This window comes from Ixodes scapularis, unplaced genomic scaffold (genome assembly GCF_016920785.2).
Source record: "Ixodes scapularis isolate PalLabHiFi unplaced genomic scaffold, ASM1692078v2 PGA_scaffold3__209_contigs__length_174095766, whole genome shotgun sequence".
NCBI lineage: Eukaryota > Metazoa > Arthropoda > Arachnida > Ixodida > Ixodidae > Ixodes > Ixodes scapularis.
This window is the reverse complement of record NW_024609868.1, coordinates 157,589,921-157,734,099: the sequence shown is the minus strand read 5'-3', so window position 1 is coordinate 157,734,099 and position 144,179 is coordinate 157,589,921. Positions and strand designations below refer to the sequence as shown.

The 144,179-nt window shown below is 44.5% G+C and overlaps 1 protein-coding gene and 1 non-coding gene across 2 annotated transcripts; both read left to right on the top strand.

The window, feature by feature from the left end:
• The first annotated feature begins 69,141 nt into the window (after positions 1-69,141).
• LOC121837343 lies at positions 69,142-139,377 on the top strand. The gene is made up of 3 exons (XM_042292939.1): positions 69,142-69,160; positions 69,517-69,649; positions 138,660-139,377. The coding sequence occupies exons 1-3, from the start codon at positions 69,142-69,144 to the stop codon at positions 139,375-139,377; spliced, it is 870 nt and encodes a 289-aa protein (XP_042148873.1).
• Positions 109,336-109,408, top strand: Trnat-ugu. The gene has a single exon. It is a non-coding gene; the product is annotated as a tRNA-Thr (tRNA).
• Positions 139,378-144,179: the final 4,802 nt, after the last annotated feature.

Below are 144,179 nucleotides of genomic sequence, written 5' to 3'. Positions count from 1 at the left end.
ACAGCTAGTTAGAGCTATTGGTCTGTAACTAGATGCACAAGAGGGATCTTTGCCGGGCTTCAGCACTGGTACAACTACAGCGATCTTCCAGGAGGATTGAAAGTGTCCCTCGAGCCAAACTCTATTAAAAAAGGTACAGAATTAGCTCCATAGTGGATGGATGAAGATGTTCGAGGATTTTATAATGAATACCATCTGGTCCAGGGGCAGTTTGTTTGGAACAAAGAAGTGCCATTTGAAGCTCGTATAATGTAAAAAGAGTATTATAGGGTTCGTGCGTGCCACCTGATGTGATAACAGCTTTTTTTTCTGCATGGATCTTGTGTCGCTGGAACGTTTGGGTGTAATGTTCGGAACTGGAAACATCCTCACAGTGCTCACCGAGGATGTTGGCCTGTTCCTCAAGGCTTGCAGGACACACTCCATTCCGACTCAAGAGTGGGACAGTGAATGCCCGGTAAGGTCCGTCAATTTTATGTACTCGATCCCAGACTTCCTTCGCAGATTCAGTGCTGTTAATTGAAGAAGCGTACCCTATAAAACTTTTTTTCTTCGCTTGCCTTCGAATCCACCTCGCCTGGGCCCTTTTTCGTTTAAATTCAATAAGATTGTGTGTTGTAGGGTAGCACCTAAATATACACCACGCTCGATTTTGCTCTTTTTTGGCCAATCGGCAATCTTGGTTCCACCAGGGCTTTGGTCTCCTGGGTAGATGCGACGATGTCATGGGGATGGAGAGAATGGCAGCTTGTAAAATGTGCTAAGTGATATGTTCAGTGGCTCTATTGATATTGAGATCGTCGAGTGATGTGCATACAAAAAAAGATGATTCTTTGAAAGTAGGCCAGTTGGCATTTTCGAATTTCCAACGAGGAGGACGTGTTGGGACTGTCATGGGAAGATGGTTAAATTCTAAGATGATGGGAAAGTGGTCACTTCCGTGAGGATTCGGGATGACCTTCCATGAAAGCAATGGGAATAATGATTGGTGACAAATAGATAGGTCAATGGAGTGAAAGTGTGAGTTGCTGAGCTAAAATATGTAGGTTCATTTGTGTTTAGCAGGCGCAATCCAGCAGAAAGCAAAAAATGTTCAACAAGGGCCCCTCTAGAATCCCGTCTGTCACTACCCTACAGGGGATTGTGTGCATTAAAATCTCCTAAAAGTAAAAAAGGTGAAGGAAGTTGATTAACAAGGTCTTCTAGCTCCTCCATATGTAACTGATAATTGGGAGGTACATACAAAGAACAGACTGTAATTATTCGATCTAACAAAATGCGTGTAGCCACTGCCTCCAGTGAAGTCTGCAGGGCTACCTCGTTAGAAGGAACTGAAGGTTGAACAACCACTGCAACACCTCCAGCTGCGTGAGCTGCATGTGTACGGTCCCTACGAAACATCTGGAAGTGTTTTAAAACATTAGTGTGGGTGGTCTCTAGATGCGTCTGGCAACATGGAATGGGCCGGTGATCTTCTAAAAGATAGCTCACATCATCGTAGTTAGGCAGGAGGCCTCTGCAGTACCACTGAAGGAAGAAAGACATTTATTTTCTATAAAGGAAACGCCTCAATAAGTCTGTTACACAAAAACTGTGAAATGTAGTTTATGTGTCGTTTGGTGCCACAATCCGTGGGATGGTTTGCTTTTTACAGTGTCCTTAGGCCGTCCTCCAGCCTCGCAGCATGCCGTGAAAACAGACCCTGATCTAGAGAGAGGAAGGTCCTCATCAGAGAGCGGGATGCTCACATCCATTTTCTCATCCAATGAGAACTTGGTCCTTTGGGTGGTAGAGGTGAATCAGACCGCCCAGGCTTTGAAGAGCTGCCAGAGGCACGGGGAGGCATCCCCCGACCTAGGCCAGAAGGGCCAGCTAGTGCCGGTGACGGCACGTCTGGCTCCTTGGAGGGTGGAGCACTCTCCTTAGAGGGCACAACAACCCTATATGAGCATGAAGGCAGTGGGTTGCCCACCGTCTTCGGACGTACGTAAAAGGCCCCTTGTGGAGATGACAGGTCTTCCGGGGAATTCTGCGTCTCCACGGATGCCATAGACAGTGGGGGTCCCCTTCGCACTGCCTCGGCATATGAACCCCTTGCCTTGAAGGCAAGCTGTTCTCTAGCGTCTTGGTAGCTGAGATTGTGTTTGACCTTCAACGTAATTATCTCCTTTTCTTCCTTCCATTTCGGACATGTGCGTGAAAATGCGGGGTGTGGTCCGCCACAGTTTATGCATTTATGGTCGTTTTCACATATGTCAGTGACGTGGTCAGTGGCACTACATATCGCATAAGTTTCTCGGCCGCGACAGTTTCGGGAGCCATGCCCAAAACGCTGGCAACGAAAGCACCGCTGTGGTTTGGAACGAAAGGAAGAACTCTGCAGTTTAGATGCCCTGCCTTCACGGTGGAAGGCAGAGAGTGGAGTTCAAAAGTCAGGACTAGGTGTCGGGTTGGTATCTCCTGTCCGTCTCGTCGTAGGGTGAATCGCCTCACGGCCACAACAGCACTCCGACGCAGCCCTTCAAGGATTTTTTCTTCAGTACACTGGAGGAGGTCATCATCAGAGATGACGCCGCGGACAGTATTCAAAGTCCGGTGCGGGGTTACACAAACTTGGTGTTCGCCTAAGCTAGTCAACTTGAGTAATGCTGTGCTTTGAGTTTTGTTTTCTACCTCAACGAGGAGGTCTCCAGCAAGTTTTTTTGCCATGTAATTTTTTCCGATCGTCTGCTCTAGGACCTTAGAGACAAGGAAAGGTGATATCTTTGATAACGGTAGACAGTCGTTCGCAGCTTGAAGTACAAGAAATCGTGAGAAGGTGTCGGGTTCTTTGGCTTTTTCAAATGTAGGGGGAGCGGGGCGAACCCTTTTGGGGGGTCGCTCTGCTCGGGGTTTAGAAGAGAGAGGAGCCATAAAAAGGCAAAGGGTGCTCAGAATCTGTGGCGCGCCGCCCACCACGGAGCCCAACGAGGGAATAGGTAACACCCCATAACAAATATGGCTTTGCTGGAAGCATTACTCTATTAGCGCTACCCAGAAACTATAACCAAGTGTGGATCTGGACGAGAGTATCTGTCACCACCCAAGGTTAGCCCTTGCCGCCAAAAGAGTTGAAAAGGAAAGAAGAGAAGTGAGAAGAGTGAAAAGAAGGAGAGGACAAAGGTTAAAGAAGGGAGGGGATAGTAGAAGGAGTCGCGACTAGACTGAATCATCCTGGCCGGGCCTTACCAGGACTCCCGTGTATGAGAAGCGCGGGCCGAAGTGGTGTATTGCCTCGCCCGGGGGCCCCGAAGGGTCCAAACCTACCCCGGGCTCGGCTCAACCGCCAGGATGCCCTTTTCCCCAGACACGGGAAAGCCAGGCACAGTCAGACGTGGGCGGGCGAACCCGCATAGCTCGGGGTCCGTGGAGACGCCACTCTCCAAACACCTGCTTTCACAGGTGCCCCATGCGGGGGCGTAAAATCGGGACATTCCCTATTTACGTATGCACCCAAACTCAAAAATCGCATTTCGGGTGCATTGCACGACGCTAGGGAAAACCTCGATGCAACAAGGATCGATCAGGCGGCCGAATGCAATAAAAGCCATCGTCACCTGGAGCAAAATGTAAAGAATGTGGTCTTAAGAAGTATTCACTTGCTGAGTAACACAGCTGGTGGGTTCGCAGAATCGCTGGTCCCGAAGCAAGATGGGCCTTGCGAGGTAAAGTCGCGACCGTCGCACCTTACATATAGAATCGCTTGGTTGGACACCGATGAGGAGTCTTGTCCTGTTCACATCACTGACCTGAAGGGTTACTACCTTTGCGATTGAGATGAGAGAGAACCAGGAGCTGCGGAGAGAGACAAAGGACAGCCTTGGTCAGGCGTCCCTTACATGCATTCTTTAGCGCGGACTTTGCTCAGCGGCCGGAAGATGCATGACATCATCGGCAATCGATCTTCAGAGAATAAACTCTGACCGTTGTTACAATCTTCGCGCTAGAGTGTAGTCTTTCTCTGCCTTTTTAACACTGTTCTTTTTCATACAAAGTGGCTGCTTGGAAGAACGGCTAATAAGGAGCGTGGTGCGGCATCCGTCGTGAGCGACCCCTCTCAGGTGACCCACTTGACCAGAATGCGGGAGCAACCGCTCGTCCTGGCACCCATGGCGCTCAATCAGGGACTTGGCGACCCAACCCACATGGTGGATGGTTTTCAAGCCGACCCACTCAGAGGAGACCGGGCAGGGAAGGCCCACAGCTTCAAAAGGTCTCCGGCTCCTCGAGTCCAGCAGTCACGGGCAATCAAACGCCTGCGGCTAGTCCCTCGCGGAACTGTTCAAACCCTTCCACGTCAGGGGGACCTGCTTGGAGCAGGCCCTCGTGCCAATACGGGGCGACTTGGACAGTGACAGCAGTGGGAGATGCTATTAATTTCATCTCCCGACTGCGTTGGCGACATCAGTTGAAACCGACTACGGGACAGCCCGAGCACTAGATTCCGCCTCCATTTCGGGGGCACACGTCGTCTCCTCTGTCGCATCCGGTGACCGGGCCGGAGATCTGCAGGCTCTGCCGGGTCCAACTTGTCTACCCAAGGGTCCCCAAGACGGCCTCTTATAACAAGATAACCTTGAATCGTTGGCCCTCCTTATTGGCGTGACGGGAGCCGTGCAGCTGCTGCAGAGGAACTTCCCGGACTTCCTCGCACATGCTGCCTTGGCCTCGGTCCCGCCTGCCAACTGCCAAACTGCGATTGCCGCCCCGAATCCCGGAGCCGGTGAGAACCAGTCCCAACCGATTCCTGTTGCTCGTTTGCCTGTAGCGGCTCTGCCGTCTCTTTCGAGTAGCACTAGCGAAGATGTCGCGATGGCCGAGCTGGAGGCGTTCCCCTCCAGAGGTCCAACGGCCTTCATCATCTCAAGACCCCGGATGACGAGCCTTGAGGGGAGAAAAGTGTGGAGAGCCTCAGTTTTTTCCTCCACGTGCCCGACGCCGAAGCCCACGTTCCCCGCCGGTGTGAACACTCGTTGTCTCCGCCAACGTCTCCAATGCAAAAGCCCACATTTCGCGCCAGTCTGGGACCCTTTAGTACCCCTCCATGTTAACAGCGCCGTGGATAGCTTGCCCCACTTGCCTACCGGCTAACAGCCCTTCAGGCTCGCGTTAGAGTACCGAGCAGAGATTTCAAACCATGCTGGCGCCGTAGCGCTCGCTTGCGGCCTTATATTGGCATGATATTCTCAATTGGAGCTTAAGGGGTGGTAGACAAAAGGGTTGGGCTGGTTATATTGGGAGATAGTAGGCGGGGGGTGGGAACAGTCTTGATTTTGGAATCTTTATTTCAGAGTCTTGATTCGACCAGTTTCAGTTATCCTTTGGCAAATGAGTCTATATTGTGAGAGGAGGCGAGGTGCTGTCGCTTCCGTAGGAGATCAGGACTGGGAGCGACTGAAGGCGAGTTGATAAACCGGTTTATTGAACTTGCTTTGTTGTGTGAATTTTTTGAAACAACTGTAGCGTGGCTTGATCGAATCGGGTATAACATAAAGTGAAACGATGCCACGACAGTTGCTGAAAACCACCCATAATTCAGCGAAGCTCTATATGGCTACAGTCGGTGACAGGGCAAGCAGGAATTGGAAGCTCCTCCCACCTCTTTCCACTATAGCAGAGCGAACGCTGGAGAGGAGGCGACCTCCTCTCCAGTGTTTGCGCTAATAAAGTGGAAATAGGTGGGAGGAGCTTCCACTTCCTTCTTGGCCTGTCACCGACTATAGGGTTCTATGCATTTTTGGTATCCATGAACAAAAATCATAATACATGTAAAAGCCCCAGGTACTAGGCTGGGGCTAGATAAGAGGCGGAAAAATCGCGCGGGCGCCTTACCGCAACCGCTAGCCTTGTACCTGCTCCACGAGTGGTAACTTCAGTGCGCTACTACTCTACTCACGCGCTCAAATTCTTTCTGAAAATGACTGATTTAGTGGTTTTCGATAACGCTCAGCAACTTTCTAGTTGGAACCATATGTCTATTTCCCCTAATTAAAAAGTGAATTAACAAGTCTTAATTAATTATCTGGCTAATTAGTATGTTTTTGGTAATTCCTGACGTCCGCCGTGGCTGGTAGTTTGTTCCCGAAGAGAGTTTCTTCTTTTTTCAATCGCCCTAATTTTTAGGATCTCTGAAAATCTTCGCAAAAACACCCGGTATATGTAAAGCATTATATGCATAGACTTAATTCTAGCAAAGAATCTCATGAAAGTTGTAAAGGAACCCATTACTGTATATCATAGTTATCACAAAGCAGTCATCACTACTGTTTTAAAAGGATGTACACCCGCAGGCGATATGGAGGTGAACGGCGGACCGTCGACCGGTGCGTGCTATCAGCGCCATAATGAGGCTGCCGTAGCGGCTCGCTTTTTTATCGCTTGCTTCGCCGAGATTAAGCGCTTAGATTGAGCGCTGTTCTCAGCTCTGATGCCACTCCCCGCAGAAAGCGTGGAAGTGGGTTTCGATTTCGGCATCGCTTTTTGTGGGCGCCGTGCTCCCGTCATTGCCGGCAAATTATTTGCCCATTGCGCGCGAACTATACTTCGTTTCAACTTACTTCCGAGCGCGGCCAATGTTATGAGCCGAAAGGCCAGTCAAAGAGCGCCAGTAGCGCAACGTCATGGTGTGCTCTCTGCGCTTGATAGGACTAGCCGGCGGAGGATCACGCACTGAGAGACGTCGAATACCGGCTGGTCCTATCAACTGCAGAGAGCACGCCATGACGTTGCGCTTTTTGCGCTGTTTGATTGGCCCTTTGGCTCATAACATCGGACGCGCTCGGACCTAAGCCGAAACGAAATATAGAGCGGACGTTCTTCGGCATGGTTTATCAGTGACTCAACCGCTTTTTTCATTCATGAGTGAACGCTAATAACGGCGAACGGTAATAACTGTTCTTTTTAAAAAACGGAAAGGATAAGTTACTTTTTTTATTTGTTCCGCTGCTTTCCCGTTTAGCGCATATCACAACAACAACAAAAAAATTACTAAATGACATTGTCTACCGATAGCGTCTGAAAGGCTCCTTCCGCAATCCTCGCGATTTCTGCGGGAAGTAGCAGCAGAGCTGGAGAGCAGCGCTCGATCCAAGCGATTAATCTCGGCGAAGAGTGCGATAAGAAAGCGAGCCGCCCCGGCAGCCGTGTTATGGCACTGATAGCACGGACCGATCGACGGTCCGGCGTTCACCTTCATATCGCCCTGCGGGTATACGTATATATACTGTAAATAAACATTCGGTGAAATGCTTATGTGTGTCTCTTAGTGAATCATTTGTGGTGCTGCTCTACAGCTTCGCTAGCAAACCACCATCACAGAGTGGAAGGGCTCCACATTTTTATATATGGTTGAAAGGTAAGTAAGCGGAATGTCAAGAGCTGGTTTAATTATACATTCAGCTTTTTCTTTGACCAAGTGCGCTTTATTATAAGTACGTAATATTAGCCACAGCTCAAGATAAGGATATTAGCCGCAGATCAAGATGAGAAAGATGAGAGTAAACAAGCTACGATCTCTCGCTTGGCTTAGGGAACTTATCTTAATTGTTCCCACACGGAGGCTCTGTCAAAAACGACGTCTGTCACCTACACACGTCTGTCCCCAGTAAACCCTAAGCATATCACTTCTTTATATCCCCCAATTCACAGTCGCCTTTGATGCCAGTCTTTCACAGGCTAATTGTTAGACCTACACAACCGTTGCTGACCGGCTGAGCACAGCCCCGATTGGACACTTCATCATCTGGCTGCTCGGCAGTGATGCGCCTACAAACTCTAGTCCTCGCCCCGTGTGCCCCTGCTGTGTCCGGTCTGTGTATTACTATCTTGAAAGTTTTGTTTTTAATGAGCCAACTCTATGTGAACCGAAACTGAGATAAACAGGAATGTGTGCTTATCGGACTACCGTAGCCACATTTGCGGTGGTTTTTAACGCGTATTATGACCGGTGTAAGGTTAATTAATACCCCTTTCGGAAACAATAAACCCTCAGATATATTTTGAATTTCCGCCAAAAATTGGCTTAGCTTCAGTTTCGGTATTTGGCTCAATTTGAAGACACAAAAACTCCCCCTCTGTATGACTCTGTGGGGTAACGGCGTTGCTTTACTACCGCACAAGCATTCGCAGCAAAAACAAAAGCCTAATAATAGCACCGTCAACCGCAACGTCAAAACCCCATTCTCACCCAAAAGCTCTTCTTGAACCACCATCACCAATAAATTTTTTTTTCTTTTTTTTTCATCTGAGGATTACAATTTCGTCATCGTCTGAAGCGACACCGCATAATCCACACGGTGTGGGCGACTGTGTTTCTGCAGTGCCACAACTTTTCTGAGCTAAAAAAGAAACAGAAAACAAAGAAAAATATAAATATACATTCAAATAGGAAAATATGCAACTCAAGTTTAAAAGATACATTTCGATGAAGTCCAACAAGAAAAAGTAAAGTATCGCAGTCATTATAATTGTGTTTTTATTTTTTTTCTACCAATATCTTTTGAGACCCACCAACGATAGATACCTTAATTCAAACAATCTTTCAGGAAAGATTGTCTTTATAAAAATATCATCAACTTCGTAGAAATAGTGGAAAAAGCAGGACGCATGCATCAGTAACCCATCTGCATCCACGTAATGCATCCGTGGCATTTTATTTAGTGGCATCGGCAGGGAAGATATATTCAGGAATGCATATATGGCCTTTTCGTCTCTTGTTGAATCTAGGCAATGCAATACATATTCTGAATAGTGCTGTTCAACTAGAGGAACCATAATAAATATAGCAGAAACAGCACCAACCCTTGAAGGCGATGTTTTTCTTGTCAAAGCGAGGCTTGCGATAACGTCCCATAGTTTTTGGTTTGGGGCTATCAGAAGCTCGGTCTCGAGTTTCAAACCTTGGGGCATTTTTTTCCAGAGACGTGACGCTTACGATGACTTTGGATAGCTTCAGTTTGGTGTTGGGCTCTGTATCATATGTCATTGCCTATATAAAGACGAGACTTGTTCATGTCGCTATTTTGAAGTGGTGAAGAAGTAGGATGAGGCTCGCTTGGCTAGTTCTTGTCGCCTGGGTTGAACGTAAGTGAAGAAAATATACTTCTGTCTGTATTTTATTTTAAGCTAAACGGAAAGGCAGATATAAATTCTATAACAGAATAACTCTTGATTGTGTAATTGGTGAACCAATAGCATTTCCATGTTTCTGTTACTTTGCAAATGACGCGTATCAATTGCCAACGCCCGAGAAGTCCTACAGCGCCAGAAGAATGGCCGATATCGAACATGCTCCTGTCAAGCAAGAAGACCTGAATAGCCCATACTCGGATATGGCGAATACCTTTCGGACGGGTTCTACCACCCGTCGGACCGCTCGTTGGCCATATATTGTTAACCAGGGCTAGGTAATGAGTTTTCATTACATTCCAAGTCATTATTTCGTGATCCAAACGTTTTGAAGCACAAAATGCCGATTTTTAGCATACCATCTTAGATATCTCGCACTTTATAATAATGCACCTGATTGATTATACTGAAACTCTTAGGGAATAATTAGTAAAATGTGTATATTGCTTCCTGTTTTTCATCTGACCAATTACCAAGTACGCTTAATGTAAGAGGTCTGTTAATTTTCGAGGCTTACGACGAAAGTTAGCATGTTACTATTGAAAACTTTTATCTGCACTAGACGACAGCACATAGTTTTATACGAATTTAAAACTGGCTTATTTCTGCAGGTTTACCACTACATTATCATAACAGTATGAATCTAATTCTGGAATCTACCTTAGTCATCGGTTGGTAATACATGGTGTCGAAAATCTTTTGTTGATTTATATTTTCATAATATATATCTAAAGGGAAATCCCAAAGGTTTAGAAGATTCACGTGATAGTAAATTAACATTCACCTGAAATGAAGCGAAACTCGCACCCCATAGACAATGCGTGGCCGCTATAAAATTGGCCTGATTCAAGATTTTATCCCTGAGCCTCTCCAAGTCTAGCTCAGTGCTCTACCAACTTACCGACTGAGCTAACCAGTGCCTTGTAGTTAATGGTACAAACGAATGTTAACAGTTGTCACAAGTCTTCATTATAACCACCACAAAGGTAAGATCAGACGCAAATGAATTGTCTTAAGATTTCTAGGGGAAGCCTCCAAGGTATTCATAAGTACAGCCATTTATGTTGGGTATTTCCAAAGGCACCACGATTACATTTTTGTTGTAAGGTTGTTTTATATATGTTGAAGGCATTTTATAGGGATGGAGATATCCAAGACGTTGGAACAACATCTGCGCAAGCGTGGTTTTACTCTTTTTTTTTTGTAATATGTAAGGGACCTTCTCAGAGGAATTCATATATGGTTCATTTAAAAGTGGAAGCGCCAATTCTCCATTCAAATACTATGCTCAAAATAATACTTCTAAAAGTAGGACGCGGATAAAGAAGCCAGAATAAAAATATAAGTGGAACAGCTCTTAGAAGAATTCAAACCATCGGCTTATCTGCAACTTCAAAGAAATGTTCTTGTCCTTGCTTTAAAATTTACAATCTCGTCGCTGGTGAGCACGCTCACAACTCTTCAGTATTACTTTTCTTGTGTATTTCTGCTTAAAGGGAAGCTACGGAGCTTCTTGAAAAAAATGAGAAGTGAATTCTAGTGGAGTTTTACACCATGAACTTGAATACCCAAACCATTTGCTGCCCAAGTATTGTTAAACGCGAGAAAACGCGAAAGACAGTCGCTGTACGTGACGTCATCGACGGATCTTCTGGCTGCCAAAGGCTAGGGGGGCGGGGCTTCAACCCTATTTTGAAATTGCTCCTATGGCTCTCCGGCGCGTCGCATTGAAATATAATTGTGATGTCTGTTATTCTAACGGTTAAATGAACACAATTCAAGTGTTTTTTTCTCAAATGCAGAACCGCTCCATTTTAACTTTAAATATTCGTCAGAAATTTCACTTGGAGCGAGTTTTTTATTCTTAAACAAATCGTGTTTGAAATTGGTTGTGCCTTTCTCTAATCCTTCGTTATAATTTCGAAATATTTAAACATAAGTTTTTTTCGCCTTGAACAATTAAGGCTAGTTCACATTTTCGCGGCCGACTGGAACCAACTCCAACCAAACCGGTTTCTGAGTCTGTTACGACCGCCATCGCTGCTGCGTGGCCTGTAGGAGGTCACAATCAGTTTAAAGTTGATTGTGTAAGAGTCGCTCGTAGTTGGTCGCACAAGTGTGAACCAGCCATTAGCTGCACGAAGTAAATATTCAGCTCCTCTCAATTCTCAGGTGCCTTAAGCTACGAGGAAAAGACACATACCTGCTTCGATGGTACCAATATTTCAAGCATTCAAGTGTGCGATGGAAAGCGGCAATTCTATGATAACTACGATTCAGCTGATTACGATGACGAAGACTACAATGTTTGCGGTAAGTATTAAAAGTAGTCGGCTAACTCTGGCAGAGCTGAAACCAGTCTGAACACGAGATTTTTCGGTATCCCCGCAGAAGCCTCACGAGGAATTGAATCCCCACCGTCGCTTGTTGGAGTTTTAATAAACGCACATTAATGAAAATTCTTTATTTACCATTTAAATATAATGGAAGCTGAGAAAAAAACTGCGCTAGCAGGTTGACTGCTCCTCAGCCCGCCACAGGTGCACAGCTGTTGCGAAACCCACACATAAGACCTTATGTAATAAAAATGCTTAGTAAACAATAAAGCAATTAACATATTTTAAAACGTTTACTGAATAATCTGCAGCAATATAAAGTTTAGTTTGATAAAAGCAATATACCCTAATTTCGCGTGTGCTACAGGATTCAGTATGAAAATTATAGGTCACAAGCGTGTTTAATCGTGTCGACAAGGTCTTCTTAATGATCTAAACTCAATAATCTACGCGTGATGTGTCTACTACCCAGAAATCCGAGTGACGAGTGTAGTATATGCTATATGCTATAGTTGTGTCCAGAATAATAAAAAGCTATTAATTTCAGAGCATTACTTTTTTATGCTTTATACAACGTGAAAGTTCAAAGTATTGAAATGTTTTTCAAAGATTATGCCTCTCAAATTGTCCATTATTATGATGAGTGTAAGGCGCGCCGCATACGATTCTTATCACTCTTTTCTACAGAAGAATAGTTTTTGGAGATGAGCCTTGTTTGTTGTACTGCAGACTAAATTACATTGGTTCAGATGGCATACTCTTAATTAGTTAAATAAAAGTAGCGTAACTGCGGTTGGAAGTAAATGACGATGCCCGTGTAACATGCCACAGGTACGTGCGAGTTTAGGAATTATATAGTCCCCGTGCTAGTCCAAGTCACATTCTTCGTGAAGATCACCCCAAAGTTTTTTTAACGTACTATTTTAATATGCGAGAAGTCAAAATAAATATAATTTGGAAGGTAATAATTTAAGCAAAAAAGATGGATTTGGTTTTTATTTTATTTATTATGAGGTTTTTCGCCCTACCCCATATTTGGAGACGTTTTATAGTACATTAGCTTCATGCAAGAGCTCATTACAATCGTTAGCTGAGAAAACGAGAATGGTGTCACTTCGTAAATTATGTAGTATACCTGCTGCGCAACGTCAACAATGACAGTGAAATGTTGACGAGAAGTGGCCCCATTATGCTGCCTTATGGTACTTAAATGTGCATACTTTAATGCTCGGAAATTGGCAACGACATCTACTTCTATCAGCACGATTGAGAGTTCTTCAAACGTGAGACTGTTTTTTTCCCAAGACGTTCCGCAGAATCGTCTTTATTGAACTAAATAACCTCTCTCACCATTCGCCTCACACAGAAGCGCCTTCGACAATGAATTTTAATTTAATCCTCTATTGACCGAGGTATGATTAGAAGTCAGGATGTATCACATATTTTCAAATTACGCTTATGTTAGTCAACGCCTTCTTGAAAGTCTGATGATTTTTCTCAGTATATATTCTTTGGTATACAAGCGCGGGACATTAATGTGTGCAATGTGATCAGAAAGGCTTCCTTAAAAAGGTTGCTTGAGAGCTCCAGACGGACAGTTGTAGTTGTCGCACTCATATATGAGAAAATTTACGCTCCAGAACTGTTAATTCAAGAATTCGTTTACTTCCCATACAAAGAATCTGCGAAGTCAACACCTGATATCTCAAACTGCTTTGTAATATTTACTTGACCGCACGGAGAGGACCCGATGAAACTTGCGTCGGCTTTGTCAGGAACCTCGAATACGTAATACATTTACTCGTAGTCCTCTTAGTGAGCTGTCGACTACGAGGGATCCAAAATTGCTGTCGTATAGAGTCCACCCTGCTAGAAACTCAGTCAGTACCAAAGGATTAGACCCGTCATATGACGGTGTTAGGAAATATAATAGGCTGTTTCACAGAGCATCATGCATAAATTGTTGCAACCGGCCAGCTGCTTTGAGTGTTCTGTCGTCGTTCAAGGTGGGTGAAGGTCGGACAGAGAAGAGGTCTACTCAAAACAAACGGCTAGGCTTCAGGGGGCAGGCTACTCCGCGGATCTGATTCAAAACAACGTCAAAAAGTTGATCGTGCAGTCCGGGAGCCGCCCCCGCAATCCCCCACCCAGATCTTTCTCCTCCCGCCCTGCATGCATTCCCTACGTGCACAACACATCCCATCGTTTGAGTGCGCTTGCACGCAAATTCGACACCAGGGTTCCTTTCACTTGCAAATTCAAATTGAATGGAATATGCAAGCGCGTCAACAATTCGGAACCTCCGCCTTTTTGCACTAAAAAACACGCCCAGTGCTTCCGCCCCTGCGCGCGGGAGAAAGTGTACACGATCCCTCTTTCGAGCGGAGCGGAGTACATCGGTCAAACGGGCCGATGTATCAACAACCGTCTCTGTGAACACGCGAGGGAGATCACTAGCCCGCCCGAGGATTCCGTGCATCCGGTTGTTGTCCACGCAAAAAACTGCTCCTCTTGCACACCCCATTTCACCCAAACAAAAATCATAGGGGGACACCGATCTCGATTCGGAAGAGAAATAATAGAATCCATAAGCATCAAGTCGGCGACAACAAACCTTTCCAGCCCTTCCCTTTCCCTCCCGGAGAAAGAGATTAGCTTCCTGCGAGGGTGGGGAGCCCCCCAGCCCGCGCGGCACTAGAGCTTTAAGGTTTGCAAAAACAGTGGCAAACAAAAACAACCCCGGAAAGCCGCCCTCTGTTCTTACTTCTTCTCGCCTTCTGTTCTCGCTTGACCCTCTGGTGCTCTGGTCCGTCTTGCGCCTTTCCCAAGTAATTCCGATGACGCCCCCCCACCCCCCCCCCCCCCCCCCCTGACGCGAGGTGTCATCCACGAGAGAGGCGACACAGACCAGACTCCCGACCGCCCGCTGCATTCGCCCTTGCAATGGTCTCCCTGTGTTTCTTACACCCCCCCCCCCCACACACACACACACACATCCCCCTCCCCCCTTTCTCCATTGTCTCCCCAAGTCGAGCTCTGAGCGGCCAACCGCCCCAGTAAATCTGTAGTTGGAAGTCGAAAGCTGTGTCGTCTGTTTTGTCCTCTTATGTGTTTCCTTCGTTTTAAGTCAGTGGTAGTGTCTAAGCTTCTCCGTTTTAATTCGTCTCGAATTGAAATAGTCAGTTGTTTTAAAATTCTCAGAGAATGTTTTAGTGAAAATATGTCCTGGGATAGCCATATAAACTATATTATTCCAAAACTAGCTCGCGCGGTAGGGAATCTAGGGATTGTGAATCGCTACCGTTACATATTGCCAACAAATGTGAAACTCTCGATCTATAACTCTTGTTTTACTCCCACGTAGCCGACTGCTACATCGTTTGGGGTACATCAACGTTAACTAATATTGAAAAACTGTTCATACTACAAAAAAATACTCAGAGGTATAGGTAATGTACCTTTTGATTTTCACACTGCCGAATTATTTAAAGCCTATAAGATAATTGATGTTCACATCTTGTATTCTTATCGACTTTGTACTCGTTTTAAGAGTGAAAGAATAGAGGGCACATGTTTCTTAGGAGATCTTGCATTGTTGGAAGAAAATTTTCCAATCTATTCTACTAACCACACGGAGAAGTGGAAGATGGTTACTCAGCGAACGAACTATGACTCTCAGATGCTTCGATTTACTCTTCCAAATTTGTTAAATACTTTTTGCAGTAGTAATGTTTCTATTGAAAACTTGCCTTTCAAAGACTTGCGTGGATATTTTGTACATGATGCATTCTTTTCATAAAACGTTATTTGTTTTGTTTTGTTTTTCTGTTAACAATACCTTCAGCTGCTACTTGATGTGATTTTCATTTTTGTTTCTCGATGCTTGCCGTTCACCACTGTATGGGGACCGAGGACCACTCAAACTGCATATCGCAGCTTTTTTCCATGGGCTCCCCCATCAAGATTGATGGCAATAAAGATATTATTATTACTATTAATACTATTAGTAGTAGTAGTAGTAGTATAGGGGACTAATCGTAACGATAAGTCGGATAATTAAATACAATTTGTTAATTAACTTCCTAATTAGTGAAAATGAACACATAGTTTTAATTAGAAACTTGCTGAGAGCCATTGAAAACCACTAAATCAACTCTTTTTTAGATGGATATAGCGCAGGGGTAGCCTTTTACGCGTTCTGTAAAAACGCTTCATTAGGATCCGTTTCTAGGTTTCGGTTTCTTATCGGAGCGCATCTTTGTGCCCACGGCCCTGTTCCCCGGTAGTTTAGACGCACAACACACGTGCGCCCTGCTTTCCTCCATCCTGCGAGGGAGGCGAGGGGGTGGCTTCGCACTGCAGCCACCGGGCAGCAGGATCGCAGGCGCAAAGATGTGCCCTGATAAGATACCGAATCTGGAAACGCGTCCAAATTGAGATTATTTTTTTAGAACGCCGTAAAATGCTGCTTTTGTCTTATATCTTCACGAAGAGAGATTCTTTAGTGTTTTTCGATGATTCTTAGCAAGTTTCTATTGGAACCATGGGTCTATTTTCACTAATTAAAAATTTAAGGAACATATTATACTTCAAGGGAAGCTAAAGCAGTTTTGTATTCGAGGAAACACATTTAAATTTTTTACATTTGACCTCCATATTCTCAAATATCAAAATTATTTCGTAATTTGGTGAACCGAGGCTGCATAGATTAATTATCAAAGTACCGCTGAAGGCAGTCTTTCCCGTAGAGTGACGTCACAAAAGGAGCTTTCGAAATCTCCACTCGCGCATCTTCAGCGCCTATCAAAGCTATGCACGCACACGCTATATTTAAAAAGGGGAGAAAAAGACGTCACGACTGGCGCCAGTGCGGGAGAATATATCAATAAAGCTTGCGATTGGACACGGCCTTCAAGCGACATACGCTTGGCAGCTGAAAGATCCTCTTACGACGTCACTACTGGTCGGATGTTTCTTGAGTTTTCTCACGTTTAGTTATATCTTTCTCGAAAACGAACGTGATATTAAGATTCACGGGATCAAACTACGCTAGAATCAACCTCCATATAATTTTCTGAAAAAAGTCTTACACTTCCTTTCAATAAGCCGAATCATCATCACAATTAGCCCTTTATACCATGCCCCTCTGGCCATATACCTAACGTGCAAAGACCGCGTAAGCGTAGCTTTTACAGCTTTTTTTTTCTTCAAAAAACAATCTGTAAAGCATAAAAAACGCACCCTGTAGAGTATCTCCTAAAACGATATGACTGTATGGTTCCTTCCCCGCTTGCATCGTCCGGGAGAGACTTGCGGGCATCCAGCGTTCCATTGGAATGCTGGATGTCAGCGAGTCTTTACATCAGCGATTGCTTTGAAACAAGCACGATGTTTGCACTTCAATAAGCTCTCGTCCTAGGTCCTCGAGGCGCTCTAATAACAGTGGTTAAAAGTAGTGACGTGGTAAATTTGTTAGCGAATACTTATTTCTAGAAAAATTGCATGCAGCAATGCTTAACTTTGCTCAAAAGATGATAATTATGAATTTAATACTGAACAAAGGTGTTGAGCTGTCAGACCAAACTCCCACTCTTGCCGCTCAAGAGTTCCTAACTTGTGCGTAGAGGATCAGCACAACCCAGATTTGAACTGCGAGCGCACATGCGATATAAAAATTGAATAAACATGAGATGCAGAAATGAATGACGTTTATATTGCTCTGTAATGCGAAATTAGAGCGCAGCTCTTGAGGAGGACGATCGGAGGGTATGAAGGGGAGGGTATGCCCCTCCTCCTTCTCTCCTCGTCTTCTGCTCCCTTCTATCTAGCGGGAAAATCCCTTAAATTTAGCAGGAAAATTTCTTTCCTAAATTTACCGGGGAAATTGATGTCTCGTGACCTTAACACGAATTCAGTTTTCCCGCTAAAGGTAGCGGGGAAAATGACATCAGATGAGTTTGTGGCACATCAACCATAAACAAATTCAGTTTCTCCGGTAGATTTAGCGGAAACATTAATGTCACATGACCTCAACATTAATTCAATGTCCTGCCAAGTTTAGCGGGGCAGTTATGCCGATGGCGATGTCGCAAAACGGGCACCTAAGAGCTGCGCTCTAAAAAAATTAAATGCCTCACAGGAAATAAAGTGAAAATAAAAGTAAGACAAAGAAAATAGAATCTAAGATACCGCTTCAATATCATTCCTTTTTTCCGTTCTCAAATATTTTGATTTCAAGAAATGTTTATCTCTTTATTCATACCCAAAGAACCCGTCCCAGTTTCAGCATGAATGCAATAAATCAGCGCATACTAGACCTTGTAAACCATAATGCACATCAAAAACGAATGTTTGCCACATAGTCATGCATGAGTCGGTGGCTCAGATTTCTGAATACGTTTGTAGTGAGGAACGTTCTCGAATAAAACTTTTAGGTTTTGAATCTGACAGTTTAAACATCTATAAGGAACACTGCATGTCACTGATTTTTTGTGACATATCAGAAATGGCGCAGCACAGTCATAGCATACCTAACAAAAGCTTGCATTTTTTTTATAATGGCATGGTGCTATTTTGATGTCCATGGAGCCACCTTTAAAGGGATGGTGAACCGAAATTTGGATTAAAAAAAACAAGGCAGGAGATGTAGGCGGAACGCTGTGATCCCTACAACACTAGTCGTAAGGCGATATCTCGAATTGACGGCCGCATTTCTGGAAAACGAGGTCGAGACTGGACCAGGCCGACGATTCTTAGAATGGATGCTCGAACGAGTTGGGTATTCATATTGTGGTAGAAGCGCTAAGTAGATTCACTCACCCTCAAACTCACACTCACACTCACACCAGAAAAACGGTCATTCACGTCGCGCGACGTGAATGACCGTTTTTCTGGTGTGAGTGTGAGTGTGAGTTTGAGGGTGAGTGAATCTACTTAGCGCTTCTACCACAACAGGCCGACGAGGCGCGTGATGACCAGGATATCTCGTTTCCTCCTCTCTTCGCTTCGCTCCCTCAAGGCGGCGAGGTGGAGAATACGCGACGCCGTTCCCTCTCCTTGGAGAAACATGACGTGAACATACGAGGGGGGACCCAAAAGAAACCGAACTAAATTTTTTTGCACTCATTTATTCCCATTTCAAGTACAAACGTTCAATCTCCGTCAAAGTACTGTCCACTTGCACTAATACACTTGTCTAATCTTTTAATCCATGTGTCGAAATATTGTTTAAATTCATCTTTTGGGATGCTTGACAGCGCCTCCGTCGTTTTTTTCTTCACCTCAGCAACGTCAGCAAAACGCTTTCCTTTCCTTTCTCTTTTCATTCTAGGAAACAAAAAAAAGTCGCACGGGGCAAGGTTGGGTGAGTATGGGGGGTGAGGAACAGGGGTCATACCATTTTTTGTCAAGAATTGTAGTACAGACAAGGCAGTGTGAGCCGGGGCATTGTCATGATGGAAAAACCAGTCACCCGACTTCCACAAATCGGGCCGCTTCCGCCGCACACTGTTGCGCAATCTTTTCAAAACCTCCAAGTAGAAAGCCTGGTTAACTATTTGACCCTGCGGAACAAACTCTGAATGGACGACTCCTTTCACATTGAAAAAAACTAATCAGCATTGTTTTGATGTTTGATTTCACCTGACGAGCTTTCTTGTGGCGAGGCGAACCTGAAGTCTTCCACTGGCTTGATTGTTGCTTTGATTCAGTTTCGTAACCATAGCACCAAGTTTCGTCACCTGTAATGACTTTTGAAAAAAAGTTTGGGTCACTTCGGGACTCTTCTTTCAAAGCACAGCATGCTTCCACGCGACCTTGCTTTTGTTCAGCAGTCAGCAGTCCTGGCACGAATTTGGCAGCCACCCTTTTCATTCCCAAATCTTCTGTCAGAATTCGCTGCAATGAACTCCAACTCACTCCCGACAGCTCAACAATTTCGTCAATGGTCCGTCGTCGATCTTCGTTGATGATTGCACGAATTTTTTCAGCGTTTTCATGTGTTCGTGCCGTGGAAGGACGACCGGAACGAGGTTTGTCATCAATTGACATCTCGCCATTCTTGAAACGGGAAAACCACTCCAACACTTGAGTTTTCCCCATGGAATCGTCCTTGTACGCCGTTTTTAACAGTTCAATAGTTTCTGTTCCACTTTCTCCGAGCAAAAAACATAATTTAACCACCGCACGCTGTTCACAGATATCAGACATTGCAAAAACGACGCCCACACGAGACACTTGTCACTATAAATCCAGCCGCAACTAGTCCTAACCTTCTTCGAGGACGGAATTAGGCCTAATGACTCAGCAATGTTCGCTCTATCAACTCCTGGCGGCAAAACCCGGTACTGCAAAAGCTCTGCTTAAAAAAGAATTAGTTCGGTTTCTTTCGGGTCCCCCCTCGTATGTGTCAGCTGCGCCTCCTTTTTTTGTCAAATACGGTCATTCGTTCGAGATATCAGTGTATGAGTGATGTATTGATGTTTGTAGCATTCCGCTGCACGCTTTTGCCGCGTGTTTTGCGGAATCCTGATTTCGTTCAGCATCCCTTTCACAAAATTTCCTCTATAGAGCTTTTTCTTGGTTCTTAACTCACCTGACAGATTCGGCACCTTGAATTCTCACTCGGCGTCCACACTTTTATATATTGATGTAATAGTGAAATACACGATGTATGGGCTTGAATACGGCTCAACAAGCACAGATGTGAAGAAATGTACCGTCAAAAACTCAAATGTCAAAATAAAAATTATGAGATAGAACGCGGATACAATTATGGATATGGTCATGAATACAGTTAGCACATTCAATATGAAGAATATGTGTTAGACACACACTCAAAGAAACCTGTAGCATCTATGTTCATGCAAATTACTTCAGAGAACGAAGCGCTGCAGTGTTGGGAGGGAGTTAAGTGAACGAGTCTACCGAAAATGAGTACAGACGGAAAAATCAGTTTAATCTGCAACAACGAGCATTGCATAAGCAAGTGACATATCATTGTCACTGTTACAGTGCCGACTGTTTTTTGTAAATTTAAACAAATTGTCAGCCGCGTCATTCGGTGAGTTCCCTCCGTACATTACAGGGTTTGGCTCTCTCGAATACTTTGCGGGAGAGTTGATGAACTGGAAATATCTTGCGTAGTTCTAGAAAAACTATTTCCAGAATCTTATCTCAGCATCGTAAAGAATATGAAAGTTTCTAGAAACAAAGTTAGTGCAGGGGTACACTAAAATAAATACTTAGTTTTGCGAAACCATCTTGCCGTAGTAAAGTTAGAAAGTGCCCCTATGTAGAGCTAGGCATTACGGATAATTGTGCTCATTGTATAGCCAGTGGTTGTTCAGTCATCTTAGGTTTTGGAGCAATTTTCGGAGCACGAAAAATACAATTTTGGAGAAATTTATATCGCATAAACTTCCCTTTTTGGAGCAGGGAAAATCTCGGTGTGAAGCGTTTTGGTATCAGCAAAACTAAACATTTTGGATAAACACGAACAAATAGGACTTCTGTACTGTTTTTAATTGTTCGAACTAGTGCTCATTCATTAAATCAGAATGTGCAGCACATTAAAAACCGCAGGTTAGCAGTGCAACTGCTCTGGCAATGTGCCCTGCCTCAGCTGTCGACGGTATCGCTATTCAAGCGCCACGGCGACACGTTATATCTTTACTTCTGTTTGTCATCTGCTTCGTCATGACTGCTCCCAGGCCCGAGTAGCTTTCGGCGCCTATTCATGGCAACGTTCGAGAGGATAGATTCGTTTCGCCGAGGCCACCGACAAGTGCGTGGCAGGCCGCATTTCCATGGCAGGGCGCACAGCTTGGAACGGGTGGTGCGCCAGTGGCGCCTGCGGTGATCCGAGAATTGCGACTGTGGCGGCGAACAACGAGATTTCTAAGAAGCGGAGTCAGGACGATTTCAAGAGTTACAGGCAAAACTTGTCGCGTGCGACGCAGAAGAACACAACCCGTATCAAATGCACCCCTATAAAATTTCTCTATATATTTATTTTAATTTCCCTGGTACGTGGTGTGGGGGGTCGACCTTCATTCGAGTCGAATACAATCGTATAAATACGTTTCCTCACTCGCAGTGGTAATCATCGGTAGCGATTTTCAACCAGGAATATTTGGGCTCTATACCCATCCCCGCCTTTTTCAAACTGGTGAGCATAGTACGGGCGCGCGGTCGTGTAATCACTAGCAGTAAAGCTTCAGGCTACATTTATCTACAGCGTGAACCACGGTCGATATAACCTAAGTCAGAGAGACCTCTAACTGTGTAAATCTTCAACGGAACATGGTTTGTTTCAGTTCGATCGTGATAAATACACTGAAGGCGTCCGAGGATCCGAAACTATAGCGCTTTATTAAACTGGTTTGTAAGCTCCATTCTGAGTTCACACGCAGTGCGACAGTGTGCCAACCAAGTGGGTAACCAATCGTTTACGGTATTTGACACGAAAAAGAACACGCAACAATTCGCAACAAGGAAATGAAGCAGCGCCCACGCGAATGAAAATATAACCACGTTCGGTATTGATGCCGCTGGTCTGCCGGTGAACGGGATTTCTACTATGGGGTCTCCAACTTACTACAGCATGCAGGAAAAGAAATTACGTTTGCTCATCTTTGGGAGGACTTAGAAGTGGCGATGGAGAAATCAGCAGCCACAACGCCGCATACCAGAAGGGTAGCAACAAAACAGTAATGTCGCTGAGCCGGAAGCCTAGGTTCGGTTGTGATGGCTATTTTCCACCAGGTTCCCAGCCAAAAACGCCATTCTTAAAAAAACATAAAAAACGAATTCGTTCACTAGCTCTTTTTGGCGCAGTTCGGCGTAATTTGGTGCAATTTGGCGAAATTTATGTATTTAGGCGCATATGGCCATTGAAGTTATCAAAATGGCGCAATTGGCGCGGCTGGACCACCCCTGCCATTGCATTGCATAAAAATTTAATTAGCGACCTCAATGTTTACAGGCTCAACCAACTCTGAATAAGTGGAACACTTGACATTAAAGATTGGTCTCACCATGACTATCTGCAAACATCTGCGCAATAATTTCCATGAACCTATGTATTTCAAGAAAATACTAAGTGCGGGCTGTTTAAAATACCATAACACTTTAACAGTAATAGAAAGACTGTAGTGGGCCACAACTTAAGCAGTTTTCAATTCATTATGAAGAGCAATTACACATTTGTGAACCTTTAAACTAGGCCCGCACTGAATTGTTTTCTTAAAGGCCGGCCCGCAAGCAGAGAGAAGGAACCCGACCCTCACTTTCCTTCTCGCCACTGTGAGAGGAGGAAATCGCCTCTCGTTTCCTCCTCGCCATTCTCCGATTTTTTTTGTTGTTTTTTGCCGGCTGCCTGTTTTTTTTTTTTTTTTTTGACAAGCTTGGGGGTGGAGGAAATGAAAGCTTCAAGGATTTGAAAAGATTATCCAGAAGCCAGCCGGCACACCTGTGACAAGGAGCTGAACCAACCGAGGAGCTGTTTTGAGCGTGCTTGGCACTTGCTCTTCCCAACGAGTTGCATTGGCTCTTTTTTTGCATTGGTTTGGAGGACGATTCTTGCTCTTGTGAGAGCATAAATACCTTGTTCTGCTCAAAGAAGTGGTCATTGAAGTATCAATTTTAATATAAATATCTGATTTGGCATCTTTCGTTGTTCAGGCGTATTCATGGCGACAACGGGAAGTACGAGCGGCGTTTTCTGCATATCAGGGATGGCGCTACATAGACCAGTGGTTCTGAATTACTATGGTTCGGAAACCGGCAGAGGTGACGGAGGATCCCATCCGTGGTGGGTCTAGCACTTTTCGGTGTAGACCCTTTTGCTGTAGGGCATTTCGGTGCGGACTTTTTGGTGCACAGATATTTCAGTGTACGGACATTTTGCTGCAAAGACTTTTCGGTGTGGCACTTTTCGGTGCGCGAATATTTTGGTGCGCGGATATTTCGGTGCGCGGATATTTTGATGCATGGACATTCGACGCTATGGTTTGCTCGCCAGTATCTCTTTTCCAATGTACGGAGACACGCTTCACACCGTGTTTGCGCGTTGAGTTGATAGAGATAGTCTCCTCTATAAGGTTTTGGCTTTATTAATGGTCCTGCGTGTAGGAAAGGAGCCAAACAGCAAGACGTCTGAAGTTGTTTGTGTATTCAGAAAAATATTGAATATCTTCAAATGCGCCTCCTCCGCGTAATCGCATAGTTCCGATTGTTAATAATAAATTGTGATGACCTCGCCCGACAAAAAAAAACAATGTAATTATTGCTTGCAACTCATTAGGGAATAAAGTAGGCGCGTGCGGGTACAAAATAAGTGTAATCAAATCAAATATCGATTTGCATCAAGTAAACAAGCCGAATTTGGTGCATGCTAAATCTATTTTATTTATATCAAATGTTTGCTCATTCTCGTACGAAAAAAACAAACAGTGACCAGAGATCATACACAGCGTATGATCTGTCGTCAACGTCTCCTCCCATGCCGTAATGATGTCGCCGGACGTAAAGAACTTCCTTACAATCGTGCTTATACAGTTCGATTTTTTTTTAACGACTAGACATTTTTCTAAAAAAGACGTCAGAGTTACGCAAGTGCGGTTTGTGCCTTATCTGTAGCCATCAAAAGCACTAAACCATTCGTTTCTAAGAGATGTAGTGCACGTGAAGTGGCTCACGGCGTCCTAAACAGCCTAATTTGGACGCGAATCGTGTTACCGCAATCTTTTCGGCCGCCGCACTCCTCGCCCCTTCTACAGTGGCGTTGTCACAGCAATGCGCATGATTTGTCGCTTTGGCTTCATGGCGTTAGGCTGTGCCACGCGGAGATGGAGCCCACATAAAATCAGAACTATATTTTCGCGCCCAAATCAGGAGGACGCCGTATAATAATGTACGCGCGTTACATCTTTTTAAGAATGGACGGTTTGGTGGCTTTCGATTATGGCCAACAACTTTCTAAATCCACGATGCCGTTTTATTTTCTAATTGAAAGGTTAATTAGCGAATTTTAGGCAATCGGTTGGTTTAGTTGCGTTCGTTCTTGAACCTAATCCTCGCCTGGCCGTATAGCTCACCTACACTAACCGCAATGCCGCTAATTTTCACTGCAAAATTTGGTGGATTACGATTATGCCCGACAACTTTATAAATCAACTATCCCGTTTTCTTTTATAATCAAAAAGTTCATTAACAAATGTTAGGTAATCAGTCGGTTTTTGTTGCGTTCTTTCTTGAACCCAATCTTCGCCTGGCCATATAGCTCACACCCACAAGAGGTTAATTTGCTCGTTTTTTTCTAATATCTAGTGGGTGAAAAAAAACAAAACAACAACAACCAACGTAGTATATAAAACAGAGGGCAGTTCTTTTCTGATATAAATAAAGCGCGGGGCACGCGTGTTGCATGCATCTCTTTTTTTTTTTTCGGCCTATAAAAACAAATCCCGGGACATTCGAAATTGAGTTTATGATAGGGCGGGCGCTTTATCACGGGGTATTTGTCATGTTTCATAAGCTTTATTACTGGTCAGAAGAAAGCTACGCGAGCCGTATCACGTTGCAAGAAGCTAATTCGGGTATTTCTGAAGGAACTCGAGAACTTTCCAATTGACATTTCGGGTCTTAATACATTTAAAAAGGTTTGGTACTTAGTCCTAAACATTTAATTTATTAGGCATAATTAAGAGTACTGCTACTCTCGCAAGACACCTGCCCAAAACATAAAGTTTGTTTCATTGGCGTAGAGTGGCTGCGCCCTAATTTTGCGTTACAGAGATTTGTAAGCGTCTTTCATTTTTATGCTTGGTTTTTAAAGATTTGTGAGAAGCATTCGCGACCTTGTCTGTCAAGCCGCGTCCGCGGACAGCGCGGCCTCCTCGGAAAGTTGTTCCCTCATCGACGACGACAATGAATAAAAGGTACGATCAAAATCTTCATACCTGAAGAAAGCGCAAGTTTCAGACAATCCTAAGAGTGTCAGTTGATTTTATTTTTGCTATATTCAAATTTCAACACTCGTCGCGGGCAGCATGAAAGGAAGCACTGCACTCTTGGCGGAAACCAGTGCCCAGTCAACGGTCCTACACTCAAACACGCATCACCACCCGACCTGTTTGAAAAAAAATTAATTTCCAGTACTTTTGGTAGGAAGGCGAATTTGCTACTGAGCGTGATATCTTGGGACCCAAAAGTCCTGTAGCCGAAATCGGTGGTTGACAGCTTCAGGAAGACGAACAGCGACGGATGCATTATTTTCCGCGGAAGTACTGTTTTGACGTTGAATTGCACATAAAATTGTATATGCACAAATTGTGGCACCATACCGAACTTGCTTGATTATTTTTCTTTTGGAGACAACATAACCAGGCATATTCTAGAGATATTGCAGAATTCATTTTAATTGGCGTACAGCGCGAAAGACAAGTATGGACATAAAGAACACATTAGAGCTCTGCATTTCTACTGCATTTCTCTCTGTACTTGTGGACAGTTAGTCAGCATGACTATATTTAAAAATTGCCAAATCGTTTAAGCTTACCCCTTTTTATAGTTTTTTTTTTGTCACAGATGAATTGTGGCGAATCCCGGCTGGGTTCGGGTAAAGATCTCGCACGTGTTCAAGGACACATTTCAGCATAATTTCCCGCTTGGTGACGACGTTGAGCTGGCCGCTGTTCCGCTTCTTTTCTATGTAGGCGGGGAACGCCAGACGCCTAAATTAGCCAAGAAGCCCCAAAACTTGCGGTAGTACAGCTTCCGGACTCCTGGATTTTTTTGGAGACTGCCGCTGGCCTTCGCCCACCCTGACAGAGCCCCGAACAATTATGATGCAAGGGCTGCAGAGGCTATCTGGGCATTCCATTTCTTCATCAGCGAACAAATGAGAAGAGAAGAGAATAGAAACTTCGTAATACCTGTTGTCTTTTAATAAATGGCAAAATATGCTACTATTGCTAGTTGCACTATTTTACGCGAAGAAAATTGTGATTTTGCGGTTCAATCTCCACGTTTCCCGTTCTCTTTGCTGATACGCAAGATATTTGTCGGCTGTCGAGTTTTCAGTTACATTTGTTGACCGAAACTAAATGCACGTTTGGCCACGAAGACATTTTTTTCAAAGGCTGAAGATACATGAAATATATCATAACCCATTTCACTTTTTATGGAAGTTTGTTTTTACTCTTCTTTGTAGCTTCAACCTGGCGGCCGTCACTCTAGAAAACACCTGTAGTACGAACCTATATATTATGCCCCAGAAGTGGTTCAGACTGTGTCCCTCTGACTGCAATATCTTTGACTTGTAGTTACCCATGATTATTACTTTGTACAACAAAAAAATAGTGATACAATCACTCTTCAGAGTGCCGTTGTTAGAACGACCAATTTTCAACTCTCTGCGTAGAGCTCAAAGTTCAGATAAAAATACCCATCTACTTTCCTTCTGCTGTGAGGTTCAAGTTCCGTTCACTCGAGATAAATATGCGGTGTTGTAGCGTGTGTGGCCGCATTCGGAAGTATCTGAATGTAAAAGAACTTGCTGTTGGGCTCGTAGGTGTTGAGTATCTGAGTGTGTTTTAAAGCTGCAAAAAAAGAGCAAAAAAAAAAAAAAAAAGCGAGCCAGCCCGAACTCTTTCGAGCTCATATCCAGCCCGCCTAACTAATCTCTGGTGTTTGGGATTGAAGCAGGGAACCTTGAAGGGTTACAGAGATTTTGTCGGGGGGCCGGTAAGCCCATTAGCACTCGTGCGAGAAGGCCGTAAAAAGTGAGGAGGAAAATGGAGGAGGGAAGGGGAGGTGCAAACAAGAAAAGAGGGGGAATCTTCTGCCACGCTGAAGAAAATTTTGAGCGCCCGCCTTTAAGCTGGAAGTGCTATGCTCTGTTCACTATATAAATCTTTGCAGAGCTGACAATATACAAGTTTCTGTTAATTTTTTTTTATATTTCACGTCTCCCGACAGCTGGGCACGATAGGTACATAAGATTGATGACGCCAACGTCACAAAATAATTTTTTAAGAATTTGTTTGGGTATCGCATAAGCGAAGCCATCTGCGGGAAGTTATTTGTGTGACACCGTCAAACCTACATTTGAGGGCTTTAAGTTTACATGTTGATCATGTCTGCAGACTCCTTTTTGTAATCGGAACTCCATCCCACCCCAGATTTGAGTCTTTTGCATTTTAGGCTTAGTAGTTCTTTTGCTGTGTCACTTAAGGTATACGTAAGAAGAATGCTTATTTCGACTGGCATACCTAACACCTGGTAGCACGAGGACTGTCGTGTCATGACTCTATTCGAAAGTCACTGGCAGGGAGATGCTGCGATGCTCGTGTTGCTGGGATTTACTCCCTCATGGTCCTGGCCAGACCACAGAAGAAGACTGAGTCCAAGCTTGTGGCCACTAGGATCTCCAGATCTTGAGGCACCCAAGTATCTGAAAATGAAAACAAATCACAATCAAGTACTTGGCAGGGCTACATTACAATGGCTAGAAATTCTTTCATGATCAGCACATAGATCCTTTTATTTTTATGCTTTGCGCTTATACTTATAAAAAAACTGCTCCTTTACCGCCACAGCCATAGTCACCGCCGAGGACAAGGCCATGTAGGCCTTGAAATAATGGGTACCTAGGCAAATGAATAACCCCTTTAGTTAACCCTCTATCGCCCCAACCTGAGAAATTTCTCTAGAATATTCACATTCAACTGTAAAGACTATAAAAAAACTACTACTGCAATGGAAAGATTTCTCTACCCTCATGCTCATTGAGTGTCGACTGGGGGTACAACTCCAGTTCATACATTCACTGAGATGAGGGTTGAGGGTACCAGCAGAAGGCAGGTGTCTGCGTAGAAAGATTTTAGTTGGAGCAGCAAGAGGCTAATCGATAAAAACGGGTACCACTCTGAGCAAAATGTTAAAAATGTGCCGATCTCAACTTGGCGCTAATAGAGGCACACAGTATTTATTTTACTGACTAAAGGGTACTCAATCATTATTTTTAACCACCTAATCAAACTAAATATTCTTCCCAATTTGCTTTTTAGGAAAATCTCTAAATTTTTAAGAACTATATTTACAAGAACTATGAAGACAACTGCTAAAAAAAGCAATGGAAAATCAAACAATCAAATTTGCCTGCTCTCTAGTAGCACATCTATGGCAGGCAGACCTGCCGAATGAGCAAGCAGTCTAAAAAACAGAGCATGTCCTATGTATATATAATTTTTTCGTACTGCAGAGCAAGTGCTGGTAGGAGGTTTCACGGCATTCATTTTTCAGAATCAAATTCTTGCAATTAGTTGAGAAGACGTTCGAGCAGTTAAGTTGTCCTCGCCACTGGCATAACGTTTTAGTGTTGCCCGTGGAGACTCAAATTTGTAAATTAAAACAAGGAAGACAAACCTTCATAAACAAATCTGTGACTTTGGCCAAGAAAGATTACCTTGACAAAAATATGTGGCATACAAATTTACAGCGTCTCTTCGTGTGGTTAACTAATCTTGAGGCAAATCGGCAACAATGAAAAGAAAACGCCAGAGTACCATTAAGGGTAAGACAGAAAGGATGCATACCTACAACAGAAAAATTTTAGAATGGCTACGGGCAGGAAACTCTGTTGAGGCTCTCGGAGTGACTCCCTGCAATGGGGCTGAGCAGACCACAGAACAAGTTCCCGTCCGAGCTTCCAGCAATAAGGTGCTTCATACCATATAGTTTTAAAAGAAGCTGCAATTGGAAGCAAAGTGCGTTTCCTTTCTCTGCAGAACGGAGAGTTTAATAGCTAGCATGTATTCATTAGGTGATAGTGTCATTAATGCGCCGACTTTTCATTGCAGCACTAAATCACCAAATTGCTAACCGTTCCAGACAACACTAAACATCAGAAGAATTATTCTAAACTATATCAGCTTAAAGTTTACCGCGGCAGAAGCTTCAAGCCATCTTTGCGAATTCACTGCAGAAACCAAGCCATGTGACCTTGTAGTTGAACGCTATGGTGCGCCAAGCTTATAATCACGTGCCACACTGTTTTCGCTGCAATGGCTTGTAGTGTCAAAAGTGGTCCATCTTAAAGAAATGCAAAGTATAGACGTTTGTGAATGGGGTTCTGGCCTACTCTTCAGCAACATTGCCAGACCAGGGTGTCTAGCAAACTATTCTTTTTAAATTCCCTGACGTTTCCAGGTTTTGCCTGACAATTTTAGGTAAAATTCCCTTACCACTGTAAAGGCGGTTATATCTGTAAGACCATTAGAACACAAGGAATGGAGCATTGAGCACTGTGAGGATCGTTTTGCACGTGAGTAATCAAACTTGCAATATCTAAAATATTTGGGTTCGTCCAGTCCGGACTAAACGACCATTTTCTTGCCGCCGACATCGTCAGTGAAGAGGCCGCTTCCGGAAACAATAAAAACACGACCCTCAACCACACACGGCAATAACCAAATAGCAGCAAGGCCGCCAGATGCACACTTTCAAAAACTTTCGGCATAGATTGGATTGGAATCTGCAGCTTTTCCATTTGTCACTAAACCTAGTAGCTCTAATTGGATCTAGCCTAGTGTCGCGACCTCAATCTAGTCCAATCCAAGGCTTGTAATGGATTTGCCGGCTGTTCCATCGGCATCGGGTAGCACACTCGGCATCGGGCAAGCAGAGCCCGCGCTCCGCTCTTAGCAGACTATTGATTATTTTTCTGCCCCTAAGTTCTCAAGCCTTTGCTCAGGACACTCGATGGCGTTTCCGGCTCATTTTCACTGAGTGGGCTTGCTTCTTGACTATATCCCTAACAACTCAATGATTTTTCCCGGTGAATAAAATTTCCCTGGCAATTCCCGGTTCCCCGGTCACTGGACACCCTGTCAGAAAGTTCCCACCGGAATGTTTGCTGCCTCTAACTACACGACTAGCTTGTGCCCAGCGATTTTTTGAGCTGATTACATGACCTCGACAGTGCCGTTATTTGACAAGCAGTTTTATGAACACTGTTAAAAAAGTGCCGTTGTATTACAGAACTGTATTGCGCTAACTCTTGATGCCAGACATTATTTGTAACCCTTTGTAATACCCCCAAAGCCGTAACTGACAGTTCACATTATCATTCCCGTACAGCAAACATACATCAATAGAAGCGCAGTACGCAAGTACAGGACTAAAACCGCAAACTAGGCACGAGGTACCCAAGCCGTCGAGTGTTCAGACGGTATTGAAGGCGTAAGGGAAGGGTACGGTTTGAGTCCCGTATTTTCATACTGCACTTCCGTTGATGTATGGTAACGATAACAATTCAGTTGCCGTACCCTTCCCTTGCGCCTTCAATACCGCCTGAACGCTTGACGGCTTGGATACCTCAAGTTTAGTTTGCGGCTTTAGTCCCGTGCTTGCATACTGCGCTTCTATCGCTGTGTGCTGGCTGTACGGTAACAATAATGTGAACTCTCGGCTACGGCTTTGGTAGTATTACGGAGGGTTACAGATAACATCTGGCATCATGAGTTAGCGCAGTACAGTTCCGTAATATAACGACACACCACTAGTAACAAGTCTAGTGTGTCCGAAAAAAGGGGCAAGACAAAACGGAGGCAGTTTTGAAACCGAAGAACTATATTGTAAACCGTAAAAGAACATAATTATAAAGAAGCCTTCATGGCATCCGATCGATCATCAGATGAGCTGAAAATAAAACAAATTCATATTCAGATGATTGAAAAGGCTACGGGAGGACCACAATTACTTCCACGGATCACAGAGGCGCCCGCATATGAGGTCACAAAAACCTGTACAGCGGGGCTCCCAAGCTCACACAGCGATGCCCCTAAGCTACTGGTATAAGCGCGCAAAAACACAACGACAAAGGGAGGAACGCACAAGACGAGCGCTGAACTTCAATGTAATGTTTAATGCAAAAGAAACACCAAAGTGTTGTCCATTCCTCCCTTTGTGTGTGTGTTTTTGCGTACTGCTACCAGTTGTAATCATGAACCAATTCGCCATGTTCATCGCCACATTGAACCACTCAGCACCATGACAGATCAAAATTGCTGCCCTCAACCTCTGTGAATGCACTGTCGTGTCACCATTTGTTTTTTTGCTAAAATACCAGTCTGGGAACTTTTTGATACCATACCGTACACATGCCAAATCAGAAATGAACTCACACTGTTCCATTTTTTCTCAAAAGCAGCAAGATCTGTGGCGGCTTTGATTGCTCTTGCCCGAGCTCTTTTAGACTTCCCGGCCTCCTGTCATGACCCATCATGTTGTTTGATACCAACTTGGTATCTGAAACAAATATCGGATTGGCCCATGAAGTATTTGGTCAGAAACCGCACAAGTGAAAAAAACCATTGAAGTGAAGGATCTGGGATCAGTACGTGCTGATATCTTACATGCACAACTAATGTCAAATGCCAAGCTTTACCACCCAAGTCACACATGTGCACAGTTTAAAAGTACAAGTGTGTTGAAGGTTCCTAAAGCAACAATTAAGCCATACCAAACTGAGCAAAACCCACATTTAGACCAGCAAAATGTGCACTTAAAAAAGTGAGAATGTAAAAATGCATGCCTATATTTTGAGGAAAACAAAACAATGAGGGGACAACAACAAACAAAATTGTATTAATGTGGCATTTTTCTGCAAGAGGAGAAAATCTGGCACTCAAGGCTTCCCTCACTCAGATGTGATGAGGACACAGAACTCTGAATATTTCAGAAGTTATAAGCGCCATGTGGCACATCTTAAGGGGTAGGATTCATATAATGTGGCTTTTACACCTACTAAAACGCTAAAAACCTGTTGATTTAGGGAGATATTGAACAGACAGTAATGTACTTGATTTGAGTTATTCGGGAGAGCCTTTGGAACCAAACAAAAGGCAATTTTGTAGCAGCGACAAACAAAAGAACAAGTATTTAACACTTATTTCTTTCACAGCATTAAAGAGTGTGTGTTGTCCTATACAGCCACGAAGCAATTCCTCCACTGCATTGCTACTCTTAAGTAAGCACTCGTTTGCATACTTAGTATAGCAGACAGTTGAATGACCTAAAATATTCAACTAGCTGTTAAGGTTTGCTTAGAAGCACCAGACATGGCAAAAGGAATGTTGTAATCGAATCATTCTCTTTTTTAGGAAGCCACATTGACTTCCTAAAAGGTAAAAGTAAAAGGTATTCAGGAATAAAATAAAACGTAAAAAAATGCTACTAAAAATGCACAAGTAAAGCTTTATACTAACTTCCATTTTTTTAATTTAAGTTCAAAAAGTTGCAAAAAGGCGGTATATCAGTCAAACTTCGTTATTAATTTAAGAACATCTGCACAAATTGCTTCTAGACACTTTTAGAGTGATACACAATAGTTTGGTGCAATAAAGGGGCTGTATTAAATACACAATTAGCTGAATATATTAAACATATTTTGAGGCTCCAATTTGTTTCCAGCCAAAATAATTTAAATACTTATACTGCTTATGCTCTGCCTTCCAACAACTAAAGCCCAAATAGAGGTAATAAGTAAATGACACATTCAGTAATGATAAAATTGTAGGAATAGATATATTGATATTTATTTGTGATTTCTGAGATAGGGTTAGACATAATCACATTGTAACATTAGGTGCAATATTTAAAATTGAATTACTATGCAACATATAACACCCTTCAAAGTAACTGAAGAGCATGTTAATAAAATTCACGCACCACAGAAAGAATAAGACATACTCGGGATGAAGGAAGACTATCATTTATTTCAACTAACAACATCACAAATGAGCTTAAAAGCACTCCCTGCAGTTCAGAACACCAACGATATTGAGAGAATGGGAGGCAGGAAGAAATGAAGTGTAAAGATAAAATTGTAACGAAGAAAATAAGATAAAAAGCAAAGTAATAGCATGAGTTACATTTTTATCTTTACACTTTCTTTTCTCTCTTCCTGCCTCCCATTCTCTCAATTCCCTTATCAGTCTGAATTGCAGGGAGCGCTTTTCAGCTCGTGCACGTTGTTGTTAGTTCAAAGAAATGTTTGTCGTCCTTCGTCCCAAGTATTTTTGATTCTTTTTGTGGTCTGTGAATATAACACCCTTTGGCGGTGTAATGATGGACATCTGAAAATAAGCTTGAAAATGTAGGTAGTCAGTGAAAAAATGCAAGGGAAACTCCATTCAATTTAGAAAATTTCAATAGTGGATGACCTTACTTTAAAAAGCACTCGTAAAAACTGCATCATTTGTTTCACGAAAAGTAGAATATTGTTTATGCAACCTTTCTATAGCTATAGTCGCAAACTGAAACCGAAACTTCGGCAAAGGGTGAGCAGCGACGTCAGCTGAATACACACTCATATCCATGGCGGATGCAAGGGGTTACGTGATTTACCCCACTCATTGGCCTCACTCTAGGTGGCGTTGTCTAAACCGACAGGGCAAGTGTATGCGTTAAAAAAAGGAAAAAAACCAGCATATGCAAGACATCAACTAGACGTCACATCCGAAGGAAGAGCACTGTTGACTAGCCTGCATATCGCTCGCTAAAATTAGCTGATTAGCGCTTGTCAAAATTAGAAGGTTAAATTTAATATACAGAAATATTTTAAGTGTAGCGCTTCTATAGTCGGGGACAGGTGAAGAAAGAAGTGGAATCTCCTCCCACCCCTTTCCGCTCCAGCGGAGCGAAAGTTGGAGTGGAGGTCGCCTCCTCTCCAGCGTCCGCTGTACTAAACTGGAAAGAGGTGGGAGGAACTTCCACTTCGTTCTTGACCTGTCTCCGACTATAGATGGTTATAAAGGGAACTGCATTGTTTTCTCAGCCAAAATTCTACACAGTTGCCCTGTAATAGCTCTTGTGAGGCTTAAAATTATGAAGGAAATAAACCATACCTCTGAATGAACTCAAGTGTAGTTCCTGCACCTTTGGCGTACTGGATGTTTAAACAATAATAAAGGGTAAAAAGGAGTTCCAATGCTTGCAGAAAGCCCACATCTTCCACCATCACCTCATGGTCCACGAACATTTGGCAGCCACATTCGCAAAGTGAGCGGCCTAGGAAACAAACAAGGGATTAATGTAATTAATGCGGAGAAAACGTGTATTGGATGTATCGAACTCTCTGGTCAAGTGACCAGAGAGGTCACGGAACCGACACCACTACGCCGGCTTTTTCTCGCAATAGGGCTTTTAATGCTCATGCATTGAAATGAAAAATAGCATTGACATATTTATATATGTCAATGTTAAGTGTTTCCAGCGGAAAACCTTAATAGGTAGGCACGCTGATATAGGATTGTGACGCATATGTTAGACTGATATGCGTCCCAATCGCAGATAAGGCGACTCTATCTGCCAAGCCAAGCAAGAGTCACCTTTTGCAGTCGCACTAAATAGTGTTGAGCAATCATATCCTGTTATGGTGTTGAGTTGAGCAAAGCACTCCTAAAGGCTTGAACGCAACAACAAAAATATATATACGAGTGTGGTGAATATAACACTTTTTGTAGAGTTTGTGAACAGAACCAGTAGCGTGGAAGTGTAATGCTCACGTGCAATGCCAGTCAGTTTCGTTTAAATTGCTTTTGCAAGAGATCAAATGGCTGGAGACAGCATGCGACTACGCATCTACGAACAGAAAAGAGGGCTGTTGCGGTTAGGCAAGACACAGAATCCAGACCGGAACAATCAAATGCCTTAGGCACCTGCTGTTTTAGCTGTATGCCGTTCTGTGGCACCTGCACTCACAAACCAAAATAAAAAAAAAACTTTTGTTTTTCTTGCTGGTCCACCAACCATTGACTGTCGAAGTATTGTATAATACCATGACACGTGCTTTGCATTGGTATTTGACAAGGCTGCCGAAACAAAAGGATGTGCTTGTCTATCTAGCTCTCGTCAAAACTGACACATCACCCTATGGTTACACCACTGCAGTATTCCAGCCTCTGTAGTTACACACTCGGAGCTACAATCCAGTCACTAGGAGTCATCTGCACTGACATCAAAGCAACTCCGTTTGAACCTAAAGAAATACACCAAAAGGTGCTTGGTGAACACACGTTTTTTGCTAGAATAAGTTTAATTATTCTGAGACTATATATTTTCAAATTTTTTAATAATAGTCGTATATTGGAGCAGGATAGTGCAACAGGAGTAGATTGGCGCAGCACCTCCCTCTCTTGTCCAAGTTTCTAAAGTAATTCGTGTCTATGAACAATGCTAATCAGAAGTGAACCTCACCTATAGCTTACAGGGCAGCACAGGCATTTACGTTACAAATAAATTTCCGATAACTACAATTACATCACACATATTTTACAAAAGCCTTATAACTTAGCTCATTTGCAGTTCTTAACTCGTCATCCCTATATTGCTTTTAGCCAATCAGGAAATGTTGATTAGATAAATGACAGTCTCATCGGAAAGCTAACAACACTGCAAGAATTTACAAAGAAAACATATACCAAAAAAATTATTCAAACTTTGTTGTCAAAATAATATTCTATGTGATGCAAACAACCCGTAAGTTAGAACGATATTTGCTAACGAATCAAGCTTGGTTAGGAAGTATCAAATTTGCAAGGTATTGATTGTTGTTTCATAAGGCAACACAAATTAAAAAAGGAAGCACCTTCAAACGGACAAAGCATGCAAGGAAAAGGCATGTAAGCTCACCCAGCGCAACAATTGCAGGAGAAGCAGAAAGACTGTTACGAAACCCTTTTGTGACCTCTGTTGTCACCTAAGAAAGATCAGAAAACATCTTTGGTTAATTAAGAACTGCACAAAATGCTAGCGAAGCTACCAAACATCTATGTGTATATATTTATTGCCAGAGAATGTAGAAGTGTGGAACACGACCAAGGCGACGTAAATTGGATTGCAAAAAGTTATCCCCGAAGAACTTATCGTGGTTAGCGACTTTGCTACAGAAGCAGAAATGTGGGGATACAAGCGATACAATGACAGTGGATGCAATGTCTTAACACACGCGAAGCAGGCCAAACCACGACTTCTCAACGGAAAACAGATTACCACCCGTATCGGTAAACGTGGCACTAAGACCGACTTGACATGGACCATACACAACATCCGAGCCCGATGGAGAACTGCTCCCGGCGCCTTGGGAAGCAACGACATACCCGTCGAAATAGAATTAATGACAGAAAGGCACCCTAACACTAAATGGCAGGTCAGGTTCATAAGCCTAGCACCCGAAAAGTGTCTAGGTGAGCGAATAATGAAAGCCACGTCTACTCAGGAGTACCAAGTCAAACAAGACGACCCAGGCCTCGACTGTCATCTCCTGAACTTGGTGGCTAGCAGACTGCAAGCCCAACAATGTCACAGGAGAAACAAGGACTGAAAACTCCAAGCCAATTTATCTGCGACTACGGTGAAGTAAAGAAATACACTCAGAAGCTCTGTAAACAACTGAGGTGCAAGCTCTGAGATAACTTCAACTCTCACAGCGGGGCACGACAAATGTGGGGCACAATCAAAGGACTCTGGCAGGAAGGATAGAAACATTAAATCGATTAGTTCCTGGTATACCAAACCATTCCCAAGGAAATGAAACAGTGTATACCGCCGCATGGGAGTTCGTAATGATCTCAGACTCTAAAATTTAAACGTCATCAGGATTACAGTAAAATACCGAGAAAGCATTCACTTAGGTTTTGCAGACAATCCTGAAAAAGTGGGGGGATGGTCGTTCAGAGAGCGAAACTGCAGAAAGAGTACAAGGCATTTCTCCAATGCTTAAAGAAAGTACTGGCTAGGCGCTTATTCTGACATAGGCGAATGACCAGCATATTACGGTATACGGGAAGATTGAAAGTTGAATATTAAAAAAAAATTAAGTAAATCTTAATATTCCAAGATGCACAGTTTCTTTGTGGAATGTCGACTGCCTCTGTGAGACTCCTAGAAAGTTCTTTTCAACAAGGTCATAAGGATGTGACTTCGGAAACAAAAAGACTGGTTATTATGAATGCTCCTACCTGATGTAACTGAAAGAGCTCTCCAAGGTCTTCTTGAAAGTAGGACGCAAGCAATCGGAGAAGGCAGAAAGCTGTTGCGGTTTGATCATTGAACTCGGCCTTGTTGATTTTGAGGCTCCACTCGAGCACAGCCTCATTTTTGGGGCTCGAACATAGGAATGTCACGAGGAGGAGGACGTCTTTGGACAGGCTCAGTTTTACATCCAAAGAGACACCTGTAAACGTTAAAAAAATTGTTATCACTGACTCCCCATATCCAAAAACTTAATTATCAAAATACCTTTTTGCAAAAAGAAAAATAATAAAGAAAAAATAATGCTTGGACCACTGTATGGTGAAAGTAGCAATCACAGACAGCCATCATTCAAAGCACCTTCTTATGAAGATAATATTGTATGTTTGTTTTAAGAGCCTGAACCTTGTAAAGAACTGAACATATCCGCCTTTCCATAAAGTTAATTTGTGCAAAACAATTTTCAAGCATACATCCCAGGAAAATCTTTGCAAACTGCTGCAAGTTACCAATTTGCGTTCGTTTTATATTAAGTCTGTCATGTGTGCCTCCATGCTGCAGTGCTGAAATGTCTCTTGCCCTCTACCACAGTCTATTGTCACTGCTCTACCAGAACAAAAAAACCATAGTGAGATTTATATTTATTTATTTATTTATTGAAAGTACCCTCAGGGCCCGAAGGCATTACAGAGGGGGAGAGCACATACATGAAACAAAGATAGTAATATAGTAACAAGTCAACAATATTAAATATACAACAAACAAAGAATAATAATAATAATAGGTCATGGGTCACTGCTAAAATAGCTAGTGATGGAATTTCTAAACAGGTTAGTATCAGTTATAGTAGCAATCAAACCAGGGAGGTGGTTCCATTCCTCGGCTGTGCGGGGTAAAAAAGAAGATTGAAATGTTGTGGTAAACAAACTTGGAACTCCAACTTTATGCTGATGGTCAAGACGGGATGAAATGTAAAAGGGGAGAGTAATCATCCGATTGCGTAGGAGAGGGATATGAAAATACATTTTATGAAATAGACATAGGCGTGAAATTTTACGTCGCAAGGAGAGAAGTGGTAAACATAAACTATTTTTCATTGATGTGACACTAGCAGTACGATGGTAGTTGGAAAGAATGAAACGGGCTGACCTATTCTGAATGGATTCCAATGCAGTGATTAGAGTATCGTGACCGGGATCCCAGATGGAGGCTGCATATTCTAATTTAGGCCTGATTAATGTTTTGTAGAGGATCAATTTTAGTGAAATAGGTGCCAATGAAAAGTTGCGTTTTAAGTAGCCCAACATGCAGTTAGCACGGGTAGTAACATACTGAATGTGGGGTTTCCATGAAAGGTTATTTGTTAAGTGAACACCAAGGTACTTGTACGTTGCCACTTGCTCCAAAAGGTTGCCATCTAGGTGGTAACAGGGACTGTTGTTAGGCTTGCGGGACACTCTCATCTGTTTACATTTACTAGTGTTTAGTTTCATTAGCCATAATTCACACCAACGAGAGACAGAGTTAATATCAGACTGAAGTGTAGACAGGTCAGAATCGTGACAGATTTCACGGTAAATTACACAGTCATCGGCAAAGAGACAAACGGATGAAGACACATTAATGGGAAGATCGTTAATATAGATTAAAAATAGTAGTGGGCCTAAAACCGACCCTTGAGGAACTCCAGAATTCACAGACACGGGAGGAGAATTTTCGTTGTTAATTGTTACAAATTGTGAACGGTTATTTAGAAAAGACCGAATCCATGCGAGAACGTTAGGGTCAATGTTAAGTTTTGAAAGTTTTAACAGTAATAGCTCGTGACACACCTTATCGAATACCTTGGCGAAATCTAAGAAAATGCAGTCCACCTGGGAGCCTCGGTCAAGAATAGAATGAATGTCATGAGTGAAGGATAGGAGCTGAGTATCACAAGATAATGATTTACGAAATCCGTGCTGTGCTTCGGTGAAAAAATTATTCGACTCTAGGAAATGTACGAGTTGGGAAAAGATAACGTGTTCCAGAAGTTTACATGGTACTCTGGTTAATGAAATGGGACGATAATTGTTAGGGGAATACTTATCGCCACCTTTCGGAATTGGAACCACCTTCCCCACTCGCCAATCACAAGGTAAAATACCATCTTGCAGCGACTGTTCAAACAATTTTGAGAGAATAAGAGATGAGTATAGTTTAGTGTTTTTTAAAAACTTGGAATTAATTCCGTCCACTCCTGATGAGGATGATAACTTCAGTTCATCTATAATTTTTGCAATACCAGCAGGATCAACAAAGATAGAATCCATTGGCAGATAACAGGAACAGCTAATCGAAGGGTAAGTTATGTTGCGAATATCGGAGAAAGATTCCATAAATATACTATTTAAGACATTAGCACATTCGTCACTGGGCACGCTGTCACCACTAGATGTTGTAAGAGAAATTGAAAAACGGTCCTTTTTGTTAACAGTATTCCAAAATTTAATGGGGGTATTTACCAACATGTCTGGAAGGCTATGTGCGAAAAAGTGAGATTTAGCGCCTTCAATCGCTTTTTTTTTACACTTCTACAGAATTGCGATATGCGGCCCAGCGACGCTCACACTGGGAAAACTTGGCCGCACGGTACAAGCGCTTTTTTTTATTTGACAGTCTCTTCAGGGCTTTCGTGAACCAAGGTGACTGATTATTTTCAAGTATATTTCGGAGCGGCACGTATTTGTTGATAAGGGAGATTACCTTATCTTTATACAAATTCCAGTTTTCGTCAACCGAGCGCCCCGAAAAGTCTGTCAAATACTGGTCAAAGAAAACCGCAAGATCATTGTTGATCTGATCAAAATTCGCTCTACTGTAATCACGTATTTTCTTTCGTTGGTCAGTCGGCCTAGATACCGACGTTTTGAAATGAAAATGTAACATAGAGTGATCACTGATCCCTGGAAGATAAGTTATGTCACTTGCATGTTCAGGGTGAGTAGCCAATATTAGATCTAAAACACTTGCTGTCGTCGGAGACACTCTGGTGGGATGAAGAACTAATTGCGACAGGTTAAAATCGAGACACAAGTTAATGAACGAATTACACTCTGTAGTGTGTACATTCATACAATGAACGTCATCTGACCATGATATAGCGGGAAAATTGAAGTCACCCAGAAGGAAGATGGGTGCGCTGGAATACCGCATCACTATTCTGTTAATGGCGTTATGCAAAGTCTCAACAAATGACGACGAAGATGAGGGTGGCCGATAACATACTCCCATGATCCACTTCTTATGGTTCAAAACAAGGCCGACCCAGGTTAGTTCTATATCGCACGCAATGTTTAATGAAAAAGATTTAATATGGTCAGCAATTGCAATCAGGACGCCACCGCCACACCTGTCCTGTCTATCGTTCCGATACACATTGAACTTTTTTGAACCATCAAACAGTTCACTGTTCCGTATCCTCCCAGAAAGCCATGTTTCGGTTAGAACAACAACATCATCATCGGTAGTATCAATGATGGAACACAATTCATCACGTTTTTTTATTACGCTCCTTATGTTAGTAAATAAAACAGAGACGTCGGAAAACTGTGACAGCCTAGCTCTACCCTCGACAAATCCTGCGTTGGCGAGCGCGCCTCAGCGGAATCTTGAGTAAGAGATGACTGTGTCTGGGGAATCGTCGGCTGTGCGGGAGAGGTAATAGGCAAACTAGAAGGACCTAGCTCGTAGACTTCGCCATTTGTCGAGTTGAAAGCGTAACACCGGTTGTTAATGTGCAGCTTGTTGTGCCTAAGCTTAAACGTTCCTCCCTTAGATTTACCAAATTCTAACAGTCTTTTTCTCGCATTACGCGTAGCAAGCGAAAAGTCTTCGCTAACCGTAATACGGTGCGTTTTTAATGCTTGTCTTGCCATCAGGATCTGGTCCCGCAGTTTAAATGACGAAAATTTTATAATTATAGGTCGGCATTTTTCGTGATAAAATCTTCCGAGACGATGAGCCCGAACAATAGAGTCGCCCGTAACTGGCATGCCAAGGGACGTTCGAAAAACGCTCAACATTCTTACTTCCGTCTGGGCCCAAGTTTCTGATATGGTCTCAGTAACCCCAAAAAATATCAGATTGTCTCGACGGGACTGATCTTCCGCCTCGTCAAGACGTGCTCGCAACGCAATATTTTCGCCTTGTAAACCATCAGCAACATTTCTGGCGTCGATTACTGCTGTTTGAAGTTGTGCTACAACAGAGGCGCTAGATTCGACTGCAAGGAGCCTCGAGTTGATGTCTGAGATGTTGGCCCTCATTGTTTCTTGGTTCTGTTTAATCTCGTTAATAGATGTTAGGATTCCTGATTGTGACGATTGAATCTGTATTGATCGCGCGTTAACGTCAACAAGCATTTGATGCATTTCATTAAACTGTTTCAACTGCTCGGTGTTCATCGGACCAGGATTGGTTTCCACATCGCCAGAGGTGAGAAGCAGGAGGCTAAAGACGTCAACACATTCGCACATGGTTTCAGATAGCACTTGTGAGCACGGGAACACAAATAAGAAGACATTGCTAGTTCTTTTAGCGTATAATGAGGGGGATGAACCAACCTGTACGAACAAGAAGAGGGCTGCGTAAGTCGACTGCATGTTACAGGTGCTCCCGTGCTCACTCAAGGCGGCGAGGCGCCGGCTGGCGTTTATATCGGCTCTGGATGGTGGTGGCGATGTCGATGTGACTGTTGACGTTGTCGATACGGTGAAACTGTCGTCGAGGTTTATGTGGCGACGTGGCCACAGATGCGCAGCACTTTCTTGAAGCGGAAATCCACTGTCACGGTGATCCACGCAGTTTGGCACGCGCTCTCGAAGAATGAACTCCCTTGAATCCTGAACCGTCATCAGCCCGAAAGCCGGCAACGGGAAGCAGACGATGACCTGTACGAACAAGAAGAGGGCTGCGTAAGTCGACTGCATGTTACAGGTGCTCCCGTGCTCACTCAAGGCGGCGAGGCGCCGGCTGGCGTTTATATCGGCTCTGGATGGTGGTGGCGATGTCGATGTGACTGTTGACGTTGTCGATACGGTGAAACTGTCGTCGAGGTTTATGTGGCGACGTGGCCACAGATGCGCAGCACTTTCTTGAAGCGGAAATCCACTGTCACAGTGATCCACGCAGTTTGGCACGCGCTCTCGAAGAATGAACTCCCTTGAATCCTGAACCGTCATCAGCCCGAAAGCCGGCAACGGGAAGCAGACGATGACCTGTACGAACAAGAAGAGGGCTGCGTAAGTCGACTGCATGTTACAGGTGCTCCCGTGCTCACTCCTGCTCCCGTGCTCACATTGAATGATATTTCACATGTTCTAATTGCTTACTCAAGCCCTACCCTAGTCCATACGCAACAAAAACAGTGGCCACCAAGCCCGAGCGCTATAATGGTTAATAATAACAGGAACACTTTTTTGTAACATTTGCAGCTCCCATTGCCGACAATTCTATAACTATAGCTTTGCATCTTTCGACGCTCTGTTTCATAATTCTAAACATGCGTAAAATTATGGACAAATATTTATGAATGTTATACCTATGAAAGTGATCAAGGCGGTGATCCTTCACAAACAGACGCGGCCACGGATGTCGTGATGTGGGAGTAGCACTCACCCATGGCCTTTGTTTGAAGGCAAACGTTTTGTTCACATGTCAGATTCAATTCCTCGTCCAATAGAAACTTTCTTGAAGCCTCCACTTCGTGAAGTGAAGAACTCGTAGTAGCTGGCTGCCAGTTCAGTTCACACAACCGTAAGCTGATCGAGAAGTCTGCTTCTCTAACTTGATCGTTCCACCAGTGAACGCTTCCGCAAGGCATTTGCATCCTCTTGAATTTTTATTAAAGGTACCTGAAACATTAACAGATGTTCTAAGCAATCATGACAAAGTCCTAATCCAAATATAGTATTCCTTGACCCCAAATTTCCTACTTGTGTCCCAACTGAAGTCAATTAACATTGAATCAATTCTGCTTGTGAAGATAATGATACACAACTGAAACATACACTTATCTAGGGAAGATCGTAAATGTCAACAGTAAGGATTATAAAGCATTTAACATGACCTTTCATCAAGTTTCAAGACTATCATTGTGATTAAACTGAGGTACAAAACAACGGTCATCCCCAATGTCCTGTGTTAATCTGAAGGCAATGTGTTCGTATTTTCTCCAAAAAAGATAGAACACTGGCACCTGCCTTTCTCCACTTGCAGCGTGTATGTTGCCTTGTCGTCCAGTTTTAACATACAAAATCACGTTTACATGTGCTTTCAGGTTGCCCCTGAGTCATGAGCTACAGTCTTGCGTGCTAACATTGGGCAGTGACATAGATGGCCTCAGTAATTTTCACGTCAAACGTTCCTGGGCTAGGTTTTCGTTTCAGGGAATCTGGCTTGAGAGGTCAGGAGAACAGAACAGGGCTTGAATCGAATAGCGCTTCGTCATTGATAGGTTCAACAGTGCAATGAAAGCCAGGACGACGCAGCACTATTCGATTCGAACAGCTACCAAAGACGAGGGAAAGGAGAGGGAAAGGAACGTAGGAAGGAGGAAGTAGACGCAAAGCAAGTAGACGCAAAGCAAGTAGACGCAAAGCAAGTAGACGCAAAGCAAAGACGCAAGTTTCCTCCTCTCCTTTCTTACCGAAAAATTCAGTATAACTTTTCACTATCCGGACCCGGAAATACGTTTCCGGAAACCCGAAATCCAGATTGCAGACAAAGGAGTAATTTCTGAAAACCTAAATTCCAGATTGAGTCCAGATAGAATTCAGAATGATTTCCGGTTACATAATCCGGATAGCGAAAAATTATACTGGATTTTTCGGTAGGGTTGCCAGCTATCCCTCCGCTTTCTCTCTCCCACCTTCCTTGCCCTCGCCTTTCGCACTAACCTTGCTTTTCGTGTTTGTTTGTTTTTTTCTTTTTCCAGTTTGCTCTCCTTTCTACTGCAAATACTACAATAAGACAGATGACTTAACTACAACTATATGGCGACGCTTTTCTTATTTCCCCAGTTCTGGCAATCACTCATTACGGTGCAGTTATGAAATCATCAATTGCCCGATTTCATTCTTTTTTTTTTCTAAACACACAACGTGCTTACGTGCACCATGCTGCGCTGAGACTGCTTCTTCTCTAAACGCACAGCTGCGCCGCGGCGGATCGCTACGGTTGAAACACATTTGCAAGAAAACAAACCCAATATAGAACGGAAATAGGAGGGTGTAAAATTCTTGCACGCACATTTTGGAAGACAAGTCACACGAGGAAACTAATCCAACGGAAAAGGCAACGTCCACTGGAGTAAAATAAACGCAAACACCAAACGCGCATTGTTTTTTATGACGTTGTGTTCAGGATTTGACAGAATCATCAGTGAACAAGAGACTAGAAGTATCAGCGTTGGTTTTCGAAGCAAGCGCGGCCTTCGAGCTCTGGTACAAAGACAGCGATTCCAGCGAAGCCGTAAACACAAGCAACGTGCGGAACCCCGTGTACGTATGCCACCGGTCACGACATTTTTATACAGCCACACGCTTGTCTCGTTCTTATTACCGAAATTCCCATTAGTTTAATTCGTTCTTACAAGCATGGAGTCAGCCGCAATTGACGCTCGATGTGCACCGACACGAGCATCTACTGACGTACTCGAACTCACCGCGATCTTGCATTGCCCGAGTGTCACAACACAGCTCACAGCTGACATAATTTTCGGTCTCCGCAGAGCTCCACATACACGACAAAGATCGGCGATAATCGCAGTCTTCGTGCAAAGCCGATCAAAAACCGCGCAAACACCGAACCAGCCCCAGCGGCTGCGCCATAGTGTAGAAAACCCGGAGAGGGACGGAACGGACGGAAATTCTGAAGTAACGTCGCGAGTCGTGACATCGATCCGTCCCCCACCGGGTTTTCTTGGTCATTTCGCAACGAGCGCTCCCCTCCAAAGCGCCAAAAAACCAAATTTAAAAAAAAGCTAGTTGAAATTTGATTTTTGTTTCCGATTTCTTCATAATATTCGGCCGCTTTTCGCGAACGTGTTTCAGCCATGAGTCATTACGTAGAGTCCGGCGCCGTCGCTACACAGTAGTGTAACAACGAATGGTGGAACATGAACTCAACGGAAAAAGACCGCGGACTAAGTTCTGGCAGTGTTAGACACAACGGTCGAATCGATCAATTCAAAGTTTCCAGAATTCACACAAGTCTACCGTAACCATATGAGAGTGCACGGAGGCTACACGTCGGCTCAACACGGACAAAAAAAAAATTATTTTGGCACAAGTTTATTACGATTTGATCAAACGTATACCATGTGAGCAATTGACGCGGTCTGGCGCAGATTTAACCTTATTACACTGTGTCGTTTTGCATGTTTCGAAACAAATTGCACCTGAGCAGCACATGGTGTCGAACAAGCAGAAGGCAGCAAGCAAAACGTAGAACACCTAAGCCACTACGTCTCATGATAATGCTAGAGTTCCTCCGGGCACAGAAAACACCCAAAGCACACGGAAAATACCATGTGACCCTGAAGCGCACCTCCTCAAGCGCGAGACGCACACCGTCTGCACACGAATTGTGGTGAGCAATGCACAACAGTTAGTCCAGACAACTTCGCGACTCATATAAGAAAACAGTGGTGCAACAGGTATTCATTAAACAGTTCAAGGAAGGGGATATAACGCACTTACCGTGAAATCTCCGGGTTTGCGTACGGTGAACACGCGAATGCCCGCAGAGTTACCTAATTGCGCGGGATCTGATTAGTCTCGCTTACTGCGCATGCGCCAGGGGGGTGCCTTCACGCGGTCAGCCTCCTTGGCCCGGGTACAGTAGCCCGGGAGCCCGGGAAAGAAGTTCACGTGATCTTCCCTCTCTTCGAACCTACGGACTGCATTGACTGCGCTTGCGCAACGCGCGGAGTATGTCGGTTTAGCCGTGTGTGGTGTAGCGTTTACGGGAACACGGCAACGACGGCCCGCGTGCGGCACTGGTCCCGTTGGCGCGCCCTGTAATTTTGCGGTTTTTTCTAACAGTGAATGTTAAAATCTGTTAAATTCTAACAGTGAATGTTAAAATGTTAAAGTCTTACAGAAAGGCTGCGTCTCAACCACTAATGACTTGGGATACGAACTGAATAGTGATATATTGCCTAAATGCAAAACAATTATCTCGCAGGCAATATATATTTCAACAGGCTGGGTCGACTCCTCATTTAGTCGAAGGAGTCGATGCGTAATAGGACAATGCAAACAAATATATGTCATTCCTTTTACAACCCCCAAATAATGTGTTTTTGAAGGCAAGGCACAAGGTACTCGATTTAGAAAGCGTCTCAGCTGTACAAATGCATACGCAGTAAGGGCACTCGCCAAACCTATTCTCCTCAGCTCTCTCCAGGTTAAGCCGAGTTAGAGTATGGAAGTACATGCTCACTGACAGAATGAGAAAGGCAAGGAGAAGTCTCAGTTGTTCCGCCACCAGCCCGCCTGCTACCTTCGATGACGTTTCAGCGTCTCATAAGCCTCGAGTGAGCACATCCGTCCAAAGCGGCGTGAAAAGTACAAGCACCGTGCTGGAGGACGCTCAACCATTCTGTTTTTATCGTCGGCTATACTACATATTTTTTTAGTAGGAAATATCTTTAAGTGAGAAAAAAGTATTGCAAATATGCAGTCCACCTATGACCATATTACAGAATTCTGATAAAGATAACAGTGTATGCATGTTGCCATCCACCATTTTCCAAATAAGTGTTCCCGCCTTTCGGAACATCTACACATGTGGTGCGTGAGTGGGTTCAGGACTGAGAGGCTAGAAAACAAAGCGCTCTCAAGGCTTGACTGGCCCTTTCAACCATGCGGGTACATTTGTCGCAAATCCGATTTCTCTACAATTCTTTTTAGAGCGAGGAAATCTTTTCCACGCCCGAAGTAGACCACTAAATTGTGATTCCCCCAAAATGTGCAAATCCTCCTTCAAACCGCGGTACAACCTGCCAATGAACTATGTTGTGCTGCCGCACGCGTCCATGTGCCTGCTTTAGAGGAAAACCACTGTTTGTGTTGATGACGGCATCCCACAGCGTACAGGCAACAACGTTTAACGAACAAAAATAAAATCATTCATTTAATAGACACAGATAGTCTCACAAAGCGACAACACCACGATTGTTGTTGTTGGTTTTATTCTTGCGTACGAACAAAAATGACCTCTTTTCTCCGGTGCACAGTAAAATCTTCGTCGACGTATTTTTTTCTCGAATCGGTCACAGAAGACATAATTGCGGCCACTAAATTAGGCAAAATTAAAGGCCGCAAAAATTAAGGGTTCGCCAACAGTAAGGGGTTTACAGTACTTCCGTTTTTCACATGATGTTAACATTTCAAGGAGGCTGAAGGTATTGGTTTAAGAAAAAATTGGCCTATGCAAAAAAAACGAGCTTCTCCAGTTTAGGCACGCGAGGTTCTTTTGCACTACCTATAAGGTGGCAGATTTGCTTCGGCACAGATTTTGGTAAACCGGAGTCTCAAAACTAGCTATACTCGGTCTCAACCAGGGTGTAAGATAGACAGGTGGGGACACGAGAGAGCCAAATGAGCGACCGGATTGTGGCCGCCTCGGTTTTCTCTTTTTCTGTTACGCCATCTATGTGGAGCACCGCGAACGCTCACTCCGGTTGGCTGACCGGTGGCGACCGGCTAAACGGACGGAGATGGTTTCTTGTGGATTTTCAATAGAGGACTGTCGTGCTTTCGGTTTATTTTGCGCACTTTCCGATAGAGTTCCATGCAAATCCGATTCTTCTCGACGCACCGCCATCTGTCGCAAATCGGTGGTACCCGCAGGCAGACGAGTACACAATCCGGTCACGGCGCTGCGGTAGGCTTTTATGGGCCGTTTTCCCACCTGTCTATCATACACCCTGCTGTCAACTATTTTGTGCTGCATAAATTGTAAAGGCTAGAGCAGCTTCCACAGTGCTTCAGCCCAGCACTGCTGGGAGAGCATGTGGTTTAGTGCTGCATCTCATTAGCACGGTTTAGAGAAACTAGCGTTGACGAGCTGGAGCACTCCGGAATAATAACACGCCGACTACAGAAGCATTGAGAGATGCGCACATGCGAACTGTGCATTTCTTGAAAGAAGTGGATTCGAGCAAAGGTAAAAACAGTGTGTATTTACGGCGGCCATAATTGCCATACTTGCCTTTTTCAGGCATGATCACTTGTCCCTCGGTAGCACCATCCAGTAAAGAGCACCAGCAACACGCCCATGAGACGCCCTCGACTCCTGGACTGAATGACGACCCGCCTCAGGTCTTGAAGATGATCCGAAACACTGCTTTAGGTCAGATGTTGTATCTGGCGGTGTGAGGGGCTAAAAATAGGAATTCACAAAATTATATGAAGCGATAGATTCCAACAGCGTAAACTCTAGGATAGCTGGATTTTTCAGGTCACTGATGTGTATTAATTATACACAGAAATGGTTCGCTATTTGATGAACCAGCAGCCCCCATTTTGCATAAATGTAACCGACAGGGTAAAAACAATCGCTAGTATGAGTTGCTCAACAAAACGCTCGCGGTGTATACAAACGTCGTTCAATTGACATGCACCTCCTGCACCGGTGCAGAAACGTCTTGGGCGGTGTACTTCATGTAAGCGATTTGGCGAGTGACGAGACGAACGACAGCGACGATGACCCCACTGCCGCTCAGGCGATGCCATGAGCGACAGGCGATGAGCGACATTTCTGGAAATTCAAAAATCGAGCGACGCAATCAGTGACAATGAGAAATCTTCGTCGCTCGTCGCCGGCACTCGTAGCTTGTCGCCGTCGCTCAGCTCGTATATCACTATATTGCTTACATGCCGTTCAGATAGGCGCTCTAAGTGCTTACCATTGCATTAGAAACAGCCTCGCATCCAGCCATAACCAGATTTTTTTTAAGCCACCCTAGTATAAGTTAACATCGTAGTGCTAATCACACTTGTCTATAACGCGCGAGCGTGCGGCTTCCTCCGGGGAGCGCTTGGCTGGTGGCATTCGCGGAAACTAAGCTAAGGGGGGCGGGAAGGAGGGGGGGGGGGGGGTAGCCAGGCGCTCCGTCACCCACCGTGGCTGCTGAGGCAGCTGAAGAGGACGCGAGGCATGACAGCCAGCGAAACGGCAACTTGCGCCCCTGGTGCCGACTCCGGTTATCAGGAGTGAGTCGGACAAAAACGAGCGAAAGAGACATGACTGCTAGCACGAAGGGTGCGCATGCGCAAAGCGTGGCTTTTTAATGCGGCGGAGCGCGGTTGCACGGCGCGGCGATGCATTTCGGCACGCGCTCCCGTGCCCCGCAAACTTTTGCTCCCGACTGTACATTGGCCGAACTTTGAAGTCGTCGGTGGTCCGGCGGTCGGACGAGGCGAGCCGGCCGCGCTGCGCTGACCATGCCTGGTTGAACTATGAGAGGAGCAGTCGAGTTGAGAGCCAGAGTCGGAGAAAGAACCGGACCGGCAACCATCTGTCCCGTAAAACGTAGAACGAGCCGACGACCCCCATGCCGCTACACTCTTAAAAAAAAAGCTTGTAAAAAGTTCGTAACTGCGGCAGTTACTACCTCTTTCTGAGCGTTACTACATTTCCCTAACTATTTACTAACTCAAACGCACGATAGGTAGTAAAAAGTTAGCAAATGCAGCCATTATTACCTTTTTCTGACCGTTACTACCTTTTTACTAGCAATTTACGACTGCAAAGGCGCGGAGAAGATGGCGGCGCTTACTTCATACCCAGTTGCCAGCGTTAGTTACGTACTACTCGCTGTTTTGGATCGCAGGGGGAGGTATCCACACGCAATCGTAGCATTAAATAATGTTTGAGGGGGCATGTTTAAGGGTTGGAGCTGACTTTATAACGATCGCCGCCTCCGTACCAGCACGACGTGGAAGCCAGCGCTCAACGTTATTAGAACACTCAATTGGGAAACTCGCCTTTCGAAACCTGGGCCGCCGGCGTCCACCGAGACCGAGCTAAATACGACAACAGCGCCACTCTTTATCATTTGCCTGTACTGTGGTCACATTTGGCTTTTAGAAGGCATGTTTTTGTGTAAAAACAAACGGAAAAGACTGTTTTTGTATGATATTTTTTGGAGTTTAGTACAAAATAAGGGGCGTGTGATGTTTTTATAATGTTTACTTCGCATGGTTTGGCGGAACAATTAATATTGTTTTTACACTACCATGCCTCAGCGGTGCTTTCAGGTCGCGCGTCCCGACCTGGGTGCATTTTGACTTCTGTAGCAATTCGCGGCGCGTTCGCTGGGGAGACGGGGGTGACACCCCTATAACCTCTTCCGCTGTATCTGTTTCGGCGTCAAAATGGCCGATTAAAGCCCAAATAGAAGTAACGTGCAGTTCCTCGAGTGGCCGCTGCGGGAGAAATGGGGGCGTTGTGTTCGCCATTAGCTCGGTTCTGGAGGACAGGTCGGGGCCATTTTTTCAGAACAGTCTCTATGGCAGTTTCCCAACTGAGTGGTTCTGGTAACGTTGCCAGCGCTGCAGCGAGCGTAGCAGCCATTGTTGATGCAATGGCCATGCGGCTTACTTACTTCCCTTCTCGTTCGCATTCGTTTGTCAGCGTTTATATTTTAAATTTGCTTTTAACTAGGATGAAAATAGCCACGTAGCATATACTAAAAACGTTTCCGAAAACAAGAAAAGTTCATTCTGTTTTTTTTATATTTTTTATTTTTGTATTCTTTTGAAACATTTGTTTTTCTTTCACAAGAGAGGCTTGGCAACATTGTACGGCAAGCAAGTTGGGGCCAGTCGGAGTTCGCAAGACGCTAATTTCTCCTATGTGAACCTGCCGTTTTTTCCTTGTGTCGTGTGCAGTTCGCGTGTTACCGTGTTGGAGTGCATAGTTATCGTCCGTGCGCTCGACGGGGCGAGTGTGTGCGTGGACCTGGACTGCTCCGAGGATAGTTCTAACGAGAAGGTGCCGCTGTCACTGGATTGGATTTCGTCGCCCAATAAGCATTTCTCCGCCTCCTCCTACTTGACACTGAGAACTTCTTCACGGTGTGTGTGTGCTCGGTGGTAGAATGATTCCTTTGAGCTGTCTTCGGTCGTGACAGTGCACTGTCACAACCGTTGATGTGCGTCGTAAATAGTGTGTGTAGCTTTGGGACTAACGATAAAAACTGTTTTGGCATTCTACGAGTCTTTCTGAAGTTGCTTATATCTTCCCCAAAAACGCGAGCATTCGTGAGGGTACTGCAAAAACTAAGATGCGAGCTGCACGCGGTATTAATCTTGCATACATTTTTGTAACGCAGCACGCGATAGGAGTGCAGCTGCCGTCGTACTGCCCGTCAATCACAGCCTTCGTTCGCAGCGGGAGACGGCAAGAAAGCTACCATACTAAAATATTAAGGTGGGCTAGCTGGATATGCATTTTCGAAATAAATAGCGCCAAGGCCAAACACAAACTGACGGTTTTTGTGAGTTAGCTCTTGTGCCGTCAGTTTGTTTCTGACCTTCGAGCTATTTATTTCGAAAAGGCAAGAAAGCGCTCTCTCGCCCACGGCGACCACATTTGTTTTAAAGGCTGAGCCGCATGTAATCCATTTAGCAAGCGACGAGACGAGCGACGGAGACAGCGACGAGCGGCGGCGATCTCTCGTGGTCACCCGTCGAGTCGCTGGGTTTTTTTAATTTCTAGGAAACGCCGCTCATTGCCTTGGCCGCTTGTTCCCGTCGCTTTCATGCGGTTGGCCTCGTCGCGCAACTGACCTAGCGACTGCGAAGAACTGACATGCTGATACACGACGACAAGTTTGCGCACTCAAATGGTCGGTATAATAGAATTGAGGGCAGTCAAGGAAGTTAGCGTGGAGGAAGTGGCCGAGTGGGCTAACGAGTCTCAGCTCGGAAGCTTGCGCAGGAAACGTCCTGAGTTCGATCCCCACTGCCCCCGCCCGTAAGTTCGCGATTAGAGTGACTAAGTAAGCGTGCGTTTATGTTGAATACATTATGTCGATTGTGTGCTAAAAATGTGGGTGTGCATGTTTATATGTATATACTTCGAAATGTGGAAGCATTAAAATAAACTATAAATAATCGGCTCCCGACTGAAAAAAATCATTTGGCGCCTATATGAAAGTAAACGGGTTCATACCGGTAACAGTTTAGCCATACCGGTCACGAGTTTGTCAAAGGGGTCCTCGTATGTACCATAACGGTCACCTATTTGGGCAAGCGAGTCACTCCTTAGGCAAACGAGTCACTCGTCTGGGCAAATTGGCCACTCGTTTGGGCAAAGTTGTCGCACGTTTGTTCAAACTGGTGAACATGTTGCACAAGCGGTTGACCGGTGACCGTCAAACTGTACCGGTTTAATCAAACGGCTCCCCGGAGCCCGTTTGATACTGAACGTACAGATCGGCGGTATGGGTACGCCTGTTTGAGCCGTGGCAGACTATGTTTCCGGAAGGCCGGGAGCGTTGGTTCGTCGATTTCAAATCGTCCGCGTAATGCAGGTATTTATATCTATATTTTAATTGCGCTGATGTTCGCTTATACTGCAACTGCAATGAGAAAACTTTTTTTTTGCTGTTTTTTACGTAAACGCGCGACGTGGGCGAGCCGAAATTTTTGACGGGACTTTAAAACTTCGGCGTTTTTGTTGGCTCAATTTACATATTCAGCTTGAATCTCGCTCGCAGAAAACACGACCACGTGAAAGAATATACTTCTAGACTCCGTTTCACCTCAGTTCAAGACGCAGCGAAGGTAGCGCTCGAACACGTGGCTGCAAGAACATCGAGCATTTCAAGAGCACGCCCGCCATTGCAGCATTCAAACTAGGAGCTCGCGCTGAGTGCTTTCTCCGCTCGGGCGCAACCCGAGCGGCAGGCGCCATTGCCTCCGCTGCGCCCTGACTTCCTTGACCGCGCCCCCTCCCTCCTCTCTGGTCACCTGTCGCGTGACCCGAAAAAGACTAGGGCGCCAGCGCGCGCGAGCTACAAGCTGATTAGCCTCGCCTGCGAGATAGATCCGGTAGCGGGCCGGCTGGTAGCCGTTTTTTTCTTTGTCTGATTGTTGACCGTTCAGTTCAAACTTCGTTCGTCCAACCTGCTTCGACCCGTCGCCTTACCCTGCGGTCTTATTTGGATGTCTCGATAACGTATTGGATGTGCACCAGAGCTATCAGTGTTCGAGAAGCGCGTATATCGGGAACAAGCGAATCTTCAAAGACTTCAGGAATTCTTGCGGTTTGGTTGGGTTTTTTTTTTTTTTTTTTTTTTTTTCTTGCTTGTATGTAACTTGGCCCCGCTGTGTACCTGTTCAGGGGGCTGGAGACCCGTCATGCTGCTTTGTTCTTTTTTCTCCAGCTCCCACCATATGTGATATGGTGAATAAAGTTATTATTATATTATAAATGACAGCTCGTGCACCGCATCGTGTTGAAACTTCAACGAGCCTTCCTTCTCGTTTTTTTGTTTGTGTTTTGACCGTGTCAACTTATAACAGATTACATCGTCCAAGTCCGCTATTATTATGGTAAGTGCACTGCAACCTACTTGTTGGCAACGATTAGCCGTTCTTCTACGAGTCCTCTTCCAGACAGCTGGGAGAATAATTTCGCCGAAAGTTTACCATTATAGTCTAGGATTACCTCAGTTTTTGTTTGCTGTGCAATCTTCTCAGTTGTATAAAAGCTATTCACATTTCACAGATCGCTTGCACGTTTGTACTTGTTTACAAAATAGGTTGTAATAAACTTCTAGGAAAATTGAAAACAATATTTTGTGTATGTTTTCCTGCCCATTTGCAGACACCTGTGCGAGCTCATTTTTTCTCCGGGTTTCCTGCGTGTTATAAATAGGTTTATGAGTTTCGGGACGTCTTAAATAAGTTCAAGGTAACCAACCTTCCAGACAATATCCATTTAAGGCTAGCGAATAATTTGTCTATTAAAATGGCTCGTTCAAATGTGTGGTCACGTGCCAGGTCGAACGGCCACCCGTATCAAACCGGTACCCGTATTCCATAATCACGTTTCATCCGAACGGATCGACAAGTTTGCCACCCGCTTGATTCAAACGGGTCGACCAGTTTGCCACCCGCTTTTTTTTTCAGTAGGGCTTCCTTTTTTGTATGTTAATTGGACGGTGACTAGCGCCACCTGGATTTCTCATTTCCAGTTTCAATTTTGTTTGCGCCTGCAACCTGGTGGTAACCCTATTGAAAAAAAAAAATAGAATGATTCTGAACCCGGCATACCCGAATTTGAACTGGGAAAAATGGAAATCGAACTGATTAAACTGGCGATATAGGAAAACAAACTGGCCGAATTGGAAAATTAACGAGCCAAACTGGGGCGCATAAACCTGCCAAACAGGCAGCCGAACTTGCCAAACGGGAAGCCAAGCTTGCCAAACAGGAAGCCAAACTTGCCAAACAGGTAACCAAATTTGCTAAAGAGGGAGCCCAACTTGCCAAACAGGCAACCGAACTTGGTAAACAGGAAACCAAACTTGCCAAATAGGATACCAAACTTGCCAAACAGGAAACAAAACTTGTCAAGCAGGCAACCGAACTTGCTAAACAGGAAACAAAACTTGTCAAACAGGCAACCGAACTTGACAAACAGGCAGTCGAACTTGTAATACAGACACCTGAACGTTAAACAGGCTAAACTGAGAGCTAGACAGGTGAAAGTGATAGCAGAAGTGGTCCTACTGGTATTCAAACTGTTCAAAATGGTGACTGAACTGGTTACACTGATAGTCAAACTGTTCTTCAAACTTGCGAGCTTCAAAATGTGGTGGAACGGTGGAACTGTTCAAACTGGTAGCTAACTGTTCAATCTTGCAGTCGAACTGTTCAATCTTGCAGTCGAACTGTTCAAATTGGTAGTTGAACTCCTCTAACAGGCAGTTGAACTGTTCGAAATGTTGTATATACCGAAGAAAGATTAGGGGTTATATAATCTGCCTAGCAGCTTACTTTGGTCAATTACTTCGTAAATGTAATTTAATTATAGTTACAACATTTGCCGCCTTTTGCTCCAGCCTCACAGACCAAGAAAGAAACAAGCAAACTACCCTTGCCCGAAATTAGGTAATTACAATAAAAAATACCACTGGAGAAAAAGTAATCCATTGCAACTTAAATTACTTTTACAAAGTAATGCAATTATTTTACAATTACTTTCCTTTGAGCTACCCGACATCAATAACTTTTATATAACAGCATCGCATTTTTTTTTGCTCTGAAATGCAATTGTCGAGTGTTTTCTTTTGGTAATTTGTTTTGCTGGTTTTAATTCATATGATTAAATGTCTAATTGCAAGTAGAATACAAGTAATTGATTTTTAAACAAAACTATTCAGGATTGTTAGTGTTTGTATCACTAACAATAGGTATACCTTAAGGCTTAATAATGCACGCCCTGTTAATGCAAAATTACTACATCCACGCCGACCGTCGAGCAGTGTACGTGTACGATCGAAGCAACTTCATACAATAATACGTTATTCCTTTTTTTTACCTTAACTAAGATATTTATCCGTATACGTTAAGTTCGCAGCGATAGGCACTTTATGCAGTTGCACCGTACGAAGACGCGGATGTCACAGTTCACTTTGATTTAGCTACACATTTCGCGGAAACAATCGTATTGCGCTGCGAAGTGCGCAAGAAGAACCCTCACTCTATCACAGGTTACTCAAATGCTACAAAAAACTGAGCTCGGTATACACCTTCGCCTAATTCGGTGGGTTAATCGCGCCTGAAATCCCGCTCGCGGCACCCGGGCGTGGGCGCTGCGGAGCAGGCCGCATAGTTATCTGCGCCCGTTCATCGAAATAAAACCGCTTTGCACCATAATTGTAGGGCATACTGCTTGTCTTTCAACAACTGTGCGACATTAAGCGAGGCTCAAAACTTTTTTAACCGCATTAGGTTGCGCGATAAGTACAAAGGCGCATTGGCCGTAGTGTAGCTCTCCGACATTGCTACCCGATGATTCCGCTCCGATTGCCACCAGGTAGCAGCGAACAATAGGCGACTGGGGCGACGCCGTCGGCTTGCCCCCTTCCCATAGTCGACTCACACGGAGACTTGTACATTTAAAGACCCACAAAGTGGCAAAGCAATCAGGCAAATGACCTGCACTTTTTGTGCTGCCAGTAACTCTACAGTGTTGAGCGGCAGCATGACGAAATCATAAAGTATTTCTAACTGTAATTCCACATGTTGCAACCACTCATGAAGCATGCTAGACACTTGACAACCAGGGAGCTCTCCACTGCAGCTGAAACTTTAGTAACATGCAAAGAACTCGGCGCCACCCGTCGAAACGATAATCGAAACCACCGTCAATGAGACTTGGATTGACTACGTATATATGACAGTTTTTATCTTTCGGTTTCATCTAAACTTTCGTTGATTTAATATGACATGCTCGCGAACAGCTCATTATTGTGCTTATCAAAAGTTACATGTTATATAAAAACGAAAATTATAATCTGAGCTTTAATATGACTTAAAATTTTATTTTTAACGGCGTCCTGTGTCAGTATGATGGATATCCAAATCTATCAAAGTCTCACACCTGTCCCCCAGTGGGTGTGGTTCCAGGAGGAACGCCGACGAGGTTCACCAGAGGAAAAATAACGACTCCCTCACCCGGGAGAGGAGGCGGGGCGGTGTTTATCTTTTTCTTTTTTGTCTGATCCCCCAAAGGTCTTCTTGGAAAGTACTCTACCTGCCCGGTAATAGTTGAAGTGGGATAAGCGGGAGGGAATAATTTTTAAGCATGGGAAAGAAAAAAGACAGAAATAAAAAAAATAAAAAAATTAAATAATTTTTAAAGGTTAGATGGCGCAAGCTACCCCTTAGCGAAAAAGAGCGTAATAAAATTATACTCGACATACTTCTAGTATACTATAAGGCAGGAAGTGTAATAGAATATTACAAAAAGTATATGGCACATGGGAGCCGTTCCATGATCCAAGTATACTTGCCAAGTATGTTTAGATCATATAACTACTAGCCTACTCCAAGTACGCTCTAAGCAACCGTAGACACTTCAGGTATAATTTAGGCGCGCCATTAGTATTATTTAGGATTATAGAAGTAGCGCACTCCCGATAAACATGGAAGCGTCTTCAACCCACGTCGAAAGCGTGCGGCACCCTTGCACTCTTAATCTGGTTCCACTACGGTTCCAGTTAAGTTCCGCATAAGGCTGGCGTTACACTAATTTTAACTAAGTCCCTTGACAAAGTTTTAGCATATCAATCGGTTTTAAGTGGACGCTTGTTTTTTTCTTTTTATAATTGATTTTTTTTAGATGGACCACGTGCATTTAGAGCAGGCTGATAACCTGTACCGTCTAAATTTGTTCCAGTTACTAAAAACTTGTACCACTAAATCTCTTCGCTGTCTTCATTAAAAAAATTAATATGCGACTTTGTTTCACTTATGTGGTGAGTTGCGGAGAACCACACCAGAAAGGAAGGAAGCGATCGTTTTTCAAAATTTAAAAGTTTGTTAAGACTCATTTAAGAGTCCCTCCTCTAACTAAAGCAGTAATCTTGAGCTTTCCTCTCTAAGAGCAAAGTTTTTCTTTTGAAAATTCCATAAGTTTTATGTCGCTTGCTATTCGCCTCGAGATCGAACCGTGCCGCCACCGTGCGGCCGAAATTGGAAACGCGCGAAAGCGGGGATACCGCCGTGCGTTGTGTGCTACGAGCGCACGCTCAGAAGCTTGGATCTTGACGACGCAAGCCCGTTTGAGGCTGAGCTTGACATTCTTATTAAATGTTTTATGTTTTTGTTGCCGTTTTTTCATACTGAAGGTTGTGTTGTATCGTTTGCCAAGCGTAGAAATTCAGCAAAGCGAATAATATTAAGTCGGAAGCTTCCATAACCTTAGTGTGTTGTTTTTTATACAATCGCTGGTTCCACGTATTTTTGTTATCTCGCACAAACCGTGGCTTTCATAAAGCATTTAATGTTGATTGGGTTTGTGGTTTGATTAGAAAATTAACCCGACTGATGGCTATCCTTAAAATAGACTAATCAATCAATTAATCCGTATGTTGATTTTTTCCCGGTCATATTGCGTGAAAGACGTTAAAACTACATATTCTGTACTGGTTTTACTACGTCACAAATGGCATATTGCATTCCCATTCTAAACTTCACGTTGTATAACAGTATAATCACCCTCGGTGAAATGACAAGCACGCTGAAGTGATTTACCGTGCAAGCCTGTGTCACAAAAGAAGTAAAGACGTAAAAAATATTGAAGCCGGCGTATTTTACTGCTTGTTGACTTTCTCCAGTACTAGACTCCGATTAAGCGGCAAGAAAATTGCAATTAAAGCATTACTTGAATAATCTGAAAGTTAATCGATGAACTGCCCAGTCCCGATATACGTTAGGTGAGGGTGGAGGGAGATCGGAAAGTCTCGTGAAGGTCGCTCTCATCAGTATAAGTATCAGTATAAGTATAAGTGTAAATATCAGTAAAAGAGTATCAGAGCATCAGTAAAATAGTAAAAGAGCCCTCATCAGTAAAAGAGTATCACTGCGGCCGATGATGTCTGTGTCGTGGTGCGCGTCGTTTGTTTGGGTTGCAAAGTCTACCGTGCTTGAATACAAGATTATTCAGCCAAAAATTTATAGTATAAGGCTCTTCACATCTGCGGCCCTCACCAAGAAAATTGAAGCGGGTGAACCCACACTAGCGAGAAAAGCATGTAATAACAGGAACATTGCTGCGTTGCTCGGTTACACTCGTTTATTACAGTCACGGCAGTCACGCCAGGACTTGGCAGCAGCAACGGCAGGAGCTAGCACGCTTACAACCCGTCATTTTGCAGACCGTGCTCTCAACCCATCCAAGAACGCATCATCATCCCTGTGTCCCGGTGGCCTGCCAGACTGCAAATCTGTTGTGCTGCCATCTACCCAGCGTTGATCTTCCACGGGACACCGTGCCATTGGTCAAGAGCTAGGGGACGTCAGCCCCTCTTCGCTACAAAAGACGCACGCTTCTCGTCTTCCATCACTTGGCAGCAGCAACGGCAGGAGCTAGCACGATTACAACCCGTCATTTTGCAGGTTTGTTCCAATTTCTTACGTTAAATACTTCAAGCGTTGTCACCGTTGCTGCTGCCACAGCTTTTGAAAATTACGCCTGTCTGCTTTCTTTGTTTGTTTTTGAGTGATCCCCTATGACGAAGGAAATCTCCAAAATATTAAATGAACTTAAAGATGAACTTCGCCAGGAATGGAAGGCTTTTAGGGAGACACTGGAACGAGATATTAGAAGTGATATACGTGACTTGCGGAATGATGTTAAAGAGGCGAAGGATAGTATGGATTTTATGAACTGCGATTTTGAAGACATAAAGAAAAAGCTTGATACAGTACTTAAGGAAAACGCTCAGTTAAAGAAAGAGAACGGAAATCTCTCGCATAAGTGCGATGAACTGGAAACATGCTTGAGGAACTGCCAGGATCGGCTTACGGACGCTGAGCAGTACTCGAGGAACACCAACCTGAAAATTAAAGGAGTCCTCAAGCGTGATGCCGAAGTACTTCCAGATGTGATTCGAAAACTGAGAGAATCAATTGGGGAACAAATTACTCGAGCGGATATCGCCATCTGTCATCGTGTACCGACGCGGGACACTGAGACTACAAACATAATCCTACAGCTTGTAAACCGCAGCAAGCGCGACGCAATACTTCAGAAGGCAAAAAAGAAGCGCCTTACAAACTTGGATGTAGGCCTCGACACAAATACGCCGATATTTGTGAACGAGCATCTTTGCCCGTCATTAAAACGTATTCTTGGCAAAGCGATTGCTAAGAAGCGGCAGTCGAACTGGAAACATGTCTGGGTGAGCAATGGAAAAATATTTGCTCGTCAAGCCGATGGTTCCCCACTCGTTCCAATCAAAAATGAAGCTGACATCGAGAAGATTAGTTAGCTTATCTACTCGGTCTCTTTGTGTTTCTTTTTTTTTTTTTTGCAATGGAATACAGGGAGTTAGTTTTGCCTGTAGACCTTGGTCATTGCTTGTCATCGAAAGATAACACTCTAATCTATCACCTAAATGCCCGTTCCGTAACAAATAAACATGACAGTATCATATTACATTTAAATCAGTGCGGTGTTTCTTTTGACATAATAATGTTTACGGAAACCTGGTATCAGCATGAAGCTGACATGCTCATTGTACCAGGTTATAATCATTTCTATTTGAACCGAACAGATAAACGTGGTGGTGGTGTTTCTATTCACGTAAAATGTTCTATTAAATGTGAGTTGCTACATGCGTTTTCTCAAGTATCAAGCGATTATGAGATACTAACTCTAAAATGTGGTAACACTATTTTTACTGTTATATACCGCCCCCCTTCGGCAGATTTTGGAAACTTCATTTCTTTTCTTGAGCGCTTCTTTGACCATGTCTCGGTAAATACTATCGCCTTGTTCTAGGCGGCGATTTCAATGTTAACATATTAGATGACTCCTTCTATTCAAATTCTCTCAGTAGTACACTCAACTCCAACGGCTTTGTAAATGTAATTACGTCTGCTACTAGAATCACCCAAACCACGTCAAACGCAATTTATCTTTTTATTACGAACGTTACAACCAAAGTTAAGGTATCTGGCACTATAAGCTGCAGTATCAGTGACCACATTCCCATTTTCTTGTCGATACAAAATTATGAAATACCGAAAAAAGTAAAAAGCACCGCCACCTTCCGTAAAATGTCCGATGACTGCCTCCTGGCATTTAGGGATGCAGTTCTTAACTGTGACTGGAGCTTTGTTTATTCTAGCTTAAACGTCGATGTCTCTTATAATACTTTCCTGGACGTTTTTAAAGAACTTTACCATTTGCATTTTCCGTTAAAAACCGTAACCGTAAACAAAAAGACAAGGAAACCCTGGGTGACCGCCGTACACATTAAAATGATGCATAAAAAAGACCGCCTATACACGGCTTTCCTAAAAACGAGGGACCCAAACAGGCTCTCATCTTTTAAGAAATTTAGGAATAATCTAACTTCTGAACTTAGAAAAGCAAAATCTTCATACTATAAGCATATGTTCCATAATGTCACTAGAGAGCGCCCTGATGTGGTTTGGAAAATTTATAAATGAAGTCATAAATCGTACAAAGGTGTCCCCCTCTATCGGTGAATTAAAAATAGACGGTCATGTTATGTCCGATGAAAGTCTGGCGGAATGCTTTAACACTCACTTTTCGGTTGAACAACCCACTGCTTTTAATCCTAGTGCCCTTTCATTTGTGAGGCATAATAACGATACTTTTTTTCTAAATCCAACTGACGAAATTGAGATATGTAATATATTCTTAGGACTAAAAAACAGCAAAAGTAGTGACGTTGATCAATTACAAATAAAGCCGGCTAAATATGTAATAGATATAATCGCCCCATGCTTAGCACACATATATAATTTGGCATTATCATCTGGACAATTTCCAGCAAACATGAAGTTCGCAAAAGTTTCTGCTATATATAAAGGAGGCGATAAGAACGTCCCGAATAATTACAGGCCTATATCAGTATTACCTATCTTCTCTAAGGCACTTGAAAAAATTATACTCGCACGTCTAAATTCGTTTTTTACAAAACATTCTATACTATCGGACTGTCAATTTGGTTTTCGACAAGGTAAATCCACTGAAGCCGCTTTATTACTTCAAAAAGAAATTATATTGCAAAATATTGAAAAAAGGCTTCTTACGTTAGGTGTATTTATAGACTTCAGTAAAGCGTTCGATGTTCTCAATCACCACATTCTTCTTGCTAAACTTGGCAACTATGGTGTCCGCGGAGTACCCCTTGCTTTACTTACATCATATCTACGATATAGGAAACAGTGCGTAGTAATTGACGGTCATTACTCTTCCTTTCATAATGTTATTGCTGGTGTGCCGCAAGGAAGCATACTTGGGCCTTTTCTATTTAATGTATACATAAATGATATTGTTAACATCGATCACCAAGTTCAGTTTGTCATTTATGCTGATGATACGAGCCTCTTTGTTTCTGCTACTGATGCTGATGTTCTGATATGTAAAGCGAATAATATCTTAAGTAAATTTGACATGTGGTCCAAAGTTAAGGGCCTTAAAGTAAACACCCAAAAATCTAAAGCCATTTTATTTAGATCTCTTAAAAAACCAGTTCTGGTTAAAAATGAAATCAAACTTGGTGATTCACAAATTGAATTACTCAGCCAACATAAAATTTTAGGAGTACTTTTTTCCGAGTATATGATGTGGGACAGCCATGTTAGCTATCTAATTGCTAAACTTTCCAGAGTTGTCGGCATTATTGCCCGCTGTCGTCATGTTCTACCAATCAGTATTAAGTTAAAACTTTACTACGCACTATTTGAGTCCAATTTAAATTACTGTAATCTTGTATGGGCTACGACAACTAAGACAAACCTTCAAAATATACTATTATTGCAAAAAAAAGTTTTACGTTTTATCGCGGGTGTCTCATATACAGACCATACAGAACCATTATTTTCTAGATATAAGATACTTCCCGTAGAACGCGTGTATAATTATCGTTTGCTCTGTACCCTTCGTTTCTCATCGCCAACACTCATAGATTTTTTGTATTTTATTTCTGAACTTCAGAAACGTGAAAGTAATCTAAACACGCGCCGTGTCGACACTTGGCTCCTTCCTCGGTGCCGCACAAATTACAACCTCCAATCATTGCATTACAAAGTACCATACGTGTTAAATAAATGTTCCACGAACAACATAAACATCTACACAATCGGCAAAAAAGACTTACGTACCTACTGTTTTAACTATTCATAGCTAATTTTGTTCTTCTGCTACTCCAATGTTATGTGACCTTGTTTTATTTTTCTTATCACCAAGGTAAAGTGTTTTATATGTTTGCTGTCCGAGCTGCTGCCATGTATAAGGGGGACCCAGACCCAGTGAAGCTGCTGTTAGCAGCTTTTTGTCTGGGGACCTCTCCAGTACTTCTGGAAAAATAAAGTGTATTGTATATTAGAACAGTTTGTTTCACTTGTTTCAGTTGTCCTGCCAACCGTGCAGTTTGCAGATTTTCACTAGAAGAGACACTCACTCCTCATCGCAACGCCGTAGAGTTGTTCAGACTTCAGAAAACGTACCCACACTAAGGCACAGTAAAAGGGCAGAGGAACTCAATAGCATGGTAATTTCCAATACAGCGCTAACTTATCTTAATTCTAAATATTTATATTACTGCAAAAGCTAGACGTCAAAAAAGCATAGAAGCTGCGATTTCACAGCCCACAGTACCAGCATTATGTTAACTGGGTCGGAATTTTTTTTTTTGATTCCCACGTTGATGAACCGATACATCCATTTTAAAAGAAACAAATATTTAACATAAATATTCCAGTTCAGCCGGAGGCAGGCATCAGTCGTGGTAATCCATGCTTTCCAACTTCTGCCTAGAGCAGACGACGCACCCACAGAAGCGATTATATAAATTTGGGCCGCACGCTGGTAACACGATTCGATCTTCACTGAAGCACCGAACAGTACTGCATCTTTTTCTGCTAGAATTGTTTTCCCACCCATAGTATGCGACAAAATAAACGCAAGAATCTACGCCGTCTCGCGCGCGACCATGGAGAGCCTGTGGGGCGGCTGTTCTCCTATCCCCGCTTTGATGATGATGATAGCCCGACCGTAGCGCCACCTTTAGGTTGATCTCGAGGCGAATACGGGCGCAAATCGTTGTCATACCATATTTAAAATTAAAAAATAAAGAAAAAAAAAATATTTTATTTGGTTGTAGCAGAATTTGAACTGTACATACTGTAAGTTAACGGATCATGTTGGTAATCAAACGACTGAAATGGAAATAACCAAGGCGTCGGACCTCTCGAGGTACGTTCGCAGCGCGATATGTAGAAGTCAAGAGAAGTTCGCCCCATTTGAGGAAGTGCCCGATTGGCATCTGTCTGAAATCACAACCATCAATGATAGAGCTCAGTCAATCAATAAGCTAGTGTTTATTGCAGAGTTGAGAAAGAACCACTGGACTTCCCGCTGGTACATTTCAATAAAAATAATAATAATAAGTCTTCTTGCTGGCGTAGTTCAATAGAACGCGCAAACACAAATGCTTGCTCGCGCGCAGACATGCTCACATGCACGAGCGCACACACGCATGCACACGCGCAAACGCAAGCACGCACGCACAAGCATAGACGCACGCACACACAAGCACGCGGACGCATCGACACGCGCACACGAACCCGGGCGCATGCACGCACACACACGCACGGATGCGAATACGACGAACGAAACCTTGGTTGAAATAGTTTCGGTTTCGGTTTTTACACTTCAAAAGAAAACCTGAAGTTGAGATGAAACATAAGATAGACTAAATCTTCGTTAATTTTTATAACAGTATTATAGTGACATTAATATTAGAAGTATAGTATTATTTTACTTGGTTTCGTGAAAAAAATTTTTTTGAAGATTGCGGAAGACCGTCGCTATCGCAATCAGCTTCCGTTTGGCCGTTTGGCTGTCTTTGGAGTTCCAGAGGCTTCGAAAATCGCTTCCTTACGTTTTTTCCGTTTCAGCAGGTATTTTAGATATCTTCCTTACGAATACCATGTTCAAGAATGTCCATCGATGACTGAGAGCTGGGAGACGCTGCGTCTTACCAACGCCCGTAAGTTGCGGACGCTGCTGCAAGCGCCGGTGAGTAACTTTCTTTTGTTTCTGCGAAGTGTGCCGCTCTTTGAAACTTTGTCGTGTACCATGTGCTTGTTAAGCTATGCTTAACCAACCTGACCGATGTTATTTCGTTATTTGAAGAGAGCGTACCTTCTTCAAAACCTATGGCTCGCTCCGCAGAGCGAGACAGATTCGCGTGCGGCGGAACTGAGCCTCTTCTTGGCGCCGTCCGACGACGTTCGTCCGACGACGCTTTTGAAGAGCGTTCAAGTGCAGTGTGACGTCAGTTTAAGCTATCACAGGTCATGCTAGTTCTGACGGGTGGTACCAACAGCCGCCCTCCACCGATTCGTTTCGTAAAGCGAGAGCGAGAAAAACGTTGCCAGAGCGAGCAGCATGATTTCTTGCCAATGCTTCCGCCTGTGCCGTAGAGACGCGCGGTCTATTCGCGTATGCCGAAGCGACGCACTTTCGAAGTTTACCATTATGTGATGTAAATAAAACGATTTTGGATATCACGCTTTTACTGGCGGCGAAAGCCGCTACAAAAAGAGTACCTAGAAAAGGCAAAAACATTAAAAAAATGCGAAAAGAACCTGAATATTCGATGGAGTTGAAATACCACCGACGTACCGACTCGCCCAGTTATTCTTTCTGTCAAAGAATAATAGCCAATGGTAATAAATTAAATAAATGCCAACTTTTAATTGGTTACAAATTTGTAAAGCTCTATTGCTTTTATGATATCAGGCAATGCGTAAATGTATAGGATAATTCATAGCAACAATTTATGTCCCACCCATTATATTGTACATTTACTATAAATGCTCGAAGTTGTATAAAAAAATTGCTCATCATAAATTAGGCCGCACCACTGAATGTACGATAGCGTGCGACTTTTATGTATGTTCTCAGCAAAAGAAAAAAATGCATTCAAAAACGGTCAATTATTGTGTTTCCCATCTGTTATAGCTTTTTCAGGTACACACAAAACGTAGGTGTCTGCGTCTAAAAGAGTGGAATTGACATTTCAAGTAGGGCTGGCAGGCCTGACTCAATTTGGCTAGCAGCCTGTAGCCTATGGGAACCCCGGGAACTGCACCACAAAAGTGAGAGTGATGCCCACCCTGCAGTTCCTCAATGATAGTATTATAAGGAAGGGGGAGCTGGGGCCCCCAAAGTGCACGCAATAGCAGGTGGGTCATTACAGTGAACCCTATACAGATGATACCAAACAAAAAATTTATTAAATATTTATTCATATTCAAAACAATGAATGGGAATCGCACAAAAAAGATCAAAACAGCGCTGTGTTGTGTTTGTATCCTCTGTTTACATATTTTTCACAATTTCATTTTAATAATTGGCTACCAATTTGTCCCAATCATGAGCACTAGCCAACAAAAGTATGCTGCTATTTTTTTACTCTGCAATGACACTGTGCTTACAGTTGAATCCTACAGTGATGAACAAACAAAAAACAAGGGTGCAAGCCAGGCACGCAGCCAGAATCTTGATTCGGTGGTTCCAATCACGAACTGCCGTATGGGGGATGGGTAGGGCTCCGTGTTTTCAAAGTTTATTTTTCGTGAAATTCGGAGGGTGCTTTTCGGAGTTTATTTTTTAGCGAAAATTCAGTGTTTATCGGAGTTTATTTTTCATAAATCCCCAATTCTCCGAAATTCGGAGATTAATTGCGCAGTGTTTCCTATTAAAAATAATAAATAATAACCGGATGCAAACATATGCCAGATAAAAACTAAAACGCGCCTGTATCAATTAAGATTTCTTCAGTTGATTTTGGCGTTGGTGTCATTGGCAATACTAATTTGTCCCGCGACAAGTCGCACACAAGTGTGGCTTCGATAAATGTTGATACCCTAAAATTAATGAACTGCCGGAGGTAGCCGCAAGGAAGCTCGTAGTCATCCCGTCAATCTTTCCCGGGGCCACGCGAGGTTGAGTGCTTAAGGATGTAATAAAGAAGTTTCAACTGCTCCTGTTCCCTATATTATACAATCTCTATGGTCCATAGCTTTCACTGTTACCCCCAGAAACATACCCTCTCCTTTCTCTAAATTCGAAATCCCATGGCCCAAACTGGAAACCAAAAGAAAGGCTTTGGTTGTGACACAGATGGTATGATGACTTGTTTTCCTAAACCAACCTTGACGAGACAAGCCGTAAGACCTCTTTTGACAACGGTTCGAGGCTTGAAAGATAATTATGGTGTCATTTTCCCAAAACCATTAATCCTGGGCTGCTCAAATTAAAAAAAAAAAGCTTTTTTTTTTTTTGGGGGGGGGGGGGGGTGGCATGGGGCAGATAACAATTTGGAGTTTATCGGATAAATCCGAATTGACAACAATTTTACCGGTGGGTGATTTTCGGATTTTTCCGAAAACACGGAGCCCAAGGGATGGGGGCCAAGCAAAATAGAAGACTTCGGAGGAGGGGGGGGGGGGGGGGGGGGGCGGCTTTTAGCTGCAAAGTTTTTCGGCATTCTAAGGATATTGTAGGTTCTGCACAGCCAGGAGCCTGGTTTCAATGATAGAAATTAATCAATAGGTCTCCACCTTTTCCTGTGCTGTAGCATCAGCCCCGTCCCTTGGTCTTGTGTCAGTGGCCGCTCTATTCCTTGCTTCTCCCATCCCCGCAGTGGCACCCTCTCTGCCTCCCCAAAACCTTTCTCCTGCCCCCGCAACTATCCTCCCTCTGAATCAACACAAAATCTCACCCCCGCATCAGCCCCCCCTCCGAATCAAGAGCCCATTCCTGCCCATGCAGCTGTCCCCCTTCTGGATCGCCTTGCTCCCACCCCTTGAGCCGCTCGCTCTTACGAGAAGTGCGGCACGTTCAGCTTTCGCCGTCAGTGTTGACGTTCCCTTTCGAATTGTGTTTATCATGTGCATTCTCTAATGCTTGAAAAAAACTTTGTTGCTCTGTTTTTAATCTGCTGCCACCATCAAGAACTTGTATGATGGTGAGGCTACCTCGTTTTTCTAATAAGGGGCGAAAGACACCTTTTTTGTGACGTTTACAAACAAAAGATGGAATCGGAATAGAAAAAAAAACAACACAACTTTCCCAAGGATTCCAGGACAATATAAAAACCAGCCGGCTTTGTGCAACTGGCAGTCCCAATATTCAGGGTTTTTTCAGATCAATTAGGGTCTGCAAAGAAGTTACTGGCACGTGTTTTTCGGATTTTATACGATTTATTCGAAAACACTATAAGCAAAGGCAAAATGCGTATTTACACAGAATCTGTCATAGGGCTAGGTCATGCGAAAGATCTGCAATAGTTGCTTGCAACGTTTCCTTGCAATGCTGGACCGTTAAACCTTCGACTGTGATGCAGTCTCTCTCTCTCTCTCTTTCCCTTCCCAGAATCTTTTGTGTAGTCGTCCAGGACCCTCCTTCTCCCCCTTCTTTGCCATGATATTTCATGTCGTAAACTGGCTTACATAATGAAGTGCAACCCACTTAGACGATAATGAGAAAGCCCAAAATTTCAGTCGTCATAACCGATTATTTTATCTGGAGTAAAAACTGTTCATTTCCAGTCTAGAAACTCTAGAAACTGATCGTTGTAACAGTACATTGCTACATGTATCAGTCATGTAGCCAGGGGGGAACCCATCCCCTACCCCCGAAATCTTCCATTTTGCTGGGACCTCCTCTCCCGCCTCCCCCTCATACAGCATTTTGTCATGGGCAGGACCCCGCCCCTCCCCCCCCCCCTCTCCCCCCAAAACAAAATCCTGGCTACATGCCTGTGTGGTATCATTGTAAGTGGTTTGCACTGTAATATTAAGCTGGCTTACATCTGAAATCTAGCCCCAATGCGATCTGAGTGCGCAGACATTGTGGACTTCAGTTTTGTCAGCATGACCAATACTTGGACCTTTTCTTTTGCTTTTTAACCTATTATCTCTAAAAATCAAGGCGACTAACTAATTGAATAAATAATAATTAAAGGGTGGTGATCAAACGTGTTAAAAGGTTTAATCTATACCCACTTCTAATATATATATATATATATTTTAAGATTGCCAGAATACAATCCTAAATTATATGTAATGCTAAGCAGTGAGCGATATATATATACTTCTAGCTAGTAACTACTGATCCAATTTTCTTTCAGACGTCTGGAGCTACTATGTCCACCAGCATTCGAACCCCGAGGCTGCCAACCTGCAAGAGGAACACGCTGTTCTTGTGCGGCAACTGAGTAACACCATAAAAAACGTCCTCTCGGATCTGGACTGCACCGAACTGTGAATGTTTTTTTTTTTCTTCTTTTATTCGCTTTTAAAGGAATTTTTTACCTTTACGGTTTGATGTTGTGCCACACACTTCAAGTTTGTTATTGTCTAGTCAGCCTTTTTTAATCTTTACTGTGTGGTGCCTCGTGCATGTTTGACCAAGAGGCGTTCCACCGCACCATGAATGTTTTTATTGTTCATCCCAGCCAATCCACCGTTGAGAGCGTCACGTTTCCTTGAGCTCCGCCCAACCAGAATGCAACGTTATATCCTCCCGGTGATGAATTGGCTGGGGTGACTAGCCTCTGCTGCGCTCGGACGAAAGTCTGAAACAATGTGTTATCTTTAGGTTTTTATGTTGCGCCACACACTGAATGTTTTTATTGTCTAGTCAGACTTTTTTATTTTGTTTAGTGTCTCGGGTATAATTTGAGGGCACCGCGCAATGTTTCTCATAGTTCTTGTCTAGTCAGACTATTTTTACTGCTAAAGTATTTCAGGCATATTTTGAACATGCCCGAAAATTCTAATATGAATAAGGCATATCAAAGTATTGGTAAATTCAGGTTTGTAATCAACATTCGGAGACTCTAAATTGCGTTTTTTGCTCTTTGCCTTTTAGGATAAGGTAAAACAGGTTATGTGTGAGGTAAAACTTTCATAATAAACGTGTCTTTATTAAATGTTCTACACCTTAGAGCATGACCTCAACAAAACAAAGTTATTGAGCCCTGGATTTACCAATCCTTAATCCTTTCAAGCAGATCCAAAGTATTACCGAAATCGTCAAGCGTTTGCCATGGAGTGGCCCTACACAAAACCACTAAAGGATTGTTTAAAGTTTCAAAGCAAATAAAATAGTTCTGACAGTTTATGGCCTGTGTTTTTAGTATGATGAAACTGGATTTACTGAGCATAGGATAAAACCAGCCATACTGGTCACACAGGTACACTGGCTGTGTCGGTTTCACTGGTGAAACTGGTGTACCTTTGTGTCCAGTAAGGCTGGTTTTATCATATGCCCAGTAAATCCAGTGTTACCAGTGCATCCAGTATACCTATGTCCAGTTTCATACTGGTCCAGTACCCCCCGTAAAACTACCAGTATTCCCACTATATCCGTTTAATAATCCAGTTTATACCGGCCCAGTATTCCCCATAAAATTACCCAGTTTGCCCGTCCGATAACCTGGTTTGATACTGGCCCAGTTAGCCGAGTATGGAATTTTTTTCAATAGGGAAGTGGCATAACACCGCACTTTTTTTTCCACCGGAAATCACGTGACTAGTTCCGTTTCCGGTCTTCCGTCGGGAGGTAGCGCTAGTTACTAGCTAGAGGAAGTAAAATACATAGATTCTACTTTGAGGCGAGTAACAGTTACTAGCTTCTTGACCTAGTAAACGTTACTAGCTTGACCGTTACTACCTAAGGTTATTAGGTACCTAGTAACAAATGTGACAAGCGGTTGCTAGCTCTTGCCTAGAAAATACTACTAGCTTTTCTTTAAAGAGTGTACGTCTCCGTCCGGCCATCTTCGTGACGACGGCTGTGGCTGTCTGTGGCCGGGAAGCTAGGGAAGCCGCCGCAGCGGAAACGGACGCCACTGGGCGGAAGCTTTACGTTTCGCTTTTTGCCGACGCCGGCTTCTGTTGCGGGGTGGTGGGTTTGCGGCTGGTTGTGACGGCAAGAAGAGCCACGAAAAGACGCCGAGTTGGCCGACTACGAGCCACGGCCCACGGTACGAGCAACGGCCGTTTGCCGCTGCCGACCGGTGATGCGGTATCCTCTGCTTGGTGTGACGATCGGTTTGTTGCCGTGCACGTTGGCTTTGCTATGCGGTACGGCTGGTGTCGTTGTCGAATACTTGTGGTGCACATTATTCGAGACAGTCGCCCCAAGTCGTCGCCGTGAAGAGTTGACCGAGGAATTTGTGTGAGCTCAACGTCGGTCTATGTTCCGTTTCGACATGTGCGGTATATGTAACGATAACGGTGGCAGACGATGGACGTTTTCGTTGGAAGATGGCGGTCGCCTTTCAGCATGTATGATTTGGGGATACCGGTGGTCCTGGGGGTATAAGCGTTTCGTTGGAAAGATGGCGGTCGCCTAAGTCATCGGACGCCAAATCATACCAGCCACTCCGAGTCATATCGGCAAGCAAACTGGCTGCCCGTATAGTCACACGCGGAGCCATAGCGGTGCCAGTATCTCTAGTTATGCAGAACGCCAAACCAAAGTAGCTGCATCCATAACAGGGAATTAGGTTAGTGTCATACCAGAACTCTACAAGCAGCAGGTATGTCTCGTACGTTTTTTTTTTTGCAAAAGGGTGCTTGTGTCAACAAATTGCACTTTTGCACTTTTCCGTTGTTTATCCCTAATGAATCTGGTACACATATGGAGTAAATTGGAGCAATTTGCACGCAATTGTTTTCCCATTCGGTATTTAACTTCTAAGGTAATTCTTTATCACAGTTCACACCAAGTGTCTACATCACGAGTAAAAGAGGCTAGACCGTACTGTGCAGCACGCGATAAATCTCATGGGATCGATTATATCATTGACGCACGATATAAAGCTTCGTATCCACTCTTGTGCGTAGAAATAATCTAAAGAATGTACCCAACATATGAAACTGCCACTGCCTATGTCTCAAGTCATCACCAGCACTATGGAGATTCTGGAAAACCTAATGTTGCTTTCTGCCATTACCGCGTCTGTTTCAGTTTAGTTTATTAAGAGCTGTACACTCTCGAAAAGAAGGCTGTATTCTTACATCCTTTGTCCCATATAAGGCACCCCAAAACTTCAGTTCGACGTACAGCGCACTGAAGTCGATCTGACGGTACTAACTTTCACGACAGGCTTGATAGCCGTGTGGCACAACTTATATTAAAATAGCTAGTGTACATGTTACTGAATGCAAAAAAATGATCAGTGTTTTCTTGGCCCTGCTGCAAAACCTCAGTGTTTTCTTTCTGTGGTTTTTGATGAGAAACTAACCCTAAAACGGTAATCCGCGCCAAAACAGTAGCTTCGTTGGATTTACCTGCGCCTCCTGCACCGGTGCAAAAAAGTGTAGGGCGGTGTACTTCCAGTCGGTGTCTGAATACACATACTTGAAGTACACTGCCCTACACTTTTCTGCACCGGTGCAGGCGTAGAGGTGAAACAAATGCAGCCCATAATATCCGATTGCAGAACTGGCAGAACGACGAAAGTGACGCAGGTGACGTATGGGCTAACTAAGTTTACCTCTTAAAAACGTATTTGAAATAGGGTTCGCTAGTATCTGTATCCCTGGAAGAGGTAATAAGCAAGGCATTTATTTACTTCCTCACCAGAGTGAAAGTGTAGAAGTTGCTTGTTCGTCCCTTTTTGGTAGCCTTTTGGGAACGTTTTTTTTCTAAGAGTAAGATTCGCACCTCGGCTTTTCCCTCCCGGTGCCTCGGGATACATGCCCCCTTTGTTTGGGCTCAAACGGTTGTGTTCGTAGTACACGGCAGGCACGCACGTAGTACACGGTAGTCACCATTGTGAAGGTGTTATGCAGGCAACATAAATTCTGAAACTTCGAAATGATGCTGATTCTAGGTCTTCCGGGAACAAAGTCTTATCTCCTTCATAAAAAAATGCTTATGCCCGAGTACCACCAGAGCGACAAACGGAAACAACCGACACCGACCGGCCACAAGCACCTGCCACATGCACGCGAAGGTCGATTTGAAGGGCTTGCCATGCCTGGCCTTTGCTGGCAGACCACTGGAGATTGCAAGCCTGGCAAAGGTACCCACGCTTGCATGCTGCTTTCCTATGAGGCTTGCCGGTGCCTGTTGTTTTTTACATGTCACTCTAGTGGGGCGCAAGTATTATAAAGTTGCAAATGACAACTCGAAGATTTTTTTTTCTTTTTTTTTTTAATTGAATCACCCGAACTGTGACATAAAAGATCACGCTCATTATTTTTGCGACGTTGAAAGCAATGTTGCGCTAAGCATGGAAATGATACACAAAACGGCGCATTTCTTCCAGATTAGAGAAATGTATGAAAGGCTTCAAATCAACTACGCACTCGTAAACGTTGACGGAAACGCTGAGGAGTCAAAAGAGAACAACGTCCTCATCGAAACGCCTTTTTTGCTAACAAACCCATCGGTTAGCATGGCCAGCTGTTATATGGGAAAATGCAGTCACGCCGTGACAACAATGGTTTCGAAAATGAAGAACAGTGAGTATTGTTCTTGATTATACATTAGTTTTTCAGACGATTAACTAAAATACAGCAGCTATTGAGGAGCCAACTTGCTAGGCATTAAACGCCTTATATATGGTTTTACAAATATTTTGTTGATTTCCGTAGTCAGAGGCCGACATTCATTCAGGCCAAGATTTTTATCCTTAGAAAAGGCATCATTACAACTTTTTGCATTTTGTTTCTTTAGACCCACTCACTGAATGCTTAACTAAAAAAAATTTTGATTGATCGCCCTCCTCGCAGTTGGTTGTAGAGCGGATATGCCTAAAACACCGATGCATGGAAACATCGTTGATTCCATGAAAATCATGAAATGTCCTACGGGGATCGCTTGCGTTGTCACGTTTCGGTCCGATAAATGAATGTGGTAGTGTTCAAAGCGTCCTAAGGTAGGAAAACCGATGCTAGGCTTTCAGTGCTTTAGACAATAAATCTGTTACAAGTGACGACCCAAGGTGTCTTGTTTATAGCCTCGAAAGCCTGCCTTTTGCTTTAAGAACACAAACGTAATAATATTATTTTGTTAAAACAAAACTAGAAGCATTCTGGCAGAGGAGCAATATCACCTGATTATAGGAGCACTGCATAAAGCGGCAGCTTCCGCCATATAGCCGAAATTACAGTGAGAGCGCAGGCGAGCTCGTGTATAGTTACCATTTTTATGAATTACCGGAGGCTGAGGCGAGAGGCCTCCAAACATCAACAATAGGAGAGAAAGAAAAAGGTAGCATGAGGACAAAGTATCAAACTCCACGCAAAGTGTATTCCGTAAGCACAGAAATCAATCCATTCACTCAGCTTAAACCCAAACCATGATGCGAACCCCACAGCACCTACCCTTCCTATTCTGAACCAATACAGTCTGCACACCCATCATTTGCATCCCCACGCCTACAAAGACAAACAGGGACGCCCTTGTTGAGAGTGCGCTATGGCACAAGCTGTACGGCGCGAAATGTTCAAATGCTGACGCATTTAAAACGTAATCTATACCATATTGCTATTCTGGTAAAAAAGTGAAAATGAGCAGTGAATTATTTTACTGATACTTTATGATAAACGTGTTTTTCTAAACACGAATGCGGTTCGATTTAACTTTTAAACGCACGGCTTTTTAAACCCAGATATTAATAATTTATTTACACCTGGTTCAATATGCAAGAAACAGTTTTTGATAAACCTGTTGTCCTATGTATAAAAACAGAAATAAGACATTTCTAAACAAAAGTAACTAAAAAAACAGACGCTCACACGCTCCTAAGGCGCATGCTATGCTAGGAAACAATTATATGCGCTCTGCATGTTTTCTGGGTACATGAGGTGCTGAACTCAAGCAGATCACCAAGCTTGTAAATACTGGCCCACATTCAGGGAAAAAATGTCAGATGCGCCAAAGCAGCAGTTAATGCTTTATTGCGTACTGTCTGGAAACATAATCAACGTCCAAATTTATAGAAGTCATTCTCAAATGCTGTCCAGAATTAGAACTTTAAAACGTAATGTATTTTTAGATATAAAATAATTAAATCATATCGAGTACTCAGAAATACTATGTGTGACTGATACACCTCGTCAGCAGTTCATAAATACCTATACCAGAGATAGATACAAATATAAACATTAAAGTCAAAATGCGTAGAAGTCCTTTTCAAATGCTGTTCACAACCACAACCTTAAAACATGATGTTTTTAGATATGAAATGATTACAACACAGCTAGTACTTTGCAGCCTTCAGGACAGCATGAAATAAAGAAATAAAAAAAAATTATTCCTCTGTAATGCTTAAATATAAACAGTCGTGTGTGAGCACATCCTAGTTTTGAACATTAAATCTTTGACTGATAAATTCAGTTCTTGTGGGTTGCTACACGCAAATAACGGGTCAAAATAGTTTTTTTTATCATTCAAAATTGACCGAACGAAACAAGCAAGTCTAATCACTAAATGGCAGTCTTGTACACGTTACTAAAAAAAGTAATCGATTACAATTACTATTACTCTTAGCTAAAAAGTATTCGATTAGATTACTTGATTACTCGACGGCAAAAGTAATTGGACATTACTTGAAGAAGTAATCATTACTTTTCCGATTACTTTATTGGGTGAAAACAAATCTTTAGCGCTCATGACCATGAACAATTTCCAACCTATATTTCACATTTGCACAAGTATTGAAGAAGAAAAACTGGCTCCCTCTTCGTGGTCGTTGCACCTTCACAATGCGGACACAAGCATAGAATTCGTTTGAAGACGTTTAATGATTTGGGCGTTCGCCAGTGTGTGTGTGTGGGGAGGGGGGGGGGGGAGCGGAGGGGGTCCTAGATCTTGTTAAGCTTGAGCAAGGGTTGTCGCTCAAAGTTTGCGTCGCTCATTTTATTATTCACATGTGGAGGAGCTCGCATGTTATACAAAAGAGCAGCAGTTCCAGGATTTGAAACGGATCATGTGTAGTATCTATTAACGGAAGAGATCGCCCCGACCACTTCTCAACTCGAAACATTGCTTGTCACAAAGACCACGTTGGGGAAATGGGGAAATATTTCAACTGCCTTTGTTATATTTTGCATCCGCTTAAGGCATTCTTCGGTTCTGGTTCTCCTACGGACTGCGAGTAGGTACCCTAAGCAGGATTTTTTTAAATTTTTTTTATTGCTCTGTATGTGTGCGTGAGGGGGATAGTTTGAACGAAGGAATCACAAAGCTATATTCTGCTTCCTCAAACTTCGCCCTGAATGGCCTTTGTCACGCACTGTGGCTTCCCTGGGGCTTCCCACTCCCAGTCCCAGCTCGAAAAAAAAAAAAAAAAAAAACGTACATTCCACAGAAACTGTACATAGAAAGATATTAACCTCGTTTCCTACAGCTCTGCAAAAATCTTTCTTTTTTCCGTTCGAAAAAAAAAGCAAATTTTAATTTTGTCATTTCATAAAAAAAGGCGTGTGCCGGGGGGGGGGGGGGGGGTGGGGGCCCGTGGAGAAATTGTAACGGTTACAAGTTATTTTATTACTTCAAAAAGTAATCAGATTACTCTTGTGATTACTGCCTAATAATATTAATCAACTGATTACAAAATTACTCCAAAAAGTAATCGATTACAAGTAATTTGATTACTTGTAATGCGGACGGTACAAGTCTGCAAGTGGAGAGCGAAATGAACTGCCTGTTTTCTCGCAATAGCACTACAGCCTTTTGCGCCGCATTCCCGCTTGAGAAATACATGGCCTGTCACCGGCGGCTAACATGACGTTTCTTTCTTTCTTCTTTCTTGTAGTTAACAAATAGTGAATTCATTCCTACTAAGTACAGTCTGAAAAATCTGGAGCGTCTCCTTTTCCGCAAAGCACTTGGGTAAAGCCAATCGCTGCTTAGACGAAAACAAAACAAAAACAATGCTGTGACACTGAGCATAAAGTTTCGTCATGCTCAGTGTCTCTGCGCAGACTATTTCTTTAAGGTCCAGACATATTTACAATTCCGTCCTTGGCCGAGCTCTCTCTGTAGATTAGAGCGATTGGCCTTCCCAGGGGCTTTGCGGGAAAGGAGACACTACTTTTTCTAGATTGTGGCTGGCCAATCCCATTGAAGAGTCCATATTTGAAAACTTAGAAGTGGGATCGGTTTCTACCTTAGAAGTGTGCTCTACGGGTATAAATTGAGGAAGAGGAAGAGGTTATAACGAACGAAGACAGTAGTCCACCAAGCTCTGGTTGGAATAATTAGTGGGTAGACACAAAGCTAGCTACCTCTGAGTCTATTCCCTGTTCGAACGCGTTTGAACGCCGATCGCTTCCGTCCGGCATTTGACAAAAGCAGCTAGCCCTGCGTCTAGTCAGGGCTAGGCATTGTCGTGATTAAATGTACCGCGATATCGTCGGTTACAAGTCAAGAAGGTGGGAGAAGCTCCTCCCACAAGCGTGATGCGCCCGTTTCAAATCCCTCCGCAGTCGAAAGAAGAGTTCACTGGAAACGCTCCTTGTTCCGCTTCAATGGATTCCAACTTGTCTCCGATCCCACTTTTTAAGAAAGCGACCTTTGTATCCATCGGGGGGAGGCTAATCCCCGAAAGTCGTATTTGTTTCTGTCGGTGGGGGAAATCTGCAATCTCCCTCTCGTGGCTTGCACAATGCTAAGTCAAAGTCGAAAGATAAAGCAAATATGTACAGAAAGGCAAGACCCTCCTCGCGCGTTGGCCGCGACGTCACGGAAACGATGGGACGCTATTGGATGCGGAGGTGGCGGAGGGATATACGATTCCCTTTGAGGGGCATTTGCCGCTACCTTCTTAACCTGTAACCGACTATAGTATCTTAGAAATACTTTCGAGTATCTGTGCATCTCTGTGTCGAGATTCTTTTGGAAAATGTATCCGTATTTCAGTAGTTAAATACTTTTGCGCATACATCGCGATATTCTGCGAGGCGTGGATGTCTCATTACAGTTGCAGTCCAAAATTAACTGTCGCTATTTAACAATAAAATAGAAACCACCTTTTCAGAGCTAAGGGTCTCGGAATTTATAAATTTAACCTGCAAATAATCATCCTTACAGTGTGAAGGGGGGGGGGGGGGGGGCGTTTGGCATGGTATGTCACAATTACCAAAATATAAAAGTAAAAGGGAACATTGAGAGTTTTAACAAATGTCACTTGCAAGAAGAGCAGGCTAGGCTCCACCTAGAAAGCCCTCTACTCAAGCCGCTTTAGTAGAGCGAACGCTGTAAAGAAGCGAGCGGTTAAGGGTAAATCATAAGTCTAAACAGTACAAAACTTTAGGTGGGGCTTATCTTGCACGGACCCTGCTCAGGTTATTTGCAGATTATAACCCCTGTAAGGGGACGGGCATGTTAAATTCGTTCAGTATGAACCATATAAAACATGGGCGAATCAGCTCGCGATCTTCCGTCTCTCGGCGTGGGCTGGTTAGTTGATCATTTAAAGTAGTTCGTTCTGAACAACTTTAACGGGCCTGTGTGACAGGGGTAGTGCATTGCTGCCCATTATACCTGTCTTGGGTGGCTCAGAAACCCTAAAGTGGCAGTTTGAGACGCACCGTAGGTAAACTAAATTAATTTATGGCATATTCCTTTTGTCAAGAAGGACAATCGTTGTTCTCCGGTGCCAGTATGATTCACTAAGTGCGACAACGATATTCTGCTTTTTGTTTAGTGAAATTCGTGTTGCTTTTTTTTGAATATATGAGCTTTGATATAATGAGTGGTGCATAAACCGACATAAAAAAGGCATACAAGCACTAACATTTGCATGTGCTGCAAACAGCACCCACCGCAGTTCACATTCTTTTGGCAGAAATGCTTAGTTCACATGTATCTCTATCTGTAGTGCGGATTACTTTTTGTCGATTTTGCTCAGTCATCTTCATCTGAGAGATATTCTGTTAAATGAAATTCAAATGTTTCGCAGTATTTATGTTTGGGAATTAAAACTTATAAATTTCGGTATTTGTATCCCGGAATAATTTTTGGAGTATCTCTGCACAGGACTGGTATCCACTTAGAGTCAACGAATTTTCCCAGAGTACCGAAACTCCGAAGCTTTCTTTCAGAACCGGCTCGCGCAGCAGTCCTGATCCCCACTATGGCGCTGCCCTCTGCGATCGAAGCGAAGCGCTTCTAGTGTAGCGTCCGTTCTTTTCGTGAGCTATTCAATACACGTTCCTTGTCTGTGGCGACACAGGTTTGTTTATATATATATATATATATATATATATATGTGTGTGTGTGTGTGTGTTTGTGTGTGTGTGTGTGTGTTTCTATTCTTCCTTCTTTTCCTTTCAGCTGACAAGGAATAAATGTTGATTTTGTTGTTAATTATTTACCTAATATTCGATGACTAACTCGTCCACGTGCAAACCATTTTACAGCGATAAACCCATATGTTCGTATATGTCTCAAAACGTTTGAATTAATCACTTCAAAAGAAATCCACAATGTCACTGCTCGCGCCTGGCCTTGGTTTGAGCTCGCCGTAGATTTCAGACGTGTGTGAGCACGTGATTATTCAATAAATATCCAATCCAATAAAGAGAAATAAGAGTGAGAGCGCACAAACAGGAAAATGTTTTTACTGGATGCAGGACTCGGGGAAACGATTTAATAATGACCTTCGTATGACGAAAAACAATGGTATAAAAAAAAAATCCGTGTTTTGCAACGCGCTTGAGTACGCATTCGCGGGTTCGGAGGAGGAAGAGAAACCATTTGGTTCAGAACATACGACGCACTCTTGGAAACCTTCGGTCTTCTCATGACGCGTCGCTGAGCAGCCAAGGACGTGTTAAACCCGACGGAGGGGAGAGCGGGAGAATGTCGGATGGGGGAGAGGGGAAGGCGGTTCCGTTCGACGCATGTAAGATGACTGCACTCTCGTTACACACGTTGTCACTTCTGGCAATATTGTTCGGTCCTCGCCGGGGCGCTTTGGTGCTGCACGCTATTCGATCTTCACAATGTTCTTTCTCGTGCCAAACGCTGTCCGGCTCCTCATCTGTGCCTCTTTGGGTGCGGCTGGTGAGGGTGCCGGCGCCACAACCGCTACGGCCGCTCCCGAGCCCACGCTTACGGAGTCTGCTCGCCGGATGATCGGGAATTCGATAGATAGCGGCTCGTCTGATATGAAGAGGAACATCTTGGCTGCCGATATCTCAAGCCAGTGTAGTCTGGGTCTGCTGAAGCTGATGCGAGGTATACGGAATCTGGAACCGTGGGCTCTGAGACGTAAGTTGGCGTCCTGTCACGTGCTGTTCATTTATGATGAAATTTACATTTTGGTTCACTAAATGCATATCATAGCATAGATACTCTAGCAGTTGAGAGTAGTAGAAACGTATGGTTTGGTAAGTCCGGCCCGTTTGCTCGAAGGGCTCACCGCGGCTAAAGTTAGCCGCAGAACCTAGGACAGGGATTTTGAAATCACGTGATTGGCTCGGTAGGGATGCGGGGAAAAATGGCGGTGCCCCGGTCAGTGAGAGCCGCTCGCTTTGGAACTAATATATCGTTGTAGCTGGGATATCAGGCGAGTTCGTCAACAACAAATGGTGCAGGAGGCTTTCGCTTTGCCTTACCTCACTTAAATCGCAAAGCATGAGCAATTACCTAGCCGTATTTTTTAGATAGTCTTTCGATTCTGGCTATTACTAAGCCTAAATAAACGCGATAATTTTCGCCATGGCAACAACTTGGGAACGCGGACTGCCTTGATTCAATCGGCCGGGTATTGATAGCACACAAAAGCAGACAGCTCCTCAATAAACCTTTTTCTAAATGACCCAACATCGAGGAAAACACTGGAAGTGTAATTCTGCGGTCCGCACGCGCTGGCCTACTTCTTATAAAAGATTCGAAGTAAATAATCATAATAAGGCTTTTACGATCGCGTGTACAAGGCAAATTTTGTTTTAGACTTTTTGCTTTAGAACAATTACTACTGAAGACGCCAACACGTGCAACGCGTGTAACTACACTCGTAGCATGCACCTCGGTGCTTGGGAAATTTAGAAGAAGGTCTATTGGGACGCTGTCTGCTTTTGTGTGCTATCAATACCCGGCCGATTGAGTCAAGGCAATCCACTTTCCAAAGATGTTGCCATGGCGACAATTATCGCGTTCATTTAGGTTTAGGAATGGCCAGAATCGAAAGACCATCTAAAAAATGCGGCGAGGTCATATGCTCGTGCTTTGAGATTTAAGTGAGGTAAAACAAAGCGAAAGCCTCCTGCACCATTCGTTGCTGACTAACGCGCCCGACATTGCAGCTACAACGACATATTAGTTCTAAAGAGAGCGGCGCTCATTCACCGGGGCACCGCCATGTTTCTCCGCATCCCTACCGAGCCAGTGACGTGATTTCAAAATCCCTCTCCTAGGAGCTGCGGCTAACTTTAGCCGCGGATAGCGCTTGGAACAAACGGGCCCCTGGTCATCTTTCGCAGCCAATAAGAGAGCGGGATTTTTTGATAAGGACACCGAAGCCCTATTCGTGAAGCAAGAATCATGAACTTAAAAGCCACTCTCAGCCTTTAATCTCCCAACGACTATAACAGTGGGACGTTCATTTGTAAGATTGTAGGTTGAGAACGTAAGCTATAGCCTACCTTACCCGGGCATCGAATAGCAGAAAGTTCACTCTTCTTATAGACAGCAAATATAAAAGAATGTTCTAAAAGTATAATTAAATATATAAGCGATAACACGCAATCTATACCATATTACTATTCCGTTAAAAAAGTGAAAATGAGCAGTGAATTATTTTACTGATACTTTATGATAAACGCGTTTTTCTAAACGCGAATGCGGTTTGATTTAACCTTTAAACGCGCGGCTTTTTAAACCCAGATATTAATATTTTATTAACACCTTGTCCAATATTAAAGAAACTGTTTTCGATAAACCTGTTGTCTTGTGTATAGAAGCAAAAATAAGATATTTCTAAACAAAAGTAACTAAAAAAACAGACGCTCACACGCTCCTAAGGCGCATGCGATGCTAGGAAACAATTATAGGCGCTCTGCATGTTTTCTGGGTACATGAGGTGCTGAACTCAAGCAGATCACCAAGCTTGTAAATACTGGCCCACATTCAGGGAAAAAATGTCAGATGCGCCAAACCAGCAGTTAATGTTTTATAACGTACTGTCTGGAAACATCATTTACGTTAAACGCATTTCTGCAACAGACACAACTGTATCTATGAGAGCGTTGATCCGCTGATAATCTGAGATTCGGGATAGTTTATTTTGAAGTTAGTAAAAGTGTCAAATACTCTGTTCGACTCCTGCACCGTGTCGGCAGTTTATAAATACATCTGCCACGGATACAAATATAAACATCAACGTATACATTTATACAGGTCATTTTCAAATGCTGTCCAGAACCAGAACCTTAAAGCATAATGTTTTTTTAGATACAAAAAAAATCATATTTAGTCCTCATAAATACTATGTGTGACTGATACACCTCGTCAGCAGTTCATAAATACCTATACTAGAGATACAAATATAAACATTAAAGTCAAAATGCGTAGAATTCCTTTTCAAATGCTGTTCACAACCACAACCTTAAAACATGATGTTTTTAGATATAAAATGATTACAACACAGCTAGTACTTTGCAGCCTTCAGGGCAGCATGAAATAAAGAAATAAAAAAAAATTATTCGTCGGTAATGCTTAAGTATAAACAGTCGTGTGTGAGCACATTCTAGTTTTGAACATCAAATCTTTAACTGATAAATTCAGTTCTTGCGGATTGCTACACGCAAATAATGGGTCAATTTTTTTTTATCATTGAAAATTGACCGAACGAAACAATCATGTCTAATCATTAAATGGAGAGCGAAGTGAACTGGCTGTTTTCTCGCAATAGTACTACACCTTTTGCGCCGCATTCCCGCTTGAAAATCACATGGCCTGTCACCAGCGGCTAACATGAGGTTTCTTTCTTTCTTGTAGTTAACATATAGTGAATTCATTCCTACTAAGTACAGTCTGAAAAATCTGGAGCGTCTCCTTTTCCGCAAAGCACTTGGGTAAAGCAAATCGCTGCTTAGACGAAAACAAAACAAAAACAATGCTGTAACACTGAGCATAAAGTTTCGTCATGCTCAGTGTCTCTGCGCAGTCTATTTCTTTAAGGTCGAGATATATCTACAGTTCCGTCCTTGGCCGAGCTCTCTCTGTAGATTGGAGCGATTGGCCTTCCCAGGTGCTTTGCGGGAAAGGAGACACTACTTTTTCTAGATTGTGGCTGGCCAATCCCATTGAAAAGTCCATATTTGAAAACTTAGAAGTGGGATCGGTTTCTACCTTAGAAGAGTGCTCTATGGGTATAAAATGAGGAAGAGGTTATAACGAGCGAAGTCATTAGTCCACCAAGCTCTGGTTGGAGTAATTAGTGGGTAGACACAAAGCTAGCTAGCTACCTTTGAGTCCATTCCCTGGTCGAACGCGTTTGGATGCCGATCGCTGGCGTCCGGCATTCGACAAAAGCAGCTAGCTCTGCGTCTAGTCAGGGCTAGGCATTGTTGTGATTAAATGTATCGCGATAGTACCTTAGAAATACTTTCGAGTATCTGTGCATCTCTGTGTCGAGATTCTTTTGGAAAATGTATCTGTGTTTCAGTAGTTGAATACTTTTGCGATGTATCGCCTACATCGCGATATTCTGCGAGGCGTCGATGTCTCATTACAGTTACAGTCCAAAATTAACTGTCGCCATTTTACAGTAAAATGGAAACCCTTGTCTAAGCAAAGTGTCTCGGAATTTATAAATTTAACCTGCCATCCCCACTGAAAAAAAAACATTTGGCGCCTCTATGAAAATAAACGGGTCCATACCGGTAACAGTTTAGCCATACCGGTCACCAGTTTGCCAAAGGGGTCGTCCGTATGGCTCAAAGGGGTCCCCCGTATGAGCCATAACGGTCACGTATTTGGGCAAACAGTTCACTTCTTTGGCAAACGGGTCACTCGTCGGGGCAAATGGGCGACTCGTTTGGGCAAAGTTGTCGCACGTTTGCTCAAACCGGTGAACATGTTGCACAAGCGGGTGACCGGTGACCGTCAAACAGTACCGGTTTAATCAAACGGCTCTCGGGAGCCCGTTTGATATTGAACGTACAGATCGGCGGCCTGGGCACGCCTAGCTGTTTGAGCCGTGGCAGCCAATGTTTCCGGAAGGCTGGGCGCGCCGGAAGGCTGGGCGCGTAATGCAAGCAATCGTATTTATATTTTAAGTGCGCAGATGTGCGCTTATACTGCAACTAAAACTAACATTTTTTTTCTTTTTTTACGTAAACGCGCGACGTTGGTGAGCCGACATTTTTGACAGAACTTTAAAACTTTGTCCATCTTTTTTGCCTCAATTTTCTTATTCAGCTCGAATCTCTCTCGCAGAAGACGCGACCGCATGAAAGAATGTACTTCTAGAGTCCGTTTCACTTCATTTCAAGACGCAGCGAAGGTAGCGCGCGAACACGTGGCTGCAAGGACATCGAGCATTGCGAGAGCAGGCCCGCCGTTGCAGCAGTCAAATTACGAGCTCGTGCTGGGTGCTTTTTTGGCTCGGGCGCAAGCCGAGCTCATGGCCGACGCTATTTCCAGCGTGCGTGCTGAAATGCGCGCGTTTCGCCTGCTTTCCAAGGCTGCAAACGCGACGTGCAGGGGCAACTCCAAGAGAGGAGAAAAGCGCGTGTACAGCGGTCCGTGCACCCTCTCCCCTAGCATTGACTGCATCGCCACAAAAAGCCAACCACAAGTTTTTTGGTTTTTTTTTTTTATATAATGCATGAGGAGAGGGTTAGGAGGGAGGGGCGAGGGGTGTCACGGTGTCTTGCTCCTTGACCTCACCGTCGCCCCCTTCCTCCTCTCTGGTCAGTTCTGTCACGTGACCAGAGAGAGGGTAGGGCGTTCTCCACGCTGATAAGCATAACCAGATCCGGCTGCGCGCGCGTTGACAGTCGCTTGTTTCTTTGTCTGCTTGTTTTCCGTTGCAACTTCGTTTGTCCTGCCTGCTTCGATCTTCCGCCTTTCCCTGCGGTCTTATAAGAATGTCTCTGGACAACGTATGGGATGTGCACCAAATGTTCGAAAAGTCCTACGCGTATATCGGCAACAAGCGATTCTTCAAAGAAGTCAGGAATTCTCGCGGTTTGGCTAAGTTCGGCAAATTACTGCTTGTGCGCCGCATCGTGTTGAAACTTCAAGGAGCCTTCCCTCACGTTCTAGTGTTTGTGTGGTTGTCCTGTTTTGACCGTGTCGACATTTATCTTGGATTACATCTTTCAAGTCCGATATTATTATGTAAGTGCACTGCAACCTACGTGTTGGCAACGATTGACCGTTCTTCTACTCGTACTCTTCCAGGTTATCTATAGAATTATGCAGCGCCTATTCATGCGGCAGCCGGGAGAATAATTTTCCCGAAAGTCTAGCTCTATAGTCTAGAATTACCTCGGTTCTTGTTTGCTTTGCAATCTTCTCAGTTGTATGAAAGCTTAAAGTGCCTCGCACATTTCACAGATCGTTTGTACTTTTAGTCAGAAGAGGTCATAAACTTCGAGGAGAATTGAAGACAATATTTTGTGTCTCTTTTCCTGTCCATTTGGAAGCACCTACACGAGCGCATTTGCTCTACGTGTTTTCTTCATGTTATAAATACGTTTATGAGTTTCGGGACGTCTTAAATAAGTTTAAAATAACCAACCTCCCAGGCGATACCCATTTAGGGCTAGCGAATCCGAATGGCACGTGCAAACGTGTGGTCACGTGCCAGGTCGAACGGGCATCCGTATCAAACGGGTACCCGTACCCCATAATCACGTTTGTTTCAACCGGATCGACAGGTTTCATTCAAAACGGGTCGACCAGTTTGAATTTCAAATGTTTTTTTTTTCAGTAGAGATATAATCATCCCTACAGTGTGAACTGTGTGTGTGTGTGGGGGGGGGGGGGGGCCCCTTTGGGCATGGTATGTCACAATTACCAAAATATAGAAGTAAAAGGGAACATTGCTAGTTTTAACAAATGTCACTTGCAAGAAGAGCAGGCTAGGCTCCACCTAGAAAGCCGGCTACTCTAGCCGCTTTAGCAGAGCGAACGCTGTAACGAAGCGAGCGGATAAGGCTAAATCATAAGTCTAAACAGTACAAAACTTTAGGCGGGGCTTATCTTGCACGGAACATGCTCAGGTTATTTGCAGATTACAACCCAGGGAAGGACGGCCATGTTAAATTCGTTCAGTATGAACCATATAAAACATCGGCGAATCAGCTCGCGATCTTCCGTCTCTCGGCGTGGGTTGATTAGTGTATCATTTAAAGTAGTTTGTTCTGAACAACTTTAACGGGCCTGTGTGACAGGGGTAGTGCATTGCTGCCCATTACACCTGTCTTGGGTGACTCAGAAACCCTAAAGTGGCAGTTTGAGACGCACCGTAGGTAAACTAAATTAATTTGTGGCATATTCCTTTTGTCAAGAAGGACAATCGTTGTTCTCCGGTGCCAGTGTGATTCACTAAGTGCGACAACGATTTTATGCTTTTTGTTTAATGAAATTCGTGTTGCTTTTTTTTGAATATATGAGCTTTGATATAATGAGTGGTGCATAAACCGACATAAAAAAGGCATACAAGCACTAAAATTTGCATGTGCTGCACACAGCACCCACCGCAGTTCACATTCTTTTGGCAGAAATGCTTAGTTCACATGTATCTCTATCTGTAGTGCGGATTACTTTTTGTCGATTTTGCTCAGTCATCTTCATCTGAGAGATATTCTGTTAAATGAAATTCAAATGTTTCGCAGTATTTGTGTTTGGGAATTAAAACTTATAAATTTCGGTATTTGTATCCCGGAATAATTTTTGGAGTATCTCTGCACAGGACTGGTATCCACTTAGAGTCAACGAATTTTCCCAGAGTACCGAAACTCCGAAGCTTTCTTTCAGAACCGGCTCGCGGCGCAGCAGTCCTGATCCCCAATATGGCGCTGCCCTCTGCGATCGAAGCGAAGCGCATCCAGTGTAGCGTACGTTCTTTTCGTGAGCTATTAAAAACACGTTCATTGACCGTAACGACACTGTTGTTTTTTGTTTTTTTAATATATACAGGCTATTTATTTCGCTCCGCCGAGCGGTACGTGATTTCCTTCTAGCTGTCTCGTCTCTCTCTCTCGCCTCTAAGCACATCGAAATCCAGTGTTCGCATCAGCGCCTCAGGCGTCGAGTTTGAAACACAGCACCAGCGCAGCCGGCATGAGCAAACGAGCCGGCAAGCTCCTTGGGCGAACCAGATTAGTGGATACTTAATATAAAAAACTAGAAAAAATTCACCTTTTTTTCTGCCCTAACGTATCAATACCTACAGTTTTCCCCCCCATGCGTACCGGCAGTAGCCGTTGTAACTCGGAAACATTTTATACGTGTTGTTTGTTGTTTTTGGATCGATGCAAAAAATGTACGACTGATCATTTCCGTCACGGGCTAAACCAGCCAATAAGAGCTGGCTTCTGCCGGGTTGAATTTCAGTAAGTGAACTGAATGAAATTCGCTACTCTTGGAACATTCACTGACTCCAGTATCCACCCACTAATCAAGCAAACGAGAGCTCGGTGCTCTCGCGTCCCACCCAGCGCGATCTCACATCCTGCTTTCCCTGAGTGCATACCTTATTGAAGCAAGCTTTTCTTGCGCTATTATCAAGTCGTGGAGTGAGTGAAATGCAGCGGCTAAAAACGTTGGCAATAATACAACGTGTATTATCTGAATAAAAAATTGTCTATAGATTCGACCTCTTTGTACGTCAAGTCAAGGTGCAATAGAACCATCATTTTTTGCCCCCAATATAGACCATTCCATTTAGCGCTTTCTGCGCGGCACCATTTTGTTCGACAGCAGCGCCCTCTTCATACATCCGGGAAATTCAGTGGGTTCGGCGGGGTAAATCGAGATTGAGGGCACGCGCCCGACCCCTGCTAGCAGACGATAAAACGGGAGTTTGCCATTCTCCATCTTTGGGCTGTATCGGCGCGCTGTACGGAACATCGAACTCGCGCTCGTGGCTGCCGTTGTGAAGTGGTTCGAGTTCTTAGAATAGTTATGGATACTCCAAAATCAGCCTAGAGCTCTTTGTTGTTGTACTTCGGTATATGATCAACTGACCGTATCTTTTTTCCGTTACTTAAATAGCAGTTGAGTCGGCAGGCAGTACTACCCTGAACTACTGCGTGTATTGCGGCAGGAGAGCACGTTTTTATTTATTATTTCAGACGTCTACTCATGGTGTCTAAAGGCCTACACCAGTACAAACTTTTTATAGTGAAAAAGGTACAGCCACCGGATTCACTTTTCGCCGGAGAGACCGGCTAGTCTGACACAGTTTTCCCTATTTTTTGTTTTATTTGTAAGTGCAGTTGTAATCTGTTAGTCTTTTTTATCTAGCATAGTAATACACGATAACTGGCATACCAAAATCAGCGCATCTGCGGAAATTCCCAAAATGACGCGATTTTAAACACTTTGTATGCCAGCGGGATGCTAGCTACTGCCCACTCGGCGGAGCAGACGACATACGGGCGAGAGGGGGAGGGCATTTTTTTTCTCTTTTTACCCTCTCTGCTTTGACCCTATTGGAACGGTCTATAGTTTAGTGCAGTGGTGCCGTCCGCGAGAAGCTAGACTCGCTTTCTCTAAACACCCCCTGATAGCAAGGCCGCAGTCTAAATTTGCCATATGACGCAGCAGAGGGCATCGCGAGGCACAGGGAGGACAGGGATGCGGCGTCAGAGCAGGACAAGAGTTACTCCCCAACGATAACTGTGCACTCGTGTCCAAATCTTTTTTTTTTTTTTTGCTTCACGCCGGCCTTTAGCAGAGGACGTAGAAGCTCCAGCCTTCCGGCCTTGATATCTTGGATGTGTTGGTAAAGCTTGCGAGCGATGAACAAAGCGAAAAACCGCAACTTCAAATTCTATTTAAGCTCGCGATACCAAGGACTACTTTTACTGCTGCTGATGTGCCTTTATCAGGAATGATATGTAGTATGTCGATTTTACCGACAGTTACCCGGCTACCGCTGAACAATGATGTCATAATGCAATCAAGATGCTTATCTGCTGCTGTCTTATAGCGGCGCTAAAGGACATGCTCGCTGTTTTTGATACACTAAGCACCAGAGGATACCAGCTTTGGCTTCCGCGTAGCAGGACCCATTGATAAGGTCGCACAAGTCCAGCCTGTCCGCAATTTCATAGCAGAAGAAAAAGCACACTACCGTAATATACGAATGATACTCCGCGCCCGGTGTCCTCTCTGCAGGTGCCAATATCGGCTAAAAATAAAACGTTTTTCTTTAGTGGGTTCTCACACGGTACATAGTCGGCATCGGGTGCAAAGTCCAAACCTCCCGCACAGTGCATTGACAAACTATTATCATCCACAACACACCTTGAAAAATGCCGGCTCTACTATTACATAAAGAAGCTCGCACACTACAAAAACCATCGTTAATATTATCCGTCATTCTCAAAATCCGTCACCCCTCGTGCTCATGAACGATCTTGAATAAAAAAAAAATCATCCTAGAACCTGCTTCCGTGGGGAGTCCGCATCGCGCAAACTTCAAATAATTGACTCTATCAGACGTTACTGAGAAGTTCACACAAGCGCCATGTTGGACATGTTATAAGCTCTTCTTTTAGGTTTGTTAAAACAGTAATTTATGCTACTTGTATCCATAACTTTTGTTGGGATTGATTGCGCTGAAATGCGTAAGGGGAAATGGACTACGCTAGACACGGGAACACACGGAAAAACGCGCTTGCCAAAGCAAGCGGGAATGCATATAAACCCAAGTGCAACCCGACTGGCGAGAAATTTGTGTCTTTGTTTTCTCTAGACCAAAGCAGGATACCGTTGTTGCGCAGCCTACTTAAAAGAGCGTTTATATTCGATAATGATGGTAGGTAAAAAATAGACGTATCTAACACCACACTGGACCAGTAATGGTATTGGAAACGTCATTTTATTACAAGGTGAGTAAACCTTTCTCTTTTTTTAGAATTTCCGTGGGAAAAAAACCAGCTTGAGCTTACTTTGTTTATAGAGGCGCCGCTAAGTAGAAACTGGAAACGGTTTCCGCAAGTGTTTCTGTGAAGCATCTAATAAGGAAAGGACCTTCGAAGCCGCCAGTTTCCTCGAATAATCCGCTACATCCTATGATGTTGTTTTTCTTTCATAAAATATGACAGCGGTTCTTGTTTTGTTTTTCTAAAACACATTTTTTTATATTTATTTCAACAGGTCGAGAGATTTTTTAGCCGTACAACGGATGAATATTTTCTTATATTTTGACCTACTACAAAGCAGAACAAAAACTAAGAAGCAGAGATCGTGTCGTTAGGTCCATTACAACGAAACACGAATTACAATAGGACGCCGATGCTTGCCTTTGATACGTCCAGAGTTTATATGATATTGCATTGATTTTTAGAAAAAAATTGTCGTGCATTCATTTTTGGCTACGCAGTTTTGTTCATTTCGTATTCCCTTGAGAATTCGGAAAATGAAAACAATCTACGCGATTGTATATGCGGAACGAGAAAATTGGTTGGCCGTTTTTTCGTCGATTAAGGGTGTTTCCTGTTTCTCTTTGTTTTTCTTTTAAGAGTACACGTACACGACGTCCCATGTGCATAATGAACACCGTGTTTCTAACGGGACAGTACTGATCTAATGCACATGCGCCGTCAAAAGCGTCAGTCGAATTCTCAACCCCAAGATTTGGGAATATGTGTCCTTTGCGCCACCTCTCGGCTGCACTAAAAAAACTACGTTTACAAAAATATCTGTAGACAGTGTTATGCTAACCGCGAGCGGTATAGACGGAAAACTGGCATATTGTTTATTACAAATTATATTTGTAACAAAATATATTGCCCCTATGAAGGACATGTTTGTCATTGAGTCCTGTAAACCGCATTTCCTATATAATAAAATATTGGCCACTGTAATAAACCTCTGCAATATTTCTGATGATTGCGAGAGCAATAGAGTCTCAGTAAACACCTAAAAAAGTTAAATGAATAAAAAACTAGTTATTTCTTAGGAAAACACAACATGTCCTTCATAGGGGCATGGCATCTTACCCATGTAGGAGCTTATCAAAACGAAGTGCCTAACTTCAGAGCGTATTTATTGCAACCACCAGTTTTTCGACTAGTGACCTCTGAGCCGTGACTTTTTAAAGTCAACCATGACGTTCGTAAAGGAACACTTGTTCTAAGGCAGTTTTTCCAGCGGCTTGACAGACTTTGAAAGCATCTAGAGCTAATAACTCGTGTAACCCGTCTACAATGTACTTACTATTTAGTACACAGGGTTGGGCAGAACTACTCCAAACTGCAGTTCGGAATGCAAGTACTGAGATGCGTGTATATGAAAGCCAAAAAACAGACCCTGGGATAAAGTTGCTTTTTATGTAGCGGAATATTCCTGAGATACTTCAGGGGAAACCGGAAAAGAAAAGTATTCCGGAACACAGAAACATATACATCTAAATTACGTTTTCCCCGAACGGTCGTAGGGAATGAGGGTGCAGTTCGCGGCGTAAGCAAAGGTGGTGACTGTCGCTTTTTTTTTTTTTATTTCAGTTTAAGTACCTCCTTTCACATTAAACTCTGTCATCACTTCACATCTACAAAATCCTAAATAACGCAAAAAAAAATGTTGACCCCAGTAAACCACTCGATACAAACTACTCCGTGCCATGCTTGACAAGAAGACTGACATGCCTGATGATTTTCTTCTCTCCACTCGCCTCTTTCTCAGTGCTTGCTATGGCAAAGCAAAACGAGTTTGAGGGCTTTCTGTGAAGAAGTTATAATGTTACCCTTGAAAGTAACCCTTTTCAAACCTCCTTTTTTGTGACTGTTTGTGAAAACTTTGGGTTTCTCCTTTCTTGGGGGGTATCACGTAGAAACACAGTTGGTCTGTTGGTCAGTAGAGCCACGTGTTTAATGATTCAAGTGCCAACACCCTTTTCCCTTGCGCTGCCTTAATGTGACAGGATCCCCGGTTGGACCTTGCGCTGTCGAAACAGAGAGAATCATGGAAAGGGGAAGAGCCTCAAAGAGAGCTCCGTAAAGCAAGGCCCACCCCCGACGAGAGCTCCTGGCTGTTTTCAGCGTATGGACGCGCCCTGGTTGTCGGTAGTAGGTTCGCTCCCCGGAGGTGCGGGCGCGCCCTAATCTGAAGGCCCCGAAGGGTGCGCTTGAGGCAAGTCACCCGAAAAGGGCGATGGTGGGACGTCCAGAAGGGAATAAGGCCTCGCCTCGCATCCCGCACGAGCCCCGACATAACGACACCCCACGGCCTGCTTCAGTAAAGCGCGAGACACATGCGCGAAAAATCGATTCGATCCGACGTCGGATCCGGCAATACGACTGCCTGATCCGCAAGGTTTGGTCGCTTCAGACGTCGGATCGGCGATCCGGCGTGCGTCCAACGTGCCAGATAGTTTCGCACGGCGGACGGACTGTCGGAAGTGATGGCCTATAGCTGAGCCGGTTGGTTATCCATGCTTACTGATTACCAGCTGAACGTTAGGAAAAGCGACGAAGAGAGAAAGAAACACACTGCTCGACTATCCACCCTTTTAATAAAATTCCTTTTCCTCAACGCAATCCTAAAAGGGTAGCTTCTTCTTCTTCAGTCAGAGCTTAGACTTAAACTTCCTTTTTCTCCTCACGAACCAAGGTGTTCTACACCTCATCGACTTTCCCCATCCTAAAAGGATAGCTTCTTCTTCTTCAGTCAGAGCTTAGACATAAACTTCCTTTTTCTCCTCACGATCCGTGGAGTTTTTGTCTTCTTCGACTTTCGGATCTTGAAAAATTTCCTTCTTTTTGTCTTTTATACCTCCGGTGGTGTCATCCTCGTTTTACTCGGTCGGATCTTGGAGTCACAAGGTCCCAACTTGGTTCATCCGAGGTGCCGCTCTCCTCAGATACATTTTTTCTTTGGGCAAGAGCGAAATAGAGGCAACACTCACGCATTCTCCCTCCCCCTCCTCAATGGCCAACGCCTGTCGGAAGCGTCCAGCCAATGACAGCACAGCTTGCGCGAACGTAATGATGACGCACTGGGTCTGGCGGGACGAACAAGGAAACGGGACTGACCTGGGCGACGGGAAGCCGGACGCGTGAATCCAGCTGACCCCATCGCGAAAGATGGCCCTATAAGAATGCACGCGTTGGCTAGAAAGCTGAACCGTTTATCTGGGACCAGAGATCGCACCCTGTATAGGAACGCGGACCTCCGCTGAAGCGCTTGGATCTCCTGGGTGCAGCCGAACAGATCGTTGTGTCGCATGCAAGGTCAGAAGCGTGTGTCTCATACTGTCGCGAGCGACAATTCGAAGCGGCGTTCGGACTGTCGGATCGGGCGTCGGATCGGACGATTCTGCCGTACTTGTGTATCGCGCTTTAGGCTTCCTTCTTGTAGAGGAGGTTCTGAGCCAGGTTTGTATTACAAAGTCTAGAACACCTCGTGCCAGAGAGATTTTTTTATCGTATAAAGCCGACAGTAGTTTTTCGACAAGTATAACGAGATACCTCAGGCAGGGAGATTTTCGCGATGCAAGCTATGCATTGCAAAAGTATTTCACTACTGAAATACAAAATACACGTTCTTAAGTATCTTTATACTTTGATACATATACTCGAACGTATCTCTAAAATATTATCGCGCTATATTTGTATCACGATAATGCCCAGCCCAGTTAGAACATTGTACCCCTAATTCCGGGTGTTTACGAGAAAAAAGAAGACTAGTTTTGTCACTGCAAATATAAACTATGCATTCCAAACACTCCGTATCCTCCCGAATCTTGCACTACGGTTCGGAACAAGATAAAGAAAATAAAACTTAGCTTCACCTGATTAAATCGTTATTCACAATTTTCCGAAATTTTCAATGAGAAAATTTTGGCCGGTAACGCCCCCGAGTCCCAAGTGTTAAATGGTGTCTGTTGCCGGGAACCGGCTCTATTTTCTCACTGAACGTTCTTTGAGACTCGGTTGTAATTTTGAAATGAATAACGGTAAGTTCTTAATCTTGAGCATCTGGCCCCCACCGCTAAGGCTACATTTATTGGGAGGCTCAGCGCGTGGCAATGCGAAGTTTTACTTTGCGGCGAGAATAAGTGTTCTGTTCTTTTCTTTTTTTTTCCAAACACCTGTTAGCTACCCGTGTACAGTGTTCTTTCTTCCTTGTCGCCCGTACACGTAGTGGTGGTATTCCGTGTTTTACCTAGTACCCTGCTCACCAAGTTATAGCCCAAGAACGGTTTCAGCTCGTGAAGAGCGGTTTTGTCTCTATCACTATCGCCCCCTGGCACACTAGAAATTCAACTGGGCGATGAAGAACTTTTCGGCATCAAAAAAGAAGATTAAGAGAGCCCCTTATAGGTTTTTCACGGAAAACACTTTTAGGAGTTCCTTAAAATATCTTCTTAGGATGCGAAATATAGACAAGCCAGAGCCCCAAAATTCTCTTTTACGGCCGGATTTTTTTATAATTTATACAGTGCGCACGTAGTAGTAACCAGCGTAAAGTGTATAACCAAGTACACTGCTTCGGCCTCCAGAACGGCAGCGACGAGTGCTTCCGCTTGTCTTTTTTCAGTCGCATCAATAACAAATCGTCAAAGTCGCCGCCACCCAAATCGTTATGTGGCGGCTTAAATGACGTATTTTGTTTTCTACTACCGCTAGTGGCATACTCCAACACTGGTCATTATTAGGCCACCTTCAACGCGCACTAACACCCCAAAGGTCGTAATTTTGTAATCTAAAACGATGCAAGTTGTACTCAAAAAGAAACAAAAAACACCACAACACAAAAGAAAAAAAAATTCCCACGCGTGCTCGCGCTTATATATTTTTGGCAGTTTTCTCTCCCTCTTCTCACCTCCTCGCGTCGTTTTATTTGTGACGTAGTCAATTATAAAACTGAGGAGTTTTGTTAGCGACATTTTTGGAGCGTGGGCTGCATTGGCCGAGGTTGAGCAGTTTCGCGTGGCTCGCATAATGAGCCATGCTCCGTGCTGCGCGTACGCGAGGAGCAGTGACGTCGCACGGCGCACAGCTGGCGCGCCGCAGCCGCCGCCGCGCCCGCCTCGCCGGTCTGCGCATTCCAGAGGAGTGACGTCATAGCCGCGGCAGACGCACTGGCGCCGCCGCGTGCCCAGCTGTCTGCCTCGGTTGCGCAGTAGCCAAGTCTGACGCTGCACCGGAGCCGCTTGATAGCGCCTCTCATTTTGTGCGCATAAGCTCACGCTACGTATATCCTGGCATCGCCGAGCTAATCCACCGCAATTGTTTTAATGTTTATTGACAGCATTTGTAAAACTTTTTTTTTTTAACGCGATGGTAAATGCGCTGTGGCTCCTTCTTCTAAGATATCAGAAATTGGAGTCCGGAAGTGGTGTCGCCTTCTGGCTTTGTATCCTTCTTCGGAAAAGATGGCGCGCGCTCGGCACCAGTAGCTGTGAGAGTGATCGGGGAGTCGGGGAATCGGTCCAAGTTATCAATGTTTGCTAGAATTAGCTCCGGTTTAAGACGTTTTGCATCTTGTTATATGACCTGCTGGGGAAGTTCATCGGAACGGCACCACGCCTCAACCGAGGTACCATTTGAACCCCAACGTTCTAGAGACGCTTAGGCTGCCCTCGTAATCTTGTTGAAAAAGTGCCAACAACAAATAAAGGACTTCGATCTGACAGCCTCCAGCAGTCCTTCACAAATTCCTGTTGGCCAGGCCGCCTTCTCTGACGCATTCTTCGGGAACCTGTGCAGCGTACTTTCGGTTCTGACTCCGCCGCAGGGCAGCCTTTCACGGAGAACCGGCGCGAAATGGCCCCTCAAATCACTCACTTCGGGAACCTGCGCCCGTGCTCTTCGACCTTACACCGTTTCAGAGAAACTAAGATCGTTGAAAAAGCTCAAATGTGCAGCGTCGTCTGCTGACAGCGGTAGACGGCAGGCACGGAGAAGCGCGGCTGATTGGGCGAAGGCGACACTTCCGTTTTGGACGGCTCGGAGGGGCAGGACGACTCAATTTTTGACGTCACCGCACTGGCGCAGATCATGCAGAAGCCTCAAATTCAAACTTTGGAAATTTTTTTTTTTCACTTCAAAAATGCTTAGTTTTCAAGATCGAATTTTGAGGGTAATGTTAAGGCATCGTTTTCAATTGTTTAAGATGATAAATATATATATATATATAGATATATTATTTTGATCAGTCAGTGCGCCTTTCATGTGGAGCGGGAAGGCACCCTAAATTAAGGTGATGCCACTCTTTATATTTTCACCGCCAATGTGAGAACGACGGAAAACAACTTAAGCTGTCCTGCGGCCACCGCTAGCTTCGTATATCTTAGATAACGCTTTGGTGTTTCGTGCACCTTTAGTGTATATATGCATATAGACGTAAAATATTTTTGTTTCGGACGCCGCACTCTTAGAAAAGAGCTAGTAAAAAGTTTGTAACTGCAGAAGCTACAAGCTTTTCTCCGACCGTTACTAGTTTTACTAATTATTTACTACCTAAAACGCGCCATAGATAGTAAAAATTAGTATGAGGAGTTGGTACAACATTTCCTAACCATTACTACATTTTTCTAGCTATTTGCTACCCCAAACGCGCGACAGGGAGTAACTGCAGGAGCGACGTGGGAAGCGAGAACTTGACTGTTTGTACATATGTGGACGCTATTCTGTAGAGTGTCTCAAATAAGTACTTTGTGTACCGTTAATTCTTAGTGAGAGATGCATTCCTTGAATTGTTTGCCAACAATTTTGGAAAACAATACTGGTGCAAACGCAGCACCATATTTTTCCCATTGTTCACGGACGAGGGGGTCAGTGACCAACCGACTTCTTTCAAATTATCAACACGAAAACGCATGAGTAGCCATTGCGGCAGCGATTAGTTTAGCGTATTTGGTGTGTGTCTCGCGCGTGTGTGTGATCTGTGTCCTAATTACGCCCGCGGTAAATGTATATTACGCGTGCGAATTCGCATGTAACCAGCGTGAATAAAATCTATCCCAGGTATAATACTTTTTAGTCGATATTGCATTTATTGTTTACTAGCGCCATCTGTTCATGTAAGAAATCAATCGATGCATCAATTAATCTTTATTCAGTTTGAAAGGACAAACCTTGGTGGCGAAAAAAGCAGTTTATATTGCTTGACGAGCCTCATTACCCCGAATAATGCCAGTTACTAGCTAAGTGTAGTGAAAGATTCTAGTTTGGTAAACAATTGCTACAAGCGACTTGAGAGAGTAACCGTTACTAGCTTGATCGTTACTACGTACGTTTACTAGCTACCTAGTAACGTATACAACAAGCGGTTACTAGCTTTTACCTAGTAAATGCTACTGGCTCTTTTTAAGAGTTCGTCCTCGGCTACCTTATCCAAATTCTGAGTAAACGTTCGGCCGAAACTCGTATTCGGTCAGTGAAGCACAAATGGGACACGCGTACCAGCCCAGCAGCGATAGTGAACTTCAGTTCAGTCTATGGCTTGTGCTCGGTCAAAGATGACGTAAGGAATCCAGTCCACGGGATATCTATGGGTAAGCGTCTAACATCGCGGAAAACAAGCTGGACATAGTGGTATTTTGTTTGATATTCTCGCCAAAAGTGTTCGAAGCCGACGGCGTCTGCAAAATACTAGGAAATACTGGGAAAGATAATGCGGCCGTACCACGCTCAGTACATAGTGCTCATGTCAGAAAACCTCCTTTTACTTGCTCCTGGAGAAAAAAAAGTAAAAAACATCTTATTTGATGTTATTTTCCATAACAAGGCTGATATGAAGGCGCCGACTAGGTACAATACGCCAAACACGCCACACGAAAATGAGCTCCAGGCGTCTTAGCGTCTTTCAGGGTCTTATTTTGATAGAGCTCACTCAATGGCAGGTGCCAGCGTGAACAGAGAAGAGCCGGCACAAAGTGGTCAAAAACAGCTGCGAATCTATTCCTGGCGGCAGTAGTTAGATACAACAAGCCTTCATTAAAGCGACACAACACTCCTAAGTATTTTAAGCACCTGGATAAAGCACGCGCGTTCTCAGAAAACGACTTTTATCAGAAAAAGTAACATAATATTTACGCTAGGACATGCCATTATGGTGGAGGTAAGTACGCATGTAGGCCCCGCTCATTAATAATGCATTGGCTTGGCTGCTCGGCCAAACACGTGCGCAAGCCTAAGGCCTACCTGTCGCAACATCCATCTGACACGGTCTGCGAGGTGTTTGAGCAGTGCCAACGAGTCAAAAGATCCATCGAGACGAAAGATCCAGTAGTGAATATTCAGGCACGTTGGATATTCAGACACCTTGGACATTCAGGCCTGGTTAGATGTTTCGTCTCGTTGGACATTCAGTGTGAAATGGATATTCCGTCTCGATGGATGGTCAGTCACGGTGGACATTCCGGCCTGATTGGATCTTCCGTCTCGTTGGATATTCAGACTCGTTGGGCATTCCGTTTCAGTTGGACATTATTTTTCGATGCATATTCGCCTCGCCCGTCACGTAACCAAGTATATAGGTGATTTGAGCAATACGTTTCGCATTGTTTACGTATTTCGAACTGGTAGATCTTCAATTTTTTAAAAAGGATGCTGGTTGCTCAGTTGGATGTAGGCTGATTAAACTTGGCTGTTAAGATCGACACAATTTTGAATTCCCTAACGGTTTACAAATATTTGTGCTTGCATTTAACTTGTTTATTCTTATGTGGGCCGTCCTATTTGAAGGAACCGCTGGCCATTGTTCGTTTTGGAGAGGGATGCGTGTGGCCTTCGCCGGCTTACACGCGTCTCGGAAAGTATATAGCTTCCTCCCGCCGGGGTCTGCTTTTTGGGGTTGTCGGAGGAATTCGGGTGGTAGTTGTTCCCCGGTGCCTGCTCTACCAACCACGTTCGGCCTTTGCAGAAGCACCTTGGCTGGGTACTTGGTTGAGACGGCGGCTGAGACTGCGTGCCCGCCGGAACAATCAGCCGCCTCCCTGTTACCACCTGACCCGGCCCTCTGCGTTGGTATGAACGGGAGCGTGATGACGTGGCGAAAGAGAGACAGGACGTAGCTTCCACCGCAGTCTCACGTTTGGAGTCAACGGAATATTGGGCGGCAAGGCGAAACTACGAAGTTGTGAAACAGTTTTCGTGAATGGGTTTGCCGTGGCGCCGAGTAGGCTTCGGCCGTTTGTACTGCCGAGCTTACGGGCGTGTCACCCCGTGTCCGTTGCAAATATCATCCGTACTAATGAGCGTGTTGGGCGGCCCCCAGTCGACAATTGGACGGTGGACATCCCGTGACTCCGATAGATTTTAAAATGATTGATTGGCCGCCCCAGAAGGAGAGGAGGCGAGAACCTTTAATGTCGCGCGACAGGGCGGGAAAGAAGATTCGATCTGGGGGACTGGAACCCAAATATCCGAGGGGCGTTCTTGTTCTGATGTAAAGTATCGCCGTTGTTGCGCTTTCAATTAAACGTGACCGCCCCGGTCATTGAAATGTCTACCACCGTCGTAACGTGTCGGCAGGACCAAACAAATGTATATAATATTTTTGTTTCTGCATCTTTCAAATACTTTCGCTAATTTTGCGATACATCTAAAACTGCTGAAAAATACGAAGAAAAAAAACCCGCAGAACTTCGCGTAGCTTAACTGCAAAAAAAAAATCCCAATATTTATTTTAGAAGCACGCTTTAATGAGGTTATTGCTTTATTAACAGATTTTATGGCAAAAGCAAAAAAAGGCTCTGGCAGTAATTAGACTTGAAGAATAAAATGTAATCGCATACAACAATCAGTGATTCGTGCACACCAGAGCAACTGTTTAGACAAAAACGTTACGGAGAAGGTTTCCACTTTCGGCACCTATCCCGACGTCTTCAGAAGAGGACACCTTGATCGGCGGAAAACACAACACAATTATTCACATCATGCATGATATGAATACTTAAAAACTCTTAAGTAGCCGCTGGGAGCACACCAGTGCTCGCGATTCTGTTGACGTAATTGCTGACGTCCTGGTAGGTGGCAGCACTGCCACTGGTAAATGAGGCAAACGCATCCATTTCTGCGTGGAGCCTCTCGTTTCTTGCCGAGACGGAGCTTGACGTAGGTCTTGCAACAGCGAGCGGGTCAAGCGGAAGAGCTTGAATTCGATTCTGTGCGGCATGCTGCGCAGCCTGAAGCAACTGAAGGAATTCAGTCAGGTCGGGATGGCGACTTGAAAAGTGCCACCCCTCAACTACGTTGTTGAGGGGTTGTGCCAACGTAGTTGTTGAGGGGTTGTGTCGAACGTAGTTGAGGGGTTGTGCCACCTCTCAATTACGTTTGTCGTCCTTGGACCCCGATTTCAAAACTGTCCCCAAATCTCTCTGATAATGCTATGGGACAGCCAGAAGTTCTTGAAGTACCGGACGAACTGATCCAGGCGAGCAGCATTCAGCTGGAGTTGATTTGGTTTTGCTGCAAGAAGGTCACTTGAAAGCAGCAGGCGGCAGTGGTCCGGAACGAAAGGCAGGTGACGAATTCTGACGAACCATTTGTTCACTTCAGGGTCGTCACGGCAAAGAGCCCTCAGCCCCAGCTCGTCGCGCTTGGTGTTAATGGCTTTCGCAGAGTGAAATGCGCAGCCACGTACCTGGGAGTAAAACGTGCGAAAACATCCATTGGAGCCCATATATGTGTGGTCACAGTTGCAATATGGGCGTAACTGAATCCTAGATATAGTGCTTTGCCACCTTTCGCTCCATTTATCTTTCATAGAAAAACGCCACACTTAAGTCGTTGACTTACTCAAAAACAATACTTCAGAAATTTTCTTACCTTCGGAAATCCCGCGGTGGTCTTGAAGGCGTTCATCACAGCCTGGATAGCTGCGGACTCGTAATCGAAGTGCCACGTGGTGGAGGTTGAGAGGCCACCGACTCCCCCAAACTTGGTCTGAAGCGAACTCTTTAAGGTGCCGAAAACAACTTTCGTAGTCCTGAACGTCGCATGACTGCATCAGAGCATAAACGATGGGATGCGCTTCCCCTTTAACAATGGCAAGTAGAGTGTAGAATTGCCCTGGACTGTGAAATTCACTGGGGTTACATTTCAAACTGCCGTCCCCCAGAATGAATTCAACATTTAGAAGCACTTCCAGGTATTTTTCAGCATAAAAAGGAAAGCGCCGTCTCCATTCCGCCTTGACTTCCAGTTGCAAGAACTCTTTGAAGTCGTTGGTGACGCGAAGCTCCGGGAGAATAGCGTCCAAGGCGTTGCCCTTTAGTCTGTTTTGATGAAGATTGCGTGACAGGGCTCGTTTCTTCTACGTAAATCCATGCTGGCTTGTATGCCATCCTGGACTTCATCTTCGTACACAAGAAACCTTTCCTGGACGGACGTCACCGTTTCGACGAATGCATCACGGGGTATCTTGCGGCTGGTGCGTACATCCGTACAGACTTCGTACATGAATCGCTTCGCAAGCACTGCCGTCGCATCGGAGTATTTGTCTGGGCTGCAGCTGTGCGGAGTCATGGGATCATCAGGATCGGACACCATAACTCCGTTGTTAAGCGTGAGGTGCTCTAAAGGACATTTTCCCCGGTCACCGTGTGCTTGCTGAGATGAAAGCATTTGATGCATCGATAGTACTCGATGCTAGGATTTTTTCGGATCGGCACTCTTGAACGAAAGTTCAAGAACCTGGTTGGGCCAGCGACGGCTTTTGTACTGTATCACTGGCTTGCTTGAGCGCTTGTGAGAAGGCACGAACGTTGAGATACCCAGGTGCCCAGGATTCATCTCGTTGACTCAGCGAGTACGCTGCAGCCTGTATTCAAAAAGCGACACAAACAATGAGACGAGTTGCACTTAAAACTTCGAATTGCACTTGAGAAACTTGAGCCTCTCATGTGTCTTGAAATTTTAAAATCCCAAGACCTTACTTTTCTGCATAAATAGCTAACAGTGATTATTTGTATATAGCTCAAAGAACATAGGCGTAATAACTACAATATTTTAGATGCAATTACAGTACTTCGGTGTCGCAGTACATAAAAACAACACTCACCGTATTTGCGTTTCAGCGATTTGGAGAAGACGAAGCTCAGGGTTCTGACAGAGGGAGGTGGCGAAATTGCAGTCCTTTATATAGCCATGTGGAATGTCGACCCGGAACGAGCATTGTTTGTAAGTGGAGGGTTTCCTTTGTCTCCAGTCTAAGGTTTTGAACCCACTCAGGTGGTGTTGTACCATTGTTATACCAAACCATGAACAAGGTTGAACCTTCCTAAGATAACGTAATAAGGCACGCGAGCTGGTTAAAGTTAAACATTACTAAAACCCAAGGCGGAGGCTACAAAGAGAACACAAACACAAGACGCGACGCCTTGTGTTTGTCCCGTCTTTGTAGCTTCCGTCTTGATTTTTCGAAAGATTGAACCTTTCTAATCTGGCAAGTGATTTGAGGTCACCAGAATACAAAAGAACTTTGGCCCAAAACCGGAAAGGGGGTGACATGGGACGTGTATGTGTAGAAGATAAAGTTTCGAAGACCTCTTTGTTGTACGCCTACTTTTTGGTTTCGGAGCGAACAGTCGCTTTTGTATTCTAGACTCCGTGTAGAACCCTGTTTAGGAAGTTCACGATGCTTCGCTGCGTTAAAGACTCTTTGTTTCTCGCATCCCTTTGGTTTCTGTCTGCGGCGGGTTGTCTTTTTTTTTTCCTTATTAAAATATATATTGAGGTGCATTTGACTGCTAAGCTTCGGTGTTGACTTTGGTTGCTTTTGTTATTTTTAATCTTTATTATTTATTTATTTTGAGCCTGCGGCACCAGTATCAGGCATTATCGCAGAGGGCGAACACAAATGTAGAAATAACTTTTCCGTATTTGTGGCCTAAACAATTTCCCAAGGCAGCGTATTCCATTCCTTCGTGGTCTAACAAAAAAAAAACTTTCCTTATTTTGTTTTCGGAGATCACGCATCTTATGTGTTCTTTACATTGTTAAACATAATTTGGAGCATTTCAGCAAGCCCTTTCACATAAGATACAAACACGTGCAATGAAAAAAAAAAGGTCTTAGCGTATCATTATTTATTTGGGAGCAGTATGCTCAATAAATTACAGGATTTAAATGAACATGACACTTTGGATATCTAGCCTCAGTGGAAATTCAGACCTGGTTGGATATTCCGTCTCGATGAACATTCAGTAACGGTGGAGATTCAGGCCTGGTTGGATATTCCGTCTTGTTGGACATTCGGACTCGTTGGACATTCCGTCTTAATTGGACATTTCGTCTCGATGGATATTCCGTCTCGCCTGTCGCGTGACCAATTGGATCTTTCGACTGGTTGAATCTTCCGTATTGATGGATATTCAGGCCGCAAGCCTGAATATCCATCAAATGCAAATGCGAATGCAAATGTTTGTCAGCGGCCGTCCATGTGTTATAAATGATGTCTGAAAGAATTAAAATAGAAAATATAATCCCAACAAAAGAAAACGACTGCTGCTCCTCATTTTCAGATAGCCAACCCTTAAACAAGAAACCGCACCGGTTCGAAATGTCTGGACCCTGAATCTTTAGAGCCTGGTTGGAGATTATATTTCTTCTGTGCAGACTCAACCCAACCAGATGGAGTTCCGTCGAATATGTTTAGGTTAAAACATATGAAAATACATTCAACTCGGGAACACAGTGTCTTTTCGTAACGGTGGAAATACGCTCCTTTTAGCTTCTTTGTCCGTGTTGTCTTTCACATCAGTCGTAAGCAACCTGGAGAGCATAATGACGCAGAAGCGAAGCACCGCCTAAAATTACTCGAATACGCTCGCGCTTCGGAACACTTAAACTACAAGACTTGAAGATTTCTGAGGCGGAATCATGAGAACATGTCTAGATAATTGTGAAGGGCTTAATAGGTATTTTCATGATAATGTGCTTAATACCTATTTCTATAATATGCTTTAAAGATGCTCCTTCTATAGATGATTTCGGATTCAATGAGGCGAGCACTAGAACTATGGCAGATTTGACAGTTGCAGATAAAGATATATTTTCATTGCTCTTAAATATGCACGTAAAAGTAGATAGCGCTTGATAAAACAACAAATTACTTCCTAAAGAGATACGACGAATGGATTTCTTAGTACCTGACTCTCATTTTCTGGAGTTCGATGCAGTATCACGTTTCATCAGTCGGGCGAAGTGCGAGGGTAGTGTCGACAATTAAAAAAGGAAGCACCTATATACAATATTGAAAATATCATCCCATATCTTTAAAGTGTGTAAAATGTTTGATCATATCGTACCTAAGCGCTACAGTGAAATCTCGGTATAACGAACTTCAGGGGGCCGCGGAAAATTGTTCGTTATTCTGAAAGGTCCTTATAGTGAAAACCGCGAAATTAACCATTATTACTTATTTTCCAACGGTGGGTCCTTGAACTCGTTTTTCACAAAGACCCATAAGTCAACATCAGACAAAGCACATTTATTCAAAATAATCAATTAATTTTTTTTATTCATTTTATTCATTTATTCAGCACAAACTTTTCAGCACAAAAGACCTTTTTTTTTGACGCGGCAGCATCGCAGCACGACCAGCTTGCTTAGTGGACGCAATAAACACCGAAAAAAGCCGCTTCTGGCAAGGCTGAGAGCACACGCAGAAGTAAGAAACGAAGATGACAAAGATAAACCCCATGCGTCGCCGGCGACGCAGCCAGTACGGTGCCACCAACCGGTGGACTCTTCCTATACCTCCCATTGGGACTCCAATTGCAGACGGCAGCACCAAATCTCCCATAACGGGCGTTGGGTTTCTCCGAAAGCAATAAGAAATAGGCAAAACAATACCCGCACCGTCGTCATGGCAACCACTTGGTTATGGGGGAGGGTGTGAAAAGTGTGGTCCCTCCTCTCTCTCTCTCTCACCCGCGGCGACAAAAGGATGCAAGTTCGTTCGGAGTTCGGAGCAGCCTCCGAACTCCGAACGAATTTGCATTCTATTGTCGCTGATGTTGAGAGAAGAGGGAACTGCTCCCATTGCCGCCGTCTTGTTCTTCTAAAATACAATGTGATATTTAAAAAAAAAAAAAAAAGTGTGTTTACCTTTTTTGCGAAGGTCCGACGCTTCCGAAACAATTGTACTTGACTTTGCGGCGCTCGATTGAGATCGGCTTGGCAACAATGCATGTTCAGTGGCAGCCAGTTCTTATAAAATCGTCAATCAATGAATGCAAAGTGCGCCCAGCCGCTGCTGTTTCGCGGCTTAAGATGGGCGCACATCGCCAGTCTGAGCACAAGTCCAAACTTCTTTTGCAAGTTCTCTTTTTATTAGGCACGCGCTTTATACAGAGAAAAAACATTCACTGCACGGCACAACGAAGTAACAAAATCTACGCGAAATTACTAAAGTATTCACAGACCTGCAATCACACATTTAACTTTGCGGTAGTTAGCGACAGAGATTCGATCGCCACGGTCTCTCGCAGGCATACCTCGGCAAACCTCACTCATGAGGGCCCTCACTCACCCTCACTCACCCTCATCTTCACAGGTGAGGTGAGGGTGAGTGAGTTTCTGAACCAGGAAAATTCATGAGTGTGAGGGTGAGTGAGGGCCGTGAGGGTGAGTGAGGGCGGTGAGGGCGGTGAGGGCCGTGAGGGCGGTGAGGGCTGTGAGGGCGGTGAGGGCCGTGAGGGCCATGAGGGCGGTGAGGGCGGTAAGGGGTATGAGGGCCATGAGTGCGTGAGGGGCGTGAGGGCGGTGAGTGGCGTGAGGGCCATGAGTGCGTGAGTGGTGTAAGGGCAGTCAGTGCGTGAGGAGTGTGAGGGCCATGAGTGCGTGAGGGCAGTGAGTGGCATGAGAGGCGTGAGGGCCGTGAGGGCGGTGAGTGCATTAGGAGTGTGAGGGCCATGAGTGCGTGAGGGCGGTGAGTGCGTGAGGCCCCCTTCAGATCGAGCATTTTTCTCAGCAATTTCGGTGTCAATGGCGGGTTGTTCTCTAGCTTTCCCTAGATCGACACGAATTGCTGAGATCGGGTCCGGCTCGAAATAAGCAAGCAACTCGGAGCAATTCGAATACGTTTGAACCGGCTGCATCCAATCAGGAACGCAAAATTTTCACGGGATACCTCGTGCCGGTGATGATGACACCGAAAGACTTGGTTCTGTTTTGAAATCGATCGTTTTTTGGAAATAAACTGTTTCAGAAAGGTGCATTAGTATTCTTAACGAGATTTAAATGCATAAAAACACGTTTATAACGCGTAATTGCGTCTAAATAGTGCAAGAAAAATAAAATGTTATGATGACGATGGGAAATTGCAGCAATTGGTTGCTGCGTGTGATCGCGGGCGGTGCGTGTTGCTGGTGTTGCGACGTAAAGTTTCTGGGCGAAATTGCCCCATCTGAAGCTGGCCTGAGTGGCGGGAGGGCCATCAGTGCGTGAGGGGCGTGAGGGATGTGAGGGCCGCAAGGGCAGTGAGGGGCGTAAGGGCGGTGAGTGGCGTGAGGGCGGTGAGTGACGTGAGGGCGGTGAGTAGCGTGAGGGCGGTGAGTGGCGTGAGGGCCGTGAGGGCGGTGAGGACCGTGAGGGCGGTGAGGGCAGTGAGGGCCGTGAGGGCCGTGAGGGCGGTGAGGGCCGTGAGGGCGGTGAGGGCGGTGAGTGGCGTGAGGGCTATGAGTGCATAAGGGCCGTGGGGGCGGTGAGGGCCGTGAGGGCGGTGAGGGCCGTGAGGGCCGTGAGGGCGGTGAGTGGCGTGAGGGCGGTGAGTGGCGTGAGGGCCATGAGTGAGTGAGGGCGTGAGGGCCGTGAGGTTCAGTGAGGGTGAGTGAAGGGCTGAAGGTGAGTGTGTCTGTGAGGGTGAGGGTGAGTGAGGGGATGAAGGTGAGTGTAGCTGTGAGGGTGAGGGTGAGTGAGGGGCTTAGGTGAGTGTGGCTGTGAGGGTGAGGGTGAGTGAGGGCGACATAAATGCCGACCTCTGCTCGCAGGTTCCTTATGCAGCGCCAGCTGCTCCACGCGCGTGCTACCGAGCTGCGGTGCTCTCACAGCGATACCGCCCACACCGCTCATTTTAAGATAAATGCGCTGTCCCTTGTGACCTTCTACAGTCACTCTACTATAATGAAACATGCACCAGCAAGTTTTCGGCAATCCGAAACTGTATAACCAAAAGTATAGCAGCTCGTCTTTACCTTTCATCACTCGATTGGGAACCCAAAGAACTTGGCAGAGCTGTTGCCACTGGAATTAGAGCACCACTGAGTCGAGCAATAGACAGCGTTTCGTTTCCTCCGTGTATGGCAGAAGAAATAGACCGATAGCCAATAGGTCAACGCCATTGCCCGCTGCCGCAAACGAAACCCACCACCACACCGCTGGCACAGGCGCCGTCGAGCAGCCGACGCATCCGACGCATCCGCGAGCGCGTCAGCCGACGGGCAACTGTTCTCAACCGTCAAAATACAAAAAACAACCGGCCAATAAGAGCAAAGTATGAGGGCGAAACTTTAGCTAACCAAAATATTTCTTTCATCTTACCAGGATAATTTTTGAAATCTGTAAGCAGCTACGATAACATGTATCTCAGATTATTAAATAAACTTTCTGGCGTAAACCGGAAGGACTTAATAGAATACCAACGGATAAGAGATGGCGCTCAAATAGCTGACCGGAAGTCGCTCGAAGTTTCCGCCGGTTGGTGCCACCGTAGACTGGCGTGCTTCGTAAAATAGCCATCACCGAAAAAAAAGAAGAAAGAAAGAAAATCGTCAACGCAAAAACATTCCCCCCCCTCCCCCCCCAAAAAAAAAAAGAAAAAGGAAAAAAAAAAAGTTTGTTCCCCCCACTTTCTCAGATTTTCCGCGCACGTGCTCCCTGCCTCCCTCTCGGCCCTAGGGTGCCTCAATGTCCTTCTGTTTAGGGTGATGCCACCCTTTGTAGTACCCGATGCCGACAGCACGCGCTCACGGGTAAAATACAAAGAAATCGACGAAAACAAAATTTCGCCGTAGCACAGTCAGCGCCACGACCGCGTGCAGGGACACGTTCTTTCACGCGCTTCTGAACAAAACATATAAATAAAAGTGTGAGACAAAATGGCAGATGTCTCCACCTATCTCCACCCTAAGCAAAGCGCACATGAAGGCACCCTACTTGGCCCTTGCCGCACCCTTGCTTCTGGGCTCTGCGCCATTTTCGCTAATAAAACCCGTCGTCGTTTCAAAAAAAAGAAAAAAAAAAGAATAGTAGTCCGTCTTTCGTTACCTCTCGCGCTGTCTCGCGTTTTCAACGGAGCAAGTTGCAACTTGCAAGGCGTCCGCTCGCCGTGTCGTCTGCTAACCTGTCGCTCCGGCTGCGGCGTCAGCTGCACTGAAACCTTAGAATTCCCGCACTTCAGAATATGATTTCGTAGTACTGAGCTGTTGTTAACATGATGCGGAGATAAATATAGTGCTCGTTATTCTGAAATGTTCGTTATTCTGAAGCACGTTGTAGGGAAATAATTTTGAATTACAACCATAGGCAGTCAGCACGGGATTTTTCAGAATGACGAAAGTAATCCCTGGAAAAGGGGAACAAGAGGGACAAAGGGCAAACATAAATCTCCGGTCTTCGGTCGCTACCAGTCACCTAGCTGTGTTTGGAGATTTATGTTTTTCCTTTGTCCCTCTTGTTCCCCTTCTCCAGGGATTACTTTCGTCATTCTTGTCCAGCTCGCTTGCACGTTTGCATTTAATTGCAGTATAATTATAACCTTAAATTGCAAGCTTCACCCTTGTTGGTGTTCGACTGGTGGCAGCTGATAAAACCCGTTTGCTCTACTGACGTCTAACGCCTGGTTAGCTCAGTTGGTAGAGCGCTCCACTTGTAATGGAGAGGTCCCGGGTTCGATACCCGGACCAGGCGGATTTTTTCGGTCGCTCAGCAGTCACCTAGCTGTGTTTGGAGATTTATGTTTGTCCTTTGTCCCTCTTGTTCCCCTTCTCCAGGGATTACTTTCGTCATTCTTGTCCAGCTCGCTTGCACGTTTGCATTTAATCGCATTATAATTATAACCTTAAATTGCAAGCTTCACCCTTGTTGGTGTTCAGCTGGTGGCAGCTGATAAAACCCGTTTGCTCTACTGACGTCTAACCCCTCGTTAGCTCAGTTGGTAGAGCGCTCCACTTGTAATGGAGAGGTCCCGGGTTCGATACCCGGACTAGCGGATTTTTTCGGTCGCTCACCAGTCACCTAGCTGTGTTTGGAGATTTATGTTTGTCCTTTGTCCCTCTTGTTCCCCTTCTCCAGGGATTACTTTCGTCATTCTTGTCCAGCTCGCTTGCACGTTTGCATTTAATTGCATTATAATTATAACCTTAAATTGCAAACTTCACCCTTGTTGGTGTTCGACTGGTGGCAGCTGATAAAACCCGTTTGCTCTACTGACGTCTAACCCCTGGCTAGCTCAGTTGGTAGAGCGCTCCACTTGTAATGGAGAGGTCCCGGGTTCGATACCCGGACCAGGCGGATTTTTTCGGTCGCTCGCCATTCACCTAGCTGTGTTTGGAGATTTATGTTTGTCCTTTGTCCCTCGTGTTCCCCTTCTCCAGGGATTACTTTCGTCATTCTTGTCCAGCTCGCTTGCACGTTTGCATTTAATTGCATTATAATAATAAATAAAGAAATTTTTTCAGAAGTTTGTTAATTTGAAAAGTTCGTTAAAGTGGTGTTCACTCTGCCGAGATTTGACCTATACACTTTTTTTAGTCATTTAGCATGCTTAATTCTAATCAGCATGGGTTTTGCCAAAACCTATCGAGAGTCACACATCTAATTTAAACATTTTACGATTTTGCGACTTCTCCGAATGAGCGACTCCAGATTGATTTGGTATGCGCTGATATCCAACGAAAGCGTTTGGTCGACTGCCTCATAATGAATTACTTCAAGAACTGTTTTTCTCTGGCGTAGATCATATAATTATATTGTAGATCCTAGCATACTCATCTTATCGCGCCGTACACAGTGTAGTGATTTACGTTGTCTGTTCGGGTGCATCAGTGGTACACTCTGGTGTCCATCAGGGATTTGTTTATGGCCAGTTATATTATATATATATATATATATGTAAGTAACATTGCTGCTCAAGTCAGTCCTGATGTTACTGTACGGTTATTCAACGACGATCGTCTGATATAATAAGTGACTGAAACAGGTAATGACCAACGTAGGATAATCGTATTTCTCGGGTCTCCGTTGGTTTAAGTAGGAACTTTATCCCCCAATAACCCATAAAACTAAAACTGCTTTTTCTTTCGACTACCCATTCGACGGGTCTCCGTTGGTCGAAGTAGGCAGTTTTAAACACTTGGGCGTTGCGATTTCAACTGACCTAAGTTAAAGCGAGCACATTCGTGAAATTGGCCGTATTGTAATTCAAACAACTATGGCACCTAAGGCGAAATCTTACATGTGCTTCACCTGCAGTGACACTAATGCAGTACAAAACATATATAATAGGTCCACTTTAGAATACGCAGCAATGTTGCATGAAAAAATCAAATTCACAAACTAGGGAATGTTCGAAGGAAGGCTGCAAGGTTTGTTTCATCGAGATATAAGCGACAGCGAAGATTCAGTTGGAAATATAATAACCGAACTTCATCTCCCATCGCTCTCGGCAAGACAAAAATCATTCCGACTTAAAAGGATGTCTCGTCAATAGTACAATGCCGGTTCCTACTATATGTTAAATGCTCGCGACTTAAAAGAACTAAGACATAATCATAAGCATCAGTTTAAAATCACGAAATGTTATATCGACTTATATAGGTATTCATTTTTTCCCAAGATCTATACGTAACTGGAATAACCATGCGCAGAATATCGTGTTGATAAACTGTCCACGGGAATTTGCAAATGCTATTTCAAATATATGTAGTCTAACTTGCTAAATATGTTGTATTATTTTCTTAATCTCGTCACAAAACTCATAATTAGAGTTGACTGCTTGGGTTTCTTTTTTTTTTTTGTACCATTGAAGTAGAAGGTGTCTCAATTTCAGATTTTTGGCTGGTTTTAAGCACTTATTTTAAGTCCTAATAGGTGTTATCGGTTTGGTTGTATTCTGTTTTCTATCGTATATTTTATGTGAACTTGTATTGTGTATATGTGATATGTCCCATACCTGTCGCAGCCCCTGTTTAGAGTAAACAGCATGCATAAATAAAGGCTCCAGGGAGACCTAAGCACTTCTCATCAGTTGTAAACGCAAAAGCAAGAATGACGTTCTTCCGCGCGTTTTCGTGAAGTGGCCGCGCCGCGCTGACATCGGCCATGCAGCCCCTACGGAGTCCTCCTTGAGCGCGATCCAAACCAACGCTTCTTTTTGCGCCTGTAGATCGTGCGGCTGCGGATGTGATGTAGTTTCGTGACGTCGCGCCGCTTCTTCGCTCCTTCCGGGCGCGCACAAGAAAGTTGGATAATTTCAACTTCTTCTCAACGCGCACAAAAACGCGCGGTGACGTAGTAGGACACTCCTGTGTCCCGGCCAATCGGTGGAGGGCAAGCTAGTTCCGGCTCCGCGTTTCTCGCCGTCTGGCTGCCCTCTCCTCTCCCCCTTTTATTCTCTTCCAACATGACAACGCGATCTCTCTCTCTCTTTCTCTCGCCGTTTGGCCGGCGAGTCTGTCGCAGTTGCTTTGCTTGTGCGCTCGTGCCGAAGTTTCGCCCGTCCAAACCAAAGCGCACGGTTCTGACTCAGAAAGCGCGCCCGGAAACAGCAAAAACGCCACGAAATGCGTCACATCCGCAGCCGCACGACCTACAGGCGCAAAAAAAAGCGTTGGTTTGGATCGCGCTTTAGCGTGCTCTGGAAGGCCCCGCAGCCAGACGCTTCCTTTTACCGGCGCGCTGCGGCGCGGGCCTACAGCGCCATGGCGGGGCACTCCTGGACACTGACGCGCGCCGGCCAATGGGAGCCTCCTTTCTTGAAGCTATGACGCGCGCCAGCCAATGGCAGCCTAACCATCAGATACCGGCTTAACTTTGCTTTTTTTGGAGAGGTGAATTTAGCTGCCGTTTTCCGTGGCTTTTCGCACGGCTTCAAAACCGGAAGTCGTCAGATCGCGGCTTCACTTCGATCCATTGTGTTAGGGGAAATTAGTTGCCGCTTTGCATGGCTTCAAGCTGGGAGGCCTCAGATGGCGGCGTCACTTCGCTCAATTGGGAGAGGGGAGTTTAGCTGCCGTTTGGCGCGACTTCAAAGCTGATGGAGTCGGCTCACTCCATGGGACAGCTAAGGCTTTCGCATTAATAAATAAAATCTGATAGGCAAATACCCGTTACCCTTACAAAAATCCGTGATGCTTTTCTGTTGAAAGGCTGCTGAAAAACGTCGTTAGAGGATATAAAATGTCAATAGCTTTTCATCTGACTTTTTCTGCCTTTTCTGTTGACTTTCTTTTGAATATTAACGCTCTTTGTCATAAGAAAGTCAACAGACTTTCTGTAGCCTCCAAGATGCCTCTTGTCTGCAGCTTTTCAAATGAAATGCTACAGTTTTTCAACTGAAAAGCTACGGAAGATCAAAAAGAAAAAAAATTCTTACAGACTAGGTATTTATTCAACAAAGTGGCGGAAACTTTCTGTGGCTTTCCATTCTCCTCCGAATCGGCTGCAGCAAAATAGCCTAAAAAAAATATTTTTTAATATCTTTAGTATGTTACTAAATTAGTAAATGTTAGTAAATTTTGTGGCATTTGAAGGCATGGCTTCAAATGCCAACAACATACATCCCACAACAACACATTAGAAACGAACTGAAACACAAACACCATGAAGCACTGCACACCTGAATCACACTCGCATTGACTCATCCAGAGCCTTATATAGCCTACATAATGAAGGTAATCATTTGGCCGGTGACCACCTCAGCACTTATTAATGTTCCAAGTATGTGATCTTCTCCTCGGGGGTCTGCCAAAGGGAAAACAGAGTTTCGAAGTTAGTGGACGATATCTCTTACTAAAACGCATTGGTATATCTAATAAAAATTCGGCGCAGTCGCTAAACAACATCCACAAAAACGGCTCCTAGAAGAAATATTGTCGCTTCTCTGCATAGCACGACTTCGGACGAAGCGAGTTAAGGCAGTTTCCCCACTTTTAAATTGTTATTTTGATTTTCTTTACTAGTTGACTATTTTATATGGTCATTAAAGTCACTATAGTCACTTACATTTCAGAAAGGCAGGGCATGCCTTTCCAACGCCTGGCCTCCAGCACACGCCCCATGCCTTCCGTCGTGCTTTGACTGCATACGCGCGCTCGAGGTGCAAAAGCGCCGAAGCGTTGTCAAGGGTAGTAAGCTCGCGCTGCAGGTTTGACAACTGAGGCTGCTTCCCGTTCTCACCTTGTCAGAGACTACTTAGAAACTTAGCGACTTTTGGCATCTAGTCGGGGTGTAAAATGTTCAATAAAAAGTCATCAGAAAGTCTGTAGCTTTTCTATTGACCTCGGCTACCGAGAGTAAACTGAAAATTTGCAACACGAAGTAAACTGAGCGTCTGCTGTCATTCTGATGACACTGTGAACAGAAAGTCCAGAAAAATAATCAACATAAGGTTAATATAAAGTCAACAGCTTTGTTTTGACTCAGGCTGAAGAAAATCATCAGAAAAGTTTCAACAGAAAGTCAACAAACTTTCTATTGACCATGTCAACAGAAAGTCAGCAGAAAAAAATTAACATTAAGTTGATAGAAAGTCAACAGCTTTTCTTCTGACTCTGGCTGAAGAAAATCATCAGAAAAGTTTCAACACAAAGTCAAGAAACTTTCTGTTGATCATGTGAACAGAAAGTCAAAGTCACAAGAAAGTAATCAGAGTCAACAAGAAGTCAACACGTTTTCAATAAAAAGTAAAAAATCCTTTTTATAGGGGTAGTCTCCAGCCAAGGGGCTTGCAAATCGCCGTCCGTCGGTATCTGAGAGTTCTAGAATATTTGGGGCAATTATCACGCTTGCAGCAGTTCACATAGTGGGGGGGTCGCTTTAACAAGAAACGATATTATCATTCAGAATCAACAGACACGAACAAACAAGTAAACTTTGATCAGGCTAAATAGTAAAGGCACGAATGTATGCCTACGCCAGGGGGGGGGGGGGGAGGGGGGGGGGCCTCCTACGGAAATGTTTACTCGCGCAATGCTACCTGTGGCGTTTATTGCGACTACTTTTTTCTGCAAAATACGTTGGTTTAGATCAGGGGTCTTTGAACCCCTGCCCGTGGGCCGAATTCGCGGCCCGTGGCTGGAGGCGGTCCTTTTTATAAAGCCCGGCCTGCTTCCCGCTTCCGTACAACCGCACTGCTACCGGCGCAAAATCGCGCGTAAAGGAAGAGCGCCGCAACGTGAACGAAATACCGGTAAAACTACAGGAAACAACCTATCGAAAGGGGTGTCCTCTTGTCATATTCTTAATTGGAAACGGTCATCATTATTTTTATTCCGCTGTTTCATACCTGTGTAACTACGTATGTTAACTTTTTTTTTGCGTTCTCATGAATATTGTGCTTAGATCCCTTTGACGTATTTTTTGTAGATTGTCATCATCAGTTTTGTCATCCTCACTATTTTTTTGCCCCGTGTGAACATGCCAATGTTCCTATTTGCTTCGATTTATGCTTGGAGGGTTTTCTGGATTCCAATTTTTTGTGCCATAATTATTTAAATATTGAATTTTAAAATAAAGTATACTTATTCATACACCTTCTTTTTTTTATTTGAACCCTTGTACATTTGTAAATTGTACTTTTAGTTTTGTACGTATATGCTTATCTAGAATAAGTGATTTCCTATTTCCTTATTTATTATTGCCTATTTATTTACCGGCCCTTTAGAGCGCGACAGATCCCCGATCCGGTCCCTCAGGCAAGGAGTTTAGAGACTCCTGGTTTAGGCCTTCTTATAAACATCTCGTTCGACAGGAAACGACTTTCATTCATCAAAATAAATTAACTTTGCGCGTTACTTTGAGTGAATAATCGCGGCGTCGAAAGATAACTGGCGGTATTTTAAAAAGCCGTCGTGAAACGGTGCATGGTGATAGAGCTTGCGAAATAATGATAGAAGGTCCTGTTTACGGCTGCGTGATGGGTCTTGCAACTCAGCTTTATTTTATAATACAGTGACACTGGAAAATGGAGCGTAGTCAGAACAGATGAAATTGAATTACATTTATATTCAATGATGAAATAAGCGTGCGAAATGAACATGCCAACGCGAACCAAGATAGCTTTAAAAAATGTTTTTTTCTGATAACGTTATCAAATCACGATGTTTGACACGAAACGCCTTTGAGACATATGTTAATGAAACCACCAAATGGTGGCCGTCCGCTATAAACGAAGAGCGTCTGCGAAATTAAATCGAACTAAGAATGAAATTGCGACCCTATGCTATTTCTCGTGCGTGGCAAGAGACAATTCCGCTTCCTCTGCAAATATCGAGTTGTTCTACTGCCGTACACAAGTTGATATTAACCGGTGGCTAAAGGAGCGCTCGCCGCAAGTAAATCTGAGGCCGCCGTTACAAAATTTGTTTATGAATTTCATTTGAAAGTCTATGGAGTCTACTCATCGTATCGTTTTGAGTCTCATAGAAATGCAAATGAGTTTTTTAACGAATCCGTAAGGAGTTTACGAAAACTATTGACCACCGCGTTCCAATTGAAGTTTCGACGTGCTACCGCATAATGGTTCTAATGTATTTCATATGAATATAAGTTGAAAGTCTATTGACACCGTTTCGAGTCTGTGCTGAAAAACAATTGATTTTTTTGTAACGAGTCCCTAAGGAGTTTACGAAAACTATGGGCCACCGTGTTTCAATTAATGTTTTGCCGTGCCACCTCATAAGAAATTCTAATAGATTTCATTTGAAAGTCTAGATACACTGCTTTGAGTCTCTGTTGAAAATCAAATGTTGTTTTCTACCGCGTTGCACTTAAGGTTTTAACGGGCCATTTCATTAGGTATATTCCGACGAGTCGGAGTATACCTAGTGGGATGGCCCATCAAAACCTGAATTTGCAACGCAGTAGAAAAAAACTTTTGATTTTCAACAGACTCAAAGCAGTGTATCTAGACTTTCCAATGAAATGTATTAGAAATTATACTCCTAGCACGGGTTTCTAGATAGAGGGCTCTAAGAGGGAAGACGGCAAGAGGTTGCACGACATGTGGTCCAGATGTAACCGTTGTTTTAATGGAAGGGGAAAGTGAGTACGAGTGTCAGTTATATGTATGCCTATATACGCATGCAGGGTTAAGAAAAGGCCTGCATAAAACCGTGGCAAGGAGCAATAACTGGTTTATTAAAAATGCGGAATTTGAGTATAGGTACACTGCCTTCGTGTCCATGGGGGACCTTGCACTGCCTTCGTGTCCATGAGAGACCTTGTACTGGTAACCTATAAAGAAGACAGATGCACAGTTACACGTTGATCTGCTTATCTAAACTTCAATGACCGAGAAAGGTATCATGTTCGCAGCGCAGCACTACCTCAGCGCTGAATCAGTATTACAAGCCGGGACATCAGTCCTTTAGGAAAGGAGGACAGTCAGAACACACAATACAAGCCATGGAAGTAGCAGTGACTCGTTGCCTTAACAGGGCTGAATTAGTGCTGCACTGTATATGTGAACCAGCCTTAAATGCGGAGAGTCACATTTAAAATTCCTACATTTTTGCTCACCCAGGCACTTAATTTTACACACTACCTTGATAGTTTAATGAGTGGCACTAATACCATTGTCAGGGGCACCATAATGCAAAAGTATATTTTGCCCCCGAGTCTGCGAGAATCAATCGCTCACTGTTTTTGCCGCCGCATTGAACTCTTTTATATCGGCTTTTGAAAAGGTCTACCAAAGATAAGCGAGCAGATATTGTCGCTTATGAAGTTTACCAAATTTGAACATGGAGAAGCTAAGACTTATAAGCATCTCCCAGAATTAATATGGCAATCGGGCCAATTGATCCATGATCGTAGACAAGCGCCGCAAAAAACACGTGGACAATAAGTGGTGGTAAACACTGGCGCCAGTGTTTTATGTCCACTTTTTGTCCCTGTGTATTTTTATTTACTTTTGTTGTGTTTGTTTACTATCTTGAAGAAGTATTTTTAATCACAACGGACAGGAAGGAAACAGCAATAGGGTTCTATGCGGATCATAAAGCCATGCTCCAAATGGGTGAGTGTCAACAGCAGCTTTCACAACATTGGCGGATCCAAGAGGAGGGGGAAAGGGGGGGGGGGGGGGGATGCGGCCACCCCCCCTCAAACAAAGTCGACCCCCCTCCCTCCCCCTTTCTCGGTGGGCAATTTGACATGAGTGGACCCCCCTTGCAGAAGAAAGAATGGGAGAATAGCATTAAAAATTTTCCGCCAACCCCAAAACGGAGGTCTGGATCCGCCCCTGTTTCACAATCGATGCAATACACTAAGTTTAAATTTTTGGGAGAATCGAGACATCAGAGGCCGAATTCAAAAAGAAAACTTACGATAAAAAATTGCGCATGACAAAACCCGAGAAGAAATCCGTATTAACAAAACAAAATTGTCGCAACTTTTGTGTGACCTACAACGGAATATTACGACAGTATCCAAAGTGTCTTACAAACTTATTAGGAAAAACATGGCCGCACATCACTTGACTATTTCGCCGCGACCAGCAATGAATATAGAAGCCTCTCATTTTTAAGCTCGTCATGCACAGATTTTAAGGCGTCATCAAGTTTTTTGTAAAGATAGTGTTAATTCCACTTCTGGGGGCGTGGCAGTGATTGTGCAGAGCGGGGTTGCCTGCTTCGTGGTCCCACTGTGCACCCCACTGGAAGCCGTAGCGGTACGTGATCTTTTAGACCGTCTTATAACAGCTGTTTCTATTTATTTGCCTCCAAATGTTACCGTGCATCTCCGTGACCTACAAGGACTTGTGGGACAACTCCCTCAACCCTTTTTAATTTTAGGTGATTTTAATGCCCATCATCCCATGTGGGGCAGTGCTCGTCTCGATTCTCGTCGCAGAGTAATTGAACGGTTCTTACTATCATTTCAATTATGTCTTTTTAATAGTAGAGAGCCTACATTGTTTAGTTCGGCTCACAATTCATCTACATCTATTGATTTATCTGTTGCATTTCCTTCATTATTGCCTTGTTTTTCTTGGCAGGTTCTTAATAACCCTTTTGGGAGCGACCACTTTCCTGTTGTTTTAGAGAGAGACATTCTTCTTTTCACTCTTTTAAAACGAATGCCTCGGTGGAAGTTGGACAAGGCCGATCGGTCTCTTTTTAAATTAAACTCCACTTTGGATACATCCCTGTTTTTATCCATGACTGCGGATGAGGCCACATTGTATGTGACAGAGCAGATAATAAACGCCGCTCAGCAGTCCATTCCCCAAACTACCGGTACTCTGCCTCGCAAGTGCAAACCTTGGTGGAATAAGGAGTGCGCCTTTACGCGCAAGGAGAAAAATAAAGCATGGGGCAAGTTCAGGCAGTATCCCACGTCAAGAAACCTGGTAGAGTTCAAAAAACGAAAAGCCAAAGCCCGGTAAACCCGTAAGCGATCGAAGCGGAAAGCCTGGATGAAACATGTGTCATCTCTGAGCAGCTTTGTAACTGCTAAGGAGGTCTGGGATAGATTCAAGAAAATCAAAAGGGTCTATAGGGGTTTTACGATTCCCGTTTTCAGCCCTCCATCTGCTTCACTGAAAGATACGGCTAGCGTCCTTGGGGAGTACTTTTATTCCGTGTCCAGCTCCTCTAGTTATTTTGACTCTTTCAAGTTGCTGAAATGACGCGCAGAGCAACATAACATAGTTACAACGGGCCCAAATACCGTACCTTATAATTAGCCTTTCACACAATGTGAGCTAAAGAGTGCCCTTCATATAAAAAATATCTCTGCTCCTGGACCCGATGGACTGCATTACGAAATGCTGCGTAATCTCTCTACAGAGTCTCTTGAATCCCTTCTTAATTTCTTCAAATCCTTGTGGGAAAGGGCTTGTTTTCCAGCGGCTTGGAAGCGGGCAAACATTATCCCTCTCCTGAAGCCAGGTAAGGATCCATCTCTGCCCTCTAGTAACCGTACGATCGCTTTAATCAGCTGTCTAGGGAAAACTTATGAAAGACTGATAAACATGCGGCTAGTGTACGTTCTAGAAAGGGAAAGCATTTTGGATAACAATCAGTGCGGTTTCCGCAGAGGGCGATCGCCTTTGGATCATTTGGTGCGCTTGGAGACGGTCAAACGTGAGGCATTCGTGAATAGGCAGAACTGTACGTGTGTCAGTCTTTTTTGATTTAGAAAAAGCCTACGATACGGCATGGAGGTGTGGCATCCTCCAAGACTTTTATGGCTATGGAGTTCGCGGTCGTACGCTGCAGTGCAGAAAATATTTCTTAACAGGGAGGACGTTTCAGGTTCGACTTGGGACCGTATACTGTCGGATCCGTTCGTTCAGGAAAACGGCGTTCCCCAGGGAGGTATTCTGAGCGTTACACTTGTTATAATCAAAATGAATTCTCTCGCCCAGGTTTTGCCGCCGTCCATTGCATACTCGCTTTATGTTGACGGTATCCAAATTTCAGCATCGTCATGCAATCTTTCGAGCTGTGAGCGCCAGCTACATCTTGCCATAAATAAGCTTGCCAAGTAGGCAGATGAGAATGGTGTTAAGTTCTCACCCGAGAAAAGTGTCTGTGTCCCATTTTCACTACGCTGTCACCAGAACCATCCCTGAAACTGCAAGGAACCCGCATCCCTGTCAGAAAAGAGCACAAGTTCTTAGGCGTTACCTTTGACAAAAAGCTCAATTTTACTTCTCACCTGAACTCACTCAAAGAAAAATGTCTCATAACTAGAAATATTCTGAAAGTCTTAGCCCATAAAAACTGGGGACATGACAGAAAATGCCACCTACGTCTGTACAATGCTCTGATTCGATCCCGTCTCGATTATCGGGCTCTCCAGTTTATGGCTCATCACGACCCTCTGCGCTCAAGATGTTGGATCCAGTCCATCACCATGGTCTGCGACTCGCAACAGGTGCTTTTCGGACGTCCCCTGTGCTCAGCCTGTGTGCTGAATCAAGTGAGATGACACTCGAGAAAAGACGCCAACATCTAACCTTAACATACTACTACAATTTACTTACTTGCGAACCGTAATTATCCAACCTACAACTCCCTCCAAAAATCTAGATATTGCCGCCTCTTCGAGAATAAGCCAAGCATCGTAAGGCCCTTGAGTTTCCGAGTACAGCAATTTCGTTCCTCACTTGATCTTTGTTTGGACAAAGTTAATCTTATGCAGACTGTAGAGTGTGTTGCCCCCTGGGACATAGTGCCATTTGCTTGGGACTGGGCACTCACAAGGTTTAATAAACATAGCGTCTCTGCCCTTATCATCCAACAGGAATTTTCTGAGCTTGAGAAGAAGTATGAAGGCTACACAGATGTTTACACTGATGGTGCTAAGACGGCGTCATTTGTTGGCAGCGCCGTACATTCTGATTGTTTTATTAAAGTGAAACGTCTAAATACTTTCTCCAGCATTTTTACAGCTGTAGTTTACGCATTATCTATGGCCATAGATTATATCCTCCGGGCTGAAATAAAGCAGGCTGTCCAATTCGTTGACTCTCAGGGTGCTGTTACCGCAATATGCTCCTTGAGAGTTACTAAAAATATGCTGGTGCAGCAACTACGAAATAAGCTCAATAAAGCTGTACATGGAGACTAAATATAAAATTTTGTTGGGTGCCCAGTCATATGGGAATAAAAGGTAACGAGGAAGCAGACAGACTCGCCATATCCTCAGGTAATCTTCTCCCGTCCCGAGCCTATTTGCCACACCAAGACATTAAACCTCTAACAAATCATCCCGTCTTCGTTTATGGCAGTCTGAATGGAACATGGAGTGCAACAATAAACTTCATATTACAAAGCCGGTTCTCGGGCTCTGGGAGAACTCTTCTCACAGAAACCGATTCCATGACGTATTGTTGTGTCGATTTCGAATCGGTCATTCTTACATATCGCACAAATATCTTCTTAGTGGGGAGGACCCACCGGTGTGTGAGCATTGTGGGGATACACTTACCACCATGCATATCTTGTGGCTTTGTCCAGCTTTGGACAATGAACGTCGTACCCACTTTCCTGAAATGTTTCATTTCCAAATTCCATTCCATCCTGATCTTTTACTGGGAGAATATCCCTTCATCCCATTTGACCGTCTGTTGACTTATATTACTACCGCAGGTATTATTAATCATATCTAATTCCGCATAGCTAATTATTATTTTGTAGCAGAGTAACAATAACAGCTTGTTTTCTTTTTAACTTTCTTTGGCGCAGTATGGCCTCCGTTGCTGTTGCGCCATAAACCCCCCAAACAACAACAACAACACACTGTCCGTACTTTATATCATTTTGATGCGACACGCTTGGTATTCTCGGTGCAGATGACAAGGTTTGGCGAAATTCTCGGGAGTCAATACGTCACAGGTTTCGCGCGTCAAACTCCACGCGTGAACAGGCCGAATTGGCGAAATCTCGATTTCGCCAAACTGTGGCGCGTTAAAAAGATGCATCGTGTGAACAAGCCTTTCGGAGTAAAAGAGGGTGAATACAGTTATTATTTTAAGCACAGGAACTAAATCTGTATATCAGAACTAGCACCGACGCGCTAATTGTTTCGGGTGCAATGCAGTAGACAGTAGATTTTTTTTTATAACACTCATTTCAATGTGTAATGAGTAAACTCAAAATAATTGCTATTGATTGGGTAGCGATAAACCTCACTTGAATTTGTAATGAGTAAACTCAAAAGAAATGATATTGATTGGGTAACGATAAACCTCACTTGAACTTGTAATGAGTAAATTAAAAAGAGTAGATATGAAGTGGGTAATGATAAAACTCATTTAACGATGAGTTTCTTATGAGGTTCATTTGCCTCTATAAAACAAATTAGAAGCTGAATTGAAACTCATTGTTCATTTTTGTAAGGGCGTAAGGACTCCCTCTCGCTATCCGCGCATTAGTGAGACTTTCTCCCCTAAATACTTCCCGATCATACTCCGCCGTTTTTCGTTCAAGTATTCCATCATAGCAGAGGAGAATTCGAACCAAGAATGACCGAGTAAAAACACCACACACACAAAAATACGAGTAAAAACACAAAAAAAGGTGAAAGCCGTTTATAACTCCCTGTAATGCCGAATTAGAGCGCAGTTCTCGAGGAGGAGGAGGGAAAGGTACTGAGGGGGGGGGGGGGGGTCACTTGACCTCGAAGAGGGGGGGGGGGGGGGGTCACGTGACCTCGGCGAGGAGGGAATCACGTGACCTCGGGGGGGAGGTCACCGAAAGTACCCGGTCCTCCCGAGGTCCTACCGAGGTCCTTGGGGGGTGGGGTTGGGGGGTTTGGGGGGCTCGCGGTTACGCCGACGGCGACGCCGACGCCGCTCAAGCCGGAAACGGGCGCCTAAGAGCTGCGCTCTAAAACACACTCACTCGAAGATGGAAGAAGACAGATAGCGTCTTAATTAGAAGACGTCCCCCCAAACAGGCCAGTACGTACAGTGTGCTCGACTGTTAAATATAACGCGGGAGCGATGGTTGAAACTGATATCAGAGCTGTCTAGCGATTAAATCAATGACGCGGCAGAGAATATTGCGGCTCGGCTTGCATTTGTCGCCACTTCCCGATTTAATTATTGCATGACTCCCTCGTTTCTTTCTTTTTCATCCACGCTTTAAATATTTACTTGTTTGTTCTGCTGTTTTTGCCACTCTGTTTAGTTCAACGAGGTAGAGGGGCTTAGTGCGATAAACCGGGGTTCCGGTCAGCACTCGAAAGTGACCCCCATAAGGCCGCTGCCATCGTACGCAAATTTGACCACTCGTCACGTGACCAAACCAAATACGTGACGTCACTGGAAAGGTGGCAGCGCCCAGGCAGTGGCTGGTCCCAGCTGGGCCGGTGCTTGTCGGATTCTTTGTTCATTGTTGTTTGTGTCGGCAAGTTGATTTCAGACGCGGAAGCCTTCATATGAGGCCGGTCGAAAGCGACTTCAATGGCGTGAGTCGTGCTTGGCAGTGTGCAATCGTGGTGTCGCCTCGTTCAAATAACGGAAGGCTCACTTTGGTTTTGCGGTGTACCGGAGAGCTGCCTTGAAGCTTGTAGTTCCCGCGCTGTGCTAAAGGATGCTGTGCTGCTTCCCTAATTGTTCTGGCATAGACGCGCACTTTCACGGAGCACAGCTGTTGCAGTTGGTATTGATTCTGCTGGTCTGTCGCATGCTTCGTCAGCACAAAAGTTTGATCAGCACTCGTTACGCGAGTTTCAAGCTGTATGAACAGGGGCCAGTCGGACTTCGCAAGACGCTAATTTCTCCTATGTGAACCTGCCGTTTTTGCCTAGTGTCGTGTGCACTTAACGTCTAATGAGCCGGTGCCGCTGTCACTGGATTGGGTTTCATCGTCCAGAAGCATTTCTCCGCCTCCACCTACTTGACACTGAGAACTTCTTCACGGTTCGTGTGTGCACATGCTCGGTGATTGAATAATTCCTTTGAGCTGTCTTCGGTCGTGACAGTGCACTGACACAACCGTTGATGCGCGTCGTAAATAGTATATGTAGCTTTGGGACTAATAATAAAAACTGTTTTGGAATCCTACGTGTCTTTCTGAATTTGCTTATATCTTCCCCAAAACACGAGCATTCGTGAGTGTACTACAAAAATTAAGATGTGAGCTGCACGCGGTATTAAGTCTGCATACATTTTTGTAGCGCAACACGCGAAAGGAGTGCAGCTGCCGTCGTACTCCCCGTCAATTACAGCCTTCGTTCGCAGCTGGAGGCGACAAGAAAGCACTCTCTCGCCGATGGCGAACGCATTCGTTTTAAAGGCTGAACCACATGTAATCGATTTAGCAAGCGACGAGACGAGCGACGGAGACAGCGACGAGTGGCGGCGATCTCTCGCGGTCACCCGTCGCGTCGCTCGTTTTTTTTTAACTTCTAGGAAACGTCGCTCATCGCCTTGGCCGCATGTTCCCGTCGCTTTCACGCGGTTTGCCTCGTCGCGCAACTGGCCTAGCGACTGCGAAGAACTGACGTGCTGATACACGACGACAAGTTTGCGCACTCAAACGGTCAGTATATAAGGCTTAAGGGCATTCAAGGAAGTTAACGGGGAGGAAGTGGCTCATTCTACTTCCGGCGGCGAAAGCGAAAGGCAGCAGATTCATGAGCTCCCAAGGAGTAGAGAAAGCGGCCCACGCCGGCCGCGGTGTTACTGATTTGCTCGGCCCGACTGATTATAGGTTTTTGCTTCCTCAGCTTCCAACAGGGGATGGCATGAAGAAAGCAGTTGTCCTTCACTGCGACATTGCTGCAAGGCCGTACCGGATTGAGGATTTGCGGCAGCCGCTCGCCGAGCTTGGGGTCTTCAGGGAAGTGGCCGGCATAGGGGCGTACTAGATGTCGCACGTCTGGCTGCTTAACCTGAAGACCGACGCGGCTAAGCTCAAGTTGGTGGAAGCAGGGCGGCTCGCGGTGAACGGACGCATCAGCCTCGTCATCGACCCCGCCAGGCAAGACTTGCGCATTAAGTTGCACTGGGTGTCGTTCGACGTGTCGAACGACATGATCCGCAAGGCCTTCTCGGAGTATGGCGAGGTGAAGGACGTCCCATACGACCGCTTGAAGGTGCCAGGCTTCGAGGGGGCCGAGTCCACGACCCGGATAGTGAGGCTGGTGCTCCGGGAGTGCGTCACTCTTGACCGCCTCCCTCACCAGTTGAGATTCGGCAGGGGCTTGGTGCTGGTCGTCGTGCCTGGGAGAGCCCCAATATGCCTCCGGTGCCGCAGGAGGGGGCACATCCGTCGCGACTGCCGGGCCCCAGGTGCCCCGAGTTCCGCGCTTTCGGCCACGAGCGGGAGGACTGTGTCCGCTCCTACGCCCGAGCCGCGGGAGGAGGGGTCAACGACGAATATGCCGACGACGGGATGAATGACGAAGAAGCGGTGAAGGCAGCGGCACCATCGGCAGCCCCGACACCTGGCGTGACGGAGGGCGCACCGGGCACCGTCCCCGCGGAAGATATTGCCTCGCCGCGGAAGCCGCCGGCTACCGCAGCTCCTGCCACACCACCGGCAGTCGAGCGCCAGTCGGAGGCCTCACAAGAGAGCGACGTGGTTGGCGCTGCCCTGGTTCCTGCCGAGGTCTCCCCCGAGCCAGAAATGAACGCGGAAGAGGGGTCAGCGAAGCGCCGGTTCGAAGACGTCACGGACATGACCGGTGAACAACTGCGACTACGCCAACTGGAGCGCAAATGGAAGGTGGTCGCCGGCTGGAAGGGCGTGGATGGCAAGCAGAGGTCTGCGGCATCAAAGGAACGCGACATCTGTCGCGGTGACCTGACATGCCATTGGACTGCTCCGTGCGACACCGACCGGTGTTGGTAAGCGCCGTTTTCGTTTGGTCTGGTCCTCGCTAACCCATGGTCTCCTTAGAACGTCCTGTTCGATTTGCCACCCTCAACGTTCGAGGGCTCTCGGACCGCAGGAGGCAGAGGCAACTTGATCGCCTAGCCGTCGAACAGGACCTCGACATCATTACGGTGCAGGAGACCAAGGTCGAGAGTGAGGACCAGACCGAAGTTATGGTGCGGCCCTTTACGGCGCGTTACAGCGAGTGCGTTAGTCACGGGGTTGGGGCGTCGGCGGGGTGTTTGCTGCTATTTCGCCAAAGTTTAGGTGACCCTTTGACGAGGTAATGACGTGTACTTCGGGGCGGTTCGTTGTGTGCGACTTTTCTTTTTCGTCTTATGGCTGGAGAGTCATTTGTGTTTATGCTCCAAATAGCGCTGAAGAGCAGCGGGTGTTTTTCGATTTTTTACACCAGTACTGTAATAGTGAACGCCTTGTCATTTTTCTCGGTGATTTTAATTGTGTCTGCTCCTCGGGTGATAAGTCGAGTTCGACGCCCTATGGCGATTTGAGCACCGAGAGCCTTTGTAATTTATTTAACGAGTCCGGCCTAGATGACGTTGGAGAATGTCTGAAGCACGGCCGTCACGTCCAGTACACCCATTTTCAAGCGTCCAGTCACGCCCGTTTAAATGGGGCGTACGTCTCGTTAGATTTGATTCCTTTATGTTCTGAATATCGCGTGTATCCTGTTTCTTTTAGTGATCATTGTTTAGTTGGTTTTTCTATGGGTAATAAGAGTGAAAATAAAAGAGTCTTTTGCTGGGACCTGTGGAAAATTAACGCGAAACTTTTGGATAACGATGTTTTTACTGCCCAAGTGCAGGCCGTAATAGAAAACATAGTGAACGGGGAACAATTAGAGTATGGCGCGCGATGGGAACTTGCTAAGCGCGAAATAAAAATGATAGCGTTAGAGCGGGCAAGTTCAATAAAACGCGATGAAAGAAAGAATGAGCTGTTTTTGCGAAATAATTTGCAGACGCTTCTTAAGGAAGAGTGTAGAATGCCTGGGGCATTCAAGGACGACATTTCGTCTTTGAAAGATAAACTGGAGGTCTTACATAGAGAACGATATCGCGGGGCGATTGTGAGAGCGAGGGCAGAAAAATGGGCAACGGGCGAAGCGCCAACTACACGCGCACTGAGCCTCGAGAAAAGCTTCGCTCGGCGTAACGGTATAACGGAGATAGAGAGGGATGGAACAGTGACCAGTGATAAAGAAGAAATTGAGTCTGCGTTTTTCGAGTACTACAATAGATTGTTTGCATACAGTCCCGTCAATATAGAGCTCTTTAAAAAGGAATTTTTGAGCTTTATGCCGCGCATAGATGATGCAGCGAAAGAGCTGTTAGAATCCGTCATAACTTTAGAAGAAGTGATTGTAGCAATAGACACACTAAACCCGGGAAAGTCCCCAGGCCCGGACGGCCTAAGCGCCGCTTTTTATAAGACTCTGAAACGAGAACTCGCTCCATTGTTAGCCCACGTGTTTCAGGAAGTTTATGTTTTGAAGATTTTACCGCATTCCTTTACATTGTCCCATACGGTGTCAATCCACAAAGTAGTTCAATTCATGGTTTCAAGCTTTACGCAGCCGAGGTTACACTTTTAGCATATGCGGACGACATTGCAGTGCTTTGTTCTACCCGTGGGAGTATTGTCGAAGTCGTCAAAACGCTTAAACGTTTTTGTGAGGTTAGCGGCAGCTCGGTTAACTGGGAAAAGTGCCTGGGATTCTGGCACGGTGAGTGGAGTACTACTCCGAGTTTTTTTTCGAACATGCAGTGGGGTTACCACACCAACAGAATATTTAGGAGTCCCACTAGAAAACTACCGGGACAGTGAGCCGTATTGGCGAGAGCAGACGGCAGAGCTTCGCGAAAAAGTAGAGAATAGAAGGGGGAACGATTAGTCTATTTTTGCGAGTGCCACAGTTTTCAATTTATTTTTTGTTAGCAAACCGTGTTGTGTGGTGCCAGTTTTGCATTGTTCGCGGGCAAACGTGCAGAAACTGCATCGTGTGTTCGCGGTGTTCATTTGGGGCTCCACTTGGGAGCGGTCCAGCAGGACGAATCTTTTTCGGTGCGTGTGCAATGGGGGGGCTTAGTTTGTCGCATTTGTTTTTGCGCCGAATTGTAAATCGTTTTATTTATTGGAGGGACGTTCGGGACCATTTTCTGCGCACTGTTTGTCAAGCGAGACTTGCACGCAGGTTGCCTGAGTTGATGGTCTCCACGGCTGCGTTGCCAGGTGGCATTCATGGCCACCTTAACGAAGTGGTTGAGTCGTGTAGATTTTTGTTGGTGCGTTTTTCATCTGAGTATTTGAGCGAAGTATCTCGAAAACGATTGCATAAGGATGTCAGGGATCTTGTGTTTCCTGTAGCTTTATACAGATCCTTATACCGTGCAGGCCCAGGGCAAAACGTTTTAGCTCGTGTTAAGAAGATGGCATTGCCCGCAGGCATCAAGCCTTTTTTCTTTAAATTACATACGGGAACCTTGCCCGTCATGTCATGGTTGGACGAGAGGGGGCTTTTCGTACCGTGGGGGGTTCATTGTTTTTTATGCAAGAAGCCGGAGACGATCGAACACGTGTTCCTTGAGTGCTCGGAAGGGGTCTTCTTCTGGGACGTGCTCCAACGAAACTTAAAGAAGCACCTCCCTCTAGACGCGCACGGAATACGTTTTCTTCCGATTAAAAACGAGGAGGGCTTTCCGTTTGACTTGGTTTAGCTGCTGGGGCTGCACGGTATTTGAAAGTCCCGAATGGCTGTGCGTCATGCCGAAAGTGATCCGCTGGAGGCGCGGGAATATTTCCGAGAAAGTGTTTCTTTGTATGTGGAAGTACAAAAAGCAAAGAAGTGTGTGCCCGAGTGGCTCCCGCGGATTGAAGCGCTGCTGACTGTGAAACCTTTTTAATTCATATCACACCAACCCTCGTAGACTCTGCTCGTAGTGCTGTCGTTTACGTATGATTTACGTCTTTGTTACTGTGTTTTTTGAAGTGCACGTCCGGCAATAAAGAAAAAAAAAAAAAAAAAAGGAAGTGAGTAAGTGGGCTAACAAGTCCCAGCTCGAAAGCTTTCGCTGGGAACTTCCTGAGTTCGATCCCCACTGCCCCCGCCCGTAAGTTAGCGATTTGAGTGATTAAGTAACCGTGTGTTTGTGTTGAATGCATTGTGTCCATTGTGTGCTAAAAATGTGGACGTGCATGTCTATATGTAAATACTTGGAAATGTGAAAGAATTGAAATTAACTACAAATAATCGGCTTCCTTTTTTGTGTACGTTAATTGAACGGTGAGTAGCGCCACCTGGATTACTGATTTCCAATTTCATTTTTGTTTGCGCCTGCCACTTGGTGGTAAGTGGTATAATCCCGCACTGCTTTTCTCACCGGAAATCACGTGACTAGTTACGTTTCCGGTCTTCCGTTGGGAGGTAGAGATAGTTACAAGCTAGAGGAAGTAAAATACATGGATTCTACTTTGAGGCGAGTAACAGTTACTATCTTCTTGACCTAGTAACCGTTACTAACTTGACCGTTACTACCTAAGGTTACTAGCTACCTAGTAAAAAATGTGACAAGCGGTTGCTAGCTCTTGCCTAGAAAATACGACTAGCTTTTTTTTTAAGAGTGTACGTCTCCGTCCGCCATCTTTGCGACGACGGCTGTGGCTGGCTGTGGCCGGGAAGCTAGGGAAGCCGCAGCAGCGGAAACGGAAGCCACTGGGCGGAAGCTTTACGTTTCGCTTTTCGCCGACGCCGGCTTCTGTTGCGGGGTGGTGGGTTTGCGGCTGGTTTTGACGACGAGAAGAGCCGCGAAAAGACGCCGAGTTGGCCGACTACGAGTCACGGCCCACGGTACGAGCAACGGCCGTTTGCCGGTGTCGACCGGTGATGCGGTATCCTCGGTTTGGTATCACGATCGGTTTGGTGCCGTGCACGTTGGCTTTGCTATGCAGTACGGCTGGTGCGGCTGTCGAATACTTGCGGTGCTCATTATTCGAGACAGCCGCCCGAAGTCGTCGCCGTGAAGAGTTGACCGAGGAATTTGTGTGAGCTCAACGGCGGTCTATGTTACGTTTCGACATTTTTTTATTTATTTAGAGGATACTACAAGCCATTGAAGGCCCAAGTAGGTGTGGGATACAACATATACATTCACACATACAACGAAAGTAAGTAACACGACATTAAAAGGTTTACAACTAACTAGCGAATATACAGGATATATTATTTAAAAAAAGGGGAGGTGGGGGGGGGGGGAGCAAGCATCAAGCAGTATGTAATTCCATCATGCACTAATACAAAATGACCTATCCAGATGTAGTATGAAGGTTTATAAAATCCTAATGTTCATGCGAAAAAGATGAAGGTGCAGCAATGTACAAAGCAAAACATGCTAGTTATCAAGACGCTCGAGACCTTCTACAAAGTTGGTGTTGATAAATAGTTCGAGAGGTAAACCGTTCCAGTCGCTAATAGTGCGAGGGAAAAAGCTAAACTTAAACATATTTTACGCGCAAGAATGGGTGTTAGTGAAAACTTATGTCTGTGCCGCGTAGCTCTTGACGCTAAAGGGGAAATTTATTGCAATGGGTCTATGCGAGTATGTCCTTGCTGAAGATGAAACAAGAATTTCAACCGCGCTAGTTTCCTTCTGTATTCCGTTAGCCTGCATAAGTTGAGATGGTGAATCCAGCCTTCTAGACTTTCCGTAAATAAACCGAACCGCTCGACGTTGCACCATCTCCAACTTCCGGATATCTTTCTGAGTGAATGGATCCCAAACGATATTTGCATACTCAAGCTTGGATCTGACTAATGAATAATACGCATGTAGCTTAACCTGAATCGGAGCGTCGTTCAATTTTCTTTTAATGAAACCCAACTTCCTGGATGCCGAGGTACAGATATGTTTTATAGGAGGAGACCAAGAAAGTGTGTCCGATATAATTAAACCAAGATATTTACATTCTCGCTCCACAGTAACCGGAGTGTCCGGGATATTATAAATGTATTCGAAGGGTTGCTTCTTTTTTGTAATACGCAAAAGTGTTGATTTAGCAGAGTTAAGCTTCATTTTCCACGTATCGCACCATGATACAACGGAATGCAAACTATGTTCTAGCAATAACTGATCCGAGCTCGAAGTTATTTCTTTAAAAATAATGCAATCGTCGGCAAAAAGACGTATATGGACACCTGCGTCAATGATTGATACAATATCATTTATGTACACCAAGAACAAAAGAGGACCTAAAACGCTCCTTTGGGGGACCCCTGACGTTACAGGCAGAACTGGAGAGATGCAACCTCCGACGGAAACAGACTGTGTGCGATGTGACAAGTATGCAGCAATCCAGTTAACAAAACCATGTGGAAGACCAAGCTGTTCAAGTTTAAAAAGCAGTTGTTCATGAGACACCTTAACGAAAGCTTTGCTGAAGTCCAGGAAAAGCACATCAATTTGACCTCCCCTATCGAGGATTTGCGGACACTCATGGATGGTAGTGACGAGTTGGGTCGTAGTTGATAAGCCTTTGCGAAAGCCATGTTGAAATTCTGTTAGAAAATTACGACTGTCCAGCAGTTCATTGATTTGGCTGCAGATGATATGCTCTATTAATTTACAAGAAGAAGTCAAGGAAATTGGACGGTAGTTCTCAACTGCTAGGCGATCCCCTTTTTTGTGCACAGGTACCACTATGGCAGTGCGCCAATCATCTGGCAGCGAGCTGTTTGAGTATGATGCACGAAAAATAATGAGAAGATAATGGGCTAGGGACTCAGCGTACCGTCGTAAAAAAGTGTTTGGAATCTTATCGGGACCAGCACTCGTTTTCGTTTTCAGTGACAACAGCAAAGAAACTATGCCGTAATAAGTTATGAACTCAGAGTGATAGTTTGATGTGGTGGAAATCACATAATCATGGTTACGGATATCGGAGAAAACCGACTGAAAGTACTCACTGAAATGGCACGCTATAACACCAGGATCAGTTGAGACAGTGTCATTCACCACGATTTGCTCAACAGGCTTATTTTTTTCAGTCAAGTAGCGCCAAAACGTTTGGGAGTCATGTTTAAGATAGTTTAGAAGCGTGCCGGAGAAGTAATTGTTTTTAGCCGCTGCAATTAGGCTACGAAGATCGCTCTGCTGATTGGTGACATCACAATTAACCGGCCTTGATTTCTTCGCTCGTTTTATCCTGCGTTTGAGATGTATGATTTTTTTGTTAATCCACGGATTATTACGATTAATACGCTTGTATTTTGTAGGTACTAATTTGTCAAGGCAGTATTCACATAAGTTCTTAAATTTTAGCCAAAGGGTACCAACATTTGTATCAGTGAAATTATCAAGATTTATGTCAAGATAATCGAGTATGCTAGTATCGTCAGCTCGCGAGTAGTCTTTGAAAGGTGAATATATAACTCTTTGTGTAGGTGAAAAGCGCTCAAGTAAACAAGTCAAGAGGAGCAAATAGTGATCAGATATACCGTGTTCAACAGATATGGTACAATCACTAAGCGAATTGTTTACGAAAACAAGATCAAGAATTGAGCCACTTGTACCATGTACTCGGGTTGGATCCTGAACTAACTGCGTCAGATCAAAGGCGAACATCATATCACAAATAATTTCAGTTGCAGAAGAAGAACCACACATATTGGCCCAGTCAATGGACGGGGTATTAAAGTCACCAGCCAGAATTATTTTATGGCTGCTAAATTTAAACAAGTGGTCAAATAACCTGCACAAGTAATCAGGAGTAGCAGAGGGGGGTCGATAAACAGCTCCAAGAATAACAGTGTTGGCCCAACAGTTAAAGCTTAGAAACAAGCTTTCGTGATTTTCTCCCCGCAGGGGGCACCTGTGAAAGCAGGTGTTTGGAGAGTGGCGTCTCCACGGACCCCGAGCTCCGCAGGGGGCGCCTGCGCCTTAGGTGCTAGGTGCTTGGTGAGTAGCGTCACCACGGACCCCAGCCACGTGGGCTACATTACAGACCCCGAGTAAAAAGTGGGTAAGACCCACCCACGTCTGGCTGTGCGTGGCGAGCCCGTGTCCAGGGAAAAGGGCATCCTGGTGGTTGAGCCGAGCCCGGGGTAGGTTTGGACCCTTCGGGGCCCCCCGGGCGAGGCAACACACCACTTTGGCCCCTGCTTCCTTAGACGGGTGTCCTGGTAAGGCCCGGCCAGGATGATCCAGTCAGTCGCCTTTTCTCCTACTATCCCCTCTCTTCTTTTACTTATAAATCTCTCTCTTTTCTTCACCCCACCTTCCTTACACCCATTTCATCTCCTTTGGCGGCAAGGGCCAACCTTGTGTGGTAATGAATTATCTAAATTCTAACCACGCTTGGGTATAGCACCCGGGCAAGTGCTAATGGCTCAACGGTACCAGCAAAGCCCTATTTGTTATGGACTGTTGACCATTCCCTTTGTTGGACTCGGTGGTGGGTGGCACACCATGGGTGCTGAATTTTTTTCCCATTCGTATGGGTTCCAAAGCAAAATCTTTTCTAGATCGGCTCTTGAAAAGGGGTCGGACCGAAGAAACATAAAAAAAAGCAAGCCTTACAATGCCAGTTATTACCTTACCCAAGTTTCTGGTAATGCACTCTGAGAACGACAACCAACCACTCTCAAAGCTTTCGCCTTTTTTAGTTGCAAAGACCCTAGAGAACGTGATAGGAAAGGACTTCAAAGCGAAAAAACTTCCCTCTGGCGACCTCTTTGTAGAAGTCACTACTGCGAAGCAGAGTACGGCACTTCTGGCTCTCAACGAAGTAAGAGAATACAAAGTATCTGTGACCCCACACCGTTCACTCAACAGCACGCAGGGCGTCATCTCCGAAGATGACCTTCTCGAAATTCCCACCGACGAGATCGTTGAGGGACTTTCAGGTCAGGGTGTCGTTTCTGTGCGACGTATTACCCTCCGGCGTGATGGTGAAGAGCGACCCACAAAACATTTAGTATTAACCTTCGACTCGACTACGCTTCCTCAAACAGTCAAGGCCGGGTATTTAAACTGTAGGGTTCGGCCCTACATCCCAAATCCAAGGCGTTGCTTCCGTTGCCAACGCTTTGGACACGGAACAGCTTCTTGCAGGGGAAAGGCTACCTGTGCCAAGTGTGCAAGCACTGACCACCCCACCGATAACTGTGGTAACAACACTACTATTTGTGTCAACTGTCAGGGACCTCACCCGGCATACTCTCGCAGCTGTCCTGTCTGGAAAAGAGAGAAGGAAATTCTTTCCCTGAAAGTCAAAGACAATATTTCCTACACAGAAGCAAGAAAACGACACTCATTTTTATCTCGAGGTTCATTCGCCGAGGCCGCGCGCAGGGGACCTGCGCGGTCAACGGTGTCAGCAGGAACACAGACGTCGACGGACGACCTGTGTGTCCTCCCCAAGTCCCCTCCAACTTTACCTGGAGTGGTACAAGCCACTTCCCTCACTAACCAAAGGGAAGATCCTGGTCCGCCAGGGTCCACCCAAGCGCAGAGGTGTGGACCCCCTGCGCCCGCTAAAACCCAGCTGCCTCGGGGTCGGGGAATCCCCCCTCGCACCTCCGAAGGCGCCCGGAAACTCGGTGAGCCGTCGGGGTCGCAGGTCTGTAAGGATCAGCCTACGGCAACCCCCGGTGAACCAATGGACGAGAGTGGGTCGAAGTCCGACGAGGACACACTCCACTCAAGTTCAGAGTCCCTACCTTCGGCCTCCGGTGGTACCACCGGCAGGCCGAAAGATACGGCTAAAAAGAAAAATGCTCCCCGCGTCAAAATAGATTTTAAGGTCTAGTGAAACATATACTCTTATATATATATACATTTTTTTCTTGTTTGTGAGATGGCAGATACAGTTCTCCAGTGGAACTGCAGAGGCTTACTCCGGAACTATGACGACGTTTACTCTCTACTAGATCTTCATCACCCACTAGCGTTCCCTGTTGGAAAATCTCGATGATGGAAAGATGACGGAAAAGGCTCATACAAGCGTAACCGTAATATGGGACATCCTATACAAGCGAAAATGGCGGCTCCAGTATAGTGGAATAAGGCGGAACGATACAGGTGGCGGAACCATACAAGCGTGTCGTATTATGGGACATCCTATACCAGCGTAGTGGATATAGGCGGAACCATGTAGGCGGACGGAACCATACATGCATAACGTAATATGGGACATCCTATACCAGCAAAAAGGCGATACCAGCATGGTGGAGCCATATGGCTCCAGCGTGTTGGTTTCGCCTTTTCACTGTTGTACAGGGCGATTTAGTTTTAAGCTTTACATATATGTTTAGAAAGGTCGTGAAAGCTATATTAATGCGGTTTGTGCAGGCGAGTTATACGGCCAGGCGTACGTAGTATAGGGACCTAGTCGTAACGATCAGTCAGATAATTAAATACAATTTGTTAATCAACTTTTTAATTAGTGAAAATGAAAATATGGTTTCAATTAGAAACTTGCTGAGTCATTGAAAACCACAAAATCAAGTCTTTTTAAAAGGATATAATTCAGAGGTAGCGTTTTATGCATTCTGTAAAAAGCTTTCCCTGTTGGAAAATCTCGAAAAGATGACGGAAAAGGCTCATACAAGCGTAACCATAATATGGGACATCCTATACAAGCGAAAAAGGCGGCTCCAGTATAGTGGAATAAGGCGGAACGATACAGGTGGCGGAACCATACAAGCGTGTCGTATTATGGGACATCCTATACCAGCGTAGTGGATATAGGCGGAACCATGTAGGCGGACGGAACCATACATGCATAACGTAATATGGGACATCCTATACCAGCAAAAAGGCGATACCAGCATGGTGTAGCCATATGGCTCCAGCGTGTTGGTTTCGCCTTTTCACTGTTGTACAGGGCGATTTAGTTTTAAGCTTTACATATATGTTTAGAAAGGTCGTGAAAGCTATATTAATGCGGTTTGTGCAGGCGAGTTATACGGCCAGGCGTACGTAGTATAGGGACCTAGTCGTAACGATCAGTCAGATAATTAAATACAATTTGTTAATCAACTTTTTAATTAGTGAAAATTAAAATATGGTTTCAATTAGAAACTTGCTGAGTCATTGAAAACCACAAAATCAAGTCTTTTTAAAAGGATATAATTCAGGGGTAGCGTTTTATGCATTCTGTAAAAAGCTTTATTTGGACGAGTTTCTAGGTTTCAGTTTCTTATCAGAGCTCATCTCTGCGCCCACGGTCCTGTTCCCCAGGGGCATAGACACACAACACACATGCGCCTTGCTTCCCTTCATCCTACGAGGGAGGCGAGGGGGCGGCTTCGCACTGCGGTCACCGGGCAGCTGGACCGCAGGTGCAAAGATGCGCTCTGGTAAGAAACCGAAGTCTGGAAATGCGTCCAAATTGACCATTTTTTTATAACGCCATAAAATGATACTCGTCTTATATCTTTACGAAGAAAATTGATTTAGTGTGTTTTGATGATGCTTAGCAGGTTTCTAATTGGAACCATGGGTCTATTTTCACTGATTAAAAATTTCACGAACATACTATACTTAGAGAGAGGCTGAAGCAGTTTTGTATTTGAGAAAACACTTTTAAATCTCCTTCATTCGACCTCCAGAATCTCAAATATCAAAATTATTTGCTAATTTAATTAATCAAGGCTGCATAGCCTTTTTTAAAGCGCTGTGAAAGCACCTCCCTAGAGAGCGACGTCACAACAGCAGCTTTCAAAATCTTTGTTCACGCATCTTCAGCGCCTATCAAAGCTATGCACGCACATGCTATTTTTTAAAAGGGCAGAAAAATGTGTCACGACTGGTGCTAGTGCCGGAGAATATACCTAGAAAACTTGCGATTGGACGCGCGGCCCTTAAGCGACACACGCTTGGCGGCCGAAAGGTCTTACGATGTCACTGTTGGTGGGATGTTTTTTGTGTTTTCTCACGTTTAGTTATATCTTTGAGGAAAACGAACGGGATATTCAGATTCGCGGGATAAAACTACGCTAGAATGAACCTCCATCTAGTTTTCTGAAAGAAGTCTGGCACATCTCTGTAATAAGCCGACGGATCATTACAAATTAGCCTTTTATACTATGCCGCCCTGGCCATATAACTCACGTGCACAGACCGCGTAAATGTAGCTTTTACGGCTTTTTTAAAAAAAATCTGTAAAACATAGAAAAAAAACTCTGTAGAATGTCCCCCAATACGATACGATTGTATGGTTCCTTCCCCGCTTGCATTGTTCAAGAAAGACTTGTGGACATCCAGCGTTTCATTGGAATGCTGGATGTCAGCGAGTCTCTACATCAGTGAGTGGTTTCAAACAAGCATGGTGTTTGCACACCAGTAAGCTCTTATCCGAGGCTCACCAGGACCACTAAGAGCAGAGGCGAAATGTCGTGACCTGGTAAATTTGGTTGCAGGTATTTATTTTTACAAGAACTGCATGCAGCAAAGCTTAACTTTGCTTAAAAGAAGATTATTAAAAATTCAATACTGAACAATGGTGTCCCTTGAGCTGTCAGACCAAACTCCCACTCTTGCCACTCAGGAGTTCCTAACTTGTGCGTAGAGGATCAGCACAACCCAGATTTGTGCTGCGAGCGCACCTGCAATATAAAAGTTGAGTAAACATGAGATGAAATATGAGACGTTTACAATTCTCTGTAGCGTGAAATTAGAGCACAGATCTTGAAGAGGAGGATGGGAAGGTATGCCCCTCCTCCCCCTCCCATCCTCCTCTTCTGCTCCCTCCCATTTAGCAGGAAACTTCCCTGAATTTAGCGGGAAAATTTCCCCACTAAATTTAGCTGGTTAAGTTTCCCACTAAATTTAGCGCAGAAATTGATGTCACATGACCTCAACACAAATGCGGTTTTTCCGCTAAAAGTAGCAGGGAAAATGACGTCGCATGACCGTGTCACGTCAGCCATAAAAAAATTCAGTTTCTCAGCTAGACTTAGCGGAAATATTGACGTCACATGACCACAACATTATTTCAATTTCCTGCCAAGTTTAGTTGGGTGGTTACGCCGACAGCGACGCCGCGAAACGCGGAAACGGGTGCTAAGAGCTGCGCTAAAAACTAAATGCATCAGGTGAAATAAAGTGAACATTAGAGATACTGTAAGAAAAAGAAGAGAATCTAAGAAACCGTTCTCAGATCCTTCCTTTTGTCCGTTCTCAAATGTTTTGATTTCAAGAAATGTTTACCGTAAAATCCTGAAATAGCGCCCACACTCGATAGATCGCCCACTCCGCTTTTATGTTCGAACACGTGTTTCCCTTGAATACTGATAGGTCGCCCACCTTCCAAAAATAGCGATGCCCGAAGGTTGAGAAAAGTGCCGGAGGGTAGGGGAGAAGGTTTGGAAAGCCTAGGATTCCCTTCACAAAAAGAAGAGGCCACACACAATAAGGGAGATAAGATAACGGAAGGAACCCGGAAAGTGGTCAAGGTCACTTATTGAATGACATCAGGAAAGCGTTGAAGGTCACTTAGTGGCTGTCGTCAGATCGCCCGACAACCCCAGAAAATCTTTCGACCAGCAAACTGTGAAGACGTTTCTTGTGTATACTCGGGATAAGGTCCAGCTATACCATCCCGAAGAAAGTGGAAGTCGTGGAATGGCACCGCAAGAACGGAGCTAACGTGAGCAAGACTGCGCGCCATTTCGAAGTTGACCGGAAGCGTGTACGGGAATGGAATACGAGCTACCAAGTACTTCTACAACAATGCCATGGAACGAACAAGTTGAAGAGAGCAATAGGTAGGGGACGACCCGTTTTTAGTGAAGAAATCGACGACGCACTGATGGACTTCCTGGAGACTGAGAGATCCGCCGGTCGAGCAGTCAGCAATCGCCTGCTTCAAGAGCATGCGCGGAAACTGGCAGAACAGATGGGCCTAGGAAACTTCCAAGCGTCATGCCAGTACATAGCTAACTGGAAGAAGCGATTTAATGTGTCTATGCGGGTGGGGACCAACGAAAGTCAGAAGCTGCCTGCCGACTACGTTGAAGCAATTACGGTGTTCCGAAAGGCTGTGTCAACTCTGCACCTGGAGCACAACTACTCGGACTACAACATAGCCAACATGGATCAGACTATGGTCCGGATGGATTGCCCTGCTGCGAGAACCAACAATGCTGTCGGCGAGTCGAGTATTCGCATCGCCAAGACCAGCTCTGCTCGGCGAGGGATGACGGTGGCCTTGTGCGCGACGGCAGCGGGCATCAAGCTACCTGCTTTGATCGTACTGAAGGAGCCAACCGGCCGGATCCCCCCGGAGTACTCTTTTCTCTAAGGATTCCAGGTATGTTGTAATTAATCACCATTCAGGGTATAAATGTCGAAACAAAGCCTTAGAAATACGTAAAAATAAGGCTGACAGCATTTTTTTTTTTTTAAATAGAGCGACTGTTGCGTCATCCATTGACAAAACGCCACAGCCCGTTTTGTTTTGTATCGCCCCATTTCCGAAAGATGGCGTAGCCGTTCTGGCCGGCGCCATCTTGAGCGCACGAGCAGTTGGCGCGTGACTTGCTGGCTTTCCAAAGGTTACTCACGTGCGCGTGCTTCGGCGCTCGGCCATAAAATCGGGCAGTTCGCATATCTTCACTCATCGGCGTAGCATGTGTAATGTGCGTTTGGGGCCCGAACTGTTATTTCATGTTATACTTGTTGTACTTGCAGCAAATGTGCGAGTTACTTCTTCCAAGAACGGTTGGATGACCTCTCCCGTCCTACTGGAGTGGACTAGGAGAGTTTGGGGCCCGAACGCCGACGACGTGAGGAGACTGCTCATACTGGACCAAGCACCCATACACAAGACAGGCGGCCTGAGAAGCGCTCGACGCAAAAGACACCGACGTCGTCTTGATACTGAGCGGTTGCACGTCCATTTTGCAACCCGCGGACGTCTCATGGATGAAGCCCTTCAAGGACGCGCTGCGTGGAATTTGGGCATCGTTCTTCCGGAAAGGTTCGGTGACTCCAAAGGGCAACCTTCGCAAGCCGTCGCGTCAAGAGGTTGTGGACTTCGTGGCTCAGGCGTGGGCCTCCGTCTCCGAGGATACCGTGCGGAGTTCGTTCAAACGGTGCGGAATATCCACAAGGCTCGATGGTTCCGAGGACGGCGAGCTCAACGACCGTTTGGCTTCGGTAACCAATGGACCCGAGGATCCCGAGAGCCTCATTGACGAGGCGATTTAATCTTCGATAGCGAAAGCGATGTGTCGTTTGACGGTTTCAGCGATGAGAGCTAGGAAAACCCACGCTGCTTTGGCGCACGCGTTACTCGAGTTTTGTTTGTGATTTTGGTTTTTAAATACTGAAAGATCGCCCACCCCACTTTTTTGGCCAATTATCTACGGCGAAAAGGGGGGCGTTAATTCAGGATTTTACGGTATCTCTTTATTCATACCCAGAGAACCCCTCCCAGTTTCAGCATGAATGCAATAAATCAATGCAGACTAGACCTTGTAAACTATAATCCACATGAAAATTAATGTTTGCCACATAGTCATGTATGAGTCAGTGGCTCAGATCTCTAAATACATTTGTATTGAGGAACATTCTTGAATAAAACTTTTGGGCTTCGAATTCAACAGTTTGTACTTCCATAAGGAACACTGTATGGCACTGATTTTTTTTGTGACACATCAGAAACAGCACAGCACTGTCATCCTCGCATACCTAACAAGAATTTGTATTTTTTTTTTTAGCATGGCATGTGCTATTCTAATGCCCATAAAGCATCCTTTAACAAAATTTCCTTTGTAGAGCTTTTTATTGGTTCTTATTTAGCTCGCACGACAGATTCGGTACCTTGAATTCTCACTCGGCATCAACAGTTTTATATATTAATGTAATAGCGAAAGACAAGATGTATGGACTTGAGTACGGCTCAGCAAGCACAGATGTTGAGAAAAGTACTGAAGAAAACTCAAATGTCAAAATAAAAATAAGCTGGAATATGGAATTATGGACATGGACATGAATACAGTTAGCAGATTCAATATGAAGAATATGTGTTAGACGCACGCTCAAAGAAACCTGTTGCATCTATATTCATTCAAATTACTTTGCAGAACCCAGCGCTGCAGTCTCAGGTGGGAGTTCGCTGAATGAGTCTACTGAAAATAAGTGTAGACGGAAAAAGCAGTTTGATCTGCGATAATGAACATTACATAAGTGACATGTCATTATTACTGCTACTGTGCCGAATGCTCCAAACTGTCAGTCGCATCATTCTGTGAGTTCCCTCCGTACATTACAGGGTTTGGCCCTCTCGAATGCTTTGCGAGAAAAATGATGAACTGGAAATATCTAGAGTAGTTCTAGAAAAACTATTTCCAGAATCTTATCTCAGCATCGCAAAGAATATAAAAAGTTTCTAAAGACAAGGTTTGTGCAGGAGTTGAATAAACTAAATACTTTGTTTTTCGAAACCATCTTGCCGTAGTAAACGTATGAAGTTCCCCTAGGTAGAGCTAGTCATTACGGATGATTGTGCCCATTGCGTACCATAAAAATTTAATTTGCGACCTACAATATTTACAAACTCAATTAACTCTGAATAAGTGGACCACTTGGCATTAAAGATTGGCCTCACCATGACTGTCTGCCAACATCTACATAATAATTTCCATGAACCCATGTATTTCAAGAAAATATTTGGTGCGAGCTGCTTAAAACACAATAGCACTTTTTAGCAAGTGCTGATTGTTGGGCAAGTTGGTACGGTACGTTAGAAAACATGATTGTGCTTTGAAGACGGGGACATAGGAAGGACAGACAGCACAGAGTGCTAACTTTCAACTGATTTAATTCAAGAACCTCGGCGTAGAAACACACTGCGTCACCGCACCACATCTCAACCAATCCGTGGCCCTGCCACGGACCGCAAGTACGCCAACTCCTTATCCGCCAAGTCAATTGACGCCACACTGACACAACACGTGCCGGAACTATTTATAGCATCAGCCTCCATAATCTCTCTAACAGTCATATCTTTGTGTCTAGCAAGAACAGTAGACTGAGCAAATAATGGTTAGCACTCGCAGTCATGATCTGTCGTGTCACTGTCATGACTGCGGGTGCAAACCATTATTTGTTTCGTCTATTGTTCTTGAGAGGCACAAAGATAGGACTGTTAGCGAGATTATGGAGGCTGACACTATAAATAGTTCCGGCACAAGTTGTGTCAGTGTGGCGTCAATTGACTTGGCGGATAAGGATTTGGCGTACTTGCGGTCCGTGGCAGGGCCACGGATTGGTTGAGATGTGGTGCGGTGACACAGTCCGTTTCTACGCTGAGGTTCTTGAATTAAATCAGTTGAAAGTTAGCGCTCTGTTGTGTCTGTCCTTCCTATGTCCCCGTCTTCCAAGCGCAATCATATTTTCTACCGCACTTTTTAACACTAATAGAAAGCCTGTAGTGGGCCACAACTTAAGCAGTTTTCACTTCATTATAAAGAGCAATTACACATATGTGAACCATGAATATAGGCCTGCACTGAATTTTTTTCTTAAGCTGAACGTGCTATGCTCTGTTTACTATATAAATCTTTGCAGAGCTGACAATGTGCAAGTTCCTGTTTTTTTTTATATTTCACATGTCCCGACTGGTGAGTGTGGTAGGGACATAAGATTGATGACACCAACGAAACACAATGATTATTTTAAGAATTTGTTTGGGTATAGCACGAGCAAGGAGATCTGCGGGAAGTTATTTCTGTGACACCGTCGAACCTACATCCGCAGGCTTTAAGTTCACATGTTAATCATGTCTGCAGACTCCTTTTTGTAATTGGAATTTCATCCAACCCAAGATTTGAATATGTTTTTTTTTTCATTTTAGGCTTAGTAGTGCTTTTGCTGTTCTATTAATAGGTAAGAAAAATGCTTATTTCAAGTGGCATACCTAACACCTGGTGGCACGAGGACTCCCCTGTCGTGACGCAGACCGAAAGTCACAGCCAGGGAGATACTGCGATGCTCTTGTTGCTGGGATTACCTCCCCCATGGTCCTGCCCAGACCACAGAAAAAGATTGAGTCCAAGCTTGTGGCCACTAGGATCTCCAGATCTTGAGGCACCCAAGTAGCTGAAAATAAAAACAAATCACAATCAAGTACTTGGCAGAGCTACATTAGAATGGCTAGCATATTCTTTCATGATCAGCACATAGATCCTCTTATTTTAGTCATAGTCACCCCCCAGGACAAAGCTACGTAGGCGTTAAAATGATGGGTACCGAATTTAGGTGAATGATCAAATGCATTCATTTAACCCCCTTTCGCCCCAACCTGAGACTTCTGTCAAATATTCACATTCAACTGTAAAGACTACAAATAAAACTACTACTGCAATGCAAAGCCGTATAGTGGGAGAGTTTAGCCAGCGGGTGTGGCAACGAAGGCGCCGGAGAGGAGGAAAGGGAGGAGAACGCCGAAGGAGGGAGAGAGAAGGCAGCAGAGAAACAAAGAGGAGACGACCACCATTTTGACGCAAAGCTGTCTGCACGGAGCACTGTTGAGGCTACGTGTCGTCTGCTACGAGCTTATTTATTTTTTTTTGCCTAAATAAAAGTGCGTTCAAACATGGAGGAACTTCTTTCTTTAGGTCTTTAAGCCACCGAGGAATAACACTATATCATTTTATTGCCAGAGCCTGCCAAATAAAAGGAAAGAACCGAAATTTGAATATCGATCCGATGCCGGGCGAATGAATGAAAATGGCGGCCCTCCCCGCTCAGCTGGGAGCAGCCTAGAGTTCACGCGCATGCGCTCACGCCTCTTGCTCTGTGCCGCGGGCTGATCAGCTCACTCGGAAGGGAGACGTTACGGCAGCGAAATCATAGACTGCCAGACTCTCCCCATATATGGCTCTGCTGCAATGGAAAGATTTTCCTACCCTCGTGCTCAGCGAGTGTCGACTGTGGATACAACTCCGGTTCATACACTCGCTGAACATGAGGGTAGAGTGTACCAGCAGAGGGCAGGTATCTGTATACAAAGAGTTTAGTTGGCACACCAAGAGGCTAACGAATAAGAATGGGTACCACTCTGAGCAAAATGCAAAAAAAGCGTGGATCTCGGCTTGA

What these genes read in the sequence shown, in the direction of transcription:
- LOC121837343 (XM_042292939.1), top strand. An exon ending in GATCTGGACTGCACCGAACT is followed by an intron (nt 69,650 to 138,659) that starts GTGAATGTTTTT and finishes ACTCGGGATAAG; the next exon opens with GTCCAGCTATACCATCCCGA.